The sequence below is a fragment of the Scardinius erythrophthalmus genome, assembly GCF_964197995.2.
Source record: "Scardinius erythrophthalmus genome assembly, chromosome: 7".
In the NCBI taxonomy this organism is placed as follows: Eukaryota; Metazoa; Chordata; class Actinopteri; order Cypriniformes; family Leuciscidae; genus Scardinius; species Scardinius erythrophthalmus.
Genome location: NC_138227.1, coordinates 7,621,012 through 7,765,190, shown reverse-complemented (window position 1 = coordinate 7,765,190; position 144,179 = coordinate 7,621,012). Strand labels below are relative to the sequence as shown.

Genomic DNA, 144,179 nt, shown 5'->3' with positions numbered 1-144,179 from the left:
AATGCTCTTTCCAACGTAAGCCCTTCTTCCTGCAACAGTTTATCTCTTAATCGTCTATGTGCACATTTCTCCACGAGTTGATCTCGTATCATATCACTTTCTAAAGCTCCGAACTCACAAGATTTGGCCAGTTCCCTTAACGTGTTCACAAATGCGTCAATCGTTTTGTCCTGTAATTGAGATCTCAGTCTGAATTTGTGTCTTTCTATCACAACATTTTTCCATAAAGAGTAAAGTAAGCATCCAGTGCAGCTACAGTCTCCGTATTGGAATCTTTAGGACCCGGGAGATTGGCAAAAATCCTCTGCACTGGAGCACCAATACAATGCAAAAAAGTAGCGCGTCTTACCACATCAGCAGCAATGATAGTTCCACTGGCCAACTCAAAGAAACTATAAGAGTCTTTCCATGTTTTGTATTCTGCATACAAACCCGAAACTCCGAGGTTCAATGGAATGGGCAGCAATTACTGAGCTTGTGCGATGTATCGGCGGTGCTTGTACTACGGCTTCTTCGCCTTCCATCACGCCAGTTCAGCCAGTCAGTCTTTCAGATCCAGATGTCGCATTTTCAACGACAGTTGAACGGTAATCCTAATCATTCTCTTTATGTGTTCATCCTCGTCGCCATTTATGTTGTTGTTGGCCTCAATAACCAGTCTTTATTGCTGTAATATTCACTTTATTAACAACTCTCTCAACTACATGATCGCTCTCTCACTCTCGCGATCTCTTTTGTCTTTCCCAACCCCGTTCTCGCGATATCACTACACTACACATAGGACTTGTCATCCACATTTTGATGGTCAAGTGTTATATTATTTTCTTTTGTGCATCATTCTCAGTCCCTTAATCGAAGGTTGATTTCTGTCGTCTCATGTTACATTTCTGATTAGTTTAGATATTAATTGAATAATAGAACTGGTTTCGTCCTATTATATTCTAGGTTACATAAAAATGATCAACCTACTGTTGTTTTATATGCTACTAATATAACCATCAAAATGCTCTATATTTGAACTACATTAAAGACACCATGGGCCCTATTTTAACGATCTGAAACGCAAGTGTCAAAGCGCAAGTAACTTTGTGGGCGGGTCTTGGCGCTGTTGCTATTTTCCCGGCGGGATAAATGACTCTTGCGCCAGGCGCATATCTAAAATGGGTTGGTCTGAAGTAGCTTCATTATTCATAGATGTGGTTTGGGCGTAACGTGAAATAAACCAATCAGAGCGACATCTCACATTCCCTTTAAGAGCAGACTCGCTTTTTCTAAAGCGGATTCCTATTGTAACGTCGGATTTGCCAGGCGCGCGCCAGGAGCGGTTCACAGCCAAGGAGAGCAACGCTCTCGTCACGGCCGTAAAATAGAGAAGTTACATTGAAATGGAGAAACCCACCCAAATTAACTTCGGTTAAACAGGCGTATGATAATATGGGTAAATGTGTAAGCTAGATGTATGCTTTTATAATAAATTGTCTATCTATCTATCTATCTATCTATCATAATAATGTATGATTTGCAAAAATGAAAACTGCTGCTTCTGTGTAGATGAGAGAATCAAAGTGTATGCGCGTTGTGCACACGCTACATTGATTATGGCCAAGCATGCGCCCTTAAAATAGCATATGAATAACATGCGCAACGCGCCACTGACTTTAAACTATTTTTTCCTGGTTAGTTGCGCAAATGTTTTCTACACCTGCAAAATAGCATGAAGGAACGTTTGCGCTGGAACACGCCTCCTTTTTTGCGCTGAACCGCCCAGGGAGCGCAAGTTCATTCCCTAGTTTAGCGACGTGCTTCTGTGGAGTGAAAAGGGGGCTTTGCACGGGTGCAAAATAGGAATGATACATGCGTCGGTGTACAAAGTCAATTATGCTGGGTGCAAGATAGGGCCCCATATGTGTTTACTGTTAAAGTAATCCAGTATAAGTTCAGTAACTTATCTTTGATTTTTCCAGATCTGGTCCTGTGGGCGTCAGTATCACACAGTGATCACAGTTCACACCTGCAGTGAACCCCCTCACACAACAATTCACCAATAAATACTGGGAATATTCCCATCATCCTACAAGAGAAGGACAAACTCCAGGAGTAGCAGCTGAAATCTGTGTGACTGTTAAAGATGGAGTTTATTAAAGAGGAGATTGAAGACATGAGTGATCCAGAACCATCCAGAATAAAACATGAAGATATTGAGGAACAAATAGGTGGGTGTCCATTCTTGATTCTTCATTGAAGAATCCAGTTTTAATCACATTAACAAGTGAATGACAGAACTGAACTTTGTGTTTTTTAATTGTCACATTTAACCTCATTGAACTGATTGTAACTGATTAATGTGTTTATTTTAGACCAGATGGAAGTGACGGAGCAAAGAAAGAAACTAAATGATGTAAAGAAACACTGTGACTTACAAACTCAAGGAACAAAAGCCAATAAGCGGCACTCCTGCTCTAAATGTAGAAAGAGTTTTTCACGGCTGAACAGTTTTAAACAGCACCAGAAAACACATGATGAAGTGAAAGATCATGTGTGCTTTGACTGTGGGAAGAACTTTACTACAGCTGGCAATCTGAAACAGCACCAAAGAATTCATACTGGAGAAAGACCTTACAAGTGCTCAGTTTGTGACAAGCGCTTTGCTCGGTCTGGACACCTGAAAGAACACGAGCGAGTTCATACTGGAGAGAAGCCGTACCACTGTACTCAGTGTGAGAAGATTTTCAGAGATTCAAGCAGTTTAAAAGATCATCTGCGCGTTCACTCTGGAGAAAAGTCATTTAACTGTGATCAGTGTGGAGCAAAGTTCATTTTGTCAAAACATCTGAAATATCACATGAAAGTTCATTCAGATGAGAGGCCTTATGTGTGTTCTCTCTGTGGAAAGAGTTTTTCACGGCTGAACAGTTTTAAACGGCACCAGAAAACACATGATGAAGTGAAAGATCATGTGTGCTTTGAAGGTGGGAAGAACTTTACTACAGCTGGCAATCTGAAACAGCACCAAAGAATTCATACTGGAGAAAGACCTTACAAGTGCTCAGTTTGTGACAAGAGTTTTGCTCGGTCTGGACACCTCAAAGAACACGAGCGAGTTCATACTGGAGAGAAGCCGTACCACTGTACTCAGTGTGAGAAGAGTTTCAGAGATTCAAGCAGTTTAAAAGATCATCTGCGCATTCACTCTGGAGAAAAGTCATTTAACTGTGATCAGTGTGGAGCAAAGTTCATTTTGTCAAAACATCTGAAATATCACATGAAAGTTCATTCAGATGAGAGGCCTTATGTGTGTTCTCTCTGTGGAAAGAGTTTTTCACGGCTGAACAGTTTTAAACAGCACCAGAAAACACATGATGAAGTGAAAGATCATGTGTGCTTTGACTGTGGGAAGAACTTTACTACAGCTGGCAATCTGAAACAGCACCAAATAATTCATACTGGAGAAAAACCTTACAAGTGCTCAGTTTGTGACAAGAACTTTGCTCGGTCTGGACACCTGAAAGAACACGAGCGAGTTCATACTGGAGAGAAGCCGTACCACTGTACTCAGTGCGAGAAGAGTTTCAGAGATTCAAGCAGTTTAAAAGATCATCTGCGCGTTCACTCTGGAGAAAAGTCATTTAACTGTGATCAGTGTGGAACAAAGTTCATTTTGTCAAAACATCTGAAATGTCACATGATAGTTCATTCAGATGAGAGGCCTTATGTGTGTTCTCTCTGTGGTAAGAGTTTTTCACGGCTGAACAGTTTTAAACTGCACCAGAAAACACATAATGGAGTGAAAGATCGTGTGTGTTGTGACTGTGGGAAGAGTTTTACAAGAGCTGCCTATCTGAAACGGCACCAAAGAATTCATACTGGAGAAAGACCTTACAAGTGCTCATATTGTGACAAGAGTTTCACTCAGTCTGGATACCTGAAAGTTCACGAGCGAGTTCATACTGGAGAAAAGCCGTACTACTGTACTCAGTGTGAGAAGAGTTTTAAACATTTATCAAGCATTCACGCACATATGAAAAAATGTTTTAAGTAAGCAACATTCGTTCTCTTTCATTGGTTTACTCAACGCTGCGTAGCTTTAAGAAGCAGTGGGAACGCCCTCTGGGTGTGCCGATTGTCTAAAGCCTTAATAGAATCACGCCAATTCATTGGCTGATCGCGCGGGCGCCGCCCCGACGCTCTTACGTCGTCACATTATACAGGCGCGGGCGCCATCTGCTCCTCAGATTTCTCTGCCTTCACGAAGCGGCCATTTCATGCCCTTCGTTTTCGTTTTTTCTGAGCCCGAAAATTTGGATTACAACTGCTTCGTCGTCTTCTGCACTTCAGCGACTGGAATAAGTGGAACTCTGTTCTCCTTACGGTGAAGTGCAATGGAATATTGTCGTTGCTCTCCACCATGTGCTCGCTTCATTGCGAGCGACGACCCTCACAGTAAGTGCGTTAAGTGTTTGGGTTTTTCGCATGCACGTGAGGCTGTTTTAGGATCGCTAAATGTAAATTCTGTGACAATCTGCTTCTCAAAACCCTCCGCTCTAGGCTCGCGGTTTTTGAGAAGGAGTCATTTGTTTCCCCCCGTCGCGCTCCTGGCATGCCAGTCGAGTTCGCGCATGATTATTTATGCCCCAGCCCGGGAGCACGCAACACGGTTTCTTTCGGGCTGGAAGATGTAATTTATACTGCAGCTTCCGACTCCGAGGAGTTCGGGCCTGCTTTAACCGACGACGTTATCCCGCCTAGTGGCCAGGAAACGCGGCCTACTGGGGCTTACACAGAGCTTATGGACGTGCTTTCGCGCTACGGAGAAGCTCGCTATCGACTGGCCTGACGAGCCCCACGAATCACAGTCGTCTAAAATCGAACAGGGCTTCTACAGCCGTTATTTCCTAGTCCCAAAGAAGGGCGTCGGCCTGCGACCCATACTAGACCTCCGCCGACTAAATTTCTCCCTTTACAAAGGGAAATTCAAGATGTTGACGCTGAAAGCTATCATATCTCAAATTCGGTTGGGAGACAGTAGACCTCAAGGATGCCTATTTTCACATCCAGGTTGTACGGCGACACAGGAGGTTCCTCAGGTTCGCTTTTGGAGAAAGAGCATACCAGTACAGGGTCCTCCTCTTTGGCCTCGCTCTAGCCAGCAGCCATATCACCCTGTAGCCCAAGACTGGTTGCCCACTGAAGCTAAGCAGGGCTGAGCCTGGTTAGTACCTGGATGGGAGACCTCCTGAGAAAAACCAGGTTGCTGCTGGAAGAGGTGTTAGTGAGGCCAGCAGGGGGTGCTCACCCTGTGGTCTGTGTGGGTCCTAACGCCCCAGTGTAGTGACGGGGACACTATACTGTCAAAGAGCACCGTCCTTCGGATGAGACGTAAAACCGAGGTCCTGACTCTCTGTGGTCATTAAAAATCCCATGGCATTTCTCGTAAAGAGTAGGGGTGTAACCCCGGTGTCCTGGCCACATTCCACACATTGGCCCTTACCAATCATGGCCTCCTAATAATCCCCTTACATTGAATTGGCTCTATCACTCTCAACTCTCTCTACCTATAGCTGGTGTGTGGTGAGCGCACTGGCGCTCTGTGGTTGTTCCGTGGCTGCCGTCGCATCATCCAAGTGGATGCTGCACACTGGTGGTGGTTGAGGAGAGACCCCTGATATGATTGTAAAGCGCTTTGGGTGTACAGTAGTACATATGAAAGCGCTATATAAATGCCTCATTCTATTCTATTCTATTCTAGCACCGAGGACGTTCACAAAGTGTATGGATGCTGCTCTGGCCCCGTTGCGGCTCCAGGGCATCCGTATTCTCAATTACCTGGACGATTGGCTCCTTTTAGCCCACTCCAGGGAGTTAGTGACTCACCACAGGGACATTGTCCTTCATCATATTCAGTCTCTCGGTTTGAGGTTAAATACGGAGAAGAGCGTTCTTACCCCAGCTCAACACACAACTTTCTTGGGGGTACACATGGATTCCGTTCTTATGCAGGCCCGCTTGGCTCCTGCACGGATTTCCAGTTTGGTGACATGTTTGGCCTGCTTTACGCTAGGCCATCATGTTTCTGTAGGCACTTGCCGCAGACTTCTGGGCCTCATGGCCGCAGCCTCCCCTGTGCTACCCCTAGGTCTGCTCCACATGAGACCTTTTCTGTGGTGGATGAAGCTCTCAGGGGCTCGGCCCACGGGTCCAGCCCTTCGCCTGTTGAAGGTGTCGCGCAGTTGCTTCTGCGCCCTGTCAATTTGGCGGGACCCCCTCTTCCTTCGGAAAGGGGTCAGCATGGGTGAGGTATTCCGTTGGCAGATGATTATGACGGATGCCTCTCTGACCAGCTGGGGAGCGGTTTTCGAAGGCAGACCAGCATGTGGGATCTGGACTGGCAAGACCCTCTCTTGGCACATAAACATCTTGGAGCTGAGAGCCGTCTTTATGGCTCTGCACTACTTTCTCCCTTTTCTCAAAGGACACCATGTCATTGTCAGAACAGGCAATATGGCGGTAGTGTCCCATGTAAACCGGCAGGGTGGTTCATGGTTGCGCACCCTGGACAGGCATGCGCGCCACCTCCTCCTGTGGTCTCAGGACAAGTATCTCTCACTGAGGGCAGTCCTTGTCCCTGGGATCCTGAACCTCGTAGCGGATTTTCTGTCGAGGCAGAAGCTCAGGTCGGGGGAATGGATGTTGAACCACCGAACAGTAGCCCTGATTTGGGACGTGTTCGGAAAAGCAAAAGTGAACCTCTTTGCATCACAGGAGTCGTCCCAATGCCCACTTTGGTTCTCCCTGAGTCCCCCAGCACCGTTGGGGATAGATGTATTCACCCACCCATGGCCGATGCGGAAACTTTATGCATTCCCGTCTGTCAAGTTGATCCAGGCGGTTCTGTCCAAGGTGAGGGAGAGCGGAGCCCGTCTCCTACTTGTAGCCCCATTCTGGCCGTCCCAGCCATGGTTCTCGGAGCTGGTTCCTCTTCTGGAATCCCCCCCCCCCCCCGGGAGATTCCGGTCAGGGAGGATCTACTAACCCAGCTTCAGGGCAGGATATGGCATCCTCGCCCCAACATTTGGAAGCTATGTGTATGGCCCATCAGAGGCCGCTAGCTTTGAGCTTTGGTCTTCCCGCTGACGTCCAGGAGACCATTGCGAGTGCGAGAGCCCTTTCCATGAGAAGGCTGTATTCCTCTAAGTGGAGGGTTTTTGAGTCATGGTGTTCAGCACACGCTAGGGACCCAGTCAGCTGACCAGTGGGTTCAGTGCTGGAGTTCCTACAGGAGAAGTTTGCTTCTGGAGCGGCCGCTACCACTCTGAGAGTATACGTTGCTGCTATTGCCGCTCATAGAGAGTCGGATGAGATCCCCCTGGGTAAACTGAGGTTAGTCTCAGCATTTATGCGTGGGGTTAGGCGCCTGAAACCAGCACGCTCCCCTGGAATTCCCCCTTGGGACCTGTTGGTCGTCCTGGAGGGCTTAACGGAGGCTCCCTTTGAGCCCTTAGAGTCAGCTCCGGAGCGGATTCTGACTCTCAAGGTTACTCTTTTGTTTGTTTTGACTTCGTTGAAGCGGGTGGGGGATTTGCAAGCTCTTTCTGTCAGCGAGTCATATATGGACTTTGCTCCTGGTCTGGTCAGGGTGACTTTGAGACCGAGACCAGGATATGTGCCCAAAGTATTGTCCACAGCATTCCGCTATCAGGTTATTAACCTTCACTCTTTCCATCCTCCTCCTCTTGTTTCTGAGGAGGACAGGAAACTTAATTTTCTCTGTCCTGTCCGAGCATTAAAGTTCTATGTGGAGCGCTCTTGCAGTTGGAGAAAATCTAACCAGCTCTTGGTATGTTTTGGTGCTGGCCGCCGCGGGCTTGCCGCATCAAAGCAGAGAATTTCCCACTGGGTTACAGAGGCTATTTCACTGGCATATGAGGTGCGCGGTCTGCCTTCACCTCTTAGCATCAGGGCACATTCCACCAGAAGTGTGGCTTCCTCTCAAGCACTTTTTAGAGGGGCCCTCCTAGAAGACATATGTGTGGCGGCAGGCTGGTCCTCTCCACATACTTTTGTCAGATTTTACAGTTTGAATCTCGACATGACTCCAGGTTCCCAAATTTTATCTTCTTGAACCAGTCGTGTGAGTTATCTGGTCATTGTACTAGTGATGGCAGCGTACTAGCTTGGTGAGTTTGGTATTTCGTTCCCACTGTGTCTTAAAGCTACGCAGCGTTGAGTGAACCTATGAAAGAGAATGTCTCTGGTTACTTATGTAACCTATGTTCTCTGAATAGGGAACGAGACGCTGCGTTCGCTGCCAAGCTCCTCGCGCTGCCGACAAGCTTCTTTTCCGGCAGAGAAATCTGAGGAGCCGATGGCGCGTGCACCTGTATAATGTGACAACGTAAGAGCGATGGGGCGGCGCCCGCGCCATCAGCCAATGGATTGGCGTGATTCTATAAGGGCTTCAGGCAATCGGCACACCCAGAGGGCGTTCCCACTGCGTCTTAAAGCTACGCAGCGTCTCGTTCCCTATTCAGAGAACATAGGTTACATAAGTAACCAGAGACGTTTTCATGTCAAATACCTTAAAAGAAAATTGATAAAAGCACTATATCATCTAAATTCATTTGGTTAATTTTGTGAAAAGCTTGGTTACCTAGAAAGACTTAAAGGAACAGTTCACCCAAAAAAATATTTTTTGTCATAATTACTCAACCTCATTGTAGTTCCAAACCTGTAAGACTTTCGTTCATCTTCAGAACACAAATGAAGATCATTTTGATTAAATCTGAGAGCCTAATTCCAATCTGTTCATCATATAAAGCGACCGTGTCTCTTCAGAAAATGTTTGACTAAACCGCTGGATTCAAATGGATTATTTTTACGACCTCTTTATGAACTTTTTTGAAGTAGCAAAGTGGTTATTGCATAACTGTTAATAGCTTTATAATGGCAGTGAATGGCTGTTTCTCTTTTGAAGTCCATAAAAGTCCGTCTATCCATGATAAAATTGCTCCATGCATCTCCGGGGGTTAATAAAGGCCTTCTGAAGCACAGCGATGCGTTTGTGTAAGAAAAATATCCATATTTAAGACTTTATAAAGTAAAATAACTAGCTTCCGGCTAAACGAACATACGGATTCCTCTTAAATGTAAAGCGCAACTTATGCGAGTAATGTGACGTACTGCTGATATGTACTACGCTACTTCTGATGTTATAAGTTGCGCATACTGTGTATGGCCGTTTGGCCTGAAGCTAGAATTTTACTTAACATTGTAATTATTAATATTTTTCTAACACAAACTCATCGCTTCAGAAGGCCTTTATTTACCCCCAGAGCAGTGTGGATCACTTTATTATATAGATGATAGATGCACTTTTATGGACTTCAAAACATAAACATCCATTCATTGCCATTATAATTCTGATTGTGTTTGTCTATAAGAAGAATGTCATATAAACCTAGGATGACTTGAGGGTGAGTAAATCATTGGATAATTTTCATTTTTGGGTGAACTACTCCTTTAAGGGTGCTTTCACACAGGCAGTTTACTCGGGCTCGGACCACAGCAAACGAGCCCAGTGTGAAAGATGCAAAAACGGTAACTTCTCTGTAACCCAGTGTCACTTCTCTGTCTTTTACGCCCCTGACAAGAACGTCGGTCTCCTCGGCTGTCAACCGCTCCTGGCGCGCGCCTGGCAAATCCGCCGTTATAATAGCAACCCGCCATGGAACAAGCGCGCCTGCTCTTAAAGGGAATGTGAGATGACGCTCTGATTGGTTTATTTCACGTTACGCCCAAACCACACCTATGAATAATGAAGCTACTTCAGGCCAACCCATTTTAGATTTGCGTCGGGCGCAAGAGTCATTTATCCCGTCAGTATAATAGCAACAGCGCCCAAAACCAGCCCACAAAGTTACTTGCGTTTCGCGCTTGATACTTGCGTTTCAGATAATTAAAATAGGGCCCTAAATCTTTTTCAATTGGTAGACTCACCCACTAGGCCTGAAAAATCTACTTTAATAGATCTTGTCATTACAAATGTCCCATATAAATACTCTTCAGTTTCTGTATTCACAATGATATTAGTGACCACTGTGTTGTGGCAGTAGTTAGAAATACTATTATATATTTTTCAGCTTCCTCTAAGCAGCAATCTGTGGCTTTTTTACAATCTGCTTTCGATATAATCCAAAATAGGTTTTGGGCCTTGAAGCTGGTCTTAAATGCTAAAAAAAACTAAATGTATGTTATTTTCAAACTCAAAAATTTCCAGTGAAATTTCAGTCTTTTTTTTTACTTCTCAGGGGAGCCTGATTACATCAGTATCAGAGTACAAATACCTCTGTATTATTATCAATAACACTTATTTGTGCAAAAACACTTTTTGCCAGAACCGAGCTTGGTAAAACTTCTTGCCGCAATATGCCGCAGCCTCAGAATGAAATCTTCTCCAGACTGAGATGAAGTTAAAAAATTTGGTGTCTTGTAGTCAGTTTAAATTTTTAGCAAGTAATCTTCAGAGTAAATTAATGGTGTGTAAACGTTTAACCAGTTGGATGTTTTGTGTTTATATTTAATTATGTTTTTTTTTTTTTTTTTTTTTTTTTTTGTATGTTGTAACTTTGATGTATAAATGTCTATTTATACTCACCTGCCTATCGTGGCCAGGGCACTGCTGTAAGAGCTTTTAATCTCAGTGAGTTTTCTTTCCTGGTTAAATAGTTTAAATGGATTTTGTTGTTTTCATGAAACTGTTGGCTGACAATAAACCACGTTTAACATTGAGGTCTAATCTAATTCACCGAGATTTACTCACTTTAAAGTTTCTGACCACGCCACTGCTGTATATCTGCATGTATTCAAAAGAAGACTCTATAATTAAGCTGCAATTGTATAATAAGAGAACATGTAGAAAAACAATACTATAACTGTAATTTAGTGAAGGGGAATATATTGTTAAATCGATATATTATATTTATAATTATTGAGCGTAATTATTATAATAGTGGATTTGGTCCATAACAGAGCGGAGATGTGATTTACTGAATGCGTCCCCTTTAAGAAATATGACACCGCGCACGCTGAGCATGCGCAGAAGAGAGAAGGGCGAGAGCCTTTTTGTTTTCTCTCTTTTTTTAATCTCCTTTGACGCTAAAATGAATGTAACAGTCGAACAGGTGAAAAGAGATGAGCGCGAAAAACGAAAGACGAGCGTGAAACTTTCACCAGTTGAAGCTGAAACTAAAGTGACGCTGTTAACGATCGTGAATGAAGGACAAATGTGGATTATTTTCTCTGGATGTCGTATATTTCCAGTCTGCAGGTCGGAGATGTTATATTTATCATGTTAGAATTTATATTTGTGTTGCCTAAATGTACATTGTTCTTAGTGTAACGTACAGATAATTAAATCATTAGTTTTGACCAGCCACTATTCAGTCAGGTATATAGGCATACTGTGCATTTTTTCTGTCATCTTTGTTAAATTCCTGTTTAATTCATATATGATTCGAACCTTCATATAGAGCCGTTTAACATGCTACTAAAATGCTCTATATTTCTTAAATCAAGCACACATGGTCATTTAATTTAAGAACTGTAATTATTACAGTATTTCAGTATAAACTCTGTAACCTGATCTTTGGCAGATCTGGTGTCCCTAACAACAATTCACCAATTAAGAAAGCTTTTGTTCAACTGTTAATGCAATATATGATAAATTAAATTAAATTATGATCAATATATGATGTAATACATTTAAATGATCATAATCTTGTATAGTACTTGTTATCCACATTTTAATGGTCAAGTGTTAGATTATTTCCTTTTGTGCATCATTCTCAGTCCCTTAAGGGATTCAATTAATATCTAAACTAATCAGAAATATAGATTCTAGATTCATAGATCTAACATAGACATTCTGTCGTCTTATGTCAGGGTTTTTTCCTGGCTCAAAATGAGGCGGAGGTGGTTAAATCTTAATAATGTATTAATAAGGTAATTAAATTTGTATTTTTCGTATCATATAGTCTAGCCCGGGGGTCGGCAACCCTCGGCTCTAGAGCCGCATGCGGCTCTTAAGCGCCGCCCTAGTGGCTCCCTGGAGCTTTTTCAAAAATATGAAAATGGAAAAAATATTTTTTGTTTTAATATAATTTCTGTAGGAGGAAAAACATGACAAACATTCTTAACCCTTTCGCACGTACGATCACATCGGTGTGATTAGAACGGTCAGTGCATGACGTGATCAACTGCTAAATTCAAATGTGCTCTCGCGCGTTGGCTGGCGCTGAGCCAGAGACAGGCGCGCTCAGAGCTGTCATATAACACAACTTTTCAGTGTTTTCAACCACATAATGTTTATTTTAGGTTTCAGACATAGAAGTACTAAAAAAACAATACATTTAGAGTTTGTAAAATACACACTGATGTTAAAGGAAGAGGCAATAATAATCCTTTCCATTATAATTAGACACGTTTTATTCATATCAGATACACATTGTGTAAGTAACTTTAAAGTTTACTCTATTCTTCTCCCAGTTCACCAGCCACTTACTTTTATGTATTTTGGGAGAAGTGATGAATTCACGTGTTGTAAATCCAACAGATCCGATTCTCTGAACTGCGTCTGCGGCACAAACTAAGATGGTGGCGCCCATCGCGCATACAGCTTAACTAACGCGATCGTTAATAAAGGTGTGTAAACAACAAAACACTTCCACCTGCATATATTTGACAATCGGAATATCAGATATTTCATGCCATATCTAACAAATTTGTGAATATTTTGAATAAAAAAGGAAAAATGACATAAAAGCAGATCATCATTAATTCAGCTCTGTTGTTGCTGCGATGTGTCACGTGACACGCAATGACGCGTCACAATGGGAACCATAAAGTGACACATTCTAAATAACGGTCGCCTTGAAAAACTCACGCTGGGGGGGTCAGCCAGAATATTTTAAACTTACGTGTGAAAGGGATAAAGTTTTTCAACGTTGTAAAAACGTGTATAATAAATATTTAATTTCAACATTTCTGTCAACGAACATTTAATCATGAATGCTCATTGTAGCCTACTCATCATTTTGATACTAGGGGGCTAATAAAGCTAATATAGACACTTACAGCATGTGTTGCCTTCATTATAAGGCTTATATAAGGCTTTTAATTTTTTGCGGCTCCAGACAGAATTTTTATTATTTTTTTGGTCCAAAATGGCTCTTTCAACATTTTGGGTTGCCGACCCCTGGTCTAGCCTAATGTGTTTCCCACATTATTTTTGTGGGTGGAGCAATGTACCTCTAGGGGGGTCCGGGGTACGGAGCCCCTAAAAGGACGTGGTGGTGGAAAAAGTTTTAGGTTGGGAGAATTTTTTTTTTTTTTTTTATCTTTTGCGTTCCCCCGAGAAACTTACAAAACCTGTTTTGAGCTCGGACAGACACTTCCTGTTTAATGTCCCGCTGGCAGCTCCGTACGTTAATGGAGCGTTTCATAGTGTTTGAACTTGGACTCAAATATAAAGAAATGCGGTCAGTGCTTAACTCAAGGAGTTCAGTGAAATTGGCAGTATTCACATAGGCTATTCGAACTTCCCTATTCTTGAGCTAAGCGTTGTTAAAACACAAACGACACCTATTTACAATCACAACCTAGACAACGAGCTACAACCCAATTCTCATCAAAACGAGCTTTATAATATTAATTTGTCTCTAAAGACGAATGAGAGACAAGTCCAAATAAGGGGCCGTCTGCAAAGTGCAAATCCCAAAACCCTTCTGCACATTTTATACTATTAAACATATTCAATAGCTTCACTCTGTGACGCACTGTACTGTCACCAAATTCAGTTCACACATCACTGATAAAAATCAAATCAAATAAAAGTTCTTCTTGTGGCAAAATTACATTTCCTTAATAGCCTAAACAGAGGCTTTATTCCCTTCGAAGTTAAATTGTCAATGTTTCATTACATCACTGTTTGAAAACACTCAGAATAATTTTTTGTACCTTTATAAAGGGCATTGTTCCCCTTATTTTATTAAATGTATGCTCCATCTTTCATTTCAAATTCTTAAATTTGATCAATATATTCAATTAAAATAATAAGACACTAGGCTGTTATCAATCAAATTAAATAATTTACATTGAAAAATTATTACTGTATTAAATTATATTATTTTAAATATTTTTTGAATATACAAATAAGGAATGTTGAAAAGAATGATAGGCTACTTTAAAAACTAAACCGCCAGTAGGAGGCGGCAGGCGACCGTCTGAATGAGCGAGTCATTGAGTCATTCATTCAAACGATTCATTCAAACGGCTGATTTATTCAGAATGAGGCAGTTTATGAATAGCTAATTGAATCTTTGACTCAACCGATTCGTTCGAAACGCTGAATCATTCAGTAATGCAACAAGTGTTGCTGTGAGATGCGCTATGGTTCTGCGGTGATCTTTGTTTGGAACTATTTTCACTGCTGAAACAAAACAGTCATTGCGTCTAAATGTATTTGACTTTGAATTTAAACTATTTGTTTATTGAACGGTTATGAAATCAGTTTCGGTTTCAATCTTGATAGCATTTAGGAAAACAGCTCTCTGGTGTAGCCTAGGCTATATATTCTTAACTATAATATGTTATAAATAACTGCGCGAGCCTCAACAGCGCAACTTTGTTACCGTCATTACATTAGGTAGGCCTATATTATTATCAACTAGGCTATAGGCATTAAATGAAATAAAACAGAATCATCCTCATGTTTTCACTGATTTCCTAGTTATTTTTTATTTTTATATTAAAAATAGTTTTAATCAGGGCATTTTTCCGGTTGGGCAAGTAGTAGGCCTACAATTCTTTCTCACTTTTCCCTTAAAAAAACAACAAAAAAAACCACACGTGTCCCGGACACAGTCTATGGTCCCAGACAAGCATTAATGTTGAGCCCTGATATGTTTTCCTTGATTGGTTTTCCCTGAAGAGAATTACGTTGTTGGAAGCGAAAGTAAAAGAGTGACGCACGTTCATTGCGTTTTAGCGTGATGACAGTTCCGTGTCTTTATTAAACTCAAAACTTTATAATGATTTATCTGTCATCCACCCTCGATTAATTGGAATGGAATGTTGCACTATCGGCAAACTATACGGTTTGAGAATGGAAAGACAGATGAATGCAACAGAACCGTCACGGTGGAAAAAGTGTATCTGACCATGACCGTCTGTCCGAGTTTTGTCGAGAGCCGGAGGCGGCACGAAATTTAACGGAGGCGGCCGCCTCATAATTCTCTATGCAGGAAAAACCCTGTTATGTTATATTTCTGATTAGTATAGATAGTAATTAAATAATATAACCTGTGCCCCGTTTCATTCTTATTACATTCTAGGTTACATAAAAATAATTAACCTGCTGTTGTTTCACCAATAAATACTGGGAATATTCCCATCATCCTACAAGAGAAGGACAAACTCCAGGAGTAGCAGCTGAAATCTGTGTGACTGTTAAAGATGGAGTTTATTAAAGAGGAGATTGAAGACATGAGTGATCCAGAACCATCCAGAATAAAACATGAAGATACTGAGGAACAAATAGGTTGGTGTCCATTCTTGATTCTTCATTGTTGACTGCTTTCGTAGCTCTGAAATATGGATGACAAATGATAGAGAAATGCATCTAAATGATCATAACCCAGTTTTAATCGCATTAACAAGTGAATGACAGAACTGAACTTTACATTAAAGTAGGGGTGCACGATATATCGAATCAATATCGTTATCGCGATATCACGCTAAGTGTATTTAATTCTCACATTTAACCTCATTGAACTGATTCTAACTGATTAATATGTTTATTTTAGACCAGCTGGAAGTGACGGAGCAAAGACAGAAACTAAATGATGTGAAGAAACACTGTGACTTTGTCACAAAGCTGCACTCCTACTCTCAGTGTGGAAAGAGTTTCCAAAAGAAAGGAAACCTTAATACACACATGAGTATTCACACTGGAGAGAAACCGTATACATGCCCTCAGTGTGGAAAGAGTTTTTCTCGAGCATCAACTCTCAGTGATCATCTGAACATTCACTCTGTAGAAAAACCATTCACGTGTGATCAGTGTGGGAAAGGTTTGAATTCATCATCAAATCTAAAGCAACACATGAAAGTTCATTCAGGTGAGAGGCCTTATGTGTGTTCTCTCTGTGGAAAGAGTTTTACACAGCTGAATCAATGCAAACTGCACCAGAAAACACACACTGATGTGAGAGATCATGTGTGTTGTGACTGTGGGAAGAGTTTTACTACAGCTGCCTATCTGAAACTGCATCAAAGAACTCATACTGGAGAAAGACCTTACAAGTGCTCAGTTTGTGACAAGAGTTTCACTTATTCTGGATACCTAAAAGTTCACAAGCGACTTCATACTGGAGAGAAGCCATACGACTGTACTCAGTGTGAGAAGAGTTTCAAAGATGCAGGAAGTTTAAAAGATCATCTGCGCATTCACTCTGGAGAAAAGTCATTTAACTGTGAACAGTGTGGAGCAAAGTTCCTATTGTCAAAACATCTGAAATGTCACCTGATAGTTCATTCAGATGAGAGGCCTTATTTGTGTTCTCAGTGTGGAAAGAGTTTTTCAAGACAGGGCAGTTTTAAAAAGCACCAGAAAACACACAATGGAGTAAAAGATCGTGTGTGTTGTGACTGTGGGATGAGTTTTACTAGAGCTGACCATCTGAAACGGCACCAAAGAACTCATACTGGAGAAAGACCTTACAAGTGCTCATATTGTGACAAGACTTTCGCTCAGTCCGGAAACCTGAAATCACATGAGCGACTTCATACTGGAGAAAAGACGTAATACTGTACTCAGTGTGAGAAGAGTTTTAAACATCATCAAGCCTTCACGCACATATGAAAAAATGTTTAAAGTGATCAATTTATTTTCATTCGTTTTCATGTCAAATACAGTTTTTCATAAAAACTCTATATTATCTAGATTAATTTTGTTAATTTGGTGAAAAGCTTGGTTTACTAGTAAGACTTAATGGGTTAGTTCAGCCAAAAATTCTGTCATTAATTAATCGCCCTAATGTCGTTCCAAACCTGTAAGACTTTTGTTCATCTTCAAAACACAAATACATTTTTTTTATTAAATCTGAGAGCTTAATTTCAATCTGTTCATCATATACAAGCGACCGTGTCTTTTCTGTTTGACTAAACCGCTGGTGTCCCAGTGTGAAGCCTGCATCCTCCGAAGGCCGCATTTGAAGGCCGATTGCATCACAGCGGCGCAATGAAGGCTACCCTGATTCAAAAGCGACACCAAATGCACAGTTAAAAGCCACAAGTTTTTCTTTCTTATAAACTTAAACTTAACTCCTTCGTTATATTGTGTGGCTTCATTTGTCAGGTGGTTTGAGGCTAAACGTGTGCTAATATTAGTTTTAAAATTGTTTCAGGGAGCAAGGAGCAGACAGCTCCTTAGATATTATTTTTAGCTATATACAGCGGGGGAAATAAGTATTAAACACGTCATCATTTTTCTCAGTAAATATATTTCCAAAGGTGCTATTGACATGAAATTTCACCAGATGTTGTTAACAACCCAAGTAAGCCATACATAAAAAGAAACAAACAAAAATAAGTTCAGAAATTAAGTTATGTGTAATAATGTGAAATGACACAGGGAAAAAGTATTGAACACATGAAGAAAGGAAGGCGCAAAAAGGCATGGAAAGCCAAGACAACTGCTGAAAACTTAAAGTAGTTAAAAAGCAATCCAGCCCCCTGTCAGTGGATATTAATAACAGCTGGTTCAGTCCCAATGGATGGCCTACAAAAAGGTCTCATTGCCAAGGTGTCACACAAGACACATCTCATGACGGGTAAAAGCAAAGAGCTGTCCCAAGACCTTTGCAACCTAATTGTTGCAAAACATAATGATGGCATTGGTTATAGGCACCATTCTAAGCTTCTGAATGGTCCAGTGAGCACTGTTGGGGCCATAATACGGAAGTGGAAAGACAATAATTTCACCATAAATTTGCCTCGACCAGTGCTCCTCGCAAGATTTCTGATAGAGGAGTGAAAAGAATAATCAGAAGAGTGCATATAGACCATGGCGGTGGAGTGCATTACTTACTGTTTTCTTTGAGACAACAGTACCTACAGTACAACAGTAACAAGTGATCCTTGGCTCTTGGACAACTCTTCTGATTCTTTTCACTCATCAGAAATCTTGCGAGGAGCACTGGTCCTCTACTGGTCAAACTATGGCAGCGATACAGCGAATAGTTGTTCTAAAAGACGCCGCCACCCGCGGAGCCCTTTCAAAAGCCAGTGAAAGCATAGGCTACTGTCAGTTAAGTCCTATTCGGACGTTCATTGTTTATCATGGTCTCGTATGGTATTTTAAACATTTACAGGGGTAAGTGATTTTATTGCTGTCCGAATCTAGCCTAGAAATCTAGACGCACCCTAGCGGCAGCAAAAATTATTTTGCAGCCAGGGTAGTGTAGAAACTCTCTGTTGACTTTCGAGCTGCAAAAACCTAAATTGGGTCAGGCCAATCACATTGTGTATAGAGTAGGCGGGGCGGGCTTAACACAATGACGACAGAGTTGCGGTTCCCTGCTACTTGAAAAAAAAGAAGAGCTGGAGGACCTGGAGTTAAGTTTTTCTTTGAGAAAAGAGCAAAGAACGGCACTTAAGTCATTCTTAAAAAAGGAAGATGCACTGAAAAAATGATTTTTGTTGCTTGTTCAAATTGCTTGATTAAAATGAGTTTAAGCAACACAATTGCTATACATTTTGTCCAAACTTAATTTGATTGTGTTCAATCTGCTTAAATATAGGTACAATTTAAGTTTACTTAATCCATTTGTGTTGGATTACATGAATGATTTGTGTTGCATTAAAGTCCCCGTGAACCGGAAGTTGCAAACGACTTTTCTCCAGTGTTATGACGTATTTCCCAGTGAAAAGGAATATTGAACAGAGGGCAGGGTTTTACTCTAGCGCTCCTCCTCTCCATCTCTGCTCATAGCAGACTAACGGTTTGAGGGGAGTGGTTAAGCGTTGCCCAAACCAATTCCTCAAACCTACGTCATCAGAGAAGGTCCTCCAATGCAGAGGGGAGGGGCATTTTCAGATTTTGAATAAAGATTACCAAGGTAAAAAATTTTTTTTTTAAATAATTTCTTGCACGGATTAATTGTTCACCACAAGACCAGTAATATGCGCTAACAAAGTAAATAGGGTCAATTTTGATTTCATGGGGACTTTAACTGAAACTGGGCGGTGCTTGTTAGTTCCCAGCATGCTTTGCATATGGCTGAATTAAAAGAGAATAAATGTTAAAATGAAGTGTTATTTTATGTGTTTTTAAGAAAATTAGAAAAGGGGAAGACTTGATAATGTGTAATTGTGTTTAATGTTCAATTACATTCAAATTATTAGAACCATTTAAATTACAGAGGTTTACCATTGTGGAGAAGAGTGGAGCATTTGGTTAGGTTGTGGACTGATTCAACAACACTAATAGTAAATGCTTTGGCTGAAAGAGTGTGTAAATTCAGCATTTAAGATGGTTCATGCACTGAAAAGATTTATCAATTTATATTTAGTATAATTTACTTTGTTGATTGAACATGAATAGTCTGTGTTCATCTGTGTTGTTTGAACGTGAATAGTCCTTGCTGTTTAAACGTGAATAATCTGTGTTGATGGAACACAATTGTGTAAGTGGCTACCAAAGCAAACAATTTGTGTGCAACCAATGTCCACTATTCAATTGAGCAAATCCAATGAATTATTGTTTTCAGTGTGTTTTCGTAGTTTTGCCAGCCATATATGTCAAAAGTTGAATCTATCAACTAACATTAGCTCCACTCTGGTTCGTTGTAGCGCTGTCCTGTTGCATGCAGAGGGAATTTGAAAGACAGCCGTTTATCCCGCCCCCTTGGATTGAGCCTTGTCAATGGTGAGTTGCCAGACCTAACATCTTGATGTAGGTCTGGCTTGCCAGGCTAGTCCGAATCCATAATGTCAGTGTTTTTTTCTCACCCAACCCGCGTAAAAATCCCTAGCCAAATTGTTTTTTGACAAACAGGCCGTGTGGTAATTTAATTGCCGTCTGAATCCACATCTCTGAGTTTAGAAGAAGAGATTCAAAATCCACTGTTTAAATCCTTCTTGATCACTACCGAGCACCGTATGTAAGATGTAAACATTTAATACTGAAATGCTGGCTTTTATTACTGAAATCACAGCTCCACCTCAGCGAACAAAAATGGGAAAGAGAACAAAGCATGTACAATTTTTGAAATGGTTATTATGGCAGCAATATATGATACAATTTTAAAATATGTAGGCTAGGCTATTATAGGCTATTATAGTTTGGATTATTTTTTATAATACCCCATGAATCCTAATAAATGCAATTTCAACTATTTCTGAAGTGCTGCTTTTATAAAGAACACCGCTTTCTCACATAACGCAGTGAAACAGCCCCTGCACGAGAGAATAATTGATTCTCGAGCCATCGATATCAACCAATTCAGCAGCATCGACAGGGACCCTCCTACGGTATAGTTCGGGGGACACACCAAGAAATTGTATACCTTTAGTTAAGTTATACTTTAGAGTCTTCATAGCGTGCTAATAAACAACGTTATCGGGAAACACAGCCCAAGTCTCTTTAGAAAATGTTGACAAAACCACTCAATTCATATGTATTAATTTTAAGATCACTTTATGAACTTTTTGAAGCATCAAAATATCATTTGAATATCTGTCAATGGAGGGACAGAAAGCTCACATTTCTTTAAAAAGATCTTCATTTGTGTTCAGAATATGAATGAAAGTCTTATGGGTTTGGAACGACATGAGAGGGGAGTAATAATGACAGAATTTTAATTTTTGGGTGAACAATCCCTTTAATAAATAAGGCTCCAAAACTACTTGCCTAACACATAATACAGTCAGTAATAAAAAAAAAAAAAATTATAAGCAAAAATACAAATAAATTAGTGCTGTTAAACGATTAAAATATTTAATCATGATTAATTGCATTAATGTCATAGTTAACTCGCAGTTAACTCGCAATTAATCGCACATTTTTATCTATTCTAAATGTCCCTTAATTTCTTTTTGTCCCATTATTTTTTTCTCATTTTAATGCTCTTATCAACATGGAAAAGTGGATCGGCTTGCTTTGTGCAAATATTTTTTTTTATTGAAAACAACATTGACATATACTGTAGTGTTTTCACACTAACATTCACACTCAGAGCAAATAATCGCATCAGAGAATTCGCATTCGCGTCAAGTGGCATTTCAGACTGGACGTGCTGCGATGATCGCTCAGTTCACAATGACAAAGCACACAGATCACTTTGGTCTTGTCAATGGAATAATTTGGCAACTTTTTAAAAGTAAACTTTCCATTCAGAATCTTATTGGCATGGCATCCATCTCGCGCTCGCCATCCACTCAAAACGTAGCGTTAAAGGGGTCGAACTTTTTGTCTAACTTTTTGTCACCACTGCCTGAAGATGATCTGGTTCAATTTTCGTGCAAATCGGACAAACCGTCTAGGACGAGTTAGAAAAAGTAGCTTTTTTGGAAAATTCAAAATGGCGGCCATATTTTTATGACGTCATAGAGTGCAATCAAATTGCCATGAGCTCAGGAATCAGAGAAAAAAAGAATTTTGTTGATTGGCCTTACGGTTCAAAAGTTATCAGCGTAAATATGAGTGAAACTTTGGACAAGTGGTGGCGCTAGAGGGAATGACTTAGACACACCAAAATTGGTGTATTTAATGTTGGGACTGTCCTCTATCAGAATGTCAAACCGTTACAACTTTCCCGCAATCGGTTCTATGGGCTGCCATAGACTCCCAGAGCGGAAGAAGATTAATAATAAGAAGAACGGGAACAGAGACAATAGGTGCCTCCGCACCTTGGGTGCTTGGCCCCTAATTAAACAAGTAAATCCAAAATAAAGAAAAGATTAAAAACCATGAACATGCAAATGTTTGTGGAATTATTGAAATATTAAGTTAAAATCTGAGCGTTCGGCTGTCAAAAAAAGTTTGGGAACATCTAGTCTAACTGAAGCTGAGGATAGGAGCGGGTTACAAAAGAACAAGAGTTCTGTGTTGCTTGTAGACTGAGAGAGAAAAAAGCCTGTCGATCGCCCCCTGGAGGAGGAAGAAATAATGACGAGGCTGAGCTGTCCTTTGCTCACCGAAAACAGACAGAAGCCAGAGAGAAAGCAAAATGAAAGACAAATAAATGAAGCAATTGAATTTAAAAGGATAAAGGAACAACCGTGGGAGCCGAGCCATGAAGTGTAGTAGTGAAGATAAAGCAAAAGCTTACAGCACCTGGTATTCCCAGGCGGTCTCCCATCCAAGTACTAACCAGGCCCGACCCTGCTTAGCTTCCGAGATCGGACGAGATCGGGCGTGTTCAGGGTGGTATGGCCGTAAGCGAGAGTCTCAGCCAATAAAGAGCTATTTAAAGAAGGGACACCGGGCTCGGCCCGCATTCACACACGTCCCAGACTGCAGCTGAAAGACAAACAGGAAGCACCAAGTGTTTTCATGCAGGCTTGACCATGAAACTGAGAGGACTTGTAACCGGGCAGGTCAAAAGCAGCACGATACTCAGACAAGCTCTGAATGGTGTTGTCCAGCAATGTCACGGCCTTCTGCATGTCAGTGTTTGTAGCTTGAAGCATTGTAGACACAGCATTCACACTCTCCAAAATTTTAGTCTGTAGAATAACTTGAAAAATTAAAGGGGATTTCTTTAAAAACAATTTCTTTATTCCTGTTGCTTCACCACACTCATGCTTCTTGTCACTTGTCAGATATATTTTTGTCAGTGCTTTCATTACATCCACATCTGTACCGAATAGCAACAATGGATTCATATCTAGAGGACCAGCGGGTGGGACATAGTCCCACAAAATATAAATGAGCTTAGTTTGGATAGAGGGACTGAGGTATTTAATTGACCCCTTGGGCCGTTTGATCTGCTCTTGCAGCACAGGGTCATAGGTCAATAATGCTCAATAATGGCAAGGAAATTCCCTCTGTTTGGCTGTCCCAAAATGTCTCTGTGTCCCCGGAACGCTAGGTTGCACAATGTGCTTTAGCACCTGTTTAAAACAAAGCGCAGCATCATGCATGTCCCTCTCCAACTGCGCATCAATGGTGCCATTAAGTTTCCACTGTTCATACAACTAGTAAAAGTTGTGAAACTGTATAACTTTACACAAAAATGCTTAACGAGTCATTTTTTAACACTAAAATCCACGTTAACAACCACATTAGTAATGTCTGTAGTTTTATCATTGAAACTGAGATTACTAGTATAAGGTTTGGCCCCATTTAGGATACTTCCATTTTCTCACTGTCACGCAAATGCCCGTAAACTAAAGTTTGTCCAGAATCATCCAGATGTGCGCTCAGGAACCAATACATCACCATTTCATTCATAAAGTAGACAACAAACTCATGACAAATATGGAGTTATAGTGCTTGTAACTTGTAAATATATAACTTGTAAAATCAAATAATTATTTTGTCATTAATTAGGCGTATCAAATACTCCTTTCTTAAGCAGGGGCGGTTTCTTCATTAGGGCGATTGGGCGACGCACCACCAAAGTGTGAAAGGGAAGGGACTTTTTCAATCACATTCATAATCTCATTCAACCACAGAGTTACGCTAGCCGTGACTGTATGTTCTGCCTCTGGATATAGTCCAATCAGCGCCAAGTCACGTTCTGTGGAGTACCGCCTCTTTTTGGGCGATTTCAGTCTGGCTGAGAATCGCCCAGAGTGTTCCCATAGACTTACATTCAAAGATGTTTTTTTTCGAACTGCAGGCACTGCAATGCATTCTCTATGGGTTCCGGGAGGGCTCGCCCTAACGTGCTTACGTCATCATACGTATCCTTAACTTGTGCAGCGATTGGTGGGAACAAACTTACCCTATTAAAAATCTTTAAGATTAAGTGACAAATAATATTTGAAAACAATTTTGAATTTGAACAACAAGAAAAAATTAAACACTACTTTAATATCTTTATCAAATGTGATTAAAAAAATAAAAAAGAGAACGAGAGCGAGAGCAAGAGAGACTGTTGGGACATCTCGCGGCGTTTCGCGAGTTGAGGCCAGTTGAACTTGAGCAACGTCATGGCGAACGCAGTTAACATTCATTCTATCGTTTCATTAAAAGAAATACCATTTAGCCGTCGTAGTAATCAGGATAAATTGTCAATTAAAGAGTTAGGACCACCAAGACCAAATTTAAAAATAAAACAAGTATCTACAAAGGGCGGGAAATCATATAATAGAGGATTCTCGAGGAACTGGTACGAGCGGACAAAATGGCTAGCAGGTTGCGAAGTAGCTAATGCTTTATTCTGCTACCCCTGCATTCTCTTCCATCCCGAGAACGGGACGGACATCGCATGGACAACTACAGGTGTCACCGATATGCATCATCTCTCGGAGAAGGTGAAAAAGCATGAAACGGCGAAGATGCATATGGACAGTTGCCTAAAATTGGCGGCTTTCGGGACGGTCAATATTGCCACACAGTTGGACGACAGTTACCGGATAGCTGTACGTCGTCACAATGACGAGGTTAGTAAGAACCGCCACATTCTAGGTCGTCTTATCGACTGCGTGAAGTTTTGTGGCCTGTTCGAATTAGCATTGAGGGGCAAAGATGAGAGCGAAGGCTCAAGCCACGCTGGCATTTTCCGTGGACTGGTCAACTTGGTAGCATCGCTAGACGAGGTGTTTGAGGAGCACTTGAAAACTGCCACAGTCTTTAAAGGTACATCAAAGACGGTACAAAATGAGCTGTTGGATTGCATGCTATCAGTCATCAGGGAGCATATAATGGAAGAGGTGAAGTCAGCTAGATTCGTAGCAATTCAAGCAGATGAGACCACTGACGTTTCTACACAGACCCAGTTAGTGCTTGTGTTCAGATACATTGACCGGGACCATGCTGTGCAAGAACGTTTCTATGAGTTCATCCCTATCTTGAATACAACAGCGGAGTCGATTGCCAGTGTGATTCTGGAGAGGCTGAACAGTCTTTTCACTGAGGATGACAAACCTAAACTCATCGCGCAAGCATACGACGGGGCAAGTGTGATGAGGGGAGAGCGGGCTGGTGTGCAGCAAAAGGTGCGTGAACATTATGAAAATGCACATTATGTGCATTGCTATGCACACCAGCTGAATTTAATCATGCAGCAAGCTACATCTCAAATTCCAGCAGTTAGAGTATTCTTTTCTGATCTGAGTGGCATTACCAGCTTTTTTACCCGGTCACCAAAACGTACTACTATTCTCGACGAGATTGTTGCACGAAGGCTGCCAAGAGCCTCATCCACAAGATGGAACTTCAATAGCAGAATCGTGAACACTGTATACGAGAACCTAGATGACCTTACAGAGTGTTTCAGATCTATTGCGACGGACAGCTCATTTGATAGCAACACGGTGAGGGAGGCATCTGGCTTCTTGAGGATGCTGCAAGATGAAGACTTTCAGTTTTTTCTGCATCTGTTTCATCAAATCATGCCTCACGTCGACGTGATGTACCAGCAGCTGCAGAAGAAGAACATTGATGCAGTCTTCATCAAACAAGCCCTCCAGAACTTCACAATGAAAGTGCAGTCCATCAGGTAAGATCATATAATATTGTTCATACCTTCTCAATATAGGACCGTGTCATTTAAAAATGTATGCTATATGGTAACAAGATTTAGACACTTAAAAGTAGGGAACTAATTTAATCCTCTGCATCTTTGGAAATTGTAATTACCTTGTCTGTAACAAAGTTTAGCCAGCAATTTTTATATCTTTTGAGCTATTCTCATAAAATATATATAAAACAGACTATTTGTGTTGCTTCTGTTTTTCTAAGACATGAATAAGTATTGTCAATGACACTATTCATAAAATAGTTTTATTCAAAACACTGTTGATCTATCTGTGTTCAGGGACCAGAGCTCATTTCAGGAGCAGGAGCAAGTAGCAACAGGAACAAGATCTAGGAGGGCCTTGGGAGAAGAAGACAAGCAGAGGCTGTCTAAAGAGGTATTTATTGCTGACCATTTAAATACTCGAGTGTTGGAAAATCTCACTTTGTTTTTACAATCAGTTTAGGAAAGGATGGTAGCAGTCTTTTTTACTCCTAGCATTGTACTTTGAAATTTGTACATTCCATTCGAACAGCAACACAATCTTTATCCTACACGTCAACAATATTATTTGTCGCCACCTAGTGGAATCTTTAATAAAATAAACTATCTGAGTGGATTGAAAATACATTTACTGGTCAAAAACCCTAGTCAAACTCCATTTGAGCTTGAATTGTGGTAAAATGTTAATTAATGTAATAACACACACACACACACACACAAATCATCGCTGTCGGACAGAAGCCTTGTATGTCCAAAACTGTTACTTTTCAGGAAACGAAAGAAAACCTGTTTTTTCCCCAAAATAATTTCCAAGCTCTTTTAATGGTTTTCATTGGTTAAATATTTGTAAAACACATTGACAGATGTAAAGGGTGACCAATAGCATTAATGTTTGAAAATATATGGAAATATAAAATATGGATTCTGCCTGATACATTGTTGCTGTCGGGATGGAAACCTTGTATCTCCATATTTATATTATAAGAAGTAATTTATTTTATAACTAAAATAAATGTATTTATTTTGTCAGGTCTGCGACACAATCTTGGTCCACACCAAAGAAAGGTTCTCCTTTACCGACCACCTTGTAAGTGCCACGCTGCTTCAAGGAGAGATGTTTCAACAGCATGGCCATACATTCCCTGTTGAGGCTCTGAACATCACTGCCAGGGCATACCCTATGTTAAATAAGGCGAAGCTGAAGACTGAACTGTCTCTCATTTATGAGAGTCCAGAATTCAAGGGCTGTTGTGGTGCACTGGCGCTGTACCAGGTTTGCTGAAGTACAACCTCCAGGATACTTTTTCAGAGACTGTTGCTCTGTTGAACATCCTCATAACCACTCCAATGACAACTGCTGAAGCTGAGAGGTGTTTCTCAACCTTAAAGAGAATCAAGACATTCCTGAGAAATGTAATGGGACAGGAACGTCTGAATGCACTGGCTATGCTTTCCATGGAGAGGGAACTAGTCAGGAACATGCCTGCTTTCAATGAGAGAGTAATTGATCACTTTGCTACTTTGAAAGAGAGAAGGGCAAAATTTCAGTATAAGTAAACAGTGTATTAAGCGAGTAATGTGATGTAAACAGTGTAATAATAGTGAGTAGTGTAAATAGTGAGTAATTTGCAGGGTTCGTACAGGTGCTTGATCCTTGAAAGTGCTTGAATTTTGATGTGTTTAAGGTTTGAAAAGTGCGTAGCTAAAAGTAGCGTAAATAGTGAGTTATGTGATTTCAGTTGTTTTTTTTTATTAAATTGAAATTGGAGTAAAGGTTTTTCGAAATTTGCATCCTGGCTGGGCTTTGTTTGAATTGATTTTGACTTGCTGCCGAATTGTTAACACTCATAGAAACAAAAAAGGAGATTTATTGTAAGTCACTTTATTTTTCATTAATATTAAAGTAGTGAAGTTGCCTTTACATGCTTAAGCTGTTAATTTATCCATTGCATGGGTGGACCTTATCCTTATCAATCATCCAAACATTTGCCCCCCCTGAGAGATTTTGCAGGAGCCGCCACTGTTCTTAAGTATTTCACAGGACAGTTGGACCTAATATCCAAAATATTTATATTTTCAATTTTATAATTAGAGTTAAAACTATTTTATTATAATAATATCAATAGGCCCTATACTTGCAGCCCTATATTAAAATAAAACCCAAAAAAATTTAAACAAGTAAACCCAAAATAAAGAAAATAATTAATATTTCATCTGTTTACTTGCATGTCTCTTCTGACTGTTTCCCACGTCAGAAAACCACGAATATGCGAATGTTTGTGGAATTATTGAAATATTAAGTTAAAATCTGAGCGTTCGGCTGACAAAAAAAGTTTGGGAACATCTAGTCTAACTGAAGCTGAGGAAAAGAGCGGGTTACAAAAGAACAAGAGTTCTGTGTTGCTTGTAGACTGAGAGAGAAAAAAGCCTGTCGATCGCCCCCTGGAGGAGGAAGAAATAATGACGAGGCTGAGCTGTCCTTTGCTCACCGAAAACAGACAGAAGCCAGAGAGAAAGCAAATTGAAAGACAAATAAATGAAGCAATTGAATTAAAAAGGATAAAGGAACAACCGTGGGAGCCGAGCCATGAAGTGTATTAGTGAAGATAAAGCAAAAGCTTACAGCACCTGGTATTCCCAGGCGGTCTCCCATCCAAGTACTAACCAGGCCCGACCCTGCTTAGCTTCCGAGATCGGACGAGATCGGGCGTGTTCAGGGTGGTATGGCCGTAAGCGAGAGTCTCAGCCAATAAAGAGCTATTTAAAGAAGGGACACCGGGCTCGGCCCGCATTCACACACGTCCCAGACTGCAGCTGAAAGACAAACAGGAAGCACCAAGTGTTTTCATGCAGGCTTGATCATGAAACTGAGAGGACTCTTAAAAAAATGTTTTCAGAAAAATGGCCCCAATCTCTGACTCCCTTCACCCATGCATTATTGTAGTGGGGTGAACTGCGGTCTCCAAATAGCCAACAGGGTTCACAGTATGCACCGTCACACTCATTCATTCATGGACAGTGGTTCCACGTGATTAAAACAAGTAATCTTAACAAAACAGGAATAAATAAAACGCAATAAAATCTACCCTGTAAAACCAACTAGAACTAATGGTGTTCATTTAACTTGAATGAAAGGTTTTAGTTATTTAGTAGACAAGCTCTGAATGGTGTTGTCCAGCAATGTCAATGCCTTCTGCATGTCAGTGTTTGTAACTTGAAGCATTGTAGACACAGGGTCCGTGTAACGCTTTGCAGTTCTTTGTTCAATTTGAAATTTAATAATCAGAAATGAGAAAACGGCCCCTTTATTCGTTTTTTCGTTTTTCAAAAAAACGAAAAAACGAGATTTCGGCTTGATTTTTCGTTTTTTGGTTCACTGGCAAAAATACGAATAAATGACTTCAAAATTCGTTTTCCACATCTGGGCGGCCTGACACGCCCCTTTCCGCCGATTGGTCAAGCAAATCTGAGCATGTGACGTCATCAGTTGTCGCTCAGGTCTGTTCAACAAAATAATAGTCCTCTACCATGGCTACAAATTCTTAAACTGTACAGGGCAGGTCAGGTCCTATTGGGCTTTCTTCTGTGCAACTTTACACGTTTCACAGAAATCTTTACATCAGAAATATTAATTATTAGTCTGCCACCAGCCTGTTTTATCTAGCTGTGTGTGGTGAAGCTGCGCTTGCAGCGCCGAGCGGGAGAGGCTCACTGACCAATGTCCAGTCAGCAGTCAGAACTTTTCTTTTAGACGCTCCGTTTTGCCACGGGATGGTGATTGCAAATACTGTAATGCCAATCGGCTGAGGGTGGGTACCGATGATGGTGAAATACATTTTTACTGAAACTGTAATCATAGCCGCGACCCGCGAGAATGAGACAGATGATTGACAGGACGATTGCGGAGGCAATTAAAGGCGCAAGAGAACTTCTGTTAACAAAAACATAAATAAAAAAAGTGTTTAACCATTTCATGCATGAATTGTGATAACCTCAGTCAGGATTTTTTTCCTATGTGTTTTTATTGCTCTTAGGGCATGGAAAACAAGATTTTATTTTTTATTTTTCATTTTACAGATTTTTCAAAGAGATTTTCAGATGTCCACTTGAAGGTTTAAACTGAAGAGATATTGTATTAAATATAATACAATAATCAAACAGATAAAGTATGTGTATTTAACAAACTAATCAATTAAATTATATCAAATCATCTGAAAACTATAAAATATATACAAAAATATATAAATGCAAAATATTGCAAAGGCAATTGAACTCCATACGTTTTCTATGCAGTATCCTGACATTTCATCTCTTTTTGATCGTGCTATCAATTTCACCAAGAAGAGTTCCAAAATGCTTTGAAAATGTTAATTGATCCTGTTCGAGTTCATGCTTAATAGTTTGCCTTACTGTCCTCTGAATTTACACAAAGTAGTTATTAGTAAAAATGGGGAAAACTGGATCAAGTTCCTGTGGAATCAATAAATGTTCTTGATGGCATGCATTGTTTCTCGTTTTTATTGTTTGATTATACATGCAGCCAGAACTGGACTTCTGTTTGGGTTCCACCAGTAAGTGGCATACCTTTACACACATACACACACACACACACACACACACACACACACACACACACACACACACACACACACACACACACACACACACACACACACACACATATATAGCCTATATATTTTTTTTTCATGGTATAATTATGTAATCTGCTTATTGTGAGCCTAAATGAGTAAATTGGTATTCAATCATTATCAGGCTGCATGACTTGCTTTTTTATATATTGAAAGTAGTGTTTCATGTTGTCACTTCACATTTAATGGCCGCTTAGAATGAAATTGCTATGCAAATTCACAGTGCCTCCTTTGAGCTGCATTAGACAGTGTGTAATGTACATCTAAAAATGCAGGGTCAGATGCTGCTTCTGTGCCACCTATACTGCAAACCTGTGTGTTTGTTCATCAGACAGCCTCTTGTTGATTTATATTTTAAACAACAATTCGACATTTGCAATGTTTTTCTTTCAAAAAACCTCATCATTCTGCAGGACAATTGTCTATTACAGTATACAACACGCTTTAAGAAAAGTTTTTTTCCATCACACTGTAAAGTGTTTTTAAATATTACATATAGATTACATATACCAAAGATTTTACATGTTAATTATAGGCCTACCATGCGAAGTAGGGGTGCTGAGCGTGGAGCATGAAGAAATATGGTTGGGGATGATGAAAGTTTTCACAAACAAAACCAAAAAACTGGTGTTTTGCCTATAGGCATACATATTACGTGTGCTTGTTTTTATTTATGCTGTATTATAAAATACCCATATTATAACAAATAAATAAAATATATTTGGAAATTGCCCTTTAAAACGAAGGCTCAGTTTGTGGTTCACGATTATTTGATTAAAAACAACAAAAACAATAAAACAAAGACAAAGTCACTTATATTAAACAGTTTTTTATTTATGTTTTTGTTAACAGAAGTTCTCTTGCGCCTTTAATTGCCTCCGCAATCGTCCTGTCAATCATCTGTCTCATTCTCGCGGGTCGCGGCTATGATTACAGTTTCAGTAAAAATGTATTTCACCATCATCGGTACCCACCCTCAGCCGATTGGCATTACAGTATTTGCAATCACCATCCCGTGGCAAAACGGAGCGTCTAAAAGAAAAGTTCTGACTGCTGACTGGACATTGGTCAGTGAGCCTCTCCCGCTCGGCGCTGTCAAGCGCAGCTTCACCACACACAGCTAAATAAAACAGGCTGGTGGCAGACTAATAATTAATATCTCTGATGTAATGATTTCTGTGAAACGTGTAAAGTTGCACAGAAGAAAGCCCAATAGGACCTGACCTGCCCTGTACAGTTTAAGAATCTGTAGCCATGGTAGAGGACTATTATTTTGTTGAACAGACCTGAGCGACAACTGATGACGTCACATGCTCAGATTTGCTTGACCAATCGGCGGAAGGGGGCGTGTCAGGCCGCCCAGATGTGGAAAACGAATTTTGAAGTCATTTATTCGTTTTTTTGCCTGTGAACCAAAAAACGAAAAATCAAGCCGAAATCTCGTATTTTCGTTTTTTTGAAAAAACGAAAAAACGAATAAAGGGGCCGTTTTCTCATTTCTGATTATTAAATTTCAAATTGAACAAAGAACTGCAAAGCGTTACACGGACCACACAGCATTCACACTCTCCAAAATTTTAGTCTGCAGAATCACTTGAAAAATGAAAGGGAATGACATTTCATTCTTCTGACTCTCAGATTTTCGAAAGTTGTCTGAGATTCCCATTTTTCTGCGAGCGTTTCTGAGATTCCCATTTTTCTGCGAGCGTCTGACATATTGACAAATACAAAGTTTGGTGTCAATATGTTAAGGCATTGCAGAGATAAAGCCTGAATAGTGCTTTTGCCAATATGCCTCAACTTTGCTGCTGCGGTATACGAAAATGATTTTGTCTATCGACACGAAATCCATAACTTTTTGTCGGCACAGTCTGGAGATGATACGATTCGATTTTGGTGAAAATATTACACCAATGCATTTGTTTAGTATAGCATTTTATTTCACAAAACTGTATTGAAGTCAATGGAATTTCATGTTTTGTTCTTTTATAGCGCCACCAAGTGACTCAGTCCCACCATTTTTTTATGTGTCCTCAGAGTGAGCCCATACATCTGTGTGTTAATTTTGGTGAAAATATCTCAATTCACTTCGGAGTTATAGACATTATATGAAAAAACACTTAAAAAATGACAGACACCTGACTTTGTTTGGATTTTACTACCCCTTACTATCAATATTTTCGCATTTGGGCTTATTAATCACCTATCAACCTATGTTTCCAAACTTCTGACGGTGGTTTCGTCTTGATTGAACTAGCGGTTTCGAAGATATCACCAAATGTTTTTTGAGCGCTAAATCACAACGCTACACAAACCGTAAGGCAAAACCTAGCATGTGTGGTATCGTTGGACTCTGCAAGGATTCAGGAGACTAAGGAGATTGCTCATGTGAAAATAAGTCGACCACACCCAAAGTTATAGGCATTTGGGGAAAAAAATTTCACTGCTAGGTGGCGCTGTTTCAAAACTTCTTAGGCTCCTTCAGGACATTGTGCTGATGACCAATACCAAGTTTCGTAACAATCCGTTCATGCGTTCTTAAAATACAGCATTTTAGCACATAATTCAAAATGACCGGCAGCCAAAATGGCCGATATGGTAAAATTGGATATCAGTCGACTCGACTCGACTGTTGCCCTGAATCTAACGAGACCAATTTTATGATTTTTGGACTAATTGTTCAGAAGTTATAGCTAAATTAGCCATTTTTCATATCTCCTGACCAGTAGGTGGCGCTGCGCCGAAACGCAGCATTTAGCCTCAAGTCATGCTTGTGAGTACATGTACCAAGTTTGGTCTGAATACAATAAACCGTTGTGGAGATACAGCCTTATGACTGTTTTTGCAAGCGCTATGTAAAATTTGTTTGTGCGTTTATCGAAAATGGTTTGACGAATCAATTTGAATTCCATAACTTTTTGTCACCACTGCCTGAAGATGACCTAGTTTATTTTTCGAAAAAGTAGCTTTTTAGGAAAATTTTAAATGGCGGCCATATTTTTATGATGGAAAATGACGTCATAGGGTGCAATCGAATTGCCATGAGCTCAGAAATCAGAGGAAAATGGAATTGTGTTGATTGGCCTTACGGTTCAAAAGTTATTAGCTTAAATATAAGTGAAACTTTGGACAGGTGGTGGCGCTAGAGGGAATGACTTAAACACACCAAAATTGGTGTATTTAATGTTGGGACTGTCCTCTATCAGAATGTCAAACCGTTACAACTTTCCCGCAATCGGTTCTATGGGCTGCCATAGACTCCCAGAGCGGAAGAATAATAATAAGAAGAACGGGAACAGAGACAATAGGTGCCTCCGCACCTTGGGTGCTTGGCCCCTAATTAAACAAGTAAATCCAAAATAAAGAAAAGATTAAAAACCATTAACATGCAAATGTTTGTGGAATTATTGAAATATTAAGTTAAAATCTGAGCGTTCGGCTGTCAAAAAAAGTTTGGGAACATCTAGTCTAACTGAAGCTGAGGATAGGAGCGGGTTACAAAAGAACAAGAGTTCTGTGTTGCTTGTAGACTGAGAGAGAAAAAAGCCTGTCGATCGCCCCCTGGAGGAGGAAGAAATAATGACGAGGCTGAGCTGTCCTTTGCTCACCGAAAACAGACAGAAGCCAGAGAGAAAGCAAAATGAAAGACAAATAAATGAAGCAATTGAATTTAAAAGGATAAAGGAACAACCGTGGGAGCTGAGCCTTGAAGTGTAGTAGTGAAGATAAAGCAAAAGCTTACAGCACCTGGTATTCCCAGGCGGTCTCCCATCCAAGTACTAACCAGGCCCGACCCTGCTTAGCTTCCGAGATCGGACGAGATCGGGCGTGTTCAGGGTGGTATGGCCGTAAGCGAGAGGCTCAGCCAATAAAGAGCTATTTAAAGAAGAGACACCGGGCTCGGCCCGCATTCACACACGTCCCAGACTGCAGCTGAAAGACAAACAGGAAGCACCAAGTGTTTTCATGCAGGCTTGACCATGAAACTGAGAGGACTTGTAACCGGGCAGGTCAAAAGCAGCACGATACTCAGACAAGCTCTGAATGGTGTTGTCCAGCAATGTCACGGCCTTCTGCATGTCAGTGTTTGTAGCTTGAAGCATTGTAGACACAGCATTCACACTCTCCAAAATTTTAGTCTGTAGAATAACTTGAAAAATTAAAGGGGATTTCTTTAAAAACAATTTCTTTATTCCTGTTGCTTCACCACACTCATGCTTCTTGTCACTTGTCAGATATATTTTTGTCAGTGCTTTCATTACATCCACATATCTGTACCGAATGACAACAATGGATTCATATCTATAGGACCAGCGGGTGGGACATAGTCCCACAAAACATAAATGAACTTAGTTTGGATAGAGGGACTGAGGTATTTAATTGACCCCTTGGGCCGTTTGATCTGCTCTTGCAGCACAGGGTCATAGGTCAATAATGCTCAATAATGGCAAGGAAATTCCTCCAGTTTGGCTGTCCCAAAATGTCTCTGTGTCCCCGGAACGCTAGGTTGCACAATGTGCTTTAGCACCTGTTTAAAACAAAGCGCAGCAGCAGTTATAGTGCTTGTAACTTGTAAATATATAACTTGTAAACAATAACTTCAAAATCAAATAATTAGTTTGCCATTAATTAGGCGTATCAAATACTCCTTTTTTAAATATTTCACAGGACAGTTGTAATATACAACATATTTATATTTTCATTTTTATAATTATAGTTAAAACTATTTTATAATATTAACATCAATAGGCCCTATACTTGCAGCCCTATATTAAAATAAAACAAAAAAAATTAAACAAGTAAACCCAAAATAAAGAAAATAATTAATATTTCATCTGTTTACTTGCATGTCTCTTCTGACTGTTTCCCACGTCAGAAAACCACGAATATGCGAATGTTTGTGGAATTATTGAAATATTAAGTTAAAATCTGAGCGTTCGGCTGACAAAAAAAGTTTGGGAACATCTAGTCTAACTGAAGCTGAGGAAAAGAGCGGGTTACAAAAGAACAAGAGTTCTGTGTTGCTTGTAGACTGAGAGAGAAAAAAGCCTGTCGATCGCCCCCTGGAGGAGGAAGAAATAATGACGAGGCTGAGCTGTCCTTTGCTCACCGAAAACAGACAGAAGCCAGAGAGAAAGCAAATTGAAAGACAAATAAATGAAGCAATTGAATTAAAAAGGATAAAGGAACAACCGTGGGAGCCGAGCCATGAAGTGTATTAGTGAAGATAAAGCAAAAGCTTACAGCACCTGGTATTCCCAGGCGGTCTCCCATCCAAGTACTAACCAGGCCCGACCCTGCTTAGCTTCCGAGATCGGACGAGATCGGGCGTGTTCAGGGTGGTATGGCCGTAAGCGAGAGTCTCAGCCAATAAAGAGCTATTTAAAGAAGAGACACCGGGCTCGGCCCGCATTCACACACGTCCCAGACTGCAGCTGAAAGACAAACAGGAAGCACCAAGTGTTCTCATGCAGGCTTGACCATGAAACTGAGAGGACTTGTGAATTTAAAAAAAAAAAAAAAAATTCAGACAAATGGCTCTACAATTAAATAGCAATAAAATCAACCATGTAAAACCTACTAGAACCAATGGTGTTCATTTAACTTGAATGAAAGGTTTTAGTTATTTAGTAATGTCAAAAATAACAGCAGAGCAGTGCACACCTCAACATTGGTGGATGTTATGGAGTCCACGATCAACATCTTGGCAAGTTGATAGATTGAGGACTGCTGAGCAATTTCTGCTCTAAAACAGGCCCTGAATGACAGTAGTTGTGCAGGAAATGTAAATCCTATGTTCCTGTTGTAGTGGTCAGACAGATGTTTTGCCTTGACATACAGCTCATCATCACATGCGAGCTGAAGAGTCATGGGGTGTAGGGCCTCAACATGTCAGAGGTTGCTCGCATAATGTTGAATCTTTGAGAGAGCTTGTTGATTATTGTCTCGATTAGCGTTAAAAATTTTGATTCTGAAATAACGTTCTGTGTTGGACAGGCGCTCTGCTTCACACAACTACCCGTAAAGCTTCAAATAATAGCCGAGTCCCAAATAGACACCTGTCTCTTTTACACGCCTGGTGTGGCTACAGGTTTGGATAAATAAAGGCCGGTCTCTAATAGAGGCTCGGTCTGTTTTATAGTTTCAGGTTGTATTTAATCTTCTGAAACCCGTCAGATCGTCTGTTTAAGCCAGTTCTATGAAACAGATTGCACACCGTTGGAGAAGCGCCGCGTCGTGTCTATAACAACTCGAGGTATCGCACACCGGACGCTCACTTTGTCAGTTAATGGCTAGTAATATAGTTAGCCTATGTTTAAGGACATTATGGAATTAAGATCATGTCTGTACTATGTTATGATTGTACTGTACAATTAAATACAATCGTTGCTTAGTCTGCAGTCTGAACACTTTACCTCAGAGCGTCTGTTACTGTAACTGAATGAATTGAGAATATCACCTGAAAATCCGATAACATCAGCAATTTTCATTCAAGCAGCTGATTTCTGTTAATGAATGTAAAACTGAATGTATATTGCAGCACAGGGGGAAGTCAGTATATACATTAACGACAATTTGAGACAATGTACACTCAAAAAAAATATGTGAGAATTTTAAAGACGTGGCGCTGCGCTTCTCGTCTGGTGTGCGAAACCCTTTAGACATCCGGAAATATAGTAGGCTAATTCTTACATTTCTTAATTTTATTTCTTTATTCCTGTTGCTTCACCACACTGGTGCTTCTTGTCACTTGTCAGATATATTTTTGTCAGTGCTTTCATTACCTCCACATATCTGTACCGGATAGCAACAATGGATTCATATCTAGAGGACCAGCGGGTGTAAATATAATATAAACTTAACTTAATATAAATGAACTTAGTTTGGATAGAGGGACTGAGGTATTTAATTGACCCCTTGGGCCGTTTGATCTGCTCTTGCAGCACAGGGTCATAGGTCAATAATGCTCAATAATGGCAAGGAAATTCCCTCTGTTTGGCTGTCCCAAAATGTCTCTGTGTCCCCGGAACACTAGGTTGCACAATGTGCTTTAGCACCTGTTTAAAACAAAGCGCAGCATCATGCATGTCCCTCTCCAACTGCGCATCAATGGTGCCATTAAGTTTCCACTGTTCATACAACTATTAAAAGTTGTGAAACTGTATAACTTTACACAAAAATGCTTAACGAGTCATTTTTTAACACTAAAATCCACGTTAACAACCACATTAGTTATGTCTGTAGTTTTATCTTTGAAACTGAGATTACTAGTATAAGGTTTGGCCCCATTTAGGATACTTCCATTTTCTCACTGTAACGCAAATGCCCGTAAACTAAAGTTTGTCCAGAATCATCCAGATGTGCGCTCAGGAACCAATACATCACCATTTCATTCATAAAGTAGACAACAAACTCATGACAAATATGGAGTTATAGTGCTTGTAACTTGTAAATATATAACTTGTAAAATCAAATAATTATTTTGTCATTAATTAGGCGTATCAAATACTCCTTTCTTAAGTATTTCACAGGACAGTTGGACCTAATATCCAAAATATTTATATTTTCAATTTTATAATTAGAGTTAAAACTATTTTATTATAATAATATCAATAGGCCCTATACTTGCAGCCCTATATTAAAATAAAACCAAAAAAAAAATTAAACAAGTAAACCCAAAATAAAGAAAATAATTAATATTTCATCTGTTTACTTGCATGTCTATTCTGACTGTTCCCCACGTCAGAAAACCACGAATATGCGAATGTTTGTGGAATTATTGAAATATTAAGTTAAAATCTGAGCGTTCGGCTGACAAAAAAAGTTTGGGAACATCTAGTCTAACTGAAGCTGAGGATAGGAGCGGGTTACAAAAGAACAAGAGTTCTGTGTTGCTTGTAGACTGAGAGAGAAAAAAGCCTGTCGATCGCCCCCTGGAGGAGGAAGAAATAATGACGAGGCTGAGCTGTCCTTTGCTCACCGAAAACAGACAGAAGCCAGAGAGAAAGCAAAATGAAAGACAAATAAATGAAGCAATTGAATTAAAAAGGATAAAGGAACAACCGTGGGAGCCGAGCCATGAAGTGTATTAGTGAAGATAAAGCAAAAGCTTACAGCACCTGGTATTCCCAGGCGGTCTCCCATCCAAGTACAAATAGCCAACAGGGTTCACAGTATGCACCGTCACACTCATTCATTCATGGACAGTGGTTCCACGTGATTAAAACAAGTAATCTTAACAAAACAGGAATAAATAAAACGCAATAAAATCTACCCTGTAAAACCAACTAGAACTAATGGTGTTCATTTAACTTGAATGAAAGGTTTTAGTTATTTAGTAGACAAGCTCTGAATGGTGTTGTCCAGCAATGTCAATGCCTTCTGCATGTCAGTGTTTGTAACTTGAAGCATTGTAGACACAGCATTCACACTCTCCAAAATTTTAGTCTGCAGAATCACTTGAAAAATGAAAGGGAATGACATTTCATTCTTCTGACTCTCAGATTTTCGAAAGTTGTCTGAGATTCCCATTTTTCTGCGAGCGTTTCTGAGATTCCCATTTTTCTGCGAGCGTCTGACATATTGACAAATACAAAGTTTGGTGTCAATATGTTAAGGCATTGCAGAGATAAAGCCTGAATAGTGCTTTTGCCAATATGCCTCAACTTTGCTGCTGCGGTATACGAAAATGATTTTGTCTATCGACACGAAATCCATAACTTTTTGTCGGCACAGTCTGGAGATGATACGATTCGATTTTGGTGAAAATATTACACCAATGCATTTGTTTAGTATAGCATTTTATTTCACAAAACTGTATTGAAGTCAATGGAATTTCATGTTTTGTTCTTTTATAGCGCCACCAAGTGACTCAGTCCCACCATTTTTTTATGTGTCCTCAGAGTGAGCCCATACATCTGTGTGTTAATTTTGGTGAAAATATCTCAATTCACTTCGGAGTTATAGACATTTATATGAAAAAACACGTAAAAAATGACTGACACCTGACTTTGTTTGGATTTTACTACCCCTTACTATCAATATTTTCACATTTGGGCTTATTAATCACCTATCAACCTGTGTTTACAAACTTCTGACGGTGGTTAGGTCTCGATTGAACTACCGGTTTTGAAGACATCACCAAATGTTTTTTGAGTGCTAAATCACAACGCTACACAAACCGTAAGGAAAAACCTAGCATGTGTGGTATCGTTGGACTCGGCAAGGATTCAAGAGTCTAAGGAGATTGCTCTCGTGAAAATAAGTCGACCACACCCAAAGTTATAGGTATTTGGGAAAAAAAATTCACAGCTAGGTGGCTCTGTTTCGAAACTTATTAGGCTCCTTCAGGACATCGTGCTGATGACCAATACCAAGTTTCGTAACAATCCGTTCATGCGTTCTTAAAATACAGCATTTGAGCACATAATTCAAAATGGCCGACAGCCAAAATGGCCGATATGGTAAAATTGGATATCAGTCGACTCGACTCGACTGTTGCCCTGAATCTAACGAGACCAATTTTATGATTTTTGGACTAACTGTTCAGAAGGTATAGCAAAAATAGCCATTTTTCATATCTCCGTACCAGTAGGTGGCGCTGCGCCGAAACACAGCATTTAGCCTCAAATCATGCTTGTGAGTACATGTACCAAGTTTGGTCTGTATACAATAAACTGTTGTGGAGATACAGCCTTATGACTGTTTTTGCAAGCGCTACGTAAAATTTGTTTGTGCGTTTATCGAAAATGGTTTGACGAATCAATTTGAATTCCATAACTTTTTGTCACCACTGCCTGAAGATGCCTAAAGTAGCTTTTTAGGAAAATTTTAAATGGCGGCCATATTTTTATGACGGAAAATGACGTCATAGGGTGCAATCGAATTGCCATGAGCTCAGAAATCAGAGGAAAATGAATTTTGTTGATTGGCCTTACGGTTCAAAAGTTATTAGCTTAAATATAAGTGAAACTTTGGACAGGTGATGGCACTAGAGGGAATGACTTAGACACACCAAAATTGGTGAATCTAATGTTGGGACTGTCCTCTATCAGAATGTCAAACCATTACAACTTTCCCGCAGTTGGTTCTATGGGCTGCCATAGACTCCCATGGCAGATGAAGAATAATAATAAGAACGGGAACAGATACAATAGGTGCCTCCGCACCTTCGGTGCTTGGCCCCTAAAAACATACAAATGAAATTATCAGTGCTCTTCAGGTTTTCTGGTTGGTCTAACAGTAATTTTCATGTAAAGAAATTGAATTAAGTAATCAAATATAAAATAACTGCATAGTCTTCACTGTATAAATTAAATATGAATTATTCCTTATTAAACTTACAAACATTCAAGAGCAGTGAGTGTTTTTTTGTCCTTTTTTTATTAACATTAAAAACAGCAGCAGGTTTATTAGGCTGCTGTCACTTTAAGAGCTGCACAGATCCAATATACTGATACACATGCGTGTCTTACAAGTGTTATTTATCCACAATTTACGTTAACTCAAGATGTAACAGACTATGTTTACACGGAAACTCGCCAATATGGGCATCATTTAGTTTAAATATGTCCATTTAAATGCAAGGAGATGTGAAAGAGAACTCAATTCAGTATTTGCGTGCTGACTGAGATTTGGGTTTTATGGGTGGGTTTCTGAAAAAATATCGATATTCGATACCATGTTTGATGCCACGGGGAAAACAGCCATATATATCAACATACAGATCATTTTCTATTATCTCATCATTTTGTGATAATTTGGGTAATTTTGTTGTAATAGCTTACACACAGAAAAGGGAGGCTTTATCTTTAAATTTACACAAGAAAGACAAGTAAACAGTCAGTAATAAAATAAGAACAAAATAACAAATTGCAAATGATAGCACAAATAAATGCAATGGAATAAAGAGACAAATGAAATAAACATGGTACAAGTTTTTCAGGTGTGTAACAGTAGTTTTCAGGAACAAAATACTACAAAATAATAATACTAAAGTAATCAAATGTAAAAGTTAAATGGAGATTAATTCTTACAAATAAAGTTACAAAAGTTAATCAGTCAAGAGCAGCAAGAAATTTTCTCTTTGTTTTTTGTTCTTTTGATTATCATTGCAGATGCAGCAGGAATATTAGGTTGCTGTCACTTTAAGAGCGTATGCACGGATCCAATATACTGATACACAACATTAGATTTATTTTTCAACTATTTACCTGAATATTTAGCAAAACTGGCCTTTTGACATCATTTTGTATGTAATTGACCGTTTAAGTCCAAATTTTTTGGTTTACACGTAACGTTAACCTATTTGTTTTTAATGCCTCGATATCTGAGCAATTTCTATTCTATTCCATTCCATTTTGCAGTGTCTGCTATTTTACCAACTTTATTGATTGTATAAAGTCCATGTTTCATTGGTAAATGCAATGAGTTTCATTCATTCATTCATTCACTGTATTTCTAAAAAAAAATCAGAAACTTTGAATGTCCTCATTTGTCATTATTACGTTTATTTTATTTTGAATTATATGTAACTAAATTCACTTTTGGAACTGAATGAATGAGAATTTATTGGGTTACACTTTAAGAAGACCTTAGGGTTAGGGTTTGTAATAATTATGAGCTACATTGACATCTCCATATCTCTGGGACTGAACCATAATGGGCCTTTAAAATAAAGATACCAAAAGAAAAGTTTGATAGGAACTAGAATCTAAATGGATATTAAAAGATCTTTAATACTTTATGAGCTACAGGCATGTAAACTTTGGGCATAAAACACAAGAAGTGCCTTTTCTTATTTTTGAACCATCACTGTTGGATTATAATGCAATAAAGATTGCTATAGTCAAAATATTTTACCAATAGTCCTACCAATCTCTGTATACAAATAAAATGATGATGCTACCTATGATGAATCTTTCTAAAGTAATTTTTACCCTTCTGTAATTTGGCTCCAAATCTCAGGTGAAAATTGACATTTTGACCCCCTTTACAAAACTGGATTACTCATTAAATATACATTCATTACATTTAATATTTTGGCTTTCTACTTCATTTATGTATTTCTTTCACCAGCAAAAAAAATATCAAAATCTAAAAATGTAGCCAGGGACCTCTGGTTGACAAGAAATGACCCAGATAAAACTATGGAAATACAAAATAAAGGAATCAATTAAACTGAAACACTGAACATGTAAATCAGTTTTATAAACATATATATATATATATATGTTTTTTTACTTCAGCAGGTCTGGTATGAGGTCTGGCAGCACAGATTCACACACGCTGATGTCATCCAAAAAGAAACTGTTCTCGGTTCTGTACTGGTGATTCGAGAACTGCTGCAACAACCAGTTCTCTTACGAAAGTACTCTCGTGTTGCGTAAGCTAGCTTACGCTACGGGAAAATCCCTTTTCTCGAGAATACTGAAGCCAAAAAATTATCCTTAATTTTTGCATTAATATAAAACGCGTTGCTGCATAGGCGAGGCAGCTTGCGCGCCTATTGGTTGCTATGCAGCAACTGCTGCAACCTATCGAGTGACTGCCTGTGACGTAAGCACCAATGAGGGCGTAGGGGCCCATGCACGTCACGTCTCGCCAGAAGGGGCGTGGCTTATACTATATAAGCAGAGTCCAGGTTGTTCTTTGATTTTTCATCTCTTCAGCGAAGTATACACATCGCTGGATCTCTGGAAAAAGCTTTTGCCGTTGAAGAGCTCTACAGCGGGACAAGCCATCTGCATCACAGAACCAGAAGCCGGCTATCTTCTCGCCGCTTCACCGCCGTTCCTGCTGCGCTATCCGGCACCTATATCCTTTATTGCATTGTGTGTGTGTTCGCCTTGCGACACGCACTTCTTCCTAAAAGAGCTGAGGTGTTGTTTAAAATGCCTCGATTTTCTAAATGCGGCTCTTGCCGAGCCACACTCAGCGACGGGGACCGCCACTTCCTGTGCGTTTCCTGCCTGGGACGGAACCACGCGCTTTCCAAGGGCGGCTGCCCGGAATGTGACATCATGACTGTGTCGACCCTGCGGGCTAGTCATCTTTGACGTGGACCCCGCTCCTCCGCTTCTCTCTGCTGGGCCGTGCCGCAAAGCGCCGCTCACAGAGACCACCGGAGTGTGAGCCTGTTATGCAGAAGAGGATAGCGCGAATGCACGTCGGTGGAATCCCTGCATGCATCGCTTCCTGAGTTTCCCGCCTCGCTCACGGCTGGCCAGCCCCGGCTTCCGCCACCGCTCCCACCGTGCTTGACGAGTTCGACAGGGATAATGCAGAAGAGGATAGTCCCGCCGAAGCCGGACCAACCTCCATTTCGCACATTTCTCAGTTCCCTCTCAGTTCAGGCGACTGGAAATATCAATATTGCAGCATATGAGCCTGTTATAATACATGCATATCTGCTCACGCGGCCTGGAACCTTATGTCATTTCCCCCTGTGGCTCAGTGGCGAAATCTAAGGCTTTCGCGAAAGAGACCCGTGTTCGAATCCCGGGCCTGGCGGCAGATAAAAAATGATACTGCTGTTGTCTCGGAGCTCGCGGCCAGCGGGGTTCGAGTGCTATGAGCTTTTAACATAAAGCTCGCGGCCAGCTTTCTTACGTACAGAAAGCAACACAAGCCCGCGCCGGCCCTGCCGCGTGACTCACATGACTCTGCTCACGCTAACAAAAAGTTTTTGTCCCGTGTTGAATCCTGGCTCTGGCGGCAGATATAAATTAAACTGCGTTCTTCTCTGGGCTCGCGCCCTCCTGTTAAAAAAAAGGCGGGGCTTTTTTCACAGAGATTGAGAAACTGCTGAAAAAAGGGGCTATAGAAACCCTTCCTCTGATACAGAGCGAATCAGGTTTCTACAGCAGGTATTTCCTCGTCCCAAAGAATGACCCATCCTAGATCTCAGACGGTTAAACAAAGCCCTCATGCAGAGATCGTTCAAAATGCTCATGACCAGACAAATTCTCGTGCAAATTCGCCCGAGAGACTGGTTTATCTCTGTGGATCTGAAAGACGCCTATTTTCAGATTCAAATAGCGCCCCATCACAGGCTTTTCTTGCGATTCGCCTTCGAGGGTCAAAGATATCAGTACACCATCCTGCCATTCGGACTGTCTTTGGCGCCTCGTACATTCACAAAGTGCATGGATGCAGCGCTCGCTCCCTTGAGACATCGGGGGTCCGAATATTGAACTATTTGGACGATTGGCTAATTCTAGCTCAGTCAGAGGCAGGGCTGATAGCCCACAGAACTTTATTACTCGACCATTTACAGGATTTGGGTCTCCAAATCAACTGGACCAAGAGCTCACTGTCTCCCAGCCAGAAAATTTCCTTTCTGGGGACAGACTTAGACTCTGTGTCAATGACAGTGCGGCTGGTGTCACAGCACGTTTTGCGAATTCAGCGCTTTTAAGGTCGGCAGCATTTTTCCTCTCAAGTGCTTTCAGAGGATGCTGGGTCTTATGGCTTCGGCCGTGGCAGTGCTTCGACTGGGCTTGCTTTTCATGTGCCCTTTCCAGCACTGGTTGAAAACGTGGGTCCCGCTTCGAGCATAGACCTCCGGCCGCGTTCACCTCAGGGTGACTCAGAACTTTGTTAGAGCACTGAATCCCTGGAAGGGGATGGACTGGTACCAGTCAGGCGTGAATCTGGGAATGGTCTCGAAACGAAAAGTAATCTCTACAGACGCCTCCAACTCAGGTTGGGGCGCCCTCTATGAGGAGCACCTACACATAAACTGTCTGGAGATGAAAGCGGTCGAGAACGCCTTGGGACATTTTCTCCCCTTCCTGAAGGGTCACAATGTCTTAGTCCGTACGAACAACATGGCGGTGGTGTCCTTCATAAACCGTCAGGGCGGTCTCAGGTCACGGAACCTCCACATGCTGGCAGAACGCCTCCTTGTGTGGGCCCAGCACAATCTGCGCACGCTAAGAGCAGCGCATGTACCAGGCTCCCAAAATGTGGGCCCAGACATGGTGTCCAGGGACAATGTTCCCCCCGGGGAATGGTCCCTGCACACTCAGGTAGTCCAGTTACTCTGGGGCACCTTCGGCAGAGCGGAAATCGATCTCTTTGCATCATCAGAGAATGCACACTGCCCAATATTTTTCACGAAACACAGGGACGCGCTGGCCCACGACTGGCCCAGCCGCCCGCTCTATGCGCTTCCTCCGATCGCGCTATTAACACAGGTGATCAAGCGGATCAGGGAGAATGAATGGCTGGTGCTCGGCCCGAAACACAAATCCACAATGCTGTAGCGTTACGGAGATTCTCTTCTTTCTACAAGAGCTTTTGGACGAGGGCAGGTTCCCCTCCACGCTCAAAATATACGTGGCGGCCATAGCATCATTTACAAAACCTATGCATGGCCAGTCACTGGGAAGGAATGATCTCATCATCCACTTCTTGAGAGGAGCTAGGAGGTTAAATCCTCGCCGGACCCCTCTGGTTCCTGCCTGGGACCTCTCCACGGGCCTGGATGCCATGAAGGGTGAACCCTTCGAACCACTTCAGTCCGTGGATGTGCGGTATCTTTCGTTTAAGACCGCTTTCCTCGTGGCCTCAGTTAAGCAAGTGGGTGACCTCCATGCGCTCTCTGTGAGTGCTACGTGCATTGAGTTTGGGCCTAATGACTCCAAAGTCATCCTCAAACCAAGACACGGTTTTGTCCCCAAAGTGCTTTCCACTCCGATCACAAGTTATTTCACTGTCAGCTCTTCCACGACCTGATGGTAAGGGCTATGTGAATTTTCTCTGCCCTGTCAGGGCATTAAGAATATATGTTGAATGGTCTGCTGCTTTCAGGCAGTCAGAACAGCTCTTTTTTTCTTTTGGTGGCCGTACTAAAGGGCTAGCCATGTCGAAACAGAGCCTATCCAGGTGGATAGTTGACGCTATCGCTCTAGCTTATAAGTCCAAGGGCCTTCGTTGCCCTCTGGGCATCAGAGCTCATTCCACCAGAGGCATGGCCTCCTCGTGGGCATGGTCCAGCGGAGTTTCACTCCAGGATATTTGTATGGCGGCAGGCTGGGCCTCTCCGTCTACATTTATGAGGTTTTATAACCTGGAAGTTCCCGCCTTACAGGCTAAACTGTTGTCAGTCTAACATAATACATACTGTTTTGCTCGACTCAGACTGTGTATTATGTACGTGCTCGGGCACTAGATCGACAGATCAGACTAATTCCCCTGACTGTATTATACACTCACATCTGTCCCTCGGGTTCAGATGCCTTCTGACTGATAAGCAGTTATTAAATCATTCTTATGAGATCCAGCCCACGGATGTCTATCCCGGCTATTCTTCCGTACTAAGCACCCATTTCCCCTACCTAGGAATGGTTAATTATATTCTTAGGCCCACCCCGGCCGGCCTAGATATTACCACTATTATGTGTATCCCTGTGCACATGCCCTTGGGAATATATATGTGGACATCACTAGCACGCACAGCATTTTACATTGGGTTCCCGTAGCGTAAGTTAGCTTACGCAACATGAGAGTACTCTCGTTAGAGAACGCTCTCGGTTACTAACATAACCTCGGTTCTCTTTATATGAGGGAACGAGTGTTGCGTAACCCTGCCGTGCTTGTGCTACTTTCTGGTTTCGCTTCAGTATGAAAAACCAAAGAACAACCTATCTGGACTCTGCTTATATAGTATAAGCCACGCCCCTTCTGGCAGGACGTGATCTGCACGGGCGCCCGCACCCTCATTGGTGCTTATGTCACGGGCAGTCCCTCGATAGGTTGCAGCAGTTGCTGCATAGCAACCACTAGGCGCGAGCTGCCTCGCCTGGGTCTGCTTGTGCAGCAACGCGTTTTAAATTAATGCAAAAATTAAGGATAATTTTTTGGCTACAGTATTCTCGAGAAAAGGGATTTTCCCATAGCGTAAACTAGCTTACGCAACACTCGTTCCCTCATCTAGAGAACCGAGGTTACGTTAGTAACCAAGAGCGTTCTTGACTTGAGAACCGCTGTAGCTGTGTGTGTGTGTGTGTGTGTGTGTGTGTGTGCTAAGCTGAGCTGAGAACTGATATGAAACCTTACTAGCCTACAGTCGACAAAACTAAAAAAGTCGATGCATAATCCTCTCCAGTATATTTAATAGGCTACGTTATGTTTTGATTAGCATATTGTAAACATTTACTTTGCACCCTTAAAACCTTGGCAGGAGTTTGTCAAAGATTTATATCAACTTACTTAGAAATTAAATTACTGAAAACAATGCTTTAGTAGGCTATGTTTAGTTTGACAGTTTTACAATCCATTCATTGTCTTTCCCAATCTTTAAAACACTACAGTGATAAGACAGTAATTATGTGATAGGCCTAAACATGTTTCCAACATGTTTTATTGTTTCACACTTACTGGTGATCAACAAAATACTTAAGAAACATGCATTTCGTCCCTCTGGAAAAAATTGCACACATGCTCAGCTCATCAGCTCATCGGTTTTCAGTGTCGAACGTGTCCGAAAGAAACAGTTCGTGCGCGCATGCGCTGCGCAGTATCAGCTGCTCGTGCCCATCAGTTCTCTCTGATCAGCACATGCCTCAGTTCAGTAAACTGTTGGAGTTACTGGAATAAAGAATACACGGGGATATTGTTTTATTTCGAGTCGGAGGGACTGTCAGGCATGTCCGAAAGTGAGTAACTTTAGTAAGATCAGCACTGACACTGACTCAAGACGCGAACTCTTACGAACGATTCAGTCCGATTTGATGTAGCCTACTGGTTCCACCGTTTCACTAAAAAGAACCGGTTCAAAAGAACGATTCGTTCACGGACAGGTGTCGTGCCGAAAAGTGATGGTCTGCCGAAAATTGATTGCATTATTTATTGCAATAAGTAGAGGCTTCAATCATTTTGTTATAAGTAGAATACTGTATTTTATGGGTTTTCGACATTTGAAGGTATTTTAACAGGTAAAAAGGGCTGGATTGGTTGGTACAGCAGGTAGGCTAAAATAATGCAGAGTCATACGGATATTTGCAAAAGAGATCATGTCTTTATTTTATATAGCTTAGCGGTAGGCTAAGTCATGTTATTATAGGCTACAGTCCGTTTTCCAAATACAAACACGTATTCCATCGGCAACAACAGGCTTCTATTATTTCCTATAATGTAAATGTCATACCTGATACCTAAGCTATAAACTGCAAACACTTATTTGGCCACAATTGTTATTATTATGTTAAAAGAAACGTTAAAGTATCACACAGACATACCTTTGCTATTACCACGGACATAAACTGATGGTTATTTGCACGTTATGTATGGGTGATTCTATAATTGGAGATACATTTTGCATTTCAATTTAAAAAAAAAAAAAAGGTTGTCATACAGAACCATTGTTTAAGAATTACCTTGAAAACACTTTAAAGTTGATATATTCAGTGCTATACAAATACAGATAGTTTATTATTTTCTCTATTTTATCAAAATATCACCTGTTCATAGTTTTCTCGTCAATTCTGTTACGGACGAACAACCAAATATATAGAAGTAACAGTACATCAAAAAATGATAAATCTTTTTAGTTTCATTTGTCATGTAGTCCTTTTATTCAGGCCTTTAAAACAGATATTAAATGTTATATTTATACAACTTCAAAATTAGATTCACCCCCAGGCAATAGTGGATTATCCAAAGGGAGCACTTGTTTTTTTTATCAAATTACTTGAACATTACAGGGTAGAGATAAAACTATAACATATATCTTACTCTTGCACAATATAAAAATAACAATATTAAGTAGTTTGATATTTCATTGTATTATCTCATTAATATTCAAGATGAAAGACTAAAAACAGAATTGACACATCTGGCAACAGAATTGACGGGGGTAACAGAATTGACCCAAACCAACCAGAACATGCCTATAACAAGAAAATAACTGCTGAGTTATTGAGAAATACTCGACCAGATATCCCTCTGGATCTCTACATGCCGTGTTGCAACCTTGGTGGGGGGTGGAATTAATCTGAGGATGTCCTCATGTGGGTACCAATGAACATCTTCACGACCAGGCCAAAAGAATCTATTTTTTCCTATTTGGTGCATGCACTTGACCCTCACATGAGTCTCATTGACCTCCAGGATGGTACCAGGATAGATATCATGGCCATATGTGAGGACACACCATTGTCCAACCACATCCTGGCTCTCCCAGTGTATGTCTGTCTGTTGGTCTTCATCTCTCTCTTCAACGGCTCTCTCTTCTCCAACGGTTCTCTCTTCTCCAACGGCTCTCTCTTCAACGGCTCTCTCTTCTCCAACGGTTCTCTCTTCTCCAACAGTTCTCTCTTCTCCAACGGCTCTCTCTTCTCCAACGGCTCTCTCTTCTCCAACGGCTCTCTCTTCTCCAACGGTTCTCTCTTCTCCAACGGTTCTCTCTTCTCCAACGGCTCTCTCTTCTCCAACGGCTCTCTCTTCTCCAACGGCTCTCTCTTCTCCAACGGCTCTCTCTTCTCCAACGGTTCTCTCTTCTCCAACGGCTCTCTCTTCTCCAACGGCTCTCTCTTCTCCAACGGTTCTCTCTTCTCCAGCGGCTCTCTCTTCTCCAACGGCTCTCTCTTCTCCAACGGCTCTCTCTTCTCCAACGGTTCTCTCTTCTCCAACGGCTCTCTCTTCTCCAACGGCTCTCTCTTCTCCAACGGCTCTCTCTTCTCCAACGGCTCTCTCTTCTCCAACGGTTCTCTCTTCTCCAACGGTTCTCTCTTCTCCAGCGGCTCTCTCTTCTCCAACGGTTCTCTCTTCTCCAACGGCTCTCTCTTCTCCAACGGCTCTCTCTTCTCCAACGGCTCTCTCTTCTCCAACGGCTCTCTCTTCTCCAACGGCTCTCTCTTCTCCAACGGCTCTCTCTTCTCCAACGGCTCTCTCTTCTCCAACGGCTCTCTCTTCTCCAACGGCTCTCTCTTCTCCAACGGCTCTCTCTTCTCCAACGGCTCTCTCTTCTCCAACAGCTCTCTCTTCTCCAACGGCTCTCTCTTCTCCAACGGCTCTCTCTTCTCCAACGGCTCTCTCTTCTCCAACAGCTCTCTCTTCTCCAACAGCTCTCTCTTCTCCAACAGCTCTCTCTTCTCCAACAGCTCTCTCTTCTCCAACAGCTCTCTCTTCTCCAACAGCTCTCTCTTCTCCAACGGCTCTCTCTTCTCCAACAGCTCTCTCTTCTCCAACAGCTCTCTCTTCTCCAACAGCTCTCTCTTCTCCAACAGCTCTCTCTTCTCCAACAGCTCTCTCTTCTCCAACGGTTCTCTCTTCTCCAACGGTTCTCTCTTCTCCAACAGCTCTCTCTTCTCCAACGGCTCTCTCTTCTCCAACAGCTCTCTCTTCTCCAACGGCTCTCTCTTCTCCAACAGCTCTCTCTTCTCCAACAGCTCTCTCTTCTCCAACGGCTCTCACTTCTCCAACGGCTCTCTCTTCTCCAACAGCTGTCTCTTCTCCAACAGCTCTCTCTTCTCCAACGGCTCTCTCTTCTCCAACGGTTCTCTCTTCTCCAACAGCTCTCTCTTGTCCAACTCTCTGCTTTCCATTTAATGTGAGAGGATCAGCAGGGAACTTGAATGTCTTTGTTTGGTGGCACTGGCACACCAACTTTTGCTGAGTGGAACAGGAGCAACTCACATCCCAGTAAATTAGCTGATATGGGAAGACCGTGACCACTTGGTGGATTTTCATGGTGAAGGGTACGACAGGAAGTGACTTTGGCATCAACTCCATTGCGATGTTAATGGCATGTTCTTCAATGTAGAACAGCTTCACTGATGATGGTGCATCCACCAATGCTTGAAAAAGTTTTTGTGCATTTGGCACATCTTTCTCACTGTTAGCTAATGCGTCCGCTCTGCGTTTCAGTGATCCTCCAACTCCATCTGGTGCCCCCTTGCCATGACTGGCCTCAAAAAAACTCCATGTTCCAGCTATGAAACCAAGTTGGTACATTTTTTGGCTCAAAAGAAAGAAATTACCCTTTTGGCGGTACTGGGTGCAAGGCCCATCACTGAAAAAATGGAGCACCGACACTGTGGGATGGTGTTGCTTCAGGTGATCTAAGATGGGAGAGAGGTGGGCCCATATAGCAGCGGGACCTTTCTCCTTTGAGGGTGAAATGGTGCAGAAGCACATATGGTCTTCAACCCCTCCAAAGTAAAGCACTCCCGTGTGGAGTGTTGCCTGCACCTGGGAGGAAGCAAAATGCACTGATTGGATCTCAGTTGCATATTTGCAGGCGTAATTCTCTGAGAAATCCACATGAATTAGGCACTCGTGTGACTTCATCCCTTGCCTTAGCTCATTATAGTGCCAGGACTGACTCCTTATTGTAAAAAGGTGCTTTTTAAAGAATGTGAGCTGGTTAGCAAACAAGTCAAGCAACCCTTCCAATGTAGTTTCACACACCTTTTTTATAGTGACCCTAACAGGCCGTTTTTCTGGCATTTGATCTTTTGATTTCCTTCTTCTTTCTACCATTTCAGTTGTCCACTGTGGGTATGACACCAAAGCCTCAGGGTCATAATCAGCCATTGCTTGGACCTCCTTATTTTTACAGGCATCACAATCTCCATACATGCATTCTTTTTTCTCAATGCTACAGCAGGTTGCCTCCACAATTGATTCCAAGTTGGTGCTGTCAATCACTTTATGATGACGCAACTTTTCAACAAGGAATTTTATGTTCTCATGAACTTTGCATAAGCATGTCTCCCTGTCTGTGTTGGTAGGAGTTACCACCGAGAATGGCTTCATGCGGCAAAATGTTTAATCCAGCTGTAGACGTTAGGAGACTGGGCGCAATCAATTTTCGGCGGACCATCACTTTTCGGCACGACACTTTTGTTTTGCGCGGAAAAAAATGAAAAGTTAAAGTAAATGTTCAGAGTTGATATTTCGTCATTTAACAGCCAGGATCGATTCTATACTGAGATTCAAATGCAAAGTGTTTAATGGAAACCTTCACAAAAGCCAAGACACGGATATACATGTAGGCTAACTTGATAGAAACAGCGGTGGATTTTGTGAATCTGAATGTGATCAAACGTTGATCAAGGTGAGTGTTCAAGCTCGAGACGTTTTACACTAGAAACAAACACTGATGTACTATTTTATTTAATACTGTGAAGCTGCTTTGATACAATCTGTATTGTGAAAAGCGCTATATAAATAAAGTTGACTTGACTTGACTTGACGTTTTACATGTGACTTCCGGATTTAGGCCAATATTTCCCTTAAAGGACATATTATTTATGTGTTTGGTTTATATTTTTCATTTCAGAGCAAAACATGGTTTCGTGTTGTCTGTGGTTAAGCATTTGTGTTAATATAGGCTACGGCTAACATTGTGTATTTGAGTGAAGTGAACGCCGCGTCTCATGATCCTGTTTCTCTGAATCTCAGGTTCCGTTCAGCTGAATTATTGTTTGTCATTTCCATTCAGAGTCAGAAGATTAGATTCTGTTTCAACTGTTCAGCTTCATTATGGATGAAACTCAAACATCCAGAGATGAAGATTTTTATCCAGGTTGCAGGTATTTTGAATAAACTCCAGATTAAATCATCTTTAAATTATAGTAAAGAAGATGTTTTTATTACATTAAAAGTTGAAATTTTATTGAAAACAATTAGACCAGCCAGTTCTTCTTTTATTAAAATACTTTTAAAAATGTATATTAAAATATCAAATAAATAAATAAATAAATATATATTATATATATATATATATATATATATATATATATATATATATATATATATATATATATATATATATATATATATATATAATATATTTATTTATTTATTATATATATATATGTAATATTATTATTATTATTTTATATTTTTATTATAATTTTTTTTATAGTTCAGTTCATCAGAAGAGATCAGGACCAGAGCCCAGCTGTGTGTCTATGAGGAGTGACGCGTCTATGGGTTATCCAGTAAATTTTAAGAGTGAAGATACACAACATGATCTCAGGTATTACATTTCTATAAAAATATGACATTTTTTATATTATCAGAACATTATCAGTAATATATTGTACAAGATATGAGAAATTCTGTTTGGACATTGCTTACAGTTATTTTTATGTGTAGCTAATATTTTAGTGTATGTAGTGTAGTGTATGTAGTGGAAAAGACGGAGACCATTCTGTTTGACTCAAAATACAAATTGAATAGATGCTCGGAATTTAGGGTTATTTTGAATAATGTTGTGGTCAGTACAAAAACGTCAGTAAAATACCTGGGTTGCATCCTAGAAAGCAACTTGGATGGCAGGAAGATGGCCAGTAAGGTTCTGAGTAAAGTCATCGTGCTTACAAAGTTTTTAGCCAGAAATTCTACATTTTTAGATAGGTCAACAATGATCATTTTAGCTAATGCTTTAATTTTAAACCAGTTTGAATATGCATGCACTTCGACATCCTGGTTTGAAGGCCTAACAAAACGACTTAAAGGGAGACTGCAAACAGCAAAAAATAATAAAATAAGAATAATTCTAAACATGGTCTCATATAGGTAGGCCACTTGTTGAGCTTAACTGGCTTCCTCGCATGTTATTATGTCAAGTCTGACCATGATCCATAAAAGATTGTATGGTAATGTCCCAAAAAATGTTTTGTGTCTCATTACTAAGGTGAAGGACACACACTATTTTCACTCGTGGCAGTATATCAGACCTCTGTCCTTATGCATTCAAGACAGTGTTAGGGAAAGAAACATTTGCTTATATAGGGGCAGTTCAGTGGAATAAGTTAGACCGGCAAATGAAAGTGATTTCAAGCATGAACTCTTTTAAAAAGAGGACCAAGGATTGGTTATTAGAGAGGGTAGCGGGACAGAACCAGGGGCCAGTTACAGTTTATATTTTTGCTTATTTAAGGAAAATGTTTGTACAGCATGTTATGTCATTGATTATCACACAATATGGAAGTGTCTTGTGCTGATAATATGTGTTGAGGACCACAATGGAAATAAGTCCTGGACTTTATTGTGTTTTTATCCTCGATTGTATTTGATGCCTTTTGTTTTATGTTTAAGGCTTTCTTGATATAATTAAATAAATCAAATCAAAATCTTGATATAATTAAATAAAATCAAATTCACAGTGAGAGACGTATATGAGAGCACTTAGTTCATTTTACATTTTTTTTAATCAACATTGTGAAAATCAATTCTTTAAGGATAAATGAAAATGTGATTTTTGAATACAGTAATTCAATGTATTAACTTTAATATTATGTTATAGTTCAGTTCATCAGAAGAGATCAGAACCAGAGCCCAGCTGTGTGTCTATGAGGAGTGACGCGTCTATGGGTTATCCAGTAAATTTTAAGAGTGAAGATCTACAACATGATCTCAGGTATTACATTTCTATAAAAATATGATTATAGTATGGCATTTTATATTATCAGAACATTATCAGTAATATATTCTACAAGATATGAGAAATTATTTTTGGACATTGCTTACGGTTATTTTTATGTGTAGCTAATATTTTAGTCAATGTTGTGTTATTCACACATGAGAGACGTATATGAGAGCACTTAGTTCATTTAAAAAAATATATCAACATTGTGAAAATCAATTCTTTAAGGATAAATGAAAAAGTGATTTTTGAATTAGGGCTGGACCCGAATATTCGATCGGTGGGTTGGTTGCAGGTATTTTGAATAAACTCCAGATTATATCATCTTTAAATTATAGTAAAGAAGATGTTTTTATTACATTAAAAGTTGAAATTTTATTGAAAACAATTAGACCAGCCTGTTCTTTTATTAAAATACTTTTAAAAATGTATATTAAAATATTAAATAAATAAATTTTATATATATATATATATATATATATATATATATATATATATATATATATATATATTATTATTATTTTATTTTTTTATTATATATTTTTTTATAGTTCAGTTCATCAGAAGAGATCAGGACCAGAGCCCAGCTGTGTGTCTATGAGGAGTGACGCGTCTATGGGTTATCCAGTAAATTTTAAGAGTGAAGATACACAACATGATCTCAGGTATTACATTTCTATAAAAATATCACATTTTATATTATCAGAACATTATCAGTAATATATTGTACAAGATATGAGAAATTCTGTTTGGACATTGCTTACAGTTATTTTTATGTGTAGCTAATATTTTAGTGTATGTAGTGGAAAAGACGGAGACCATTCTGTTTGACTCAAAATACAAATTGAATAGATGCTCGGAATTTAGGGTTATTTTGAATAATTTTGTGGTCAGTACAAAAACGTCAGTAAAATACCTGGGTTGCATCCTAGAAAGCAACTTGGATGGCAGGAAGATGGCCAGTAAGGTTCTGAGTAAAGTCATCGTGCTTACAAAGTTTTTAGCCAGAAATTCTACATTTTTAGATAGGTCAACAATGATCATTTTAGCTAATGCTTTAATTTTAAACCAGTTTGAATATGCATGCACTTCGACTTCCTGGTTGAAGGCCTAACAAAATGACTCAAAGGGAGACTGCAAACAGCACAAAATAAATTCTAAACATGGGCCATAGGTCTCATATAGGTAGGTCACAATTTGTTGAGCTTAACTGGCTTCCTGTTGAGTCGCATGTTATTATGTCAAGACTGACCGTGATCCATAAAATATTGTGTGGTAATGTCCCAAAAAAATTTGTGTGTCTCATTACTAAGGTGAAGGACACACACTATTTTCACTCGTGGCAGTATATCAGACCTCTGTCCTTATGCATTCAAGACAGTGTTAGGGAAAGAAACATTTGCTTATATAGGGGCAGTTCAGTGGAATAAGTTAGACCGGCAAATGAAAGTGATTTCAAGCATGAACTCTTTTAAAAAGAGGACCAAGGATTGGTTATTAGAGAGGGTAGCGGGACAGAACCAGGGGCCAGTTACAGTTTATATTTTTGCTTATTTAAGGAAAATGTTTGTACAGCATGTTATGTCATTGATTATCACACAATATGGAAGTGTCTTGTGCTGCTGTTATGTGTTGAGGACCACAATGGAAATAAGTCCTGGACTTTATTGTGTTTTTATCCTCGATTGTATTTGATGCCTTTTGTTTTATGTTTAAGGCTTTCTTGATATAATTAAATAAATCAAATCAAAATCTTGATATAATTAAATAAAATCAAATTCACAGTGAGAGACGTATATGAGAGCACTTAGTTCATTTTACATTTTTTTTAATCAACATTGTGAAAATCAATTCTTTAAGGATAAATGAAAATGTGATTTTTGAATACAGTAATTCAATGTATTAACTTTAATATTATGTTATAGTTCAGTTCATCAGAAGAGATCAGAACCAGAGCCCAGCTGTGTGTCTATGAGGAGTGACGCGTCTATGGGTCATCCAGTAAATTTTAAGAGTGAAGATACACAACATGATCTCAGGTATTACATTTCTATAAAAATATGATTATAGTATGGCATTTTATATTATCAGAACATTATCAGTAATATATTCTACAAGATATGAGGAATTATTTTAGGGCTGACTTCTAATAGTCGAGGATTCGACGATTCGATTCGGAGGTCTGATTCGACTATGAACCTCATAGTCGAATACATGGGCGTCAGTTTGGTTTGAAATGTGCTGGGGACAGAGACGCATTCGCATTTTCATAAGGGCTGGGTACCATTTTTATTTTTATTTTTTCGCTTTCGCGCAGGTCATGTTTTGAAAGACGATGTCCTGTAGCTTACTAATGTAAATAAATAAAAATGTATTCAAAAACCTGCTTCACGTTTTCAGCAGGGCTGCGGAGCGGCTGTGAGTTGACTCCACACGGTTCTCTTACGAGAGTTCTCTCGTACTGCGTTTTTGCTAAAAACGCTATGGGAAAAGTCTCTTTTCACGAAAACACTGAAGCAAAAAATTATCCTTAATTTTCATATATGTAAAACGCGTTGCGGCAGCAGCAGACAGCTGAAGCAAGACGGCTTGTCTGCTCATTGGCTGCTCTGCGGCAACTGCATAAGCCTATCGAGCGCAGGCTGATGCAACATCAGGCCAATGAGGGCGCTTCGCGCCCTCCTCGCCACTTCCCGCCGAAACGGGCGTGGCTTATCCCTATAAAAGGAGCTCGAAAAGGCTGATTCACTCAATTTTGTTCTCTTCAGCGGAGCGCACGCATCGCTGGATCACGGAAGCAAGCGTCGTCGAGGCAAGCATCTCAGCGGGACGAGCACTCGAAGCTGCTGGCCAACGCCGCCTTCTACAGCTGTACCTACTGCGCTTTCCGACGCATCATATCCTTTCTATTATTGCTCTGTTTTTCTGTGTGTGCGTGTGGTGTATCAGTTACACTCACCCCTAAAAGAGCGGCGTCTTTTTAAAGATGCCTTCCTGCGGCTCGTGCAGAGCCCCACTCGCCGAGGGAGACAACCACCTCATCTGTGTTTCCTGCCTCGGTGAGGACCATGCAGCGCTCGCGCTCGCTGACGGCGGCTGCGCTCACTGCGAGCTTTTGCCGATGGTGGCTCTGAGGACCCGCCTGGCATCCTTCGCGAAGCCTGCATTCACCGCCGCGATGCCGCGCCGAAAGAAACGGCGCTCGCAGCGGATCCCGGAACCCGCTCCAGCCCGACTAAGCTCGCCGGTTCGCCCGCTAGCTTCACCGGCCTCGCTCGAATCACTCCCCGATGCTCAGCGCCCGCAGTCTGCCGCCGCTTCATCTGAGGGGGTAGTTTCAGAGGCCGCGTCGGGGGATAAGGATTCCTGTTCTCTCCTGGCTTCGGACAGCGAGGATTGGGCGGTCTCTGAGGATCCCGCGCCTCCTGCCCAAAAGCCCTCGGTGAGAGCCAGCATCGAGACGGAGCTCATGCGGATACTCGCGCTGGCCGCGGCAAGCCTCGGCCTCGAGTGGTCTGCACCGGAGCCCCCCTCTCGCACCCGGCTAGATGGTAGCTTCCTCCCCGGTGAGCGCTCTTCTCCGGAATCAAAGCCCGCTCCTTTTCTTCCTGAGCTACATGAAGAAGTTGCGAAGGCCTGGAACGCGCCCTACTCTGCGCGGACGCGCTCATCTGTGTCGCCTGCATTTTCCTCGCTGGATAATGCTAAGGACCGAGGCTACCTCTCCCTGCCTCTGCTGGGCAAGCAGCGTCAGCGTTACACACCATGGCGACCTTACAGATCTTCCAGGGAGATCTCCTCCGTAAGTTGGATGAGATGGGACCTGATGCTGTCTGTTTGGCGGATCTAAGGAGTGCTTTGGACCTTACGCTCCGAGCTACCAAGGCTGCCGCGCAAGCAATGGGACGGTGCATGGCTTCCGCTACTGTCGCTGAAAGGCACTTGTGGCTAACGCTCACGGAGATGTCTGATTCCGAGCGCACAGCGTTTCTCGACGCCCCGCTGTCTTCCGCTGGCCTCTTTGGTTCTTCTCTCTCCGAGTTCGTGGAGAGATTTACCGAAGCCCAGAAAGCGTCCCAAGCCTTCAAGCACTTCCTACCGAAGCGCTCTGGTTCTGCGGCGAGTCGTGGAAAACGGACCCCGTGGAGCTCTCAGCCTCAGCCCCCGCCTTCGGCCTCATCTTCACAGCAGCCGCAACAACGCAGCTCGAGGCCCCGTTCTTGATCAGCCGCCCGGCGCCCTGCGCAGGGGCCGCGACCGAGGATTGTGGTGAAACCTGAGGTTCCGAAGAAATCCTAGCACCGCTAGGAAAGCGCAGGTGTGTGAGTCCCGTTGCGGCCGGCCTCTCACCCAAGCGCCTCGCTGTTTCAGCCCCAAGATTCGCGGCTGTTCCAGTGCTACCTGCAAAGCGCAAGCCTGTTCTTCTGCCCGCTTGCCTGCACACAAAAGCCGTTTTCACGGCTACCCAGATATATCCCAAAATGAGTGTGATTTCTGGTGTCCCGGCCACGGCCGATGGTGCTATAAATGTAGTATCGATGCCCATCCCCCCGTGCCCATCGTTACACACAAGCACAGCCCTACATTTAGGGCTCGCGCGAATAAAATCGACTCCGGTCGATTGCGCTTCCAACATAGTAAAAGTGCCCACTGCCCAGTGCCCACGAACACTATGTCTATCAGATCACAGGCTCTCCGTAAAAGCGAGACCTGTGAGCGCGCGCGCTGCTCACACAGGCGGCGCGCCCAAATCAGTAAATGTGCCCGCTCTCAGCCCACATATACTTGCACACATGAGTCCCACGGGACTCTCGCAGCCCTCCCTCACTCAGCTAAACACTGTTGCGGGGTCGAGGGCGAGCGTTCCGCCCGCTGTATTAAGCGCGCCCCCTGCCTCAAATGCCACAGGCGAATCGCCTACGTTTGCGAGTCCCGTAGCACCTCTGTCACACGGCGAACAGAGCGAGCTCTGTATCCGGCCCTTAGCCAACCATGCAGAAGCATGGGCAGCGCTTCCAGGGGTTTCGGACTGGGTCTTAGGCATTATAAAGAGAGGCTTCTCGCTACAGTTTTTTCGACGCCCTCCACGCTTTACAGAGCGCGTCGAAACCTCGGTGCCGTTGAAAGTAGCACACCTACTTCGCGCCGAAATATCAAAACTGATAAGCAAAGGGGCGATAGAACGTGTTCCCCGTGCGCAAAGCGAACAGGGGATGTACAGCAGATACTTTCTAGTCCCCAAAAAGGACGGTGGTATCAGACCCATTCTGGATCTAAGACGACTGAACAGAGCGTTAGCGAAACGCAGTTTCAAAATGCTCTCGACCAGCAAAATTCTCGCGCAGGTTCGCCGAGAAGACTGGTTCATATCGATAGATCTGAAGGACGCGTATTTTCAAATACAAATAGCGTCGCACCACAGGCGATACTTGAGATTCGCCTTCGAGGGTCAGACATACCAGTATACAGTCCTGCCTTTCGGCTTGTCCCTGGCACCTCGTACGTTTACGAAGTGCATGGACGCAGCGCTCGCCCCTCTCAGAAACAGAGGCATGAGAGTGCTGAACTATTTGGACGACTGGTTAATCCTAGCCCAATCACGATCTCAGCTCATAGAGCACAGAGCCATCTTACTCGATCACCTCGAGAATCTTGGTATCACGGTCAATTGGGTGAAGAGTTCACTGATCCCCAGTCAAACAATTTCGTTTCTGGGGGTAGTTCTGGACTCACTATCTATGACAGCACAGCTGTCGCCGCAGCGCGTGCTGAGTGTTCAGAGCGCGGCGAGGTCTTTCCGCTGCGGCGCTTTAACCCCGCTCAGGAAGTTTCAGAGGATGCTGGGTCTTATGGCCTCAGCATCATCAGTTCTCCAGCTGGGCTTGCTCCGCATGCGCCCGCTGCAGTTCTGGTTGAAAGCGCGGGTACCACGCGGAGCATGGGTAACCGGTCGATTGCGCCTCAAGGTCAATCAGGACTGTGTCACAGCCCTGGTACCTTGGTTGGCGAACGACTGGTACCGGTCAGGTGTAAGCCTGGGGACTTCCTCGAGGGTAACGATGGTGTCGACAGACGCATCCACCTCGGGATGGGGAGCGCTGCTCGAGGGCAGACCGTGCTTCGGCCTATGGTCGGAACGAGAAAAGCTCCCAACACATAAACTGCCTGGAAATGATGGCAGTACACAACGCGCTGACGCGTTTTTGTCCCCACATCATGGACCAACATGTCATAGTCCGTTCGGACAATATGGCTGTGGTGTCCTATATAAATCGCCAGGGCGGTCTGAAATCAGCGTCCCTGTACAGGCTGGCGAAACGCCTCCTAATATGGGCTCAGCACAACTTACGTTCGCTGAGAGCAGTGCATGTGCCCGGACTTCGGAATGTGGGCCCGGACAGACTGTCCAGGAACAACATTCCCCCAGGAGAGTGGTCTCTACACCCACAAACAGTCCGGCTGTTGTGGGAGAGATTTGGCAGAGCGGAGGTGGACCTATTCGCGTCCCAAGAAAACGCTCACTGCCCCGTGTTCTTTTCAAAGACCAGCAGCGCGCTGTCCCGAACGTGGCCGCGCTGCCCGCTATACGCTTTCCCCCCCGTCTCACTCCTGCCACAGGTGCTGGAACGGATCAGGGAAACAAAATGCCCAATACTGCTTGTGGCACTGTTCTGGGAAAACCAGGCGTGGTTTCCGGCTCTGATGCAGCTAGCAGACATCGCTCCATGGCCAGTGCCGGCGAGGAGAGACCTCCTCTCGCAAGCCTTGGGCTCGATTTGGCACCCACACCCGGAGTTGTGGTCCCTTCATGTGTGGGCACTCAACGGATATCCGTTGGTCTCACAGGGGGAGTCTTAAATACCATCACTGAGGCTAGAGCGCCGTCGACTCGGCGGCTCTATGCTTCGAAGTGGTCGGTTTTCTCCAGCTGGTGTACGGCTCGGAGTTTTTCACCCCTCGAATGTGAGGTAACGGAGGTTCTCTCCTTCTTACAAGAGCTGTTGGATAAGGGCAGATCCCCTTCCACGCTTAAAGTGTACGTGGCGGCTATCTCAGCGTTCTCTGGTTCAGCGCTAGGTCAGTCACTGGGAAGGAATGATTTAGTCATCCGCTTCCTCGGGGGAGCCAGGAGACTGAATCCGCCCAGACCTCCTTCAGTCCCTATTTGGGACCTTTCTACAGTCCTGGCGGCTATGAAAAGTGCCCCTTTTGAGCCTATTCAGTCTATCAGCCTCAAACACTTATCTCTCAAAACAGTGTTTTTGATGGCTCTCGCTTCAGTGAAGCGCATAGGCGACCTGCACTGCGCATGGCTCTCTGTGAGCCCGACGTGCTTGGAGTTTGGTCCTAATGACTCTAAGGTCATACTCAAACCTAAGCACGGCTATGTGCCGAAATCCCTCAACACGCCTTTTCGGGCTCAGGTTATTTCCCTGGCTGCCCTGCCGGCGTCGAGTGAGGAGGGGGACTCGAGTTTTCTTTGCCCAGTTAGGGCTTTAAGAACTTATGTATCCCGCTCTGCTGCCTTCAGACAGACAGAGCAGCTCTTTGTCTCGTTCAGCGGTCGTTCCAAAGGAACGGCTGTTTCGAAACAGAGTCTATCCAGATGGATAGTTGACGCCATAGCGCTGGCTTATACTGCCAAAGGCATTCAATGCCCGTTGGGAGTTAGAGCGCACTCCACGAGAGGCGTTGCTTCCTCGTGGGCTTGGTCTAGCGGGATTCCCTTACAAGATATATGTATGGCGGCGGGCTGGGCCTCGCCGTCTACATTTATTAGGTTTTATAACCTAGAGGTTCCCGCCCTGCAGGCTAAGCTTTTGTCGGTGTAATCTGCTTACAAGCGCTATGCGCTGCAGATTTTACTGGGCAAACTACGTAAGACCCACGTTTTTCCGCATTAGTGCAGGCTCCTTGCCTTGGCTATGTGATGTATTCGTGTCTGAGGACATGTCTATATAAGGACGGGGGGAAACCCTTTTCGTCTTTAGACTTTCCCCGTGAGGTAATGTAACCCACGGACGCTACAGTTTAGGGAATTTAGGCCTCCTCCCTTATTCCCTGACTCTGTGTGAGTCTATCCGGTGATTATGCACTGTATGCCTGAACTAGCTTCCGGTGATTGGTGTTTTTGTCCCGGCACGCACGGCGTTTTGCAAGGGGTTCCCATAGTGTTTTTAGCAAAAACGCAGTACGAGAGAACTCTCGTTCGAAGCGCGTTCCTACTTCCTAGCTCATTTTCTCATGGGCGGAAAATATTCTCTGGGCGGGCAAAGCAGAGACAGGGGAGGTAACATTCCTCCTTATGACGTCACAAGGAGGAGATTCAAGATCAGTGCGATTGAGCTTCCATTTTCTCAAAGGCAGAGAAAGATAACAAAAGCTCGATTTACATCGATTGAAATTTCTAGAAACTTGGGGACCATATACAGGCTAGGGGAACTCATATTAATGTTAAAAAACCTCAGAAAGTGAAAATTTCATGTCATGGGACCTTTAATTAAACTCCCTCCGATTTTATCTGGACCAGGGCTTTTTCTCACATTACAACCCTTGAAGACTTTCATTACAGACAATTCGTCAAAACAGTTATGAGCACAACCATAACTCGTTTTAGATTTCATAGACTATCGCTGGACCAAAATCAGGCACATCAAATCGTAAATAAAACTTATTTAGGTCCTCTGCCAGCTGACTACTAGAGTCATACTCAGGTAATTGAACTTATGCCTTGTATGTATTCATATGCTTTCATCTGGCAGATTGGGATTTCCCACACTGAGTACATTTGTACGGCTTTTCTTCAGTATGTTTTTTCAGGTTTCCAGACTGAGTGAAACTCTTGTCACAATATTGATACCGTTTCAGATATTCAGCTCTAGAAAAAAAAAAAGTTCTTCCCACAGTCCAAACACACATGATCTCTCACGTCATTATGTATATATAATGAATAATAAAATAATATATTTTCTGGTGCAGTTTACAATGATCCAGCCATGTAAAACTCTTTCCACAGAGAGAACACACATAAGGCTTCTCATCTGAATGAACTGTCAGGTGTTGTTTTAGATTTGATGATGAACTAAAACCTTTTCCACACTGATCACAGTTAAATGGTTTCTCTCCAGAGGGAAAACACAGATGTTTTTTGAGTCCAGATATATATGTGTAACTCTTTCCACACTGAGAGCAGACGTGCAGCTTTTTGGCTTTTTGGCTTTTTTTTTTTTTTTTTTTTTTTTGAGTTTTTAAGTTACAATGTTTTTCATCCACTTCATTCAGTTTGTGTCTGTGCTCCATCATTTCCATCTGGTCTGAAATAAACATATTAATTCATAATCAGTTAATGGAGAATAAATGTGAAAATTAGTCAAATTAATGGAGTTTAGATTGAGTAAAGATTGAGAAAAACTTTCTCTGAAATGTATTTTACACTATTTGATTTATGTATTTAAAAAACAAGGCAAAGATAGGCAACTACTTGATTTTTATTAATGTAATGTGTCTTGAATAAACATATTAATTCATAATCAGTTAATGGAGAATAAATGTGAAAATTCATGTAAACCTGATTTATTAGCAGAAAGCTTTAGAGATCAGAATCTGTATAATGTACCAGATATTTGTTGTGTGCAAAGGATACCTCTGTCATTTGCTTATTAATGCAATTAAATGTTAATGACAATTACTATTATTTAAGGTTATGATCATTTAGACATTATTTATCACCCCTACATTATGCATTATTTTACAGCCACTAAATCTATTAAAATTACTGATAGGGGGGAAATGTTCCCAAGCTTAAACAATGAAGAATCAAGAATGGACACCAACCTATTTGTTCCTCAGTATCTTCATGTTTTATTCCTGATGGTTCTGGATCACTCATGTCTTCAATCTCCACTTTAATAAACTCCACCTTTAACAGTCACACAGATTTCAGCTGCTACTCCTGGAGTTTGTCCTTCTCTTGTAGGATGATGGGAATATTCCCAGTATTTATTGGTGAATTGTTGTGTGAGTTGTGATCGTACCGTCGCCCACAGGACCTGGGGCCTCATTTATAACCGCTGCGTACACACAAAACAGGACCTGAAAGAGGCGTACGCCACTTCCGACGCATAAGTTGTGATTTATAAAAACAAACATGGCGGGAAAATGTGCGCACCTGCACGCAAACTCTGACCCATGCGTACGAACGTTTTGGAGATGGAGCAGTTTGGCGACACCGATGGTGAGCTGGAGTTAAATGTCTTTTTGGTCACTTTTAGACAGAAAATCTAAAGTAAATTAAACATATACATAAAGATAATACAAATATAATTTCACTCACCAAGCCTGTCACTGAAGCAAATATCCATCCCATCTTAAATGTCCGCGCCAGCGAGCGTGTTGAGCCGTTTAGTGAAACTGACTCAAATAACAGTTGAAATAAATAAAATAATTATTTAAACTATGTTTTACTTATGATATAAACATTTAGATTAAATATGCCATTCAAATTAATGAAGTTAAACACTTAAACATGAAATCATTACTGAGAAGTTACAACATTTTTTATATATTTAATCAATAGAAATATTTGTTGTGGATGCGATTGTTTTTGAACACTTTTCCTGTGGTGTGCTTTAATGTTTTAACCACAGAGATAATTGCTTATCATAATAATACCATATTGTCTGAGAAAATTGTTTTGTGCAAATAATGCCCAAGGCCTATCTGTTTCCATTAAAAATATAAATCAATTAAAAATACTATTCGGCCAGTGGAAAAGATTGAGAAAAACTTTCTCTGAAATGTATTTTACACTATTTGATTTATGTATTTAAAAAACAAGGCAAAGATAGGCAACTACTTGATTTTTATTAATGTAATGTGTCTTGTACCGTTAAACGTTATCACGTGGATGAATAATCATATGCAGATGATATGCAGATGAGGATCTGCATAGTAAAACTAGGCGTTGTAAGCTCCATATATGATGTTTTATTAACAAAGTTCGGGAGGAGCACGTTCAAATAATCAAGCAAGCAATCAATCAATCAACTCATCAAACAATTACCATGTCTACCCTATCAGCATGAGAGGAAGCATATATATATTCACTCTGTCAACTCATCTAACTTCCTTGACAGTTTTCAGCATCCCTCCACCACCCCGACTCCTCACTCTTGGCTTGTTCTTTCACAGCCAGGAATACGGGGGGGAGTACTCTGGGTTCGGGCCGAATACCGAGCCCGGAGCCCTCTCCTCGGACAGCACGCCAAATACGCATTTATTCTATCTGACTTATTTGTAAGTGTGAACTCGTGAAATGGTTATTTCGGGTGGAGACCCATGTGCGCACAATCTTCCGCTGACTGGGATTTATAAAGTGAATTCTGCGCAGGTTCTGGCGTACGGACGGTTTTATAAGTCTAATATTTTTTTGCGTGCGCCATTTTTGGCTTTCGGGCGCACGTACACTTTTAGTAAGGTTCCTACGCACAGATTTATAAATGAGGCCCCTGGCCAATTTGAAAAAAAAAAATACATTACATTGAAATATATCCATTAGATGTTAGAATACTGGGTCTTTTTTCATGGTTTTATAGACAATACAAAACCAGTGCACGTGATACGTTTTATACGAGTCTCTGGCTGAGTGTTGTGTGAGTTTTGTTTTAGATATGAATTCTTTAAAAATATGAATATATCTGATGTCTGATAAGTGTTTGGGTTTTAAAATCCAGTTTTTATGTAAAAGTTGATTGTTGACCCATTGCTCAATGGAAACAAACAGGTATTTGCCGTTGTATATATATATATATATATATATATATATATATGTGTATATATGTATATATATATATGTATATATATATATGTATATATATATATATATATATATTTGTTTATTTATTTTTTGCTTAACAGTTTATATATATATATATATATATATATATATATATATATAATTTTTTTTTTTTTTTTTTTTTTTTTTGTCCAGTTCATACTTGTTTAATTTATATGAAAGATATTTGTGTAACGAATCAGTAGGCAGAGGCAGATCCATATGCAACAACTTTATTAACAAAGGCAGGTAAAAGTAACTTAGGTAAGCTTGAGTGGGTCCCGCCGAGTGGAGAGTGAGACAGGCTTGAAGTAGAGGACAGGCGGCTGAGGAACAGTATCCAGGAACAGGCAAGTGGTCGAGGCAGGCGACTGAGAAACTAGGTCAGAAATCAGGCAATGGGTCGAGAGGCAGGCTGCAGACAATCAGAGAAGGTGAGGTTAGCAAGGGTCAGTAACACAGGAAGACAAGGTACTCAGAAACGGCTCGGACATGTACACTTAGAGAGGCAATACTTCGCAAGGAGCACTACGTTAATGAGGCAGATAAAGGCTGAGCAATAAGCACTGATACAGAACAGGTGTAAGGGCGTAGATTTGGTTTGAACATTGGGGGGGTTTAAGTTTGGGTCTGCATATTTTTCATGTGATCATGGTATAAATATTGGGGGGGTTGTAATGCATAGATTTAAATATTGGGGGGGTTATCTCCCCCCCAACCCCCCCACAAACTACGTCCCCGGGTGTAAGGCAATAACTGGGCAAATGATGCACACTAATGGGAAAGTATGCACAGCGCTAGAACTCGGGAGAGGGCGCTCGTGACTTAAAGATGGGGAAACCAGGGAGACTGGACGCCGTAACAATTTGCATGTAAATAAAATAAATAAAAGCAAAACATTATTTAAAGAACAGATAATACAGAAATATTGTAACTTCTGTTGTATGTTTTGGTCATCAGATCATAGTGAAAACAGGGACATGATACTGAGGAACAAAGAGGTTGGTGTTCATTCTTGATTCTTGAGTGTCTTAACTGTGAGTGTAAATGCAATTAAGAAAAAATAACATTTAAACTACAATTTTGCTACAGTTTTTGCTTGAACATGTTAAACATATCTAATCATTTCTGTAATACATTTAAAATTTAAATTTTGCAACTTATAAAGCGTTAAAATATGTATTCAATTTACATATTAAAACTAGTGTAAGAAATGGCAAATGTAAATTATCTAATTAAATTTTCATTTTCATTTTGCACCAAACATTGCACAAATGTATGGGAAAATTTAAATTTAAATACAGAAATGCATTGCCATTTTACATATTGCATTGTCATTTTGCATATTACATCTCAAATTGAAATTTGCTACCCATAAGCTTCCATATACTTCAACTAACCTAAATAGAAGCCTACAACCTTGCTGATTTGTTCTCCCAACCTGACTAGCTATACATGACTTGTGTCAGCACAGCACAGCAGCAATCAGTTGGCCGAAAGAAAGTTCGGTTCAGAGATGGTGCTGTCACGCATTCAACCGATGCGCTCATCGGTTCTCAATATCGAACCTGTCCGAAAGAAACAGTTCTCGTTCTGTACTGGTGATTCGAGAACTGCTGCAACAACCAGTTCTTGACTCGAGAACCGCTGTGTGTGTGTGTGTGTGTGCTGAGCTGAGAACTGCTGAAACCTTACTATACGCTGTAAGGCCCGATATATTGGTCCAAAGCCGGTTCGCCAATACACGGGGAAGCCGACGGCAGCTTTAATGAATGACTAGCATACTTCTTTACATTATAATCTGTCTTTCCTGTTGTTCATGGCAAATCACTATCACTAAAGTTCAGTACATCAGTCCATATAACACAATGCTCTTTCGTGGCCTAGAAGACATGGTCCATTCTTGAGACTATAGTATTTGTCCTTTCAGGAGCTTGACATCTTTCATTTTATGGAATAGAGCGTCAATTTTTATTCCTGTGATCAAAGCTGAATTTTCAGCATCATTACTTCAGTCTTAAATGTACAGTTTACAGAAATCATTCTAATATGCTGATTAGACGCTCAAGAAACATTTCTGATTATTATCAATGTTGAAAGCGGTTGTTCTGCTTCATATTTTTAGCGCATTTCACAATCAAACACTGTATTACTTCACTGTTACTCACCGTCCCCCTTTGAGTCTGCTTGTTCCCTGACAGAAGACCAGACCAAACAGACAATAACCATGAGTGACCTTTTATTCGACCCAGCTACTCTGCTTCTTTCCATGACACAAGATGGCCGCCTCATTGAAGACTAGTTCCTAGAGTTCGCCCACTTGGTGCTATGGAATGATGACACAGTGAAGATGGTCTTCTGGAGTGGATTTTACAACCATATGTTTCGTCAGGTATCAGTGAGTGTTACAACATGTAGTCTGGTATGATATATAGATAATGATCATCCCTTACTGTTAGCGAGGTTGAAGATGCCAGCTCCACTCAGCTGCTGTCACCCCAGTCCACTCCAGCACTTGTAACACTGGTGGCTTTTTTCCATCGAGCCATCACACATCACGAAACTCTTCCCAAGTCCTTCGCCATCATCACTCTTCAAGCAAGTCCCAGAATCCAATCCAATTCCTGAGTCTGTTCCAGTGACAGCAGATCCCAGAATCCGTTCCAGTGAGAGAAATTCCCAGTCCGTTCCATTGAGAGAAGATCCCCGAATCTGTTCCAGTGAGAGAAGATCCCCGAATCTGTTCCAGTGAGAGAAATTCCCAGAGTCCGTTCCAGTGAGAGAAGTTCCTGAGCTTAGTCCAGAGAGTGCAGCACCGACCATAATGGCTTTTGCATTTATGTGTGTCTGCGCTCCAGCCCATAAGCCCATTCCAGTTCACAACACCATAGCTCCTCCCAAGAAAAGTTTTTTTGGGTGGGAAGGGTTATATGCAGTGTTAATTTCATTGATGAATAATTTTCGTCAACGACATTTTTTCACAGATGAAAACGAGGTGATAACTAAATAAAAATTTATTTTTAATGACAAAAACTATCTATTGAGATTTTCGTCAACTAATAAAAAGTACACGAAAATGTTAGAAAGTGACGATTTGGGAAGCGATCCAGTCAGAACTGATGTCCTGCGTTTGTGGTAGATGTGCACATTTGTACTTTAAAGTGCTGATCTACCCAGCGGGACACAGTTGGCATGTGCTGCATGTCTCATAAAACGTAAAAAAATGCAAACGTCTGGGAGAATGAGCAGAGCAGACATATAGATCTGAATAAGAGTGATGGTGCAAAAAGAGCTCTATTCGGTACGGTTTTCTGTGCGCAACCCACCCGACCCGAAGCGTGCAGCCATGCACATAGACACCTGTACAGCGCGCGAGTACTGAACTGAGCTCTCTTTCGTGTCTGAATGGAAAAATACACTAGCCTGGCTCCGCCCTCCTACGTACTTCCACTCAATTTTAATTTTCCTTCAGTACTCCGTCTGGGTTTGCGGTATATTCTTGGGTTTTCTCCGGCCAATTTTTTGCCGGTCCAATCAGCGAACAGAGGGAGTGGCTGAGAACGACGACGTTATGGTGCGCTAGTTTGAGTTGCAGACATACGCCACGACCAAACGTTAGCATTTGGTTATGGCAGATCCAGAGTGGCTCTGGGCAGATCCAATAGTTTTAAACTTCAACAGAGTACCCGCCTTCAAGAACGTTAATGCTTGTCAATGGAGAGTGGCCAGACTCTCTGTACAAATGAAATGTATGAGAGTCTGGTAGGACCAGGCTACAAATACACACAACATTATGTCTAAATGTCCATTTTGTAGAGTATTCGCGTAAACTATGTTGGTTATGTCTTAAACAGTTCTGAGTGTATCGGATGTGCATCAGTGCAATTGGATCCGCATGTCATTGGACATGATCTGATGTCTTAAAGTGACAGTGGGTAATAAACCTAATGTGTCCTGTGTCCTTAATATTGATCAAGCAACAAAAGAAAAAGAGAAAAGCATTCACTGCTTGTTAATAGGTTTAATGGATTACTTCTATTTAATTCATACAAATAAATATGTTTACTTGAAAGAATAAAGAATGGTGTATGCAAGTAGTTATAAAGAATGCATATATCATTCATTGAAAAGAAGACTGTGTTCTACTTTAGGAAAAGGAGTTTTATTTAATTTTAAGATATTTTTTTAAGTCACAGGAGTTAAATCTGTATCTGTATTGCATGTTCAAACTTTAAAATCATTAACAGGTTAATAGATGTATTCTCCGGGAGTATATGGGTTTGGAAATTATAGAGAAATTCTAAATGAATGCATTACAATTGAACTAAACCCATTATATTTTAGTAGACTAAATCTACTGTAGATTTAGTCGACTAAAATCTTATTTTATTTCGTCGACTAAAACTAGACTAAAACTAAAGCAATTCAGATGACTAAAATATGACTAAATCATTTTAGTCAAAAGACTATGACTAAAACTAAATAAAAATTTGCTGTCAAAATTAACACTGATATAGTACCATGTTTTCACCTACTTAATTATGGTGAGGTCATTAGTGTCAAAATATTGAGGCAACCGCCAATATGCTATTATTATTGAGAAAACTGATCCTAGACCAGCAGTTATGAGCAGTTTTTCTCTCTAAAAGCAATCAAAAGCTTCAGCAGGCAGTGGTTTGAGTGAGAACTCTTGTCCAGTGTAATTCATGTAAATTTACATTCATGTTTTGTTCTTATTCTGTTCACTGGCTATTTTATTTAGAAATGGATTTAGTTTTTTTCTTGAAACTGTTGGCTGAGAATAAATCACATTTGACATCGAGGTCCAACTTAATTCATACGGAAGAGTATTAGGGCCAAGCAATAATAAAAAAATAAAACCATCTCGAGATTAAAGTCATTATAATGCGAGATTAAACTCTTTAAATTTCGAGAAAAAAAGTCGAAATACAATCTTGAGAATAATCTCATTAAATATCGAGAATAAAGTCGTTGTGTTTCGAGAAAAAAATCATTAAATTTCGAGAAAAAAGTCGAAATACAATCTTGAGAATAAACTCATTACATTTCGAGAATAAAGTCGTTGTGTTTCGAGAAAAAAACTCGTTTTTTTAACATTGCTTAACATTGCATTCTTTTATTATTGCTTGGCCCTAATCCTCTTCCGTAAATTCACCAAGATCCGCTCACTTTAAAGTTTCTGGCCTCGCCACTGCTGTATATCTGCATGTATTCAAAAGAAGACACCCTATAATTAGGCTGCAATTACATAATAAGGGAGACATGTAGAAAAACAATACTGTAACTGTAATTGAGTGAAGGTGAATATATTGTTGAATGCATTATATATATATATATATATATATATATATATATATATATAATTATTATTATTATTGTGCATTATTAATTATAATAGTGGATTTGGTCCATAACAGAGCGGAGATGTGATTTACTGAATGCGGCCCCTTTAAGAAAAATGACACCGCGCGCACTGAGCATGCGCAGAAGAGTTTTGTTTTCGCTCTACTCTTTTTCTTTTTGTTGTCTCTTTAGACGCTAAAATGAATGTAACTTTTTTCCGGATGTCGTATATTTCCAGTCTGCAGGTCAGAGATGTTATATTTATCATGTAAGAATTGATGTTTGTGTTGCCTAAGGCTACATTGTTATTAGTGTAACGTACAGATAACTCGTACGATCGAGTTTCACGCTGAGCATGTGTTCGACGTGACCAGATCAAATTACACAACACAGATCTAATGTAATTTAGGCTACTTGTAATTTGTTTGGCTTGTTATCAGAAATAATCTACTCTAGAGGGATCAAGCAGATCAGGGGGGATCGTCAGTCAGTCAGGACACGGCACGTTTACATTTGTTCATCAGTGGTCTCTGTATCTGGATAACTGTCTGGATTTCTGTTTCCCACAAATTATTGAAATTAGGTCTATAATAAGCCTTTATCACGGAGTGTAAAACAACTCTTGCTTCATCTTCTATCAGTGGCAGTGTCCATATAGCACGGGATTTTTGTGGTTTATCAGATGCAATCCATCTCAAAAAGGGTACTATGTACGAGTTTAAGTTTCCCAACATTAACCTGATATGAAATGTGAGAAAAAAAAATTAATTCTTAAAAAACCTAAGAAAAATGTTATTCTGTATGACTGCATGATTGAAAGGAGAGCACGCAATAAGCATAGGCTGCTGTATGTTCTGAAAACATTCTCATCTGTATTCAGTCAGCTTGATATATTTAAATCTGCATATTTGGGATATTTTAACCTTTATAAATGGCTTTTTTTCCTAATCATTTTAAATATATGCTTCATCTTTAATTTTTTTATTTGATAAATAAATAAAATTACAATAGTAAGACATTATAGGGCTGTTACCTGTCAAATGAAAGTTTTACACTGAAAAAATACAGCTGCATTAAATAGCCTAATGTTATGAGATTGTTTTAAATATTTTTTGCATTACAAATAAGAAATGTTGGAAAGAATGATATTTTTGGGTCAATGACGTGACGCGCCTAAATTTTCTGTCCGATTGCTTTTTTTCAGGCAAAAACGGGTTTAAATGCATAAAAAGATACTGTATTTGAAGTACCTCTCCCATGTATGTAGGCTACTCACTTTAACTTTTCAAAAACCTTTACTTTATTTTTTTTGTTATTTAAAGTGTCAAAACATCATGTGGTGCAACCGTCCGGCCATAACTTCTGTTTTGAAAACATCTTTGAAATTACTCTAAATTGTTTCAAATTTATTTTCTGCACTATTTGGCATGATTTACTAAATGTTTTGTAATCCTTTAAAAAAAATTCAAAGCATTTGTATTTATATTTCCATCATAATATACAAACTTGTCTGATGATGTCCATTTTATGACATATCATGTGGTGCGACCATCAAGGAAATACCATTTTGGGACTTTTATGTTGAAAGCTATTCAAACACAGGAAGTTATATCATATACCAATTTACCAAGGACCCATGGAAGCAGCAAGCAGGTTTGTAATTCTATCAAATTGTGGAGAAAAAATAAAACCTTTGTACTGGTTGGTATGTTGTTGCCATATTTGGATGTCATGTGGTATGACCTAAAAAAAAATTAATATTAAGGTTATTTCTACAAATATATATTTTTATTATAAATTTCATTGTGACCTTTTTTGGGAAGCTAGCTTTTTTTTTTTTTTAGGTGGCCAATTCTGTGCCTGTAAATTTTGACTGAATTTGAAAATATCATGTGGTGCGACCAAATATCATGCGGTGCGACCACTGCAGAATGTTTTCTATGATAGATATATGTTCTAGATTGTCAGTTTTATGCTTATTCAATTGACATTATTTACAATTATTTAAACCATATTTTTTTCAAATATATTTCAGACAGTTTATGTTTACTCTTTGTACAATATAAGAGAAATGCAACAAAAAAATTAGAGCATGTAATTTCAGTTTAGTAATTATGCAATTATTAGTAGTGTATTTATTATTGCTTATTTATTTATTTAAAACTATTTTAATATATTTTACCAGATGCCACTGCCACGTGAAAAAAATCTGACCCTGCAGCAAGAGCAGAGTACCCTGATAGGAGAAGAGTGAAATATTATTACAGTATAAAATATCTATTTTCTATGTGAATATATAGTAAACTGTAATTTATTCCTGAGATCAAAGCTGAATTTTCAGCATCGTTAATCCAGTCTTCAGTGTCACATGATCCTTCAGAAATCATTCTATAATGTAACCCTGGACCACACAACCAGTCAAATGGGTCAATTTTTTTTAAATTTAGATTTATACATCATATGAAAGCTGAATAAATAAGCTTTCCATTGATATATGATTTGTTAAGATAGAACAATATTTGGCCAACTGAAAATCTGGAATCTGAGGGTGCTACAAAATCTAAACATTGAGAAAATCGCCTTTAAAGGAGAACTCCGGTCAATTTTAACATTGAGCTAATTTTTTTGTAAATTGGAGTGCTGTCAATACAGAGAACAACGACAAAAATCGGTGTTGCCTACACCATGTTATCCTCTTTTAAAAATTTGCACCCTGTTGACTTCGATGGGGCAAGTTTTAAACCTGCTTTTAGCCTCTTAACATCCTTGATGTGTCATTACAAGTGCACAGGTCATGAGAGTGATTCCTCCAGAGTGAACACGGGTGAATCTGATTCTGACTGCAGTAGATGTGAAAGATATGAATAAAAATGATGTTATTTCAGCCAGCACACATACCTGTATTTACATCCTGTTTTCGGTCGAAGTCCACAGTAGTCGATTGTCGAGTTCACGGGCGTGATCATAGGTAACTAAACCTATGCGCGTGAACTCGACAATCGACTACTTTGGACTTCGACCGAAAACAGGATGTAAATACAGGTATTTACAGGTACTTGTCAAGGATGTTAAGAGGCTAAAAGCAGGTTTAAAACTTGCCCCATTGAAGTCAACAGGGTGCAAATTTTAAAAAGAGGATAACACGGTGTAGGCAACACCGATTTTTGTCGTTGTTCTCTGTATTGACAGCACTCCACATTTACAAAAAATTATGTTTTATATCTTTATGGTTGGACATTACAAAATATGAAACATGATCTTTATTTAATATCCTAATGATTTTTGGAATAAATTTTGATTTTGACCCATACAATGTATTGTTGGCTATTGCCACAAATATACCTTGTGCAACTTGTGACTGGTTTTGTGATCCAGGGTCACTAATGATTTGCTGCTCAAGAAACATTTCTGATTATTATCAATGTTCATATTTTTGTGGAAACTGTGATACATTTTATATTTCAGGATTATTTGATGAATAGGAAGTTCAAAAGAACAGCATTTATTTGAAATAGAATATTTCGTAACATTATAGCCTAAATATCTTTACTGTCACTTTTTATCAACTGAATGTGTCCTTGATTAATAAAATTATTAATCACTTTAAAAAAACTATTGACCCCAAATGGTACCTGTATACAATACTTTTATGAAATAATTTATATCTATAACATTATTAAAAAAAAATCTAAGTCAAGTTAGAAAGAAATTCGAAGTCAAGTTAAATGAAATGGTGCACTTGTGTTTGTGATGTGATTTTTATATAAAAAATTTTTTATAAAATGTTTATGTACAGGAAAATTCTGTGAAATTTGTATAAAATCTGGTTTAAATCTTTTCTTTTTTTGTATAAAATGTATTGATCATTGATTTCTTTAAATAGATTTTTGGAGCAATCACTCATCATGTGGTGTGACCAATAAAAGCAATCACTGTATTAAATTTAAATAAAATTTCTTATTTCTGTGGCTGAAATATGAATCACTGATACAGTATGTTTTAGTAAATGATATTTTTAAAACATTTGTATCTGTTTTATGTGATTTACAGGAAAAATAAGTCTGTTAACTAGATTTAAGATCGCAACTCATAAATTATAGAACAAAAAATGAGATCATTATTTACAAAAACTCAAAAGAAATGCAAATACTTGTTTTTTAAACATTTTAATTACTAATAACTTGTATAAAAAATGTAAGCATCTTAAAGGGATAGTTCACCCAAAAATGAAAATGCTGTCAGTAATTACTCACCCCCAAATATTAAGATATTTTTGATTAAATCTGAGAGTTGTCTAACTCCTCCATAGGCTCCTAAGGGACTGAAACTTGCTGGCCCAGAAAATGTATTAAAGACATTGTTAATATAGTCCAAGTGACTCCAGTGGCTCAATCTTAAGTTTATAAAGCGACGAGAATACTTTTTGTGCGCAAAAACAAACAGAAATAACGACTTTATTCCACTTTTCATTTCCTTCTCTCTGGGCCTCGGATTGCTTTTGCGCACAAGAAGTATTCTTGTCGCTTTAAAAAACTTAAGATTGAGCCACTGGAGTCACTTGGACTATATTAACAATGTCTTTAATACATTTTCTGGGCCAGCAAGTTTCTGTCCCTTAGAAGCCTATGGAGGAGTGAGACAGCTCTCAGATTTAATCAAAAATATCTTAATTTGTGTTCCGAAGATGAACGAAGGTCTTACGGGGTTGGAACAACATGAGGGTGAGTAATTACTGACAGAATTTTCATTTTTGGGTTAACTATCCCTTTAAGGAAATAAATAAATTTTAAGATAAATCACGGTCGCACCACATGACATTTTTTAAGGCTACGGACAATTCATCTAGATGAAGAAACACAAAAATCACTTACATTTTTTAAACGAATTTAGGTGTACACAACATCCTTAATGTTTGAACAATTGCAACAGGTTTTTTTTTCTTTTATATTTTAAAATTGGCCTGTTGAAAATCCTTATACGTCATGGACCCTTTTAACACGAAACTAAACCACCAGTAGGTGGCGGCAGGCTAACGTTTTAATGAGTGAGTTATTTATTCAACCGATTCGTCCAAAACTCTGAATCATTCAGTAATGAAAACAAGTTTGAGTGTTCCTGTGAGATGCGTTATGTTTCTGCTGTGATCTTTGTTTGGAACTATTTTTGCATAAACCCCGCCCCGGAACACGATTTATAGATTATCAAAACAGAATATGCTAATCAATGACCAGAAGATAATTACACATAGGCTAAGCTACACAAATTCATCAACTAACCATTCAGAAACGTCTTGTTGCTTCTACATGTTGTCACTTCTTCTTGAGTCCCATCATTGACTCCGTTGACATCATCTGACTCCGGTTTGAACATAAAAGGCTATTTTTTTTATTTTATTTTTTCAGTGCATGTCTGTGAGGTAAAAGGACACAAGCTGTTGAAGCTCCGCCCTCTGTGCCGAGAGCAGCAGCTCATTTGCATTTAAAGGAACAGACACAAATATGGTGCGTTTTTGCTCACCCTCAAAAAGTGACAAATTTAACATGCTATATAAAAATATCAGTGGGGTATTTTGAGCTAAAACTTTACATACACACTCTGGGGACATCAAAGACACATTTTACATCTTGTGAAAAGGGCATTATACCACCCCTTTAAGAACTGTAATTATTACAGTATTTCAGTATAAACTCAGTAACCTCGAATTTGGCAGATCTGGTGTCCCTCACAACAATTCATCAAATAAGAAAACTTTAGTTCAACTGTTAATGGCAATTTATGATAAATTATTCTGGAATACATTTAAATGATCATAATCTTGTACAGTACTTGTTATCCACATTTTGATGGTCTTCCTTTACACTTCCTCCCACATTTAGATTATTTCCTTTCTGGGAATATTCCCATCATCCTACAAGAGAAGGACAAACTCCAGGAGTAGCAGCTGAAATCTGTGTGACTGTTAAAGATGGAGTTTATTAAAGAGGAGATTGAAGACATGAGTGATCCAGAACCATCCAGAATAAAACATGAAGATACTGAGGAACAAATAGGTTGGTGTCCATTCTTGATTCTTCATTGTTGACTGCTTTAGTAGCTCTGATATATGGATGACAAATGATATATAAATGCATCTAAAATGATCATAACCCAGTTTTAATTGCATTAACAAGTGAATGACAAAACTCAACTTTGCACATTAAAGAGACTTTAAAGATACTTTTTAATTCTCACATTTAACTTCATTGAACTGATTCTAACAGCTTAATACATTTTATTTTAGACCAGCTGGAAGTGACGGAGCAAAGACAGAAACTAATCGACGTAAAGAAACACTGTGACTTCAAAACTCAAGGAACAAAAGCCAAAAAGCTGCACTCCTGCTCTCAGTGTGGAAAGAGTTTCCAAAATCATGGAAACCTTAAAAAACACATGAGAATTCACACTGGAGAGAAACCGTATACATGCACTCAGTGTGGAAAGAGTTTACAAAATAAAGGAAACCTTAAGACACACATGAGAATTCACACTGGAGAGAAACCGTATACATGCACTCAGTGTGGAAAGAGTTTCCAAAATAAAGGAGACCTTAAGACACACATGATAATTCACACTGGAGAGAAACCGTATACATGCACTCAGTGTGGAAAGAGTTTCCAAAAGAAAGGAAACCTTAATACACACATGAAAATTCACACTGGAGAGAAACCGTATACATGCACTCAGTGTGGAAAGAGTTTTCCTCGAGCATCACATCTCAGAGATCATCTGCTCCGTCACTCTGTAGAAAAACCATTTAACTGCGATCAGTGTGGTAAAGGTTTTAATTCGTCATCAAATCTAAAACAACACCTGAAAGTTCATTCAGATGAGAAGCCTTATGTGTGTTCTGTCTGTGGAAAGAGTTTTTCACGACTGCAAAGTTTTAAACGGCACCAGAAAACACATGATGAAGTGAAAGATCATGTGTGTTGTGACTGTGGGAAGAGCTTTACTACATCTAGTAATCTGAAACTGCACCGAAGAATTCATACTGGAGAAAAACCTTACAAGTGCTCATATTGTGACAAGATTTTTGCTCATTCTGGAAACCTGAAATCACACGAGCGAGTTCATACTGGAGAAAAGCCGTACCACTGTACTCAGTGTGTGAAGAGCTTCAAAGATGCATCAGGTATCAGTAAACATCTGTGCATTCACTCTGTAGAAAAACCATTCAACTGTGATCAGTGTGGTAAATATTTTAATACGTCATCAAATCTAAAACGACACCTGAAAGTTCATTCAGATGAGAAGCCTTATTTGTGTTCTCTCTGTGGAAAGAGTTTTTCACAAAGAATTTATACTGGAGAAAAACCTTACAAGTGCTCATATTGTGACAAGAGTTTCACTCAGTCTGGAAACCTGAAACTACATGAGCGACATACTGGAGAAAAGCTGTAATACTGTACTCAGTGTGAGAAGAGTTTTAAACATTTATCAAGCCTTCACACTCATATGAAAAAATGTTTCAAGTGATTGTAATGGATTTTTTAATTAAAAATAACTAACATTCATTTTTCTTTCTCTCTGAAATTTGTCTCAGATCCTCCGGCCGTGATTAAAACATATTCAAAGGCATTGTCTGGAGTCTGTCGGTTATTATTGCTGCGCAGCAACTTAGGGTTAGGAAACTCAAAGCCAGTTGACGACTGTAGACGCAAAGCTAGAGTATAAAGATTATTAAGTGTTGACTGTAGACGCTTGGTAGTCGATTGGAGACGCCCCAGGTAATTAGGTTCCAGGTACGTAAGAAAAATCTACCACATGATCAACATTAGTTTTCATGTCAAATACATTAAAGTAAACTGAGATAAAAGAGTTTTTCATAAAAGCACTATATCATCTAGATTAATTGTGTTAATGTGGTGAAAAGCTTGGTTGACTAGAAAGACTTAAAGAAATGAAAAATGAAAATTCTGTCATTAATTATTCACCCTCATGACGTTCCAAACCTGTACGACTTTCGTTCATCTTCAAAGCACAAATAAAGATGTTTTTGATGAAATCTGAGAGCCTAATTTCAATCTGTTCATCAAATAAAGCGACCTTATCTCTTCAGAAAATGTTTGACTGAACCGCTGGATTCATATGGATTAGTTTTACAATCTCTTTATGAACTTTTTTGAATCAGCAAAGTGGTTATTGCATAGCTGTTAATGGAGGGACAGAAGCTCTCAGATTTCATTCAAGCCGGATAATAAAAGATGTGGGGCAGTGGAGATACATATCTGTATAAGTAAGGAATAATTGATGAAAGGCCTTTGAATTATTAGAAAATAATGCACACCTGAGCTGGTAATGTTACACCTCGGATGTGCATTATTTTCTAATAATTCAGTGTACTAGAGTCAAATATTCTGCTTATACTTTTGATTGATGATCAATTGAACTTTACAGACCACATTGCGAGAACTGCCCGGTCCTGCAGATTTGTCTTATACAACATCAGGAGGATCCTTCCTATCAGAGCATGCTACACAACTCCTTGTCCAAGCACTTGTTCTATCCAGACTGGACTATTCTAATGCTCTCCTGGCTGGTCTTCCAGCTTGCTCGGTCAAACCTCTGCAACTCTGTGCTCTTTGATACCAATCTTTCATTTGAAAGTCACGTGTCTAGAATCTGTAAAAACGCATTTTTTCATCTTAAAAATATATCTCAATTATGCCATATGCTCTTATTGACAAATGCGGAACAATTAGTTAATGCGTTCATGACCTCAAGGCTTGATTATTGTAATGCTCTACTGGGTGGTTGCCCTGCACGCTTAATAAACAAACTACAGCTGGTTCAAAACGTAGCAGCTCGAGTTCTTACCAGAACCAGGAAGTATGACCATATTAGCCCAGTTCTGTCAACACTGCATTGGCTCCTTATTAAACATCGTATCAATTTTAATATATTGCTGATTACTTACAAAGCACTAAATGGTTTAGCTCCGGAGTACTTGAGCGAGCTCTTAACGCATTATAGTCCTTCACGTCTATTGCGATCTCAAAATTCCGGCCAGTTGATAATACCTAGAATATCAAAATCGACTGCTGGCGGTAGATCCTTTTCCTATTTAGCACCAAAACTTTGGAATAGTCTTCCTAACATTGTCCGGGAAGCAGACACACTCTGTCAGTTCAAAGCTAGAAAAAGCTTTGATGAACTTTTTCATTCTCCCTGGGTTTTATAAAGAATCTTTGGGACCATTAAAAGACTCTAGCCTGAGGATCAGAGGGCACGGCCTGGGGAGTGGGGGCACAACAAATCAGCAATGTATTGTGGGGCCTGACCATTTACACCTCTAAAAGTTAAAACTAATATTTTAAGATCAATACGAAATTTGATGAGTAGCCAGTGTAAGGAGGATAAAATGGTTGTGATGTGTGTCCTTCTGCCAGATCCTGTTAAAAGCCTTGCCACAGCATTTTGAATCATCTGAAGATGATTCAGAGCAGATTTGTTGAAAAAAGTAAAAAGAGAGTTACAATAATCTAAACGTGAGGAAATAAAAGTATGGATAACCATCTAAAGATCAGAGATCAGAGTCTGATAAAATTGCCCTCAATTTTGCAAAATTTCTTAGATGATAAAAACAATTTCTGACCAAAAGTCTAGAATGGCAGTCCAAAGACATTGACTGGTCAAACCAGATGCCAAGATTTCTGAGGCTCGACTGGACAGAGGAGTTCAGAGAACCAAGGTGTTGAAGGATTGATGGGATTTTGTTGTCTGGGGCAACAATTAGGGTTTCAGTCTTTTTCGAATTTAATTGGAGACAGTTACTAGTCAGTTACTACTACTAGTCAGTTACTAGTACTAGTCAGGTCTAGACCAAGACTCTCTCTGACCCTCCCGGTTTTCGAGATATCCACCCAAAACCGCTTCTCCCCTCTTCGCAAAACAGAACGCGATGCTGTGATCATCAGTGATTGCATCGTTCGGCACGTACACGCTACATTAGGTAAAAGTAAGGTGCACAGTCACTGCTTTCCTGGTGCTCGTGTTTCTGAAATCGCTGCTCGCGTTCCCGAGATTCTGAACGGTGACGAGCGCGTTTGAACTGTGGTCCTGCACGCGAGAGTGAACGACATCAGGCTGTGCCAGATGGAGGTTCTGAAGAAAGACTTCAGGAATCTGATCGATACGGTACGCAGCACATCGCCTGAAACAACGATCATTGTGCCAGGACCGCTTCCCACGTACCGACTAGGACATGAAAAGTTTAGTAGATTATTCGTGCTAAATGAATGGTTAATGTCATGGTGCAATGAGCAGAAACTGCTCTTTGTAAATAATTGGAATCTATTTTGGGAGCATCCTAGGCTTTTCCGTGCTGATGGCTTCTGATGATTCGGAGCGGATCTTCTGTCGGTTAATATCTGCAAAATGTTAAATACCTTTTGACTAGTAACCAAAAGTCCAAATCATAGTCTCTGCTGCACCAATTTAACTGATATAAATTCTTGTGTAGAACATTGCATAGAAACTGTGTCTATTCCTCGTTTAGTGAGATCAAATAATAAATCTACTGCAGGATCTAGGAAAAATCTAATTGTTATTAAAACAGAAAATGTTTTTTCTAACAATTTCTAAAGCTAGGTCTTCTACACATTAGATCACTCACACCTAAGGCAGTTATTGTAAATGAAATAGTCACAGACAATAGCTTCAATGTACTTTGCCTTACTGAAACCTGGCTTAAACCAAATGATTATTTCGGTCTAAATGAGTCTACTCCATCAGGAAACTCCTATAAGCATGAGCCCTGCTTGATTGGTCGTGGCGGTGGTGTTGCAACAATCTATAGAGATATTCTCAATGTTACTCAGAAAACGGGTTATAAGTTTATTTCGTTTGAAGTACTTATACTAAATGTTACGCTCTTAGATGTAAGAAAAAAATCCACATTATCTCTAGCCTTGGCTACCGTATATAGACCGCCTGGGCCTTACGCTGATTTCCTAAAAAGTTTGCAGATTTTCTCTCAGACCTATTAGTCAATGTCGATAAAGCATTAATTGTTGGAGATTTTAACATACACGTAGATAATCCAAATGATGCGTTAGGGGCTGCATTTACAGATTTATTAAACTCATTTGGGGTCAAGCAAAACGTTACCGGACCAACTCATCGTTTTAATCATTAACTCGATTTAATTATATCACATGGAACCGATCCAACCGATATAGATATCATTCCACAAAGTGATGATGTCACTGACCATTACATGGTAACTTGCATATTACGTACTCCTGTAATATATCATGCTGCGCCGCGTTATCGATCAGGCAGAACAATCCTTCCATCCACCACAGATCATTTTTCAAATTGCTTATCTGATCTGTCTCAGTAAACCCAAACAAACAGATGAACTAGAGGAATTAACTAACACTATGAGCACCATTCTCTCTGGAAAATTGGATATTGTTGCACCCATTAGATTAAAAAAGTCAGAGAGAAAAGTAAAGCACCATGGTACAACAATACTACGCATGTTCTAAAGAGAGAAACCCGTAATTTAGAGCGTAAATGGAAACAAACTAATTTAGAGGTCTTTAGAATCGCATGGAAAGACAGTATGTCATGTTATAAAAAGGCCCTAAAAGCGGCCAGGGCTGAGCACCTCCGCAAACTAATAGAAAACAACCAAAACAATCCAAGGTTTTTATTTAACACCGTGGCTAGACTAACAAACAAACGTCACCTGAACAAAATATTCCGTTACAGTTTAGTAGTAATGATTTCATGAAGTTCTTCACTGAGAAAATAGAAAACATCAGAACCACAATTGTAAATGTTCAATCCTCAATCTCGCCTTATAATTCAGCCTCAATTATCACCCTGTAAGAACAATTACAGTGCTTTACAACTATATAACAAAAAGAGTTAAATAAACTTATCACTTCATCTAAAACAACAACATGTTTATTAGATCCTATACCAACTAAACTACTGAAAGAAGTGTTACCTATAGTGGAAGAGCCTCTCCTCAATATTATTAACTCATCTTTATCTTTAGGTCATGTTCCAAGAACATTTAAACTGGCAGTTACAGTATAAAACCTCTCATTAAGAAACCACAATTAGACCCACATAATCTAGCAAATTATAGACCCATTTCAAATATTCCTTTTATGTATAAAATACTAGAAAAAGTTGTATCCGCCCAACTGGGCTCTTTCTTGCAAGAAAATTATATCTATGAAAAGTTTCAGTCTGGATTCAGACCGCATCATAGCACTGAAACTGTGCTCGTTAAAATCACAAATGATTTACTATTAGCTTCTGACCAAGGCTGTATCTCAATACTAGTTTTACTTGATCTTAGTGCTGCATTCGATACTATAGATCACACAATACTCTTAGATCGACTACAAAATTATACTGGTGTTCAAGGACAAGCATTAAGCTGGTTCAGATCATACTTATCTGACCACTACCATTTTGTCTATTTAAATGGAGAAAAATCGATCATAACTCCAGTAAACTATGGAGTGCCGCAGGGATCTGTGTTAGGCCCTCTGTTATTCTCAATATATATGCTGCCACTTGGAAATATTATAAGGAAACATGGAATTAGTTTCCATTGTTATGCTGATGACACTTAAATCTATATTTCATCACGGCCAGATGAAAACGCTAAATTATCCAAATTGACAGAGTGTTTTAAAGATATAAAAGATTGGATGACGCACAATTTTCTTTTATTAAATCCAGACAAGACAGAGGTACTAATCATCGGATCAAAAAACTGCCCACAAAACCTCTCACACTACAACTTTAACATAGTAGGATGTCCTGTTACTTTATCCTCTACAGTAAAAGACCTGGGTGTTATACTAGACTGCAACCTGTCTTTTGAAAATCATATTTCAAATGTTACAAGAACAGCCTTTTTTCACCTTAGAAACATTGCTAAGCTACGTAACATGCTATCAGTTTCTGATGCAGAAAAGTTATGTAACGGAAAGCAGATGATCAGGTCTGCCTTTGTGTTGATCAATCAAATCTAATCAACAAACAAAAGGTACTGATTAACCCCTCAAAACAAAACAACAGTGTTAGCAGATGCTCGGTCAGGTCCCCTGAGTTAATCTCATCAACTCAAGAAGATATTCACACTGAAAACGAAGGACAAAGTTCACCACGCGGTTCCACGTGTGCACGACTCTGCATACACACACACAAAACACAGACTCCTTATCATGCCCGACCACTTGTGGTCAAAATTACCTTTTTAAAATGTTTAAAATGTATTTCTTGCTGTGCTTATGATACTTATACCCGAAATACGATATCTATAAGCTTTATTGATATGTAATCAGTTTAATATGCATGTAATCACGAGAAATCCTGTTTCTTTGTGTTGTTGACTAACAGAATTGTCATTCGCGGTATTGTTTTGTTCAGAAGAACACAACGGTGTTGAATATTTAGCACAGAATATTAGAGGATGCATTATTTGATTAATACCAGTTTTATAAATGTTTATGAACGAAGTTTATTCCGCCAGCATTAGTTAGAAGAGGCGTGTACCTTTCCAAATGAAAGGACATGACCACAATACGTCCTCCCAGGCGATTGGGTCACGCACGCAAGGGGGCGTGACTTGAGCTCCTTCAAAACACAGCGGGCTCTCTCACCTCTCTCTCTCTCACCTCGCTCTCATCCTTCCTCCTCTTCTACCGGCGCGACGCTTCCCCGAGGAACATCCCGGAAGGCCTCGGACAAACACATGTTCGAGTCGTAGCAGCCGTTCCTTTGCAACCAAGTTATATTTGCCTCTTCCTTCACGGAAGATGAAGACGAACTTTCTCGGTAACGTTACATTTCAGTGAGCCTTTTCAAGCTTCCCGCGACACCGGAAGACGCAGTCGAAACAGGACCTCGTCCGCGCTTTCAGCATCAACCAAACAGAGAACAGACGTGCAAGTATATTTATCTGATAAAAGCTGCTTTTCTGGGGTCCGGCGTTTAGGTTTCTGTATGTAACAATTACTAGCTTTTCCCTTCTCTCTATTTCTCTCTTTCTTTCTTTCATTTCATTTTATTCTTATCACGTATGTTATTATTGTTTAAATGTTTGTTTGTGTTTATTGTTTGCACTTTTACGTACGTTTCTATTCGTAGCTCATATAATCTTTAGTCACATTTATTAAAGACCATTTATACTTTTCACTGTCTCTGTGTTTGAAAACCCACCATTCTAAAGTCAATGAAACAAAAGATCTTAAGCTACAAGCTCGATATTAGACTACATTCAGTAGTTTTAATTAATAAACTCAGAAGGTTTGAGGTCCGTGGCCAGGAGATCAAACTTTCTTGGAGTTTGTAAAGAGATAACCCTTCTTAACTGTGATAATCTCACCTTTATTCGCTGGACGAATAACGATTAGATCAGTTACAGAACCAGTTAATCTCCATAATTGATAAAAAAAAGGTACATGCGACTTATGAATTATTAATACTTTATTAATATTTCCAAAATTCCCTATATTCTTGAGCTAATTCAAATTTACCCAAAGTCGTATTCGCTACATTTTGGTGGAGAATGCGGGCAGTTTCAAACTTTATTTGGTGGGCAAAATTCAGTTTCAGTGAATGTGTATTATTGGTATTAATATTTGTAACGTTACACGCGCGTTTTGAATTGTGAGGTAAGTCGCTAAGGCGAACTCACCCAGCTGATGGCACAAAGCCAGCTCAGCTCTTCAAATTAACAGTTTCAAAAATGTCTAAGCATTTTTAATCACTGTTAAGTGCTAAAACTGCAGTTCATGATATTACATGTGTCTCTGTAAAGACGAAGCGAAACTCTTTACAGTTAGTTCATGTAATATGATTTAAACCGACTAAATGAAGACGAAGGATCTCTTTTAGGACGAGGACGTAAACCTGATCTGAACAGTGCTTCAGTTTTCAGTCGTAATAGGCCTTATACAAAACGTTAACGATAAACTCCTGGTTAGACATTGGCGTCGCGAACCAATTTTGAAAAACCTACGCATAAAATCATAAAAGGGCTATTTTGATTAATGCTTATGGGAGATGAGTAGATGATAATTCCTGCTCATAGCTGTTTGATGCATGTGTGCTCACGGCTTAAATTCACAGATGTCTAATTCCTGTCGTGCTCATAGCTCTAATTAAGTAAAACAGAAGAATAATCCCTGTTCCTGTAATGAACAGAAGATAATACCTGTTCATAGCTGTAAGTAAACAGAAGAAAAAATTCCTGTTCACAGCTGAAATAAACAGAAGATAATCCCTGTTTATTCAAACCGTTTCATGTATAATGTGTAAGTAAACCGAAGTCTAATGCCTGTTTACTCACAGCTCGATTAATTAAAAACGGAAGTTTTAATGCCTGTTTTATTTAAACCGTTTCATATATAATGTGTAATTAAATAGATGTGTAATTCCTGTTAGTCACATGTTATGAAACTCGTGTAATTTTCCGCATGCAACAGAGCGCGAAAAAAAAATCTGCTGTCTAAATTGCTGAATCACGTCACCGACACTAGAGGGCAGCTTCTAGGTGTGTGGCAGTTCTCAAATCACGTGCCCTCACCGACGTCATCCTGCGTGAGCGTCGCCTCCCACTGACGTCAGCCTGCGCGAGCACAATTACGCCCTCTGGTGGCGTCCTCAGATAATACCTGCTTTCAATTTCTTTTCCTCTCTCTGCATTCATTTTCTCTCTCAAATACTTAACTGCATTCAAAGCTTAGCTTATGCTGATATTATTTGGAGTTAGACAATTCCTTTTTCCCTGTTTCTGACTGTCACACTTTAAGTGAAGTTCGAAAAAAAAACTTTTTTTGAATTGAAGCTTAGACTTGATTCACTCAGTTATTGATAGTCCACCCAGTCCCAGTCTGCATGTAAGTGCTTTATTGCTACCCTTTTCGTTTGATTATTTTTATAAGCAATACTAATAACTTCAGTGTTATTGTAAGGATTATAGGAAGTCATTCTGAATTTCAGTTTAATTAATTTTAGTATTGATACATCACTGTCATCATTCTAATTTTCTTTCCTTCCTTATTTTTATTATTTTGAACCTCCCCTTGCATGCTTAGTTGAATTTCAATTCAAACTAGTTTAGGTTATTCTGATAAATCACCATCAGTTATCCTAATTTCCCTTTTGTTGTATCACTATTTTAGTAAAACCTTTGCCTCGGACTCCTGCATACATATTTACTCAATTTGATGACACCAGAAAGCCTTAATTTACATTAAGTCTAACACCTTAATCCCTTATTGTGTATCTATTGGCAGAACTCAGTCAGTGTTTATAGGCTTAGGCCTCTTTATTTTTATTTTTATAACACTCCCCGTGTTATTGCTTGTGACATTTCATTACAGACCAATTCACTTCCTTGTGTTGTGTTTCCCTTTGATCTTCCCTACCTTCAACTTTGTTTTTATTTAAATTTTTCTCCATTTCTGTTGTGATTTGTTTCTCTCATTTCACTTACAGACAGAACCTAAGAGAGACCCCAGGAAAGTGAATAGAGTAACGATCAGAGCCGGCGTCATTAGACGACCCCCAGGCTACCGCCTGTCAAAATCTCTATTGTGGGCTTTATCCATACCCACGAAATTGGCTCCGCTAACTGTCGGCATCAGTTAGCCCCGAAATTCTCATAAACGGCCTAGCCCGTATGAGTATAGCTCATTTGACCCTAAAACCAACTTGCATTTTGTCTCTTTTTGTGTGTGCTGTGCTTCTCTCACCACAGTAAGCAAAGATGTCGAGCTCATCCAGTCACCCAGTCCGCTGGCGCACTCTCGAAACATGGCTGCGAGAAATGACAGCAATGGTTCTGCCCCAGGACGCCGCTGACCCACAGTACCTGGACCAGTTTGAGACCTACGATCCAACCCAGAAGTACGACCATGAGCAGCTGGCTAAAATCTTCGGAGAACTCGCACTCAACCTCGTCATCAAGGCCCGGGCCAGCGAAAGGACCAACGCCGACCTGCAGCAAAAGACAGCCGCACTACAGCTCCAGGCCACAGAGGCCCTGGAGGACCTGGCACACACACAAAGCCGTCCAGAACTCCAAGCCCAGACCGTCGAACCTGGAACCACTCTCCCCAGAACACTGGTGAGCCAGAGTCTTCTTACACAACAGATGAAGACAGTGCAGCCACGTCTGACACAGACACAGAAAACGAACACTGACACCTGCTGCCAAAAAAAGGTCCTGGACTGAACTGCAGTTGAGTAACCAGACCAATGTCTGCGCCACACACAGACCAACCACCCTCACGATTGCAGTGACTACACAGCAAAAACGAACTTTACCAACTACACTGCACGCCTCAGAGCTGCTTACGCTACCTCCGCTGTGTTAAAAGGTCATGCGGGCCTCTGAAGAACAGACTTTTTCTATGCCGCCACTTACCCCTCCACCACCCTCGCAAGCCATCTGAGCTCACTAGCAGCCAGTGCCTCAGACAACTGTCTGCCACCACGCACAAGCTGCGTTCACAAGACTTCAGTACGCATTGTGCACCTGTGCCATCACAGCGCCACAGCTTGTAAGGCCACAGCGCACAAAGGGGGGTCAGGCGTGCCGAGAACACATCATGTGCTGAACACCGCAGCACCAAACCCACGCATGGCACACCAAAGCATGTGGCATACCAACCTCAGCGAAGCAACAAGATGCCCTAGCCAACCAAGGACATCCATCTCTGAAGTTTATCCTCCCTTTCTCTCTCTCTCTCTTTTTCCTCCAACAGGATGCTGTGGTGGTTCGCTAGAAAGCAGCCACAATCGGACATCACCAGATCCGGCATCCGGCATCGCATGGAGAGAGAGCAGCCCCGAGTCCTGATTACCAAAGCAGGACTCACACTCCGAAAGTGTACATTCGACTTAAACCCAGCAACGTCGAAAGAGCACATTACCTCAACGAAATGTGAACATCCACAGCCAAGCTCACAAAGCCGTGTCCGGCGGTTTCCTATGGAACCCCGAAAAGGGGGGATCCCACACTATCGACCCCCCTCAACCTCATTTGAGCTGAGTCATCAGCCTAGCAACCACCTGCCATCTGACCATTGTTACCGTGATGAGTCAACTAGGCCCATACACGCCCTATCAACTCATCAAGGGGGGACTGTAACGGAAAGCAGATGATCAGGTCTGCCTTTGTGTTGATCAATCAAATCTAATCAACAAACAAAAGGTACTGATTAACCCCTCAAAACAAAACAACAGTGTTAGCAGATGCTCGGTCAGGTCCCCTGAGTTAATCTCATCAACTCAAGAAGATATTCACACTGAAAACGAAGGACAAAGTTCACCACGCGGTTCCACGTGTGCACGACTCTGCATACACACACACAAAACACAGACTCCTTATCATGCCCGACCACTTGTGGTCAAAATTACCTTTTTAAAATGTTTAAAATGTATTTCTTGCTGTGCTTATGATACTTATACCCGAAATACGATATCAATAGACCCCTTCACGGTTGACGTCACAGGAAAATTCTAAGTTCGCAGTGCGCATGTCGGGGTCAGAAAGTTCATTCCATCCCATTGAATTGTGTGTTAACCAGAGAATTTCTCGTCAAGAAAAAAATGCCTACTTGTTGCGTCGTGGACTGTTAAAATCACACCGGTTGTGGAGTCAAGTTTTTTAGGATTCCTGCAGGATCTCATCCGTTTAAAAAAAAAAATAGACGATATCTGTTCAGATCTATTTTTTTTACAGTCTATGGTTCAGATAGATACTGCTAACGTTATCTGCTAAGTAGGCTAGCATGACACAGGTCACAATTAATGCCAGATATCGAACTTCACCTAACTATTAAACCAGTCTACAGTTTACAGAAAACATTTGTTTACTTACCAGCTTAACTAACTTATACCGTTGTTGTCACAATAACGTTAACTGTCAATAACACAATAACACTACAAACACGAACATCTTTGATCGTAGCATTGTCCCTGTCTGCCCGTTTATTATATAAAAAAATACACATACTTAACAGTGTTAAATTTGAAAAAGTACTGTTCGACAGAGCTGCTTGGTTTGTTACCACATATCTGCGTGGTTCCTTGGCGATGAAGATCCACATTTACGGCTATCCAACACGAAAATGCAGCAAGCATTTCACAATAATTTTCTTCAGATAACTCCAAATTTCTCCCACACACTGGACTTGATTTTTGATGACTGTCGACAACTTTACAATCTCCACTAGCTATTCTTCTCTTTAACTCCTCAGCATCCATCTCGACGACTGCAAGCAGATCGCACGCGCAGTGATGAAATTTTAAAAGTGAAAGATCCTGGGAGGGCGTGGCGCGTGGGCCAATAAACTGATGTGGATTTTAAATTATTTTATCAACTTGAAATACAGGCATATTTTTGTAGACGTGTTCCTAAAAATATGAATATATTTTTACGTTTGCATGTGATAGTTTTAAACCCGTGTTTAGACCCGTATTTCCCCCGTGTCCGACCCGACACAGTTGGATATTTTTCACTCGTTTGAGCAAAATTTGCAGGTCACCCGTCCGAACCCGTGCAGGACTCGTATCAGGCAGACAATCGCCATTAGCTAAAACAAGTTTATTATGGTTCTGTTCCCGTTCCTGTGATGGCAAAGACAGTGCATACCCTTGACACAATATGCCGGTCTATTAGCCGCACCATTTTCTGACCCCATGCTGCGCGCGCACCCAACCTAGGCGTTCGATGTTTACAAACATTGAAGGGGTCTATAAGCTTTATTGATATGTAATCAGTTTAATATGCATGTAATCACGAGAAATCCTGTTTCTTTGTGTTGTTGACTAACAGAATTGTCATTCGCGGTATTGTTTTGTTCAGAAGAACACAACGGTGTTGAATATTTAGCACAGAATATTAGAGGATGCATTATTTGATTAATACCAGTTTTATAAATGTTTATGAACGAAGTTTATTCCGCCAGCATTAGTTAGAAGAGGCGTGTACCTTTCCAAATGAAAGGACATGACCACAATACGTCCTCCCAGGCGATTGGGTCACGCACGCAAGGGGGCGTGACTTGAGCTCCTTCAAAACACAGCGGGCTCTCTCACCTCTCTCTCTCTCACCTCGCTCTCATCCTTCCTCCTCTTCTACCGGCGCGACGCTTCCCCGAGGAACATCCCGGAAGGCCTTGGACAAACACATGTTCGAGTCGTAGCAGCCGTTCCTTTGCAACCAAGTTATATTTGCCTCTTCCTTCACGGAAGATGAAGACGAACTTTCTCGGTAACGTTACATTTCAGTGAGCCTTTTCAAGCTTCCCGCGACACCGGAAGACGCAGTCGAAACAGGACCTCGTCCGCGCTTTCAGCATCAACCAAACAGAGAACAGACGTGCAAGTATATTTATCTGATAAAAGCTGCTTTTCTGGGGTCCGGCGTTTAGGTTTCTGTATGTAACAATTACTAGCTTTTCCCTTCTCTCTATTTCTCTCTTTCTTTCTTTCATTTCATTTTATTCTTATCACGTATGTTATTATTGTTTAAATGTTTGTGTGTGTTTATTGTTTGCACTTTTACGTACGTTTCTATTCGTAGCTCATATAATCTTTAGTCACATTTATTAAAGACCATTTATACTTTTCACTGTCTCTGTGTTTGAAAACCCACCATTCTAAAGTCAATGAAACAAAAGATCTTAAGCTACAAGCTCGATATTAGACTACATTCAGTAGTTTTAATTAATAAACTCAGAAGGTTTGAGGTCCGTGGCCAGGAGATCAAACTTTCTTGGAGTTTGTAAAGAGATAACCCTTCTTAACTGTGATAATCTCACCTTTATTCGCTGGACGAATAACGATTAGATCAGTTACAGAACCAGTTAATCTCCATAATTGATAAAATAAAGGTACATGCGACTTATGAATTATTAATACTTATTAATATTTCCAAAATTCCCTATATTCTTGAGCTAATTCAAATTTACCCAAAGTCGTATTCGCTACAGTTAGTTCATGCATTCATGACCTCGAGACTAGATTACTGTAATGCTTTATTAGCCGGTTGTCCTGCATCCTTAATAAACAAGCTACAGTTAGTCCAAAATGCCGCCGCTAGAGTTCTTACTAGATCAAGAAAATATGATCATATAACACCAATTTTATCATCACTACATTGGTTACCTATAAAGTTCCAGTTTAAAACTAGATTAAAGACGCATCTCTTCAGCCAGGCATTCATATAATACTTTTAATCTTACAGTTAAATCCGACCTCTAGTTCATAAACGCCAGAGGAGAACTGGCCCCCGACTGAGCCTGGGTTCTCCCAAGTTTTTTTGTTTTTTTTCTCCATTAGGTCACCTGATGGAGTTTTTCGGTTCCTTGCCACTGTTGCCTTTGGCTTGCTCAGTTGGGGATATTTGGGGATATTTAATTTAATTAATCAATCAACAATACTATTGATCAGCATTACCAAACGTGGACGTTTTCCACTAGAAACAAACATTGATGTATTATTTTAATTTAATACTGTGAAGCTGCTTTGATACAATCTGTATTGAGAAAAGCGTTATATAAATAAACTTGACTTGACTTGACTTTACTTACTAGCAAGCCATGATTTTACACAAGAAATACAATCCAGTAAATCCGTTAGTTTGTGGAACTCAGAATCATTGAACGAGCAATGCAACTGTATGTCATCAGCATAAAAGTGGTATGTCGCATTGTTAAAATGGCTCAACATTTTTCCAAAGGGCTAATGTACAGTAAAAACAAAAGTGGACCTAGGACCGAGCCCTGGGAAACACCATTCAAGAATGGAGTGGCTTCAGACATTATACCATTTAGGGGCGCTTTAAGAACAGGCCTGGTTCTATGGGAATGTTAAAGGGTGCTAAGCTGTTGTACATGGCAAATAGTAAATAAATTTAAAGAATTTTTACACTGCTCTTTTACATCGAGGGACAGTTTAATATCACTAAAGTTCAGTACATCAGCCAGTCCATATAACATAATGTTTTTTTATGGTCTAGACGACTTGGTCCATTCTTGAGGTTATAGTATTTGTCCTTTCAGGAGCTTGACATCTTTGATTTTATGGAATAGAGTTGCAATTTATATGAATTTTCAGCATTATTACTCCAGTCTTCAGTTTCAAATGATCCTTCAGAAATCATTCTTATATGCTGATTTGATGCTAAAGAAACATTTCTGATTATTATTGATGTTGAAAGCGTTTGTGCTGCTTCATATTTTTGTGGAAAATGTGATTCACTACTATTCAAAAGTCTGAGGTAAGTGACAGTTGTCATAATCTCCAGCCACCATGCCTGTCACCTCAGCACTACATCTCCCAGAATCCTTCCTGGTCTACCACCAGTGCGCATTTCACAATCAAACACTGTATTACTTACAGTTACTCACCGTCCCCCTTTGAGTCTGTGTGTTCCCTGACAGAAGACCAGACCAAACAGACAACAACCATGAGTGACATTTCATTCGACCCAGCTACTCTGCTTCTTTCCATGACACAAAATGGCCGCCTGATTGAAGACTATGTGGATGAGTTCCTAGAGTTCGCCCACTTGGTGCCATGGAATGATGACACCGTGAAGATGGTCTTCTGGAGTGGATTTTACAACCATATGTTTCGTCAGGTATCAGTGAGTGTTGTAGTCTCTGATACCTGATACCAACATGTAGTCTGGTATGATATATAGATAATAAGCTTTGGCTAAGTGGTTCAGCCCTTACTGTTGGCGAGGATGAAAATGCCAACTCCACTCAGTTGCTGTCACCCCAGTCCACTCCAGCCCTTGTGGCACTGGCAGCTTTTTCCATCGAGCCATCACACACCACGGAACTCTTCCCAAGTCCTTCGCCATCATCACTCTTTAATCCCAGAATCCAATCCAATTCCTCAGTCTGTTCCAGTGAGAGCAGATCCCCGAGTCTGTTCCAGTGAAAGTAATTCCCGTGTCTGTTCCAGTGAGAGCAGATCCCAGAGTCCGTTCCAGTGAGAGCAGATCCCAGAGTCTGTTCCAGTGAGAGCAGATCCCAGAGTTCATTCCAGTGAGAGCAGATCCCAGAGTCCGTTTCAGTGTGAGAAGTTCCTGAGCTTAGCCCTGAGAGTGCAGCACTGACCGTAATGTCTTTTGCATTAATGTGTGTCTGCGCTCCACATAAAAAAAAAAAAAAAAACTCATCAGTTGAATATATTTTCATCATGTGGCAAATTTCACATTAAAGGTCCCGTATTATGCCCCTTTTCACAAGATGTAAAATAAGTCTCTGATATCCCCAGAGTGTGTATGTGAAGTTTTAGCTCAAAATACCGATCATTTTTTACAGCATGTTTAAATTGTCATTTTTTGGGGCTCAGAAAAACGAGCTGTTTTAGTGTGTGCCCTTTAAATGCAAATAAGCTGCTGCTGCACGACACAGGGGGCGGAGCCTCATGAGCTCGCGCTCAGTCTCTCAGGACAATTTCATCTCACGGAATGATGATAATATCATAAACTCTCAGTAACGGTGTTCATTTCGAGTCGGACAATAATGCCTACAGAGTCAGAGTGCTGTATAGAGATGGAACAGGTATAGTTTAATAGTTTAATTACGGTTATAACGTATTTGTCATCTGCTTGTAGGCTATGTATCCATTATTAATAGCCTACAAGTCTGCTTTTTCGGACCAGGTCCGAATGATGATCAAACATATACTGATGAGTTTAATAAAGTTTATTGTACATCACACAGAAGATGAAGCATCAGTTTTACTTCAGAAAATCACCGTAAGAGCTGAGTAAACACAGTAAGATATATGAAGTGCGCAAGTACATAAACGAATTTCGGTAGAGTTGAGGGAGCATTTTCTTTAAAAACAAAATAATTCCACCTCGTCTTCAGCGGCTGCCTCAGATTTCGGGAGTAAATAGAGAGAGCTATGTGAATTAATACATCCAGCCACACAACACCTACAACGCTTGGGAGACATTCTCGTCAGTGCAGCAGCTGTGGACTCGATCCGGGCGGGTCTATGTTAGAACGGCAGTGTCTGTCAACACTCGTGGGCAGGGCCTGTGCTTAGTGACGTCACTAAAACAGCATTCTGAAAACAGGTCGTTGGGTCATTGCTGATGATTTAAAAAAGAAGAGAGTGGATTTTTATCACTATTGGCTGGTTGTGTACACACACTGCCAACACACATTTATGTCCAAACAGCATGCAAAAGTGAATTTTGCATAATAGGGGATCTTTAAAAAGCTGTTTGTAATCATGTCTGTCGGATGTAATCAAACTATTTCTCATTGGTAACATTGACCTAATGTATTTATTTATTTATTTATTTATTTTTTTTTCAATTAAACTTAACTGTATTACATTGACCTAATGTAATTTTCCTTGAAAGTCAAACTTATGTATTACACTGACCAATGTGTTTTTCTATAGGTCTAACAGAATATTACAATGTAATGCATTTTTTCATGAGTAAAATATACCAAAATGACTATATTGTGCTGATCTTAGAACTGCTTCCATGCATGTCTTTCACATTGTTGCATACATTAAAATACCTTAAAAATATGCCATTAAATGCACACCAAAAAAGCAAACAAATCAAATAGCAAGTCAAATAGTTTATTCACTTCATAATGCTATAAACAGTTATAACAGAAATGCAGACAAAACACATCATGTAAAAAATAAAAATAAATAAAATAAATTAAAACCTGATCTACTCAAACATCTTCCTCTTTTGGACTCTGTCTGACAGCGTTTGTCCACCCAGATTCAATTTTTGAAAGACCTCTAAAGTATGCTGCAGGTTGGATGGGTACCTCAGATACAGAGAATAAATTATGCCCATAGGCAAAGTGATGGCACACAGCACAGTCTGAATTTCCTCGAGTACCTCTACTCCCTGAATTACAATTGACACTTCTTTTGGTGGTTGTTGTGCACCCTCTGCATGGACCACACAGATCCCTAGGACTATCTTTTCCTTTCTCAGCCTGCTCACAATCCTTGAAGTTGAAGAGCACAAGAAACACAAACATAGTGTGTGTGTAATGGTCAAAACAAAAAAACATCCTACTAAACTTGCATTACAAACAGATATATATATATATATATATATATATATAGTGGTGGCCAAAATTATTAGAATGTTAGGAGTTTTTAATGTTTTAAAAGAAGTCTCTTCTGCTCACCAAGGCTTAATTTATTTAATCCAAAAGCAGTAATATTGTTAAGTATTTTTACAATTTAAAATAACTTTTCTTTTTGATTATATTTTAAAATGCAATTTATTTCTGTGTTGGTAAAGTTGAATTTTCAGCATCATTACTACAGTCTTCAGTGTCACATGAAAGCTTTTGTTTTTATGACATTATCACTACTGTTTGGAAAGAAATTAATAATTTTATTCAGTAAGGATGCATTAAAATGATCAAAAATGACAGTATAGACATGTATTATGTTGCAAAAGCTTTCCATTTCAGATAAATGCTGTTCTTTTGAACTTTCTATTCATCAAAGAATCCTGAAAAGAAATTGTACACAACTGCTTTCAACATTAATATTAATAAATGTTTATTGAGCAGCAAATCGGCATAATGATTTCTGAAGGAAAATCTTAATTACTGGTTATGTTTATACGTCAATAAAAAAAAAAAAAAAAATGAGGGTCACCCTTAAAAAAAGTTTTTAAAACCACTGATGTACATCCTACCACCCACTGTCCAAACAGAAATTCACATATTTTACTTATAAGCACTTATTGATAAAGGCCCTATAGTCCTCTGAGGTATTCACACAGTCCTTTAATCACCACTTCTCTCTTCAGGTCAATGCTGTTTCATTAAAAAAAAACAAAAAAAAAAAAAAAAAAAACATTTTGCCTTCTGCTCTTGAGTATATACTTGGAAAGAAAGTCACTGACAGAAAGAAAGGAAGGAGAGTGTTGAGAATTCCTATGGATCACATGACGTAGCCAGTCATGGGAGGAGCTAAGTCTCCTCAGGTGCACTTAATGATTGATAAATCACTATTGTTTGGTGTGTTGGTTCGTGCCATATGCAATGGAAGCAGACTGTCCTTTCTTTCTTTCCTAATGAGAGCCTTTGTAGAGTTGATGTGTTCCTGACAATGTAAGTTTGTGCTCTTTTGATTTGTTTCTTAATGTTAATTCTTGAGATTTGTTTGGGTCTAATTCTGAAATGTTCTATGTGATTATGTTTCAGTGTTCTTACTATTTTGATGTTGAATTGTTTAGAATTGGATTATGTGATTTATTAGTTGAAGTTGGTGTTATGGTGTTAATTATATTTAAGATTCTGTTTGTTGTTTATTTGTTTATAGAAACCATACAACTCTATATCTGATTCCCATTCCACTCAATGGCTGATCTGTTACAATAAATGAGTATGGACTGAGTACTGGACCCCTGTGTTTTAAAGGTGCTCTAAGTGATGTTGAGTGACGTCACTTCTTGTTGACGTTCGAAGTATTGTCAAACAAAATGGAGGCTAGCTCGACCCTCCCTCCTCCTCATCCGCGCTCTAACCCCCCAAACCCCACCTCCAAATCATTCTTGTCGGTTATTGGCTGGAACAGTTTGTTATGTTTAGTGGTGCGGGTTAGCCCAGTTTGTTTTTCTTGCAGTTTGTGGAGCCTGGGGTGTCTACAGAGACCGCGTTTTTTTTTACAGTGTATTCAGGGGACAGGCAGCGAGCGGATGGTGAGGAGATGTTTGCTGTATGTGACAAAAAATGTTTTGGCCTAAAAAACGTGTGACATCGCTTAGAGCACCTTTAATGGACTCACCATCCTGGTAGCACATTTCCTGAACCAAACATTCTCAATTTTTACAGAGAGGAAAGAATGAAAAAAGTAATTCAGGGATGAAAAGAGGGGGGGAAAGACCAGAAGATGTAGGGCCCTATTGATTTCCATGATGTGGAAAATGTGGATGGAATTGTGGAATCCAGGTATAAAAATGGAATTTAGGAATGAAAGGAGTTTGAAAGGTATGAAAAGTATGATACAGTTAAATCTGATATTTTATTAAATATTTAAAGGGTTAGTTCACCCAAAAATGAAAATTCTGTCAGTAATTATCACAAAGATACCATAAGCGAGCACAAGTTCCCGCAGCCGCGAGGACTGTGAATGTGCAGGCAGCCAGTCGTAAAGGGGTGATTGATTGGTCGCGGCACTGTGTGCAAAACAATACTTCGGCCTAATGTCTGATGTCGGGTTACACAAAGCAAATCATCGACACAATTATTTAGTTTACTTACTTAATGACCAACAATTTAGTCGTAATAATTATTAACGTTAGTCTATAGCCTGAAAGGTCTGAGTTACAACAGTTCTTGTTGTTGTTGTTTTCACAATAACATTTGAGTTCATGATTTTAAGGTTGTTGTTTTTTTTGTGGTAGACTAATGACAGACTGTTAATCTTTGAATAAAAATATGTTTGGTTCAGGTTTGAAATTCATGATCTTTTATGGCTATGTGGTTTAATACATAGAAATCTAATATTCTAATCATAGAATATCATAGAACAATCCATAGATGTGATTTACTGAATGCGGCCCCTTTAAGAAATGACACCGTGAACACGCGCACTGAGCATGCGCAGAAGAGAGAAGTTTTGTTCTCTCTCTCTCTCTCTCTCTCTCTCTCTCTCTCTCTCTCTCTCTTTGTATTTTCCTTTGACGCTGTTATGAATGCAACGGTCTAACACGTCGTATGGAAGTGTTTATATTTATACATTATATTAACGTTATTGTTAATGCAATAAAAGAGAAAAAAGCGCGAGAGACGATAAGAGAGCTGAAACTTTAACCAGTTGACGCTGAAAGTGATGCTGTTAACGGTCGTGAATGAAGGACAAATGTGGAATATTTTCTTCGGATGTCGTATATTTCCAGTCTGCAGGTCAGAGATGTTATATTTATAATTATATTATAAATATATATTTTTTAATTTATATAAATTATATTTATAATGTAAGAATTAATGTTTGTGTTGCTTAAATGTACGTTGTACGTATTGTAACGGCCTACAGATAATTAATATAGTCATTATTCTAATCAGCACTATTCAGTCTGTACATATTGTGTATGATTTCTGCTATCTTTGTTAGATTCCTGTTTAATTCATAGATTAATTTGTAAGACCCGGCTCAATCGGCCCAATGGAGGCAACCAATCAGCGGGGGAAGGTCTCTGTGCGTTACTGTCTTTCCTCGCGGCAAAGTAATTTGATTCAATGAAATACATTCTCTCATGTATGAAAAGGTTTTAATGATAACTGTGCATCATTAAATGTGAGCGAATGTTTTACTATTCTTTTTAGCTCTTGACTGAAAATAATGTCAAAGCCAGTAAGAATAAAATCAGATGTTTACAATTTATTATTATGTCAGATAAATGTATCATGTCAATTTCATAATCAGTTCGAAGATAGTAAATACAATAAAATCAAATGCTCAGAGACAAAGAGTAAAAGTTATAGGTTAAACCCAACATTAGAAAACACATGACGCAGAGAGACTTGGTCACTCTCATCAATCACATGCTTATTTGCTAGATAGACAGAAACCTCTTTCACATTTATTTTAAAAATTTGTAGTACAACACATCCTTATAAAATCTGGAGTAATTTAACAATGAACAACTTTCCCATAGAGCCGTTTTAAATGCTAGTAATATATAACCATATCAAAATGCTCTATATTTAGGCTATATAAAATCAAGCACACATGGTCATTTAAATTAAGGAGTGTAAAGATTACAGTATTTCAGTATAAACTCAGTCACCTTGAATTTGGCAGATCTGGTGTCCCTAACAACAATTCACCAAATAAGAAAGTTTAAGTTCAACTGTTAATGGCAATATATTATCAATTAAATAAAATAGTGAGCAATATATGATTAATTAATTATTCTGAAAATACCTTTAAATTATCATCATATTGTATAGTAGTTTATCCACATTTTGATGGTCAAATGTTAGATTATTTCCTTTTGTGCATCATTCTCAGTCCCTTAATAAATGGTTGATTTCTGTCGTCTTATGTTATATTTCTGATTAGTTTGGATATTAATTGAATAATAGAGCCTGTGCCACGTTTCATCCTTATTATATCCAGGGTTACATAAAAATATCAAACTACAGTTGTTTTATATGCTACTAATATGTAACCATCAAAATGCTCTATATTTGATCTAAATCAAAGACACCATATGTGTTTACTGTTAAAGTAATCCAGTATAAATTCAGTAACTTATCTTTGATTTTTCCAGATCTGGTCCTGTGGGCGTCAGTATCACACAGTGATCACAGTTCACACCTGCAGTGAAGCCCCTCACACAACAATTCACCAATAAATACTGGGAATATTCCCATCATCCTTCAAGAGAAGGACAAACTCCAGGAGTAGCAGCTGAAATCTGTGTGACTGTTAAAGATGGAGTTTATTAAAGAGGAGATTGAAGACATGAGGGATCCAGAACCATCCAGAATAAAACATGAAGATACTGAGGAACAAATAGGTTGGTGTCCATTCTTGATTCTTCATTGTTGACTGCTTTAGTAGCTCTGAAATACTGATGACAAATGATAGAGAAATGCATCTAAATGATCATAACCCAGTTTTAATTACATTAACAAGTGAATGACAGAACTGACCTTTGCACATTAAAGATACTTTACACAGACAGGTGTCTTGTTTTCAGCTTGCTAAGTGTTTTTAATTCTCACATTTAACCTCATTGAACTGATTCTAACTGATTAATATGTTTATTTTAGACAAGATGGAAGTGACGGAGCAAAGAAAGAAACTAAATGACGTGAAGAAACACTGTGACTTACAAACTCAAGGAACAAAAGACAAAAAGCTGCACTCCTGCCCTCAGTGTGGAAAGAGTTTCCAGATTAAAGGAAACCTTAATAAGCACATGAGAGTCCACACTGGAGAGAAACCGTATACATGCATTCAGTGTGGAAAGAGTTTCAAAAATAACGGAGACCTTAAAAAACACGCAAGAATTCACACTGGAGAGAAACCGTATAAATGCACTCAGTGTGGTAAGAGTTTTTCTCGAGCATCAACTCTCAGAAATCATCGGCACATTCACTCTGCAGAAAAACCATTCAACTGTGATCAGTGTGGTAAAGATTTTCATTTGTCATCAAATCTAAAACAACACCTGATAGTTCATTCAGATGAGAGGCCTTATGTGTGTTCTCTCTGTGGAAAGAGTTTTTCACGACAGAGCAATTTTAAACAGCACCAGAAAACACATGAAGTGAAAGATAATGTGTGTTGTGACTGTGGGAAGAGCTTTACTAGAGTTGACCAACTGAAACTGCACCAAAGAATTCATACTGGAGAAAGGCCTTACAAGTGCTCATATTGTGACAAGAGTTTCACTCATTCTGGAAACCTGAAATCACATGAGCGAGTTCATACTGGAGAGAAGCCGTACTACTGTACTGAGTGTGAGAAGAGTTTCAAAGATGCAAAAAGTTTAAAAGATCATCTGCATGTTCACTCTGGGGAAAAGCCATTTAACAGTGAACAGTGATCAGTGTGGAACAAAGTTCCTATTGGCAAAACATCTGAAATGTCACATGATAGTTCATTCAGATGAGAGGCCTTATGTGTGTTCTCTCTGTGGACAGAGTTTTTCAAGACAGGGCAGTTTTAAACAGCACCAGAAAACACATGATGAAGTGAGAGATCATGTGTGTTGTGACTGTGGGATGCGCTTTACTAGAGATGATCATCTGAAACAGCACCAAAGAACTCACACTGGAGAAAAACCTTACAAGTGCTCATATTGTGACAAGAGTTTCACTCAGTCTGGAAACCTGAAATCACATGAGCGACTTCATACTGGAGAAAAGACGTTATACTGTACTCAGTGTGAGAAGAGTTTCAAACGTTTATCAAGCCTTCTCGCTCACGTGAATTTTTTTTCAAAGTGATCAACATTTGTTTTCAAGTCAAATACATTAAAGTAAACTGAGATAAAATATGGAGTTTTCATAAAAGCACTATATCATCTAGATTCATTTAGTTTGGTGAAAAGCTTGGTTTACTAGTAAGACTTAATGGGTTGGTTCAGCCAAAAATTCTGTCATTAATCGCTCTCATGTCGTTCCAAACATGTAAGACTTTCGTTCATATTCAAAACATAATAAATAATTTCTTTTTTATTAAATCTGAGAGCCTAATTTCAGTCTGTTCATCATATAAAGTGACCGTGTCTTTTCAGAAAATGTTTGACTGAACTGCTGGTGTTACATGGATGATCTGTCTCTCATGTTTCATTAGCTGTGTCCCAATGTGAAGCCTGCATCCTCCGAAGGCCGCATTTGAAGGCCGATTGCGTCACAGCGGCGCGATGAAGGCTACCCTGATTCAAAAGCGACACCAAATGCACAGTTAAAAGCCACAAGTTTTTCTTTCTTATAAACTTAAACGTAACTCCTTCGTCACTATTGTGTGGCTTCATTTGTCAGGTGGTTTGAGGCAAAACGTGTGCTAATATTAGTTTAAAAATTGTTTCAGGGAGCAAGGAGCAGACAGCTCCTTAGATATTTTTTAGCTATGTATCTAAATTAACCAGTTTCAAAGGTGCTGCATCTAAGACAGCTTGGTTAGCCAGTGCTGAGTGTGCATTTGCCAAATGGGGTCCAAATTGGGTGTAATTTATTTGGGCCATATTTGCTATGCCATGTGTGGGCCACTTTAGGTTCACATTCCGATTCGCCAGTGATTACGGTCCCACATCCTTGCCAAAACTGGCCCAGATTGCTGCAAGATCCCCGAGTCCGTTCCATTGAGAGAAGATCCCCGAGTCCGTTCCAGTGAGAGAAGATCCCAGAGTCCGTTCCAGTGAGAGAAGATCCCTGAATCTGTTCTAGTGAGAGAAGTTCCCGAGTCCATTCCAGTGAGAGAAGATCCCCGAGTCCGTTCCAGTGAGAGAAGATCCCCGAATCTGTTCTAGTGAGAGAAGATCCCCGAATCTGTTCTAGTGAGAGAAGATCCCTGAATCTGTTCTAGTGAGAGAAGTTCCCGAGTCCATTCCAGTGAGAGAAGATCCCCGAGTCCATTTCCCGAATATTCATTATTGGTAAGTATTAGTTTGAGTTTTTGTAGTAAAGAATTCACCTCACTGTAAGAAAATGTGTATATCATAATTTTGAGTGAAATATGCAACAGCGATGAAAGTTATGTGAGGTGAATTGTTCTAAGTGTCCCTTCGATCTCTTACTCCGCAACGTGCAAATTCTGTATTAGAACAGTCTAACGATTCAGAAATTTTTTTTTTTCAGTTTAAATTATTAAAACTAGATGGGATGTAACCTACATCCCATTTTAAGATTGCTGTTATCATGTAAACTACCTATTTACAGCATGCTGTATGCATGTGCGTGGGACAGAGGGGAACACGGTCACATCGCAGCTGAGCTGCCCATCGTAAATCAAAGCAAGTGACAGATGGGTTACATCAGAACACCTGAAAAATGTGACAGAATGGATGATAGTCGTCTGTTTTTGCAGTAAACACGCTATTTGATATGTATAAAATGCACATTTGTTGAAATTATCAATCTATGTATTCTGTACATTTTAACCACTCTAAGTTCGTCAGGCTTACGAAGGTCAAACAAATGAGTTTTGGAAACATTGTGGAAATAATATCCACATTAATTTGTTGACCGGTCTTGCTCTCCAACTTTATATTTTCTCAATGTGATACATGAGATATTTAAACACTAAACCAATTTGCCCAGGACCCTGTGTTCAAGTCTGTTATGCCGTTCCCTAAATGCATGCAAAGTAATGTGTAATACTGGTGCTTGTTTGTGCCTAGTACTTTTTACTGTATAGTACCCCAGTTAACATATTTCAGTCAAACTTCACTGATGAAGGTAACCTTTCATGATAACCCAGATCTAAATATTGTATTTTTCTTTTTTAAAGTTGGTCATCAACATTCACAACCACAGTTAAGTAGTTAATCTCTTAATAAATATTAAAAGTATTCAAAATTCTAAATTTTCAATCATTTGACAACATAAGATATATTAAAACATGAGACGGTAAAAGCAAAAAATAAAAAAACTGTTTTGTGCATATGATACGCAGTTTTAGCGTGCATATGATACGCACTTTGACGGCGTATAATATGCACGTACCCCCACACCACTAAACCTTCCCAAGGGGTTTACAGTGCGTACATATGCATGCAAAAAGTCATTTTTGGATATCAATTGCATGATAAAACACAACGTGTGCTACAGTATAAAAATGCATTTTCATGCGACCTGGTTGAATATTTATGGTACAGACAATTGTACCAAGAAAACATTTTAAATTATTTTAAAATCAATTTAATTACATGAGATAATTGTAAAGTGTGTCAAATTAAGTGAATGAGTTGGGTAAAATAGAACCATGTAATCAAAAGGCATATTTTCATGTGAGTACTGGTTCCCACTCCTAATCAACATCTTCTCTTTCACAGTTTGATGAACATGACCGAGTGAGAAGTGAGAATCCTTTTTAGGATTGTGAATGTGGCTGTGCAAAGAATGTCCATCGAAACTAGCTAGCAGGTATTTGTTGCATGTGTGTTTTAGGGGCAGTTTTAGCTATCCATGTCAATGCACATATTGCCCATGCATGTTTAGTACAAGGAGTAAGCTTCTTAATCACACGTACAAAAGACATGCTAAACAGGAAACTCCACAGCCAGAAGAATTAACAACATTCCTGTGTCATGTGTGCTCATGCAAGGAGCTTGCAACAGAAAGAGATTATTTTCAACACATAAATGGACATATCAGTCATAATGAAACAGTTCAGTGTATGTTTGTAGGATGTGCATTTGAAAGTAATATTTACAGCACATTTAACACCCACAGATACCGGAAACACAATCCACATTCATTAATAGACTTCAAACCCATTGTCGTCAGTTGCATCAGTCAGACGATTCTGTAGATTGGCCAGCAGAGTCTGTGTATACAGATTATGAATTTGAAACTCTAAGTAGTGATGATACTGGAGTAGACATTTTTAGTGAAGTTGGAAAATATTGTTCACGTTCCATTGTCAGCTGTTGATGAGGTCCTTTATGAACTTCACTATATATTATGAACAGCATCTATACCCATCACAAAAGCAGTTGTATCTGATCCATTCCATCCATCCATCCATCCATCCATCTTCTACCGCTTATCCGGGGCCGGGTCGCGGGGGCAGCAGTCTAAGCAGGGATGCCCAGACTTCCCTCTCCCTAGACACTTCCTCCAGCTCTTCCGGTGGGACACCGAGGCGTTCCCAGGCCAGCCGGGAGACATAGTCTCTCCAGCGTGTCCTAGGTCTTCCCCGGGGTCTCCTCCCGGTGGGACATGCCCGGAACACCTTCCCGGGAAGGCGTCCAGGAGGCATCCGGAAAAGATGCCCGAGCCACCTCAACTGACCCCTCTCGATGTGGAGGAGCAGCGGCTCTACTCTGAGCTCCTCCCGAGTGACCGAGCTTCTCACCCTATCTCTAAGGGATCGCCCAGCCACCCTGCGGAGAAAGCTCATTTCGGCCGCTTGTATCCAGGATCTTGTCCTTTCGGTCATGACCCACAGCTCATGACCATAGGTGAGAGTAGGAACGTAGATTGACTGGTAAATCGAGAGCTTCGCCTTGCGGCTCAGCTCCTTCTTTACCACGACAGACCGGTACAGGGACCGCATTACTGCAGAAGCTGCACCGATCCGTCTGTCAATCTCCCGTTCCATCCTTCCCTCACTCGTGAACAAGACCCCAAGATACTTGAACTCCTCCACTTGAGGCAGGAGCTCTCCACCAACCTGAAGCGAGCAAGCCACCCTTTTCCGACTGAGAACCATGGCCTCGGACTTGGAGGTGCTGATTTTCATCCCAGATCCATTCCAAGGTCACAATATTCAAGTTGAGGAATCTGTAGTTGATGAGCTTTCCACTGTTATATGCACATCTAATCCACTGGGCAGAGCTATTTCTAAGGAGGGCCCTCTTGCTACTGCATTTAAATGTAAACAGCACTACACCTCTCATTTTGGTGTTTTAGAGCCAGTTGAGTACATTCTACTGGGTGGGCCATTTATATGGGTACACCGTAATAACATGGGAATGGTTGGTGATATTAAAGTCCTGTTTGTGGCACATTAGTATATGTCATGGTCACCACCCATCTTGAGGATTTTGCCCCCTCACATATACTATTGTGCCACAAACAGGACTTTAATATCACCAACCATTCCCATGTTATTACGGTGTATCCATATAAATGGCCCACCCTGTAGAATTACAGAAGAACTGGACATTTCAATATATGCAGAGTGAAGCAAGTAAGCATGTTATGTAGTGTTTTATTTTAGTCATTATTAGGTTCTTATTGTAGCAAGAAGAATAAACAAAACAAATTTCTGTGTTTTTTTTTTTTTTTTTTTTTGAAGGTGAACGCAGAGTTCATGCGGATCACTACTAAGCCACTGCAATCAGCGTTCCTATCACAGCTGGACTAGCCTAGAAATCTAGACGCACCCTAGCGGCAGCAAAATGTATTTCGCAGCCAGGGTAGTCTAGCAACTCTCAATAAACCTTCTCGCTGCAAAAACCCAGATTGGGTCAGGCCAATCACGTTGTGTATAGAGTAGGCGGGGGCGGGCTTAACATACACGACAGAGTTGCGACGGTTACCTGGCTGCCTGCTGCTACTTGAAAACAAAGAATGGCGACTGCTGATGGAGAACAACGGTCTTTCGAATCGGCTTGGCCGCGACTCTGGAGGACTTGGAGTTAAGTTTTTCTTTGAGAAAAGAGCAAAGAACGGCACTTAAGTCATTCTTAAAAAAAGGAAGATGTGTTCGTCGTTTTGCCAGCCAGATATGGCAAAAGTTGAATCTATCAACTAAGCTCCGCTGTTGGAAAAACGCTCTGGTTGGTTGAAGCGCTGTCCTATTGCGTGCAGAGGGAATTTGAAAGACAGCCGTTTATCCCGCCCCTCGGATTGAGCCGTGACTATGGTGAGTTTCCAGACCTAACATCTTGATGTAGGTCTGGCTTGCCAGGCTACAGCTGGACCACTTTTCAGAGAAACTGATGCAGATCTTCAAGAGCAAAGGAGGAGTGAAGATCGCCATGTCGATCACAGACTCTGTTAGTAGAAATGCATGCAACGTATTCTGTTTTGTCTATTTATTGTACAGCTTTCTGCATTTGGCTAATTTCAGTCTTGATTTCCCCCCTGCTGTAGTGTGACAACATTAAACATCAGGAGAGAGCGCATCCTGAAAGGCCTGATCATCTACCTCACTGATGATCCAGACTCTTTCTACAAGGAGTATGTGGTAATGACATGTTGGCGCCCAGCAACGTAGATCTGCGACTTGGAAGGCCATGACGTGCCTAAATTCAGGGTCCGACTGTCAGCTGCATAATCGATGGAGAAATGCTTCAGTCTATCAGTCCTTATGTGGAAATGTACTATGTTTATGTATTTCTTAGCCAATCAGAATCATTTAACCTGAAGCAAGGATGTAGCTTAGCACTTTGTGAAGGGTGTAATTGCTGTGATTTTTGTAACTGTAACAGAGCGGCCTATGAACTCATTCTGCCAGATAAAAATACAAACTATCATCATTAAAACTTTTCTTCATTTGACTGCACTCTTGACTCCGGGTCTTCAGTCATCATATCTGGTTCTGGGTCTTTAACTGTATTATCCCCTTACAGTAATCGAGGAGTTTTATAAAGGTTTTTACAGTGGATGCCATTTAAAACAAGTTAAAGTCGGTAAGTCTATCTTTCACAGCCTCGCTTTCATTCCTGTCATGGCGCTGCTCTGAATACAGTCTAGTTCCCTGTTTTCACCTCATTAATTATGGTGGGGTCATTAGTGTCAACAGGTTGAGGCAACCGCCAATATGCTATTATTATGGAGAAAACTGATCCTGGACCAGCGGTTATGAGCAGTTTTTCTCTCTAAAAGCAATCAAAAGCTTCAGCTGGCAGTGGTTTGAGTGAGAAGTCTTGTCAAGTCTTACACACACACCTCTTATGATTATTTACCTTCGTGTTTTGTTCATACAGTGGCGATTCTAGGGGGTGGCCTGGGGTGGCCGGGGCCACCCCTGAAAGCTCATTGGCCACCCCTGTGGCCACCCCAGATCTGATAGGTAGTTGGTCAAGTTCGTCAACCCAAGAAATGAGAAATGTTGCCAATCAATGATGACAGCTGATCAACTGATTTAGGGCCAGTTTAAATTTTTTAACTAACACAGTAACGGTCAAACTGAGACTTTGAGAGCTGATTTCTGCTCAGCGGACGTTTGGCCATGCAGGTCAGGTGACTTATGAGATGAAAGTACGTGCGCTGCACGGTGCACCTGCTGCTGCTAGTCCGTGAAACAAGAGGACGGTGACGGTCACACAGTTGCAACAATACAACAACAATAAAAACGCTGGAATCAGTCTATTGAGAGGTATGGTCGGGATCCAAAGCAGCAGAGTGCGGCTCGGGAATATAGATCTGATGGCCGAGTGCGGGCACGGGCGGTAATGCACTCGTGTGTGTGCTGGTTGCGGGGGAGAGTAAAACGATTCGCGGGACTCCCGCAAAATAGAATTATCTATAAACTGAACATCTAAAAACAAATAAATTGTCATTCATCTGTTGCACAAAAGCAACAAGAACAACTAAAACAAAATAGAAACGATTTACAGGCCAGAGTCTCTATGTATAACATGTTTGCATTTGCAACAATGTAGCCAATCACAGACATATGTGTTGATTTCTTGAACGCAGTGGCCAATCAGAGACATTTAAGATAGAATCCCCTCACCGCTCAAAATGGACTTTTTGTTCAGTGCTGATTTCTGCATAGGCTACTGGCAAATCATCTGATTATAGCAAACAAAGTGTATATATTATGAAAGATTCATTATGCAGCCAGTTTCATTGATAATAACAGAGATTTGTGAGATCACGATGAACTGAGATGTCAGCTTTTTAGGAATTATTAAGGGAGAAATCCGTCCTGCGCAGGTCTCTAATGTAGACTTTAAAAAGTAAGTAAGAATCTAAGTAAGAATCTTTATTGTCAATGTATATCAAGTATACAATGAAATTGCAATGCTCTACGGCCAGTGCATAATAAATATAAAAATTGTTAAAACAATAAATAAATAAAAAATATAAGACAGAATTTAAGAATATATAAGACAGAGACTACAGCTCACTCCATATTGTCCACATGTGTTATGAATTGAAAAACAAACGACTAACATTATATTTACATTAAAAGTAGCCTAGGCTGCAATCTAGTGTATGTGAACCTTTTTGCAGATAAACACAAGTGCATTTTCAGACAAGTTAATGGACAAGTTAATTGAGTAGCCTAAATCATATTCCCACTACGGTAATTAATAACAGACTATAGTAAACACATCTCCTAAATAGGCCTGTGACTGTATCTTACATTTTATGAAATAGTACCATTATTTAAAAATAAAGTTTGCACTTTGTTACTATTATTAAAATCCTCTATTGTTCATAAGAGTTTAAGGGTTTTCATAACATTACTTTATAGTAGGCTATATATGGCCACCCCACTCAAGTTTTGTGTCCCATCTTGGCCACCCCAGTAAAAATGTCCTGGATACGCCACTGTGTTCATATTCTGTTAACTGGCAATTTTATTTATAAATGGATTTTGTTGTTTTCATGAAACTGTTGGCTGACAATAAATCACATTTAAAATTGAGGTCCAACTTAATTCACCAAGATCCGCGCACTTTAAAGTTTCTGGCCTCTCCACTGCTGTATATCTTATTTATATTCAAAAGAATACCCTGCAATTACATAATAAGAGAGACATGTAGAAAAGCAATACTGTAACTGTAATCGAGTAAAGGTGAATAAATTGTTAAATCCATACATATATATATATATATATATATAGTGCATTATTAATTATTATAATAGTGGATTGGTCCATAACAGAGCGGAGATGTGATTTACTGAATGCGGCCCCTTTAAGAAATATGACACCGCGCGCACTGAGCATGCGCAGAAGAGAGAAGTGCGAGAGCCTCTCTATGGTTTTGTTTTCTTTCTTCTCTCTTTTTATTTTTGTAAAAAGACGCTTGTCTCATTTGACGCTAAAATGAATGCAACAGTCGAACACGTAAAAAGAGAGAAGTGCGAGAGACGAGCGCTGAAAACTTTCACCAGTTGAGGCTGAAAGTGACGCTGTTAACGATCGTGAATGAAGGACAAATGTGGAATATTTTCTCTGGATGTCGTATATTTCCAGTCTGCAGGTCAGAGATGTTATATTTATCATGTTAGAATTAATGTTTGTGTTGCCTATATGTACATTGTTCTTAGTGTAACGTACAGAGAATTAAATCATTAGTTTGATCAGCCTCTATTCAGTCTGTATAGGGATATTGTGTATGATTTCAGTTATCTTGGTTAGATTCCTGTTTAATTCATATATGAATTAAATAATTTAACATGTGACTTGTTTCATCCTTATAAAATCTGGAGTCACATAAAAATGAACAACCTTCATATAGAGCCGTTTTAAATGCTGCTATAACCATATCAAAATGATCTATATTTCTTAAAGGGGTCATAGACTGAGAATTCAAATTTTCCTTGATCCTTTGACAGTCAAGAGTTCGTTATACTATAAAAATACCCTGCAAGTTTCAAAACTCAAAACTTTCTTGTTATTCCAAAAACTGCTTTTATTAAAACCAAGGCCAGCAAATGACAGGATCTAAAAAGTGGAGACGTGTGACGTCACAGGGCAGCTTTGGCCCCGCCCACTGGAGCGTTATGGTGCTTTTCCACTGCATGGTACGGTACGGCTCAGTTCGGTACGGCTCACTTATGGCGCATTTCCACTGCATGGTACGGTACGGCTCGGTTCGGTACGGCTCACTTATGACGTATTTCCACTGCATGGTACGACTCGCTTTGGCTCGCTTTAAATGGTACCACCTCTGTTGAGGTTCCAAGCGTACCGTACGGATACTAAAATGTGACGTGAAAACACTGCAGATCACTGATTGGTCAGACAGAATTTGTGACACGAGACACTAAACCCGCTAGATTTAGGCTGCGTCTCATTTCTCTGTCTTACCCCTTACTCTTACCCCTTCCCCTCGGTTTTGCGCGTTCATGTGAGGGGAAGTGGTGTCCCAATTCTCATTTTGATTAAGGGCTAGGGCCAAGGCGTAGGGCTACATAGCCCTTGAAACGAAGTCTGCGGAAGACCACACTTGAAAGAGAGGGGTAGGAATTTCTCAGAAGTGAGTCGCACAAATGTATGTATTTTCAGCAGTTTAATGACACTCGTGTTTTATGATACCTTTAATAAAACGTTCAAGCGGTTTTAATTGTAATGTTTTTGTTTTGAATCGCTAACGTTAGTTGACCGCTAGCTAGCAGCTATGCGCTATTTGCCGTTTGCTAATGTTTTGCTTATGGTGTCGCCGGCGCCGCCGTTAAATACAATGAAACAATGTCTTTGACTGATGGCACACAAGCGTGCAAAGATAAAGAGAGACCAGGCAATCGATATCACAACCCGAGACGACGGTATCTTCGTTTGTTTATGTCAACGCGTATCGCCTCTGTTGACATAGCAGCCAGCTAGCGGAAAGGGAAGATGACGCAAACGGTAATCGAGTGGTGTCTCATTTCTTAGAGAAACGTTCTTCCCCCTACCCCCCTTCACTCGGTATCGAAGGGCAAGGGGAAGACGCAGACAAAGGGGTAGGGGAAGGGGTAAGACGGAGAAATGAGATTGGCCCTTAAATAGCCAGTAGACAACAGCCAACGCTGTAGCACCTGTTTTTAAAGTATTTGCTTGGAAAAAAAAAGTTAAAAACTAAAAAAAAAAAAGAAATGGCTGAATCGTGGTCAGTGGACGAGGTGCAGACGTTCCTCTCGTTGGTTGCCGAGGAGCGGAGTAGAGGCGGCAACTATAACGATCAGTCCCACCCACTTTGAAGCGGTACTAACTGCAGTGGAAAAGCAACCGAGCTAAAGCGAACCGAACCGTGCCTTACCAAGTCGAGTCGTACCATGCAGTGGAAAAACGAAGCAAACCGAATCGTTCCGCGCCGAGTCGAACTGTACAGAGCCGAACAGAGCCGTACCATGCAGTTGAAAAGCGCCATTAGTGAACAGTGACATGAGAACGAGAAAAGAGAGATACAGGATCAATACCATTACCTTACAAACAATCCTAATGCTAGGATAGTGGGGCGTTTCCCCCAACAATGTGAATGTCTCAGCAGTGCATTATTTGTTTGTATTCGGTGTATTTCACTGTGGATTATTTGGTCAATTTCGGCGCAGGCTTTGCAAACAGACTTTTAAGATATGGATCTGCCAGCTTCGCCACAAACATGTAAGCAGACATGTTTATTCTAATGACTGATCTGTGATGTAATTATTCAAGTTCAGACAGATTATCTCTCAAAATATCATTCAATACTGTTTATGCATCAGTAAATCAAGCCAGTGACTAAACAATCAACTTCACATCGTTTCTCTTAGTAGGATGAAAATAATCTTATTTAAACTGTAATTAAATTAAATAAAGAAAGTGATAAAAGAACCCTCCCTTTCCAATTGCGCAAGCTGTCAATCAAACAGCGCAAGTTTATCTGGACACTTGCTAAAACTCGTTGAAATCAATCATCACAAAATCATGACGCTGTTACAATGTACAGTACAACGAAGCTCTTACTGTATTTACATCGTGTTTGCATTGTTATTTGGTGAAAGCCAGAGGTGTAAAGTCCAGGTTCAGAAAGTAAAAGTCCTCCTCTGTAGCTATTGTTCCAATCACCTGGATTTGCTAATTAGCACCGTTTTTTTTAGAGAGAGTTCCACATGTAATACTAGCTATTTCATATGCAAACATGTCAGGCCAATCACAGCAGTGGGTTTTCCGTTTACACTGAAGTCTCAGCAGACACGCCCCTTAAAACAGAGTGTTCAAATCAGAGGCTAAACTCAAGCTTGGAAAAATGCCTTTTATTTATAAATTATGCCAATTTTTTATGTTAAAATCAGACTAACATTATAAGGGCACCACAGGAAACATTATAAAATAATAAAATAATCCAGTCTATGACCCCTTTAAATCGAGCACACATGGTCATTTAATTGAAGAAGTGTAGGCTAATTATTAATGTATTTCAGTATAAACTCAGTAACCTTGAATTTGGCAGATCTGGTGTCCCTCACAACAATTCACCAATTAAGAAAGCTTTAGTTCAACCGATAATTGCAGTATATGATAAATTAAATAATGAGCAATATAATTATGATAAATTATTCTGAAAAAACACTTAAATTATCATAATATTGTGTAGTACTTGTTATCCACATTTTGATGGTCAAGTGTTATATTATTTCCTTTTGTGCATCATTCTCAGTCCCTTAATCGATGGTTGATTTCTGTCGTCTCATGTTATATTTCTGATTAGTTTAGATATTAATATGATATAACCTGTGCCACGTTTCATCCTTATTATATCCTGGGTTACTTAAAAATGATCAACCTACAGTTGTTTTATATGCTACTAAAATGTAACCATCAAAATGCTCTATATTTGAACTAAATCAAAGGCACCACTTGTGTTTTGCTGTTAAAGTAATCCAGTATAAATTCAGTAACTTATCTTTGATTTTTCCAGATCTGGTCCTGTGGGCGTCAGTATCACACAGTGATCACAGTTCACACCTGCAGTGAAGCCCCTCCCACAACAATTCACCAATAAATACTGGGAATATTCCCATCATCCTACAAGAGAAGGACAAACTCCAGGAGTAGCAGCTGAAATCTGTGTGACTGTTAAAGGTGGAGTTTATTAAAGAGGAGATTGAAGACATGAGGGATCCAGAACCATCCAGAATAAAACATGAAGATACTGAGGAACAAATAGGTTGGTGTCCATTCTTGATTCTTCATTGTTGACTGCTTTCGTAGCTGTGAAATATGGATGACAAATGATAGAGAAATGCATCTAAATCAGGGGTGGGCAAACTTTTTGGCTCAAGGGCCACACTGGGTTTTAAAATTTGACAGAGGGCCGGCCCAGTAGCAGATTATGAAGCACAATCTCATGAAAGTGCCACGAATTTTATTTCTCGTGCCATTATATGCCAAAAAGGTTTTTTTTTTTTTTCGTGAATATGCTACGCACTGTAAACCCCTTGGTTAGGATTAGGGGTGTGGAGTGCGTGCCTATTACATGCCATAAAGTGCGTATCATATGCACGCGAAATTTGCGTATCATAAGCACTACAAATACAATTCGTGGTATTCGCACTTTCATGAGATCGGGCTGAGCAAACAGACATTTACGTTGTGGCAACGTCTGCGCGAAATTCAACACCTGAGAGGCCATATTGACCATATTCTGACAATACATTTTTTTATGTTAGATATCCCCCATTTAGCATGTTATGTCTTGAATGTTAATTTTTAATTAGTCAGATGTTAGATAGCCTATACTTTTTAAATATTGTTTATTCTTATTATTATTTAATGGGCCTAACAGTAAATTAGAAACAAAATACCAGCAAGTGTACACTTAGAAGAGTAAAAATGACAGAAGGTTACGTTAATTCACCTTTATCAAAACTGCATGGCAATTTGCACTTCCAAAAGTCAAACATTTGTGGAAAAAAAAACGAAATAAACGAATACAAATTTATTTTAAGAATAATAAATTAAAACATAAAAAGCAAAGGCAGATCAGAACATTTAATGAAAAAAAAAAAAAAAAAACGGGTTCTGTAGCACTACATGGCAGACACGAGCGTAGTCGAAAGCCGGGCGATAAACGGAATCAGTCAGGATACATCCACAAATCCAGAGGAGCTAAATAACTAATATTTAAAATAACTAAAACTAGCAGACAAATCAAAGGAAAAACTAAGGTGTGCAAGCGGTTACCAAACATTTTTTTTCTCTGTGAGCTTCCAAAAAAGGAAAAAACATTAACGTGCAACCAGTCTATGCGCTTAAGTCGCTGTCTGTTTGGTTTCCATGGTGACGCGTCATTGCTTGTTACGTGACGCACCGCAGCCACAACAGCGCTGAATGAATGATGATCTGCTTTTATGTCATTTTTCCTTTTTTACATTTGTTAGCTATGGCATGCATGCAATATCTGATATTCCGATTGTCAAATATATGCAACGCAATATATAAGGCAAAGTATTGCAAGAAAAAAGGTAAAATTAATGCGATCTTAAGACATTTTTTTAAATACTCGGCGGGCCGGATTAAACAGCCTAACGGGCCGTATGTGGCCCGCGGGCCGTAGTTTGCCCACCCCTGATCTAAATGATCATAACCCAGTTTTAATCGCATTAACAAGTGAATGACAGAACCGAACTTTCAAAGATACATTATACAGACAGGTGTCTTGTTTTCTGCTTGCTAAGTGTTTTTAATTTTCACATTTAACCTCACTGAACTGATTCTAACTGATTAATACATTTATTTTAGACCAGATGGAAGTGACGGAGCAAAGACAGAAACTAAATGACGTGAAGAAACACTGTGACTTACAAACTCAAGGAACAAAAGCCAAAAAGCTGCACTCCTGCTCTCAGTGTGGAAAGAGTTTCCTAAATAATGGAGACCTTAAAAAACACGAAAGAATTCACACTGGAGAGAAACCGTATACATGCCCTCAGTGTGGAAATAGTTTCAGACAAAAAGGAAGCCTTAAGACACACATGAGAATTCACACTGGAGAGAAACTGTATACATGCCCTCATTGTGGAAAGAGTTTTTCTCAAGCATCAAATCTCAGTGTTCATCTGCACATTCACTCTGGAGAAAAACCATTTAACTGTGATCAGTGTGGTAAAAGTTTTAATTCATCATCAAATCTTTCGCAACACCTGATAGTTCATTCAGATGAGAAGCCTTATGTGTGTTCTCTCTGTGGAAAGAATTTTTCACGACTGAACAGTTTTAAACAGCACCAGAAAACACATGATGAAGTGAAAGATCATGTGTGCTTTGACTGCGGAAAGAGCTTTGCTATATCTAGTCATCTGAAACAGCACCAAAGAATTCATACTGGAGAAAAACCTTACAAGTGCTCATCTTGTGACAAGAGTTTTGCTCGGTCTGGATACCTGAAACTACATGAGCGAGTTCATACTGGAGAAAAGCCGTACCACTGCACTCAGTGTGAGAAGAGTTTCAAAGATGCAAAAAGTTTAAAAGAACATCTGCGTGTTCACTCTGGGGAAAAGCCATTTAACTGTGAACAGTGTGGAGCAAAGTTTATTTTGTCAAAACATCTGAAAAGTCACATGATAGTTCATACAGATGAGAAGCCTTATGCGTGTTCTCTCTGTGAAAAGAGTTTTTCACGGCTGAAAGGTTTTAAACTGCACCAGAAAACACATAATGGAGTGAAAGATCATGTGTGCTTTAAATGTGGGAAGAGCTTTACTAGAGCTGACCATCTGAAACGGCACCAAAGAATTCATACTGGAGAAAGTATGAAAAAAGAAATATTGTGAAAAGAGTTTTGCTCTGTCTGGAAATCTGAAATCAAACAAGCGAATTCATACTGGAGAAAAGCCGTAATACTCTACTCAGTGTGAGAAGAGTTTCAAACGTTTATCAAGCCTTCACCCTCATATGAAAAAATATTTAAAGAGATCAACATTCGTTTTCATGTCAAATACATTAAAGTAAACTGAGATAAAATATGGAGTTTTTTATAAAAGCACTATATCATCTAGATTCATTTTGTTAATTTGGTGAAAAGCTTGGTTACCTAGAAAGACTTAAAGGGATAGTTCACCCAAACATGAATTCGGTCATTAATTAATCAACCTCATGACGTTCCAAACCTGTAAGACTTTCGTTCATCTTCAAAACACAAATGAAGATCTTTTTGATGAAAGCCTAATTTGAGCCCTCTGGTTCTCTGTCTATACTCCTGCTGCTCGACCTCAGCTCTGCCTTTGATACTGTCTCCTATGAACTACTCATTTACTCATTTCTCGCCTTTCGGATGTGGGTATTTCTGGTGCTGCTCTTTCTTGGTTCTCTTCCTATCTCTCTGACAGACAATTTTACATTTCAGTACAAGATTCTCGCTCACTTACTGTCCCCATGAAGCAAGGTGCACCCCAGGGATCCGTTCTCGGGCCATTTTTATTCATAATTTACATAATACCTCTTTGTCAGATCTTTCACTGTCATGGTATATACAAACTATACGCCTGCTGTATCTATCACAACCGACAAAATCTCTGCTTGTGTGCATGAAATAAAAGATTGGCTTCATTCAGATTTCCTAAAAATGAACATGGACAAAACTGAGATTATTTTTTAGATTATTCTGCTGTATGTTGCACAGTCTACATAATTCTCCTTTACTGTACTTTTACTCTCATCTACCTACTGTTGTTTTGTTTGTTATCATTGTCCTTTGCCATTATTGTTGTTTGTTCATTGTAAAGCGTCCTTGAGCCCTGAAAAGGCGCTATATAAATAAAAATTATTATTATTATAATTATTATTCATAAGCCAACACCATTGCTTTTAAGTGGACAATCTGGAATCCCTTCTCTCTTTAGTATAGCTATGTCCTTTTGAGTGATTTACATATATGGTTTACAATCAAATTATTAATGAATAATCAATATTTTTCCTCTATATTATATGAGTGTGATTATCAAAAATATTATTTTATGTATTCTTTAAACGTCTGTAGGAAATATCTGAGAGGTGCAGTGCTTGCATATTTAGCCCGGCTTCCAGAAATAAATTATGGACTCATTTGGCAATACATACTTCTGCTTTTCTAGGGTACCCTGACAGCTATGGTCACTGGAGTTGCTGAAAACTTTAGTTAGAGTGACCGTTTCTTATTAAAGCCTTTACAGTTAGATATAAAGTGTCCTCTCCTGGAGAGAAAAAGAATATGTTATCTTAATGTTTTGAGAAGAGTCTCCTGTTTATAGTTGAAGCCCGACCAAATCCAACCTTGAAGAAGCTGTGTGTCTATGTGTGTGTTAGTATTCTTGGTTACCATAGGGTGACCACCATACGTCCTCTTTTTCCCGGACATGTCCTCTTTTTGGACCTACAGAAATGCGTCCGGCCGGGATTTCTAGATCGCCCAAATAAAAAAATGGAAAGGATGTTTTACTTTATGTATTAAAGTACAATAACATAGTTACAAGGTTGTGAATGCATATGTCAAGTATTTTGTTGATGCATTCTTTAATTGACTGCACTCTTGACTCCTGGTCTTCATTCATCTGATCCTAGACCAGCAGTTATGAGCAGTTTTTCTCTCTAAAAGCAATCAAAAGCTTCAGCTGGCAGTGGTTTGAGTGAGAACTCTTGTCCAGCCTTACACACACACTGCCTATGATAATTTACCTTTGCGTTTTGTTCTTATTCTGTTCACTGGATATTTTATTTATAAATGGATTTTGTTGTTAAACTTGTTTTCATGAAACTGTTGGCTGACAATAAATCACATTTAACATTGAGGTCCAACTTAATTCACCAAGATCCACTCACTTTAAAGTTTCTGGCCTCGCCACTGCTGTATATCTGCATGTATTCAAAAGAAGACACCCTTTAATTAGACTGCAATTACATAATAAGAGAGACATGTAGAAAAACAATACTGTAACTGTTATCGAGTGAAGGTGAATATATTGTTGAATCGATATATATATATATATATATATATATATATATATATATATATATATATATATATATATATTATTATTATTATTATTATTATTATTATTATTGTGCATTATTCATTATTATAATAGTGGATTTGGTCCATAACAGAGCGGAGATGTGATTTACTGAATGCGGCCCCTTTAAGAAAAATGACACCGCGCGCACTGAGCATGCGCAGAAGAGAGAAGTGCGAGAGCCTCTCTATAGTTTTGTTTTCTCTCTTCTCTCTTTTTCTTTTTTGTTGTCTCTTTTGACGCTAAAATGAATGTAACAGTCGAACACGTGAAAACAGAGAATCGCGAGACACGAGACGAGCGCTGAAACTTTCACCAGTTTAAACTGAAAGTGACGCTGTTAACGATCGTGAATGAAGGACAAATGTGGATTATTTTCTCCGGATGTCGTATATTTCCAGTCTGCAGGTCAGAGATGTTATATTTATCTTGTAAGAATTGATGTTTGTGTTGCCTAAATGTACATTGTTCTTATTGTAACGTCCAGATAACAGTGTTGAGTTTCACGCTGATCATGTGTTTCACGTGACCAGATCAAATTACACAACACAGAGAGAGCTGTCAGGGGTAAAAACTAACCACAATCCAGCTGCTTCCTCAAAAAAAAAAAAAAAAAATTACAGCTACTTAAAAAATTAAATTCTTTAAAAATAACACACACACACATTTTTATATATTTATATATTAGGGGTTGCACGACTACTGATTTCTACTAATTTATAGCTTAATGCTACAATTACATAAGTAAACTCTCAAAACATTATAATTATGACATTACATATTTTAATTTTACGTGTAACAAAGTCATAGAAAGTAACGGCATGTAATGTTGTGATTCTAAAATTCACATCATAGTCACAAAACTGTATTGATAGTAAACTGCATTGATAAAACTAATTATAACATTAGTAAAACAGTTAAAACATGAGTACATTTCATTTAGTCATTTTATATTTACCAAGTTTTCAACAGTAATAACAAGAAGTATCTTACTTAAATCGGCTTGAAAGTTAACAGACTAACACAAGTCATCATCGCTATTGTCCTCTCGCCACATGTAGTCTTTGGTCGAGCTCGTGGATTGCTGGTTTGCATTTAGAAATAGAAGCGCATCGACATTAGAGGGATGCAGGCTTGATCTTTGCCTTGTGACGGTGTGGCCGGCCAAGGAAAAAATTCTTTCACTTGGTGTATTGGTGGCAGGGACAGCAAGATAAGATTTAGCCAGCTTGGATAGCCGAGGAAACCGGTGTTCATTACATGCCCACCATTCGAGAGGATTCCCCATGGTGGGAATGCCATAGCCTGGTAATACCAAACTCTGCTACTTCGCTTTGCTTCGTAGACAGAGTCTGGAATGGCATAATAGAGAAGTGTTTTCTCTCTCGCGGGGGTCGCTTGTCTGAAGTTTAAAATCATTGGTTACCCGTAAGCCAATCACATAACGTTTGGTTATGGCGTGTTATGCGCATGCTCAGCCGCATCTAACTTCCACTGTAAACACATGTATTATGCGAAAACAAAACCATCGAGCGAAATACCGGAGTGAACATGGCTGTGAACGACTTTTGCAGATTATGTGAAGTAAATATACGCATCCACGGTACAATCAGCGTCTACGTCACGGCTCTCAGCCCGCCCTCTGTTCGTTGATTGGCCCGGCTGTTTTCAGGCCGGAGGAAAACGGAAAGCTATGACGCTGTCTCAGACTGAGTACAGAAGCGAAATGAAATTGAGCGGAAGTACGAAGTCTGACGTAGTCAGGCTGGGAATGTCAGGCATCTGAAAAAAATCTTGAATCTCATCTTCAAAGGTAGTTGGCTGCTTTGTCGTAGGATTGCAGCTTTTGTAGTTACATCCAAAGAGCTCCTCAATCTTCGAGTGTTGTTTTTTTATGCTCACTGGGCAACGCATTGGCTATCCCGCTGAAGCCCACAGCAACCTCATGTTCACCTGTTGTGACAGTGAAATATGATTCAAGAAGTGGTTTATAAAAGTAAAATAAAAACCATTTAATATGGATTATTATCTCACCTGAAGTTTCTGAATGCTTTGTCTCGCTGTCGTGCAATAATTCGGCGAGATGAGCTTTGGCATCCTCTCTGGCTTTCTCTGGTAGAAACGGCAAACGCTTAAACCGTGGATCCAACATGCACGCGCTAATAGGTAGAGATTTGGCTAAGGTTTCAGAGTCCAGTTTAAACCGCATAACCAGCTGTTTCCGAACCATCTCTTTGAATGTCTGAGTGGCTGTGAGATGATCACCCACGCTGGGCCGCAGAGTGTTTTCTGTCAGACTGATAAGCACTGGATATAGAAAGGACAGGCCGACACATGATTGTTGTCACCTTAGCCAGCGGACTCAGTATGGGAAGCAGCTGTTCCATCAGATCCATTAGTTACCGCTTCGTCAGCGAGTACAGCTTGCACTGGGATTCTCTGCTCGTAAAGCCGATCCAACATGTCGAATGTGGAATTCCATCTAGTAGCACAATCACTTTGGAGTTTTCTCCCTCTGATGGACAGCTGCTCCTGACGTGCTTTCAATGTGCGGGTCGCCGCTGAAGAGTGACGGAAGTGACTGACGACACGCCTGGCAGCGTCAACGCTGAAACCAATGTGGTGAGGCAAGACCTCACAGATTTCCATAGCCCAGTTCATATTGATTGCATTGTCATGAACTGTGCAGAATATGCGTAACTCCCACTCATTAATGGTTTCTGTGAGCTTCTGCGTAATGTTGACAGCAGTGTGTCTCCCTGGCATGATAGTGGTGCCTAACACCCTTGATTTCAACTCCCATAGTTCTTTGATGTAGTGAGCCGTTATTGTTATATATGGACCCATGGTGCAAGAAGTCCAGAGATCAGTAGTGAGGGAGACGTTCTTGCCTTTCATTTCAGACGCAATGTTCGCTTTTAGAGAGTTGTATTTGTGGCCAATTACTTTCCAGAGTGTAGCATTCGATGGAACGGTGTAACTGGGTTCAAAGAAGTTGATAATTCCCCTGAATCCCTCTCCTGAAACTGTAGAGAGTGGTCTTATATCCTTCACTATAAAATCCATGAGTAAATCTGTTATTACCTGTCTTCTCCTCTCTGTAATCGGGCGTTTACAGAATTCTTGATGAAATACTTACACAGATCTGATGGGTGGTGTCTGATGGTGACGTTCGCAATTTTAAATTAATTTATGGTTAGTGCACGCTCGAGTAGTCGATTGTGTCCGACAGCGTTGACTAGTAGTTGAAGTAGTCTCTCGACTACTCGACTAGTCTATGCAAGCCCTAGCCTGGCAAGCCAGACCTACATCAAGATGTTAGGTCTGGAAACTCACCATAGTCACGGCTCAATCCGAGGGGCGGGATAAACGGCTGTCTTTCAAATTCCCTCTGCACGCAATAGGACAGCGCTTCAACCAATCAGAGCGTTTTCCCAACAGCGGAGCTTAGTTGATAGATTCAACTTTTGCCATATCTGGCCGGCAAAACGACGAACACATCTTCCTTTTTTTAAGAATGACTTAAGTGCCGTTCTTTGCTCTTTTCTTAAAGAAAAACTTAACTCCAAGTCCTCCAGAGTCGCGGCCAAAGCCGATTCGAAAGACCGTTGTTCTCCATCAGCAGCCGCCATTCTTTGTTTTCAAGTAGCAGCAGGCAGCCAGGTAACCGTCGCAACTCTGTCGTGTATGTTAAGCCCGCCCCCGCCTACTCTATACACAACGTGATTGGCCTGACCCAATCTGGGTTTTTGCAGCGAGAAGGTTTATTGAGAGTGTCTAGACTACCCTGGCTGCGAAATACATTTTGCTGCCGCTAGGGTGCGTCTAGATTTCTAGGCTATGCAAGCCCTAAAATATATATCGTGTCTTCTAATGTAATTTAGGCTACTTGTAATTTGATTTGATTGTTATCAGAAAATCTACTCTAGACTTTCAGACAAGTAAATCGGTCATTCACTTGTCCAAAAAAAAAAAACTGCTTGTCCAGAATTTTTGTGTGTGTGTGTGTGTGTGTGTGTTGTAAATAGCCTGTAATTTATTCTGAAGCAATATTCTCATCAGTGTTCAGTCAGCTTGATATATTTAAATCTGCATATTTAGGATATTTTAACCTTTATAAATGGCATTTTTCCCTAATGGTTGTATGCTTCATCTTTCATTTTTTTGATAAATAAATAAAATTAGAATAATAAGACACTATAGGACTGTTACCTGTCAAATTTACACTGAAAAAATACAACTGCATTAAATTATGTTATGAAAATGTTTTAGATATTTTTTTGAATTACAAATAAGAAATGTTGGAAAGAATGATATTTTTTAACACGAAACTAAACCACCAGTAGGTGGCGGCAGGTGAACATTTTAATGAATGAGTTATTTATTCAACCGATTAGTTCAAAACACTGAATCATTCAGTAATGAAAACACGTATGAGTGTTGCTGTGAGATGCGTTATGGTTCTGCTGTGATCTTTGTTTGGAACTATTTTCGCTGCTGAAATAGAACAAAAACAGTCTTGTGTCTAAAATGTAAGTTAGTTAATATTACCCTAGCTGAAATCAGTGTCACATTTTGAATCGTGATGGTGTTCAGAAATCTTGCTAGTGTGATGTGTAATGCTAAACTGTATCATATGTTTTAAATATAAAAACTCAACATGAATTTTTTTTACCGCAGTATTTTAACTGAGTTTCTGTGTGTGTGCTTCGCTCATTTGTTTGATTTCTCCTCCTGAGGCTGTGCGAGCCTCAACACAACGTTCCCGGCAGTACATATTCACTATCAATCACCACTTATACTAATGAATGCAGAATCATTGCGTTTTGTTGATTCCCTAGTTATTTTTTGTTATTGACGTTTTAATCTGGTTAATTGTCTTGTCACCACTTGCCCCTTCAAAAAATCCACTTGTCCCGAACAAGCGTTAATGTTTTCCCCCACTCTGCCCTATTGTAGACATAAATGGGAGATTGTAATAAATATTCTGAAGCAATAAAAACATAGAACATTACATTCCTCTGGCAGTATAATGTTAGGTCACTTGAGCAGCGCGCAGCTCTTCATTTAGATCTCACTACTGATTTACACCGGCATCGCTGACAATCATGTCCTCATTCAGATACTGTTGCACAATTAAAATGAAAAATGATAACGCATACGAAACATAACGCAGCCTCTATTGTTATTGATTATTTGCGGAAGCCTACCAGAAGTTAAGTTTGGGCCACAAACGTGCACATGCGCAGTAACGGTTGTTTATGTTGTTGCCCTTGAAACCGACTATAGAGCCGTTTTAAATGCTACTAATATATAACCATATCAAAATTATCTATATTTCTTAAATCAAGCACACATGGTCATTTAATTTAAGAACTGTAAAGATTACAGTATTTCAGTATAAACTCAGTAACCTCGAATTTGGCAGATCTGGTGTCCCTAACAACAATTCACCAAATAAGAAAGCTTTAGTTCAACTGTTAATGGCAATATTTGATAAAGTATTCTGGAATACGTTTAAATAATCATAATCTTGTATTGTACTTGTTATCCACATTTTGATGGTCAAGGATTAGATTATTTCCTTTTGTGCATCATTCTCTGTCCCTTAATCGATGGTTTAGATATTAATTGAATAATAGAGCCTGTGCCCTCTTTCATCCTTATTATATCCTGGGTTACAAAAAAAATATCAACCTACAGTTGTTTTATATGCTACTAATATGTAACCATCAAAATGCTCTATATTTGAACTATAGGATATAGCACAGTATTTGTGTTTACTGTATAAATTCATTAACTTATCTTTGATTTTTCCAGATCTGGTCCTGTGGGCGTCAGTATCATACAATGATTACAGTTCACACCTGCAGTGAAGCCCCTCACACAACAATTCACCAATAAATACTGGGAATATTCCCATCATCCTACAAGAGAAGGACAAACTCCAGGAGTAGCAGCTGAAATCTGTGTGACTGTTAAAGATGGAGTTTATTAAAGAGGAGATTGAAGACATGAGTGATCCAGAACCATCCAGAATAAAACATGAAGATACTGAGGAACAAATAGGTTGGTGTCCATTCTTGATTCTTCATTGTTGACTGCTTTAGTTGCTCTGAAATACTGATGACAAATGATAGAGAAATACATCTAAATGATCATAACCCAGTTTTAATCGCAATAACAAGTGAATGACAGAACCGAACTTTGCACATTAGATGTACTTTATACAGACAGGTGTCTTGTTTCCTGCTTTCTAAGTGTTAATTGTCACATTTAACCTCATTGAACTGATTCTAACTGCTTAATATGTTTATTTTAGTCCAGATGGAAGTGACGGAGCAAAGACAGAAACTAAATGACGTGAAGAAACATTGTGACTTACAAACTCAAGGAACAAAAGCCAAAAAGCTGCACTCCTGCCCTCAGTGTGGAATTAGTTTCCAAAATAATGGAGACCTTAAAAAACACATGAGAATTCACACTGGAGAGAAACCGTATACATGCACTCAGTGTGGAAAGAGTTTTTCTCAAGCATCAGGTCTCTGTCATCATCGGCGCAGTCACTCTGTAGAAAAACCATTAAAGTGTGATCAGTGTGGTAAAGGTTTTAAATCGTCATCAAATCTAAAAACACACCTCCAAGGTCATTCAGATGAGAGGCCTTATTTGTGTTCTCTCTGTGGAAAGAGTTTTTCAAGTCAGGGCAATTTTAAACAGCACCAGAAAACACATGATGAAGTGAAAGATCATGTGTGTTGTGACTGTGGGAAGAGCTTTATTGCATCTAGTAATCTGAAAATGCACCAAAGAATTCATACTGGAGAAAAACCTTACAAGTGCTCATATTGTGACAAGAGTTTTGCTCGGTCTGAAAACCTGAAACTACATGAGCGAGTTCATACTGGAGAGAAGCCGTATCACTGTACTGAGTGTGAGAGAAGTTTCAGAGATTCAAAAAGTTTAAAAGATCATCTGCGCGTTCACTCTGGGGAAAAGTCATTTAACTGTGATCAGTGTGGAGCAAAGTTCATTTTGTCAAAACATCTGAAAAGTCACTTGATCGTTCATTCAGATGAGAAGCCTTATGTGTGTTCTCTCTGTGGAAAGAGTTTTTCACGGATGAAAGGATTTAAACTGCACCGGAAAACACATAATGGAGTGAAAGATCATGTGTGTTGTGACTGTGGGAAAAGCTTTACTAGAGCTGGCAATCTGAAACGGCACCAAATAACTCATACTGGAGAAAAACCTTACAAGTGCTCAAATTGTGACAAGAGTTTCACTCAGTCTGAACACCTGAAACTACATGAGCAACTTCATACTGGAGAGAAGCCGTAATACTGTACTCCGTATGAGAAGAGTTTTAAACATTTATCAAGCCTTCACACTCATATAAAAAAATGCTTAATGTGATCAATTTATTTTCATTTATTTTCTTGTCAAATACAATAAAGTAAGCTGAGATCAAATTTGTAGTTTTCATAAAAGCACTATATCAGATTAATTTAGTTAATGTGGTGAAAAGCTTGGTTAACTACGAAGACTTAAAGGGAAAGTTCACCCAAAAATTCTGTCATTAATTACTCACCCTCATGTCGTTCCAAACCTGTAAGACTTCTTCAAAACACAAATAAAAATATATTTTTTTATTAAATCTGAGAGCCTAATTTCATTCTGTTCATCATAAAGCTACCGTGTCTTTTCAGAAAATGTTTGACTAAACCACTGGTGTTACATGTATGATCTGTCTCTCATGTTTCATAGTGTTTTTGGTTTAGTTCTGTGACCCAGTTCTTCTTCTTCTTCTTCTTCTTGTTACTGGCCGCTCACTCCTTAGGAGTATTACCGCCACCTACTGTGCAGCCTACATGGGTGATGCATCTGTATATTACTTTTATTTTATATACATTCCTTCCCTCTTCTCTCCTTTTATTTGTGGATGTAATGCCTCACCCACCTTCTGCTGGTGCTGCGTGTTCTGTGACCCAGTTCTCCACTCTCTGTCTAATTAATCATCTCATACACTCAATGTCCTGTTAAACATCTAATTAAGTTCCTTTTGTTTGCTCTGTGTATTTAGACCCTGTGTTCTCCCTCAGTCTTTGTCTGTTCTTGTTAATGTTAAGTGTGGTTCCCTTTCGAGGCGGTAACTTCAACATTACGTCAGTGTGACGTATAGGGGAACTCCTCCCTTCTCCACTTTTCTTATGAGCTAACGCCAGCTGGGGACAGCTGGTCAATTGACGGGAAGCATGCAAATACTGACATGTTCGCGGGCAGTATAAAATGCATAGGCGCGGCAATTACGTCAGAATCTCTTTCTTTACGCTGTCATCGTTGAAGTTGCACCTGAGGACTAGTTAACCTTTTCTTCCTCGCATCCAATGGCTAACCTTTGCAGGATTTGTGCGGGCCCCATCGACCCGCCCCACACCTACGAGTACTGCGCCGCCTGCCTGGACCTGGCCCATGCCGAGGCGGCCTTCTCGGACTCCACGTACGTACACTGCGCCAACCTGCCGGTGTGCACTCGAGAGGCCCTCCCCCACCCAGAAACGACGGGGCCTGGGGCCATAGTCCTCTGCCGTCTTCAAGCACCGGTCCTTTTCACGGACGCGCTGGACTCGGCGCGAAAGGCTCCGGTAAAAAGTAAGTAAGTCTGGTATCTCCAATCGAGCCGGCTTCTTCAAGGAGGAGAACTCCGTTCTCCCACATCGTCCATGAGCACATGATCTAAAGGGACGAGGCGGAAGCCCAGGGCTCTGTGTGCACGCTCCCCGTCTAGGAGACTGTCGCCATGCATCTGTGCCCGTTCGTTCAGCTCACGGCTCACCTGGCTGGAAAAGAAAGACTCCAATCACTCCCTCCGGCCTCTTTGGTGATGAGTCAGTTATTGAACATTTCTCTGAGGCGCAGAAGCGCAAAGGCTGTGAGTCACAAATTTCTCGTTCCAGCCCTCGTTGAGGTCTCTATCCTCGTCGGCACCCTGTCCTGCCTAAGATCGGCTGAGCAGCTGTTTGGCTCCGCCAGTCGTCCGTGGCTGCCAAGCCTTCGTCCTATAAACGGACCATCCAAAAGGAGGAGTGTGTTAGTTGGGGCCCCGGCCCAAGCGCTGTGTTCTGCATCATGTCCACTCTGTTCCTGTAGGCGACATTTGCAATGTTTGTGTGCAGTTTGTGTGAGCCCCACAATAAGAGCACATATCCCTCCACACAAAGGACCGTTTCCTCCTCATACACTCAACACTGTGTCACTCGCCCTGCCCCAAGCAGTGCAGAGTCACAGTCCGTGCCTATATTGGCCTCCTGATGAAAAAAACTGGACACAGCGGCCAAAGAACTTACAGCCAGGGTCAATTTCTTGACTTACGCCACAAGAGTAACCAGTGACGCATGTATGTATGAGCGGACGCATGAGTCCGTTCCAGTGAGAGAAGATCCCCGAATCTGTTCCAGTGATAGTAGTTCCCGAGTCCGCTGCAGTGAGAGTAGTTCCTGGGTCTGTTCCAGTGAGAGAAGATCCCCAAGTCTGTTCCAGTGAGAGAAGATCCCAGAAAACCGTTCAAGTGAGAGCAGATCCCAGAGTCTGTTCCAGTGAGAGCAGATCCCAGAGTCTGTTCCAGTGAGAGCACATCCCAGAGTCTGTTCCAGTGAGAGAAGATCCCAGAAAACCGTTCAAGTGAGAGCAGATCCCAGAGTCTGTTCCAGTGAGAGCACATCCCAGAGTCTGTTCCAGTGAGAGAAGATCCCCGAGTCTGTTCCAGTGAGAGCAGATCCCAGAGTCCGTTCCAGTGAGAGAAGATCCCCGAGTCTGTTCCAGTGAGAGAAGATCCCCGAGTCTGTTCCAGTGAGAGAAGTTTCTGAGTTCCTGAGAGAGTCACCGCTCTGTATTTGCTCTGGAGAGCAGAACAGCGACGTAGGGGTCATTGGGGTCATCTGCATCGGAGCGATGATCACCCTCCAGGACACCAACTACAGGTGCGTCACTTCAGGCCCACCACTTCACTTCGTGATTGGTTAACGTGGCGTGAACAGACGCCAAAGTTCAGATTTTTCAACTCGGGCGCCAGACGCTCAATTCGCCTCTTTCATGCGAACTGGACGCACGAATGAGGCGAAATCACGTCCATCGCGCCGCACTAAACGTGTCTATCGCACCGCAGGACCTCCAGATGCACGTCAACGCGTCTTTACATTGACTTAACATAGAAATCACGTGCTCCAGATGCTCAATTCGCTTTCGGTGTGAACGCAGCAAAGATGTTTTTTTATTTATTTTCTGTCAGGATTCCTTGTGTGCTAATGAGTTCTTTCTAGAAATAATATGTTCATGTCATTTTCATATTTACTAAGTGTACAAAATTGTTCTGATAATACATGTTATTATGAGAAATAAAACAGAAACAGCATCTTGTCTTGATTGATCTATTCAATCGAGTTCATTTTTATCCTTCATTACTGACTGTTTAAGAACAATAAAGTAACAAAGCTTCAGTTCACCAGATTTTGAGAATATAGTTAGAAAATAATATAGAAACTATAAAATATGAAACAATAGACAACATATTGATCATTTGCATTATTTACAGATTGTTTTAATTATGCCAGTACGGCAGTAAGCTGTAAGTGTGAACAAATATAATGAATTTACAGGGCAATCATCAGGATTTCATAACTTTAGAAAACAGGTAAGCTAATTATTAAAAAAAATCATACAACTAAAACTAAAAGAACTTTAAGGAACTCTTATAATCCCCCCTGTGGTGAAAATTAAACTTTTAATGTAGTTTATATGGTGTTTTTAATATGCTTTAAGACAAATCATGTACAAATTCATAAGCCAACACCATTGCTTTTAAGGGGAAAACCTGGAATCCCTTGTCTCTTTAGTATATCTATATCCTTTTGATGATTTGATGAGTGATTTACATGTATGGTTTACAATCAAGTTCTAAATGAATGATCAATAGTTGATCATTGCACTGAGAGGTGCAGTGTTTGCTCATTTAGCTCTGCTTTTATTATGGGATGTACAAACGAATTATGGACTCATTTGTCAATACATACTTCTGCTTTTCTATGGTACCCTGACAGCTATGGTCACAGGGGTCGCTGAAAACTTTAGTTTGAGCGACCATTTCTTAGTTAAAGCCTTTACTTTACAGTTAGATATAAAGTGTCCTCTCCTGGAGAGAAAAAGAATATGTTATCTTGATGTTTTGTGCTGTGTGTCTATGTGTGTGTTAGTATTCTTGGTTGTGTGTCTATGTGTGTGTTAGTATTCTTGGTTACCAAGAATACTATGCTGTGTGTCTATGTGTGTGTTAGTATTCTTGGTTACCGTAGGGTGACCATACGTCCTCTTTTTCCCGGACTTGTCCTCTTTTTGGACCTACAAAAATGCATCCGGCCGGGATTTCTAGATTGCCCAAAATGTCTGGGATTCGGCTTTTTTTTGCTGTTTTTGCATTACTTTAGGTCCTGCCTTCTCACACGCCACCATTGGTCGGTTGGTCATGTGCGTAACGCAAACATTGGTCAAACTACATCTCAATCTTTACCCTCAGCACCACGCCAACAGCAGCCAAGAGACAAAGTAGCGCTTGCTTGTCAACAGTGGCACAAATAAAGGTGCTAGAGACCTGGTTTTAATTCGTATTCAAATCTAAAACAACACCTGAAAGTTCATTCAGTTTTTTAAAACGTTTTTTTTTTTTTTTTTTTTTTTTTTTTTCCTCTCAGAATAGTTTATATCTCATATAAAATGTGCTTAATGTGCCACTTTACAGAATATCTCAGACATCACCGTAATGAATGAGGTGAAAACAGGGAACTTTTACGTCATCATGTTGGAAAGGTCACGCGTGACGTAGTACCGACCCAGTGTTTACAAGTTCGGAGTAGGAGTAGGAGTACAAGTTTGGAGTAGGAGGACCATTCAAAGTTATTGAATGTTGAATGAATGGTCCTTATGTGTGCATATCCTGGATGTTTAACGATGTCACGTGTGACCTTTCCGACGTAATGCATCTCAGAGATGGAACAAGATGGGCTTTTGTAGCCTGGCTCCGCCCTCCTACGTACTTACGCTCAATTTCATTTTCCTTCAGTACTACGTCTGGGACTGCTGTATATTCTTAGGTTTCCAGAAATCAATTTTTTGTAGGACCAATCAGCGAACAGAGGGAGTGGCTGAGAACGATGACGTTGAGATCGTGCGCTAGTTTGAGTTGACATACGTCACGACCAGATGTTAGCGATTGGTTATGGCAGATCCAGAGTGACTCTGGGCAGATCCAATAGTTTTAAACTTCGACAGAGTACCCGCCTACAAGGAAGTTAACGCTTGTCAATGGAGAGAGGCCAGACTCTCTGTACAAATGAAATGTACGAGAGTCTGGTAGAACCAGGCTAGGGCTTTTGTGGTTAAAAAGTATAAATTTTATTTATTTTTAGAAAATGCCCGATCTCGACTGGGTTCGTGTTGAGCCTTTGAAGCTGCATTGAGACTGACATTTGGACCTTCAAACCATTGGTTGCCACTGAAGTCCATTATATGGAAACAAATCCTGGAATGTTTTCCTCAGAAACCTTAATAATCTTTTCATGGACATCTTGGATGATATGGGGTTGAGTTAAATTATCAGGAAACTTTTATTTGAAAGTGAACTAATCCTTTAAAAATGATGGCTCTGTTATTTTCTCTCAGACTTTGGACAATAATGGAAAAAAACTTATCTTTGATTTTTCCTCTGTCAGTATCACACAGTGATCACAGTTCACACCTGCAGTGAAGCCCCTCACACAACAATTCACCAATAAATACTGGTAATATTCCCATCATCCTACAAGAGAAGGACAAACTCCAGGAGTAGCAGCTGAAATCTGTGTGACTGTTAAAGGTGGAGTTTATTAAAGAGGAGATTGAAGACATGAGTGATCCAGAACCATCCAGAATAAAACATGAAGATACTGAGGAACAAATAGGTTGGTGTCCATTCTTGATTCTTCATTGTTGTTTGCTTTTTAGCTGTGGAATAATAATCAGTATATTTATGATAAATGATAGAGAAATGCATCTAAATGATCATAACCCAGTTTTAATTGCATTAACAAGTGAATGACAGAACCAAACTTTGCACATTAAAGATACTTTATACAGACAGGTGTCTTGTTTTCTGCTTGCTATGTGTTTTTAATTCTCATATTTAACCTCATTGAACTGATTCTAACTGATTAATATGTTTATTTTAGACCAGATGGAAGTGACAGAGCAAAGACAGAAACTAAATGACGTGAAGAAACACTGTGACTTACAAACTCAAGGAACTAAAGCCAAAAAGCTGCACTTCTGCTCTCAGTGTGGAAAGAGTTTCCAGAATAAAGGAAACCTTAATAAGCACATGAGAGTCCACACTGGAGAGAAACCGTATACATGCATTCAGTGTGAAAAGAGTTTTACTCAAGCATCAGGTCTCAGTTATCATCTGCATGGTCACTCTGTAGAAAAACCATTTAGAGAAACCTGAAATCACACGAGCGAGTTCATACTGGAGATAAGCTGTACCACTGTACTGAGTGTGAGAAGAGTTTCAAAGATGCAAAAAGTGTAAAACATCATCTGCTCCGTCACTCTGGGGAAAAAACATTTAACTGTGATCAGTGTGGTAAAGGTTTTAATTCGTATTCAAATCTAAAACAACACCTGAAAGTTCATTCAGATGAGAAGCCTTATGTGTGTTCTCTCTGTGGAAAGAGTTTTTCCCGACTGAACAATTTTAAACGGCACCAGAAAAAACATGTTCAAGTGAAAAATCACATGTGCTTTAAATGTGGGAAGAGCTTTACTACATCTGGCAATCTGAATCCGCACCAAAGAATTCATACTGGAGAAAAACCTTACAAGTGCTCATATTGTGACAAGAGTTTCACTCATTCTGGAAACCTGAAACAACACGAGCGAGTTCACACTGGAGAGAAGCCGTTCTACTGTATTCAGTGTGGGAAGAGTTTTAAACATTTATCAAGCCTTCTCAAGCATATGAAAAAATGTTTCAAGTGATCAACATTCGTTTTCATGTCAAATGCAATAAAGTAATCTGAGATCAAATATGGAGTTTTTCATAAAAGCACTATATCATCTAGATAAATTTTATTAATATGGTGAAATGCTTTGTTAACTAGAAAGACTTAAGCCCTATTCGGACGGGATTAAGTTTACAAGGGTAGATGGAGTAATTTAATTTTTACCACAGATAAAAATAATGTCTGTAAATAATAATGGCCATTTCGCACGGGATAAGAAATCTTGTAAATACTAATATCACGTGCGCAAACACATGTAACCTATATTTATGTATATAAAACAGTTATGCCCAGTCGAACGATGTATTAATTAATTAACTCCAGATTGGATTATGTTGGTAATAGGCACTTACCTAACGCTAAAAGATGTTTCATGCCTCTAATGCCTGGAACATACTGGGCAACGGTCGGCTGTCATACTAGAGAAAGGCTTTTACGGCCTCTCGCAAAGCAGTGCATTATTTGTTAAAACTTTTCTATACAGTATGTTGTTCCATTGTACTATCGGTATAAACATGTAACTTAATAAATATCTTTGCCTGCTTTAAAGCAATCAAACCTGAACGTTTAGATAACTAAAGTTATCAGGCTAAGATGACCAAGGGCCAATTGCATGCTGCAAACAAAGTTTCGGAAGTGACACATCTACATATACATGTTGGATTCACTCTGCAAGGAACAGAAATGTGACATGTTAAAATGGTAACACATAAAGCAGTGTAAAGGCAGAATAATAGATTAATAGAAAAATATTAGTAGCAAAACATTTTTGAAATAATAATCCTAACTGTATCACTGTACACTGCTGCTATGATGGAGCCGTTGCTTAGCATACATCTGCACTTTACTAGAGCACCCACCGTAATTTCAGAAGAGAGAAGACCCCTTTTTTTATTTCGGAACCAGTCCTGTTTAAGAATATGCGTCCCCTTTAAGAAAAATGACGCGCACTGAGGATGCGCAGAAGAGAGAAGGGTGAGAGGCGAGACGAAACAACTTTCACCAGTTGAAGCTGAAAGCGACTCTGATAAAGATCGTGAATGAAGGACAGATATGGAATATTTTCTCCTGGGGCTGTAGATTTCAAATATGCAGGTGAGATATGTTCTCGGATTACAGAGTTTAACTTTAAACAGCTCCAGAGTTGACGTGTTTAAGGGCTAATGTAATGAAATGCGTTGTGTGTCCTGGTTTATTATTATTAGAGTGTAATAATATGTTGGCAGAGAGTTTTTCACAGACTCTGTTTCAGCCTGTTGACACCAATAAAATTTGCTTAATGTGCCACTTTACAGAATATCTCAGACGTCACTGTAATGAATGAGGTGAAAACGGGGAACTACTGGAGACAAAGGGTTATCAGCAACTCAGTTAATGATGGCTCTGTTATTTTCTCTCAGACTTTGGACAATAACAGAAACGTATCTTTGATTTTTCCAGATCTGGTCCTGTGGGCGTCAGTATCACACAGTGATCACAGTTCACACCTGCAGTGAAGCCCCTCCCACAACAATTCACCAATAAATACTGGGAATATTCCCATCATCCTACAAGACAAGGACAAACTCCAGGAGTAGCAGCTGAAATCTGTGTGACTGTTAAAGATGGAGTTTATTAAAGAGGAGATTGAAGACATGAGTGATCCAGAACCATCCAGAATAAAACATGAAGATACTGAGGAACAAATAGGTTGGTGTCCATTCTTGATTCTTCATTGTTGTTTGCTTTGGTAGCTGTGGAAAAATAATCAGTAACGTTATATGGATGATAAATGACAGAGAAATGCATCTAAATGATCATAACCCAGTTTTAACCGTATTAGGCAAAATATGTACATTTTTTAGATGAAGATATCGAAAAACAACTAGAACTCAAATTTTACAAATTTTCTTGACTTGTGTACTTGCATTAGCCCAAAAGTTTCCAACAATGTTTAAATCCAGAGAAATCCACAATTTTAATCAGTGTTATGGAGTGTGTCATTGTTGCGTTAACAAGTCCTATTTAGTTATTTAGTCCAAGTCCTTAACAATTAGGGCTGGGCGATATATCGCATGACATTGTTAGGCGCATCTCCTCAGTAAAGCCTGTTCCTTGATTAGTAGTAAATCGCCATCACCTGCTTTCAGATGGAGCGGCATTCACTACAAAGAGCCGAAGTTCACTGACAAGCTGAGCCATATCGCATTAATTATCATGGACATATCGCCTGCGATAATTAATGCGATATGGCTCAGCTCGATAACCTCTCTCTTTTTTGACCATACATGTGTTTGCATCCCTGTATTTAGCCTCTGAAGGGCAGGACAACATTTTTAAACAAAATAAGAACAATTTACACCAATGATCCAGTTCAAAAGTTTACCCAAAGGTTTGTAATAGTTGTGTATGAGTCCCTCAGTTGTCTCCAGTGTGACAAGATGGATCTCACAATCATAGTCACTGCTAGGAGTCAAATATGCAGAAGATGCTTGAAATGCAGAAAAAATGTGCAGGAGCTGGAGGATTTGTCTTGTGGACTAGGCTATTAGACATCTGTTATGTGAAAAAGCTTTTTCAGGGCAGTACTAAATAGAAACAATGTTTTTATGATCCTTCTTATTAAAAAATAAATAAAAATAACATTTTGGAGATTCTGCAAGGTATATGTAAACTTATGACTAAAGTGTAAATATAATAAAAAATCAACATTATTAGACGCGAAAATGTTGCTATGGTTATCACATTCTCATGTTGCTATGGTTACTGTGTCAATCATTGCAATTTCATGACTCTCAGTACTAAAATTTTGCGGATTCACTCCCACATTTAAATGCAGTTGTCACTCTTTATAGTGAACCTAACCACTGGTCCTCAAAACAAAACTATTAGCTTGTCAATAGCGCTCAATTTAAGCCATCACTACCGCGTTTAGCACTCTCCCTAAAACTCTCATCATAAACTGAAGTTGTCCGCACTGCACAGTGAATCTCTTTATTTATATCGTGTCTAGACTTTGTTTATGAGGGGATTTGCGAAAGAATAAAGTAGGGCTGGGCGATATGGGCAAAAAAAAAATCCCAGATTTTTTCACAAAAAATTCGATTTACGATTTAAATAGATTTTTTCTTCTTCCCCTACTTAAAATCAATCTGCAGATGACAAAGAAATTGTTCAAAACAATTTTTAACTTTATTTTGTTTTGATTTTCCCTTCTGGGATTTGATTTGGATTTTCTCCTTGGGGTTAAAGTGCAATCAGAAACAACAAGCCAAAAAGACAAGATGGCAGGCCCTGCCTTTGTAAACAGTGAAAATGTAACATAACATAACGTAACATAACATGAAATGGGTGGATTGGGATTGGTGGGGAACGTGAAAAAAAAATTTACATCACAATAAAGTGTATTGTGATTGTCAAAACATTTGGTAACTAAACAGAATTTTATTAAGTTTAGTGACAACACAATGTTTACATGGTACAATGACTGGTATGCTACTGTTTTTATTATTGCTTTCACAATTTCAATTCTTGTGATTTGATTCTGATCTTGATTCAATATCGATTCCTTTGGATAAATACTAGGTACAGTAGATACATGTTAATTTAAAGCCCTGTCAGCTGGTATTATTATTAAAGGTTAAAAATAACATCTCAAATTAAATATTATGCGTTTTTTTTTATAATAACAAGTTCAACATTATAATATTTTAATGATATAGGTAAAAATATTATAAATATGTAATATAGTTGTCATATTTAGCAAAATACTACTCTCTACAGCAATTATTTTAAAGTCCAACTAACGTGCTATGGTCATTAATGGGCTTTCCGGAGGTAAAAGTAACTTTACATGACGTATTGTCCTCTAGCTGTTATTATAGACCTCTTTCCGCAGTTGAAAAACACAGATCGATCGATTTTATTCATTTCGGTAAGTTGAACTGTATCTTTAAAATTATTTAGCCTACTATTAACTAGTAGTAAAGAGTAACAGATGATCGGTTCACGTGCCGCTTGAACTCTGTCAGCGATCTGTCAAGCGCCAAAACGGTGTTTATTGTTTGAATATCGTAATTAAATTGACAGAATCTGAGAGCTGAGAATTTGTTGTAACCTTCTGTCTTGTCTGTCGGTGTCAGTGTCCTCTTTGCTTCGCGACTTTTCTCTGCGTGAGAAAATGGATGTGTGGTAGAGGTCTACACAGTGAACCCGAGACCCGTTGACCCGGGACCCGACCCGGGACCCGTACGGGTTCGGGTCTATATTTTAAATGATCAGCCGGGTCCGGGTCGGGTCCGAATTTATTACTTCGGGTCCCGGGTCTGTTTAACATTGTGTGTAATACCCGTGCGATCGGAGTCATTAGATCAGACTCGGAGAAAACCCGGTCGTGATTAGACACTGCTTGTGTTTTTTTTGTAACTTGCAACTTGTAAAATTAGGACACTCAAAATAAATTGCGTTAAAAAGCATATTTTAGGTTGATCCAGCTAGCGTGCATGTGCAGTCTCAAGCGCGTGTCATGTTTCTATAGCAACCAGTTACCAGAGCTTCAGTGAGGGACCGCCAAACCGCGCTTTAGATTTTACAATATAAATTAACCGTCTTGTTTAATCTTAAAGTTTTAGTGGTCAGATTAGGACTCGATGCAGAGCAGAGAGCACAGAGATGATAGCAAATAAATAACGTCAGCGGCCATGGCACTGAACGAGCAATCGTTATTATAACGTTAGTTCAAAAGGGCAAACAGTCAAAGTTATTATGCGAGTTAACTCGAGTCAGAATGTAAGTTAACGTTACATGTGCAAAGTTGCATTTGTCATCCGTCACCGTGACATCAAGTGGACTTTTGAAGCTGAAATAATGAGTGGATTAAGCTTGGACTTGGAATAACGAGAGGAATAACATGAATAACTTTCTTGTCGGAGGATTGTAATGCATGATCACAGCCAGCCAGGTAACGTTACAAGGAAGGGAGAGGAGACTACTAAGCTACCACGGCTTAAATTAGGTAAGACAAAAAGTTGTATTTTTCGCAACAGGTTTATTGACTTGTAATAGCAGTTTAAGGTGGAATATGTGACAATCGGGTCCAGTCGGGTCTGTGTCTTCCCGTCGGTTTCGGGTCCAGCTTTCAAATAATAGACGGGTCCGGGTCGGGTCCAGTTAGGCATTTCTCGGATCTGCACGGGTCCGGGTCCAGCTTTTGAAATAATAGACGGGTCCGGGTCGGTTCGGTTTAGCACATTACGGGTCTCTTTCGGGTTCGGGCACGAATTTTTGGACCCGTGAAGACCTCTAATGTGTGGCGTGAGAGCGTTTAAATAGTGACGATTGCGTGAGTCTCACGGTGAATTCGAGAGAGTTGGCAGCTCTGCGGATTCAGTTTGTAAGACTGTAGGTTGTTTTTTGGCGGGTGTGTTTGTGCTGGCGCGGTCTTGCCGTGTTGTTTGTGTATCTCTATGCCAAACGCGCGGGGGAAGAGCTGAGCCCGTTCGGAGCTACGGGAGCCCAGAGGGGAGCGTCGCCGAATGTTAAAGAGAAAACCGATTTTCATTTAAAAAAATCGACGTCAACTGCACATTCGAATTAATCGATAAAATCGATTTATCGCCCAGCCCTAGAATAAAGCTTGTGCTGATTCTGAACATACATTTTAGGCAAATTCTCCGCATGGTGACTCTAAAACGTCTCTGATTTTCCACTGCCTTCATGCGCTTAATATACATGTCTGTGATTGGCTATAATGCTCAACGCTGACACAACTGTGTTTTGTTTAGTTTTGTTTGTTAGTTTTGTTTAGTTTTTGAATAATATTGTGTCCTCCAGTGCCGGACTCGACTGTACTCTGACATTTTTCTGAGTCAAGTGTGAGTACAAATTCATCCGAGTGCGTGACAAGTCCGAGTTCATTCAAAATTGGATTAATATGATATTCTAATATCGATTTAGGGTCTGTTTACGTAACAACGGCGTTTTGGGTGCCTGAAAACGAAAAATTTGAAAATGGGTTTCAAAGTGCAAGTTTTCGAAAACGGTATCCGTGTAGCCTAAACAACAAAAATGCTAATCTCTGAAGACGATGATCTCATGCACTTGTGTATAACGTGTTCAGTCTATAGTGTTTCATCGCCATCTAATGGCCTGGCAGCAGAATACAGCGTTTTTAGTCGTTTTTACGGTTCCATGTCAACGGAGATCGTTTTGACAGTGGTGTCTTCTGTACGCGGAAAACTCAAAGGAAAAACTTCTCAGCTTTAAGCTTATCGTTGTCGTGTAAACATACCCTAAATTTACTGCATTTGCTCCTACAGCTCTCGGTCCGGAATGCTTCATATCATCATAATGATAATAAAACTTTAATACACCAGCATCATCAAGCTACGCCTTTGTTTTGAATAAGCGACCTCTAGTGGAGAAAATTACATATTGTGCCTTTAACAAGTGAATGACACAACTGACCTATGAAAATCAAAGATAATTTAGTAACACTTTACAATTATTAACTAACATGAACTAACCATGAGCATTACATTTATTACAGTAATTTATTAATCTTTATTAATGTTAATAAAAATTCAGCTGTTCATTGTTTGTTCATGTTATTAAAAAATGTTAACAAATAACTTTTTATTTTAATAATGTATTAGAAAATGTTGAAATTAACATTAAGAGTAATAAATGCTGTAGAAATTCATTATTAGTTCATGTTAACTAAATTAGTTAACTAATGTTATCGAATGAAACCTTATTGTAAAGTGTTACTGATTTTGTTTTATACTGACACAGACAGGTGTCTTGCTTTCTGCCATGTGTTTTTTTTTTTTTTTTTTTTTTTTTTTCATTTTCACATTTAACTTCATTGAACTGATTCTAACTGCTTAATACATTTTATTTTAGACCAGCTGGAAGTGACGGAGCAAAGACAGAAACTAATCGACGTAAAGAAACACTGTGACTTCAAAACTGAAGGAACAAAAGCCAAAAAGCTGCACTCCTGCTCTCAGTGTGGAAAGAGTTTCCAAAATAAAGGAAACCTTAACAGACACATGAGAATTCACACTGGAGAGAAACCGTATACATGCACTCAGTGTGGAAAGAGTTTCACTCAAGCATCAGGTCTCAGTAAACATCTGCACATTCATTCTGGAGAAAAACCATTTAACTGTGATCAGTGTGGTAAAAAATTGAATTCATCATCATATCTAAAACAACACCTCAAAGTTCATACAGGTGAGAAGCCTTATGTGTGTTCTCTCTGTGAAAAGAGTTTTTCACGACTGGACAATTTTAAACTGCACCAGAAAATACATACCGGTGTGAGAGATCATGTGTGTTGTGACTGTGGGAAGAGCTTTACTGCATCCTGTGAACTGAAACGACACCAAAGAATTCACAGTGGAGAAAAACCGTATACATGCACTCAGTGTGGAAAGAGTTTTTCTCAAGCATCAACTCTCAGTGTTCATCTGCTCCGTCACTCAGGAAAAAAAACATTTAACTGTGATCAGTGTGGTAAAGATTTTATTTTGTCATCAGATCTAAAAGAACACCTGAAAGTTCATTCAGATGAGAAGCCTTATGTGTGTTCTCTCTGTGGAAAGAGTTTTTCACGACTGAAGAGTTTTAAACTGCACCAGAAAACACACAATGAAGTGAGAGATCATGTGTGTTGTGACTGTGGGAAGAGCTTTACTAGAGTTGGCCAACTGAATCGGCACCAAATAATTCATACTGGAGAAAGACCTTACAAGTGCTCATATTGTGACAAAAGTTTCACTCGGTTGGGACGCCTGAAATCACACGAGCGACTTCATACCAGAGAGAAGCCGTAATACTGTACTCGGTGTGGGAAGAGTTTCAGAGATGCAACAGGTTTCAGATAACATCTGTTTATTCACTCTGGAGAAAAGTAATTTAACTGTGATCAGTGTGGTAAAGAGATTATTTCCTCACATCTAAAACAACACTTGAAAGTTAATTCAGATGAGAGGCCTTATGTGTGTTCTTTCTGTGGAAATACATTTTCATGACTGAACAGTTTTAAACAGCACCAGAAAACACATAATGGAGTGAGAGATCATGTGTGTTGTGACTGTGGGAAGAGCTTTACTAGAGCTGACCATCTGAAACGGCACCAAAGAATTCATACTGGAAAAAACCTTCCAAGTGCTCGCAGTGCTCATATTTTCTATGTTGTAATCATTATGTTGACAACTTGTAATAATTACTTCAGTGAGCTCATTGTTTCTGCCTTAAATTGATACATTGTTTGCTAACTGCATTATTTGAATATGTACATTTCTGAACTGCTTAACTTGGCCAGTCACCTCTGATAACAGCTCACTATAAATTGTAATATAAACAAATGCATTTTCTGTAAAGCTGCTTTGAAACTATATGTATTGTGAAAACTCTATACAAATAAATGTGAATTGAATTGTGACACTTTTTTATTTTTTATTTTTTTTATTTTTTACAAAAGTCAACTCTAACAGTGTAAATAAAGTAATTATTGTAGTTTATTTTCTGTCAGGATTTATTGTGTGCTAAACAGGTATTTTTTTTAAGTAGATATTAATGTAATTTTTAAATTGACTAAGTGTACTATATTGTCTTCTGATTGTACATGCAATTACGAGAAATAGAACAGAAACAACATCTTTTTGTTCTGATTGATCTATTTAATTGACAAAGTATTACATATGAATTACATACGTATGAATTACATAGTTTTAATATTGAGTTTTTTTATCATTCTATCTTTTTTATCATTCTATTGTAATACTGTTATAAATATGTTTGAGATGTACAGTATTGTCAACCAAATGATCATGCAGGTCTTGCATCATACAAAAACTCTGTTCTCCAAACAAAGTCCAGTGTCTGCTCCAGATCCTGAACACAGTCCATTGTCGACTCTAGCTCCTGAACACAGTCCAGTGTCGACTCTGGTCCCTGAACACAGTCCAGTGTCGTCTCTAGCTCCTGAACACAGTCCAGTGTCGACTCCAGCTCCTGAACACAGTCCAGTGTCGTCTCCGGTCCCTGAACACAGTCCAGTGTTGACTCCAGTTCCTGAACACAGTCCAGTGTCTGCTCCAGCTCCTGAACACAGTCCATTGTCGACTCCAGCTCCTGAACACAGTCCATTGTCGACTCTAGCTCCTGAACACAGTCCAGTGTCAACTCTGGTCCCTGAACACAGTCCAGTGTCGTCTCTAGCTCCTGAACACAGTCCAGTGTCGACTCCAGCTCCTGAACACAGTCCAGTGTCGTCTCCGGTCCCTGAACAAAGTCCAGTGTCTGCTCCAGATCCTGAACACAGTCCAGTGTCGACTCCAGCTCCTGAACACAGTCCAGTGTCTGCTCCAGTCCCTGAACACAGTCCAGTGTCTGCTCCAGCTTCTGAGCACAGTCCGGTGTCAACTCCAGTCCCTGAACACAGTCCAGTGTCTGCTCCAGCTCCTGAACACAATCCAGTGTCGACTCCAGTCCCTGAACACAGTCCAGTGTCTGCTCCAGCTCCTGAACACAGTCCAGTGTCGACTCCAGCTCCTGAACACAGTCCAGTGTCTGCTCCAGTCCCTGAACACAGTCCAGTGTCTGCTCCAGCTTCTGAGCACAGTCCGGTGTCAACTCCAGTCCCTGAACACAGTCCAGTGTCTGCTCCAGCTCCTGAACACAATCCAGTGTCGACTCCAGTCCCTGAACACAGTCCAGTGTCTGCTCCAGCTCCTGAACACAGTCCAGTGTCTGCTCCAGCTCCTGAACACAATCCAGTGTCGACTCCAGTCCCTGAACACAGTCTAGTGTCTGCTCCAGCTCCTGAACACAATCCAGTGTCTGCTCCAGCTCCTGAGCACAGTCCGGTGTCAACTCCAGTCCCTGAACACAATCCAGTGTTGACTCCAGCCCCTGAACACAGTCCAGTGTTTGCTCCAGCTCCTGAACACAGTCCAGTGTCTGCTCCAGCTCCTGAACACAATCCAGTGTCGACTCCAGTCCCTGAACACAGTCTAGTGTCTGCTCCAGCTCCTGAACACAGTCCAGTGTCGACTCCAGTCCCTGAACACAGTCCAGTGTCGACTCCAGTCCCTGAACACAGTCCAGTGTCTGCTCCAGCTTCTGAGCACAGTCCAGTGTCGACTCCAGTCCCTGAACACAGTCCAGTGTCTGCTCCAGGTCCTGAACACAGTCCAGTGTCGACTCCAGCTCCTGAACACAGTCCAGTGTCTGCTCCAGCTTCTGAGCA

General features: G+C 39.9%; 6 protein-coding genes across 16 annotated transcripts; all 6 read left to right on the top strand.

The window, feature by feature from the left end:
* Nucleotides 1-11,083: 11,083 nt before the first annotated feature.
* Nucleotides 11,084-20,980, top strand: LOC308694234 (uncharacterized protein). The gene is made up of 3 exons (XM_081371649.1): nt 11,084-11,323; nt 15,387-15,592; nt 15,858-20,980. Exons 2-3 carry the CDS (start codon nt 15,508-15,510, stop codon nt 16,856-16,858), a joined length of 1,086 nt encoding a protein of 361 aa, XP_081227775.1. The 5' UTR covers nt 11,084-11,323; nt 15,387-15,507; the 3' UTR covers nt 16,859-20,980.
* Nucleotides 20,981-24,193: 3,213 nt separating this feature from the next.
* Nucleotides 24,194-27,541, top strand: LOC308694233 (zinc finger MYM-type protein 1-like). Its single transcript, XM_081371648.1, has 3 exons — nt 24,194-25,724; nt 26,043-26,139; nt 26,776-27,541. The coding sequence occupies exons 1-3, from the start codon at nt 24,214-24,216 to the stop codon at nt 27,025-27,027; spliced, it is 1,860 nt and encodes a 619-aa protein (XP_081227774.1). The 5' UTR covers nt 24,194-24,213; the 3' UTR covers nt 27,028-27,541.
* Nucleotides 27,542-47,939: 20,398 nt separating this feature from the next.
* LOC308694232 (uncharacterized protein) lies at nt 47,940-101,388 on the top strand. 9 transcript variants are annotated; one of them, XM_081371640.1, is made up of 7 exons: nt 47,940-48,057; nt 52,848-52,938; nt 53,274-53,387; nt 54,660-54,773; nt 55,331-55,444; nt 56,705-56,818; nt 57,548-66,531. In XM_081371640.1, the coding sequence occupies exon 7, from the start codon at nt 59,261-59,263 to the stop codon at nt 62,609-62,611; it is 3,351 nt and encodes a 1,116-aa protein (XP_081227766.1). In that variant the 5' UTR covers nt 47,940-48,057; nt 52,848-52,938; nt 53,274-53,387; nt 54,660-54,773; nt 55,331-55,444; nt 56,705-56,818; nt 57,548-59,260; the 3' UTR covers nt 62,612-66,531. The 9 variants fall into 9 exon arrangements, with proteins under 9 accessions (XP_081227766.1, XP_081227770.1, XP_081227772.1 ...); XM_081371644.1 differs by having other exon boundaries at nt 57,548-59,706; XM_081371646.1 differs by lacking the exon at nt 57,548-66,531 and adding an exon at nt 101,309-101,388 and having other exon boundaries at nt 47,963-48,057; nt 52,808-52,938.
* Nucleotides 72,108-88,644, top strand: LOC308693200 (uncharacterized protein; the record flags this gene model as incomplete). The annotated part of the gene is made up of 6 exons (XM_081369995.1): nt 72,108-72,221; nt 77,379-77,477; nt 77,853-78,026; nt 78,257-79,147; nt 79,559-79,683; nt 88,492-88,644. The coding sequence occupies exons 3-6, from the start codon at nt 77,942-77,944 to the stop codon at nt 88,642-88,644; spliced, it is 1,254 nt and encodes a 417-aa protein (XP_081226121.1). The 5' UTR covers nt 72,108-72,221; nt 77,379-77,477; nt 77,853-77,941.
* Nucleotides 101,389-111,128: 9,740 nt separating the features above from the next.
* Nucleotides 111,129-127,508, top strand: LOC308694230 (uncharacterized protein). Of its 3 annotated transcripts, XM_081371634.1 has the most exons (4): nt 111,129-111,382; nt 114,785-115,033; nt 125,676-125,924; nt 126,178-127,508. In XM_081371634.1, exons 3-4 carry the CDS (start codon nt 125,840-125,842, stop codon nt 127,194-127,196), a joined length of 1,104 nt encoding a protein of 367 aa, XP_081227760.1. In that variant the 5' UTR covers nt 111,129-111,382; nt 114,785-115,033; nt 125,676-125,839; the 3' UTR covers nt 127,197-127,508. The 3 variants fall into 3 exon arrangements, with proteins under 3 accessions (XP_081227760.1, XP_081227762.1, XP_081227761.1); XM_081371636.1 differs by lacking the exons at nt 125,676-125,924; nt 126,178-127,508 and adding an exon at nt 116,608-118,678; XM_081371635.1 differs by lacking the exons at nt 111,129-111,382; nt 114,785-115,033 and adding an exon at nt 120,044-120,263.
* A 7,396-nt stretch (nt 127,509-134,904) lies between these two features.
* On the top strand, nt 134,905-142,369 carry LOC308694229 (uncharacterized protein). The gene is made up of 3 exons (XM_081371633.1): nt 134,905-135,037; nt 135,383-135,631; nt 140,825-142,369. Exons 2-3 carry the CDS (start codon nt 135,547-135,549, stop codon nt 141,757-141,759), a joined length of 1,020 nt encoding a protein of 339 aa, XP_081227759.1. The 5' UTR covers nt 134,905-135,037; nt 135,383-135,546; the 3' UTR covers nt 141,760-142,369.
* The last annotated feature ends 1,810 nt before the right edge of the window (nt 142,370-144,179 follow it).

What these genes read in the sequence shown, in the direction of transcription:
- LOC308694233 (XM_081371648.1), top strand. Translation starts at nt 24,214, where the DNA reads ATGGCGAACGCAGTTAACATTCATTCTATCGTTTCATTAAAAGAAATA. An exon ending in ATGAAAGTGCAGTCCATCAG is followed by an intron (nt 25,725 to 26,042) that starts GTAAGATCATAT and finishes ATCTGTGTTCAG; the next exon opens with GGACCAGAGCTCATTTCAGG. An exon ending in AGCAGAGGCTGTCTAAAGAG is followed by an intron (nt 26,140 to 26,775) that starts GTATTTATTGCT and finishes TTATTTTGTCAG; the next exon opens with GTCTGCGACACAATCTTGGT.
- LOC308694229 (XM_081371633.1), top strand. Translation starts at nt 135,547, where the DNA reads ATGGAGTTTATTAAAGAGGAGATTGAAGACATGAGTGATCCAGAACCA. An exon ending in AGATACTGAGGAACAAATAG is followed by an intron (nt 135,632 to 140,824) that starts GTTGGTGTCCAT and finishes ATTTTATTTTAG; the next exon opens with ACCAGCTGGAAGTGACGGAG.
- LOC308694230 (XM_081371634.1), top strand. Translation starts at nt 125,840, where the DNA reads ATGGAGTTTATTAAAGAGGAGATTGAAGACATGAGTGATCCAGAACCA. An exon ending in AGATACTGAGGAACAAATAG is followed by an intron (nt 125,925 to 126,177) that starts GTTGGTGTCCAT and finishes TGTTTATTTTAG; the next exon opens with TCCAGATGGAAGTGACGGAG.
- LOC308694232 (XM_081371640.1), top strand. Translation starts at nt 59,261, where the DNA reads ATGAGTGTGATTTCTGGTGTCCCGGCCACGGCCGATGGTGCTATAAAT.
- LOC308694234 (XM_081371649.1), top strand. Translation starts at nt 15,508, where the DNA reads ATGGAGTTTATTAAAGAGGAGATTGAAGACATGAGTGATCCAGAACCA. An exon ending in AGATACTGAGGAACAAATAG is followed by an intron (nt 15,593 to 15,857) that starts GTTGGTGTCCAT and finishes TGTTTATTTTAG; the next exon opens with ACCAGCTGGAAGTGACGGAG.